Source organism: Macaca thibetana, chromosome 3 (genome assembly GCF_024542745.1).
Source record: "Macaca thibetana thibetana isolate TM-01 chromosome 3, ASM2454274v1, whole genome shotgun sequence".
Classification (NCBI taxonomy): domain Eukaryota; kingdom Metazoa; phylum Chordata; class Mammalia; order Primates; family Cercopithecidae; genus Macaca; species Macaca thibetana.
In genome coordinates, this window is record NC_065580.1 from 50,995,831 (window position 1) to 51,122,365 (window position 126,535).

The 126,535-nt window shown below is 40.4% G+C and overlaps 1 protein-coding gene across 3 annotated transcripts; it reads left to right on the forward strand.

Annotated features, from left to right (window-relative positions):
• The first annotated feature begins 2,871 nt into the window (after nucleotides 1–2,871).
• LAMB4 (laminin subunit beta 4) lies at nucleotides 2,872–110,684 on the forward strand. Of its 3 annotated transcripts, none has more exons than XM_050785144.1 (34): nucleotides 2,877–3,078; nucleotides 9,809–9,875; nucleotides 16,367–16,524; nucleotides 20,589–20,724; nucleotides 23,580–23,653; nucleotides 24,989–25,177; nucleotides 26,225–26,288; nucleotides 26,764–26,978; nucleotides 28,180–28,300; nucleotides 29,564–29,752; nucleotides 34,203–34,382; nucleotides 37,268–37,377; nucleotides 40,185–40,264; nucleotides 40,804–40,954; nucleotides 52,256–52,441; nucleotides 53,722–53,837; nucleotides 54,988–55,108; nucleotides 62,061–62,238; nucleotides 63,783–63,926; nucleotides 65,328–65,559; nucleotides 65,999–66,156; nucleotides 67,919–68,143; nucleotides 68,911–69,131; nucleotides 73,770–73,866; nucleotides 75,711–76,086; nucleotides 79,494–79,654; nucleotides 82,223–82,428; nucleotides 83,659–83,865; nucleotides 87,874–88,018; nucleotides 94,008–94,215; nucleotides 97,274–97,412; nucleotides 100,642–100,815; nucleotides 102,436–102,589; nucleotides 110,057–110,684. In XM_050785144.1, the coding sequence occupies exons 2-34, from the start codon at nucleotides 9,842–9,844 to the stop codon at nucleotides 110,194–110,196; spliced, it is 5,289 nt and encodes a 1,762-aa protein (XP_050641101.1). In that variant the 5' UTR covers nucleotides 2,877–3,078; nucleotides 9,809–9,841; the 3' UTR covers nucleotides 110,197–110,684. The 3 variants fall into 3 exon arrangements, with proteins under 3 accessions (XP_050641103.1, XP_050641101.1, XP_050641102.1); XM_050785145.1 differs by having other exon boundaries at nucleotides 9,812–9,875; XM_050785146.1 differs by lacking the exon at nucleotides 100,642–100,815 and having other exon boundaries at nucleotides 2,872–3,078; nucleotides 9,812–9,875.
• Nucleotides 110,685–126,535: the final 15,851 nt, after the last annotated feature.

Genomic DNA, 126,535 nt, shown 5'->3' on the forward strand with positions numbered 1-126,535 from the left:
ACTCCAGCCTGGGTGACAGAGCGAGACTCCAACTCAAAAAAAAAAAAAAAAAAAAAAAAAGGAAAAAGAAAAAAAGAAATGACACAGCTTTTACACATGTATCAACAACTGTAAAATGTGGTACATTTTAGCACTTTCCTATAAATGTTGAAATGTATTTTTAGATTCTTATAGGGATTATAAGAATAATCAATGGACCTGAGTCTCCTCTCCTCGTCTCTCCTAAATGCCCTGCGAGCTCCATCCACCTCGGTCTCTGTAATTAGAACACGCCAAGGCAGATTCTGAGGTGGAAGATGCCAGGATAACCTCAGGCCCAGGCCGCTGCAGGCTGGATGGGTCTTCCTGTGAGGGGAAGAACTGGGAGAGTTGGTTTTAAGAGAAGCCAAATGGTAAGTCCATTGGGGTTCTCTCCAGGTGCCAATGAGCCCTTTGTCTGTGGTCACTCTGAGGTAATACAAAGGGGGTTGACATGGGTTCTGTCAGGGAGGGTTTTGCCACTTTCTCGCTGCCTGAGGGCGTTGTAGGCAGCCCAGGCCCTTCTGTCCTTTCAGAGCTTTGGTAGCGTGTGTCAGCTGCCTCAAGCACTGGGATCTTGGCTTCATTCAGGTTCACTGAATCTAATTAAAGGCTGATTAGCTGTTTCAAGGCCTCCTGTGACTGAGTAATCCTCCACGCTTCCTGTCAGGACTTGCAAGCCTCGCTGTGCCCGGTGAAGACTCCTCAGCCCAAATGGAATCCCGACTGTGGGCAAGTCTCTTTAGGAACAGCCTCCTCAGCTCTGCAGTTAGGTGGGCCACCGCGGGGGAAAGACGGGAGGAGGCTCCCCTCACTAAGCAGTTCTGGTTGAGATGAGGCTGCGCAAGGAATTTCCTCCGAGGCTGACTTCTGGGGAAATACCTCCTCCTAAGGAAGAGATGAAAGTCACCTCTCTTACACTTAACTTCAGTTCAACCGAAGGCATTAACATGTATACTTACAACAAATGAATTCTGATAAGTCAATTATACCTAATGGAATCTGTTGGTTTTTAAGGTTCTGTGACTAAAGAAACAGAGCTAAAGAAATAGAGACTAAAGAAAAATTACAGGCATATATAGACTAAAGAAAACCAGAGAATGAGGAGGAGGGATCTGAAAAGATAGTTATTCAAAAATGTGATGCTTTCAGGGATTTTTACTTTCCTTTTCCTTTGAATTTTTATGCTGTCTGATTTTGGGTAAATGAGCATATATTACTTTCCAGGAAAAGCAATAAAGCTATTTTCTTTTTGAAAAAAAGATATCAAGACTTTAAGAAGAGTTATACCAAGAGACTGCTTCTGATTAACTGATAGACTGATCTTTTAGTTGCATGGGAAAATTATTTTTCTTGAAAATATATCCTGCCTGACAGCTTCTAACTCTAAACCTAATCCTAAGACATAAACAGTTAAATCATTCTGAGATGAAAGCAGATATGCCACGACATGGCATCAATTTACAGGCAAACAGCCTACAATAACCTATTCATGATTATTTAAACGGAAATTTTTGGAATTTGAATGATGTAACTTTGATTCTCGTAATAAAACTGGAGACACATATAATGGGAAAACCCCTCAAGATATAATCAAATTACTCAAGAATGCAACAAGCTTTTAACATTTACCTATCTCAAAAGGCAAAATAGACAATAGGAAATTCCAATGTTTGAAATAAGTTTTAAAATTATATAAAATTTCATGCCGAGTTTATGCTTTGCACAATAATTTAAGAGTCTAAAGGGAAAATAGTATTGGTCTAATAAAACAGATCACAAAACCATCAATTGAACAAACTGAAAAGTCTCTTAATTTCACTCACACTCTTTGCTGAAGTATCTACCTAAAAACCAAATACTGCTCTTTGGTCTTCTACCACCTGGTACTTTGTGGAAGCTGTTGACTTATAAAAATAAAACAAGTCAGTTTAGCAAATATTGACTGCAAGTTTCTTCCATACTTCATCCTAAAATGGAAAAGACATGTTCCTGCCATCTTGGAGTTTGCTTTCTAGTACATCAGAAGTGAGCAGATGAACCTGATCTACAGGGAACAAAAAAACAGTGGCATCAACTGAAAATAGAGCAATAAATTAAAACACAAATAACAGGTAAGAACCATTGAAAAATACCACTGAAAAAGCTTAAAGGCCTGTAAGAGTGGTATTTGGTGAATGTTTGTTGAATCTATTTCCTGATTTGTAAATGTTGTGTAAAAATGAGCATCTCATTTTGCCTCAGTTCACAATCATTATTCTTCCGTGAGGGTATTTTCCATGAGCTTCTAGAAATCCTAAATGTTTTTCAAGCAATCAATAAATGTACCCATTGAAACTGCATAGATTTGAAATGGAGATATTAATATACTGACAGGTGAATAAAACGTAAGACTGTTGTAGGTTCATTTCTATCCTACAAACCTTCCTCATAGGAGAATGAAATTTCAAACCACATGGATTCCCAAACCACTCAAACCTGCTGTTCCCACAATGGTTAGTTGTACTTGCCAAATCACAAGGTAAACAGAAATCTACGAGCCATTTAAGATGATCTTGAGCCAGTTAGGACTGGTCAGAGCCTTGAGAACCCAACTGAAACTATTCCACCTGGTGCCCCTGAAAGTAGATTGGGATGGAGTCAGGGGTCTCACATTCCTGAGAAACAAACCCATCTAATTCCGCACATTTTATAGCTGGTAAGTATCAAGCTGTCTGAAAATGACTGCTAAAACATGAACCAGAAAAAAATAATAAAACAGGGAACAAAATGTCTGTGCATTATTCCTGGCTATCAAAATTGTTTTAGAGAAAACAAGAAAAATATTTGCTGTAAAACTAAGCTCTACTTCCCTCTGTGTGTGTGTGTGTTTAAGTGAAAACTTAAGTGACTTCACAAATCACCTTTTTGACAGGTGTTGGAATACCTCTCATCTTTTTTTTCCTACTTTTAGGTGCCTTGGGGAGAATGTTTTCTACATAAACTAGCTCTAACTTTCAGGTGTGTCTTCACATGCCCCGTTTGCTGCCTGCGCCTCTCCACAAAGACTACCAAATCCTGGTAAGTCTTGCCTGCTCTCTCACTAGCAAATTGGCATTTTTATGGATTAAATGAAGGTATTAGAATTTAGGGGGTAAGTGAAATTGGCATAAAGTAAGAAATGGAGCATATTAGCACATAGAATACTATTTTACAGAATGATAATCCAATGACACTTACATAAAGGTTATTGCAACATAAAACAGTATCCAATGGGAAAATTGATGTTAGTGCATTGTGATACGAAGCCAACAACTTGAGCCTTACTGTACCTTGAAGGAAGCTTCAAATGATATAGTGTTGAAATGTACAACTATATTGTTTTCAGTGAATCTTTGTTTTTGTTATGGTTATAAAACTTATGACAACTTATAAAAGTTTTAAATGCATTTTAAAATCCGTATTTTCAAAATATTTTGTTAATGTTCTAGATATGTGTAAATATTGTTTTAAGAAATGTCTGCTATAACTAAAAGAAACAAACTTGGCCGGGCATGGTGGCTCATGCCTGTAATCCCAGCACTCTGGGAGGCCGAGGCAGGCAGATTGAGCTCAGGAGTTCAAGACCAGCCTGAGCAATATGGCGAAACTCCATCTCTACAAAACTTATACAGCCGTAGTGGCACATGCCTGTAATCCCAGCTACTCAGGAGGTTGAGGTGGAAGGACCTCTTAAGCATAAGAGGCTGAAGTTGCAGTGAACCAAGACTGTGCCACTGTATGACAGCCTGAGTGACAGAGCAAGACTGTCTCAAAAAAAAAAAAAAGTAAACTTTATAGTTCTGTATTCTGCATTCCTCACTATGAAATTTAGGCAAAACAGTTGAAATATTTAATGAGTCCTGACATAACATGAAAAAAAGACAAAGGAATGTTAAATATAAGATTTCTGAGAACTGTCATTTTAAATATAGACCATTATTTGTGTGCCAGAAAAAGTCTTAAGGACTAATATAAATGTATTTATAATTATCTTCTCTGTTATAAATTACTGTACAATTTGCAGAAGAAACGCACTGTAGTAGAAACGAGCAGAATGCATGTCTTTCCTGTGGAGAGGTTCTTATCAAATACGATCCACCTGTGGGCCTAGGAGCTGGCCAACTGGGCACCACCTGCCCCTTTTCTCTTTATCGGTCTCATCCAAATTGTTTTGACAAAAAAGAGTCACTCTTTGCAGCCTTTAAGTGAGAGCAGATGAGGCAAATATAAGTGAATGGTCAGTAAATTAAATCAATTAGCAAAGCCAGAAAGTTGTCAGTCTAATATATTTCAGTATTTATTGCAACATTTAATACACTTTAAGACCAGTGTCATCTAGCAGTATTCATTAAACAGTTACCAAAATGCACCCAGTGCCTTTGGAAATACATTTGTACATATCTCATCCAAAGGAGGGATAATGTTTTGTTATTAGTCCCGAGCACTTTTACATGTATTACTAAAACTCACTGATGAATTTAACAAGAAAAAAGTGTCATGTAGCCCCTGAGAGGCTTCACAATGTCAGCTCTGGTAAACCAACCTGAAAAGCAGTACCAATTAAACTTATAGTTCAGAAAATGTGGTAACCCCATTTTCTGAAATTGTGCTATATGTGCAGCTGTGGGTTTTATAATGACTGGATAGGTGATTTCAGATAACAGAACTTCTAGAAGTTGCCAGATTCATTATACTTATCTAGTTGGGAGCTTAGCTCTCCTAAAATGGGAAATAGGAAATGGGGAGGAAGACTAGAGGTGAGCGATTTGGGGAAATAAGGACTGAAATGATAAGGCCCTATAGCTAAAGGCACTGAAGCCACTGAGAAAGTTTCTCAAGCTTAGCACTGTTAGTATTTTAGGATGCTTAATTCTGTGTTGTAGGGCCCAGGACCGTCCCGTGCATTGTAGAATATTTACTTAGCAGCATCCCTGCCTCTACACACTCAATGCCAGTAGCATCTGTCGTGCCAGAACCCTATTGACTTTAGTAGGGATGGCACCATGTTTGAGAGGCCAAAGGGACTTGGAGCCAGTGAACAAGATGTAGGGTTTATTGAAGGGAACTTACATACAGGGCAGACCCATGGCTGTATGTAAGGCTGGACTGGAGAACCGCTCCTGTTTGTAAAAAACATGCAGTTCATACAGCATTTTCACTGAGCACCCTCCCTCTAACAACCTCCACCTGGCAACCTTTGTTTACACCAAAACAAAGGGCCTCGATCCCCTGTATCGCTGGCTGGCCTGTTCCATAGAATGGGCCAGGGGTTCAGATGTTCCTGATAAGGAATGGATCTTCAGGTTGGCTACTCCTGGATTCCTTAGCTTGGAACTCCAAACCCACATTCCTTTTAGACCACAGGTCATTCTCAGGGTCTGCTTAAGTTATTGCTCTCAGGTGTGTCTGCCATACAGCATCTTCCTCTCATTATGACAGCCAAAAATGTCTGCAAACATTGCCGAATGTCCTGTATTCACCCCAGTATGGCAGCCGGCAGTGTCTTACTACTGAGGAGCCGGCAGTCTTTGTAGTGCAAAGACTTGGGAGTTGCTTAGGGCAGTGGTTCTCCAACTTGAGTGTTCATCAGACTCACCTGGAGGGCACATGGCAGCATGCTGAGCCCCATCCCAGAGTCTGTGAATCAGTAGGTCCCTGGCTGGGCCCTGATCATTGGCATTTCCACGTGATGTTGATGCTGCTCATCTGGTAGGGTGACCAACCGTGTAAGTTTGCCTGGGACTGATGGAGATTGCAGAACCTGGGGATTTGCAATGAGAAAATCAGAACAGTCCCGGGCAAACCAGGATGAATTGGTAATCTTATTAAGTCCATGGACTACACTTGGAGAACCACTGTTTTAGGAGATAAGGTCAAATGGGCTTGATGAGGAGAATTTAGATTTGAAGGGTGAGAAAAAGAGGAATTGAAGGTAACCCTCAAGTTTCTAGTCTGAGACCGTTGGTCCATGGTTATGCAGTGGGTCTCCAATTTCGCTGCCTATTGGAATCACCTGGAATCTTTAAAAATCTGATGCTGGGACCTTACCCCCAGATACTGTGGTGTAGTTGGTATGGAATGTGACCCGCAAAGCAGGATTAAAAAAAATAAAAATTAAAAAAAAAACCCTGGTGATTTTAATGTGCAGTAAAGTTTGGAAAGCACTGGGTTATGCCCTTCTCTTAGAAGGGAATCCAGGAGCAGAGCAAGAGTGAGGGGCAAATTAATCAGTTTCAGGTGTTGGCAAGCCATCAGTGGTTCTCAACCATGGCTACATCTCAGAATCCCCTAGGGAGAATTTTATACACATTGACACCTGGATCCCTCCCCAGAGATTCTTACTTAATTAGTCTGAGTTAGGCCTGAGCATTGGTGTCTTAAAATCTTCTCAGGTACATATTATGATATATTATTCAGTCTCAAAAAAAGGAAAGAAATTCTGACACATCCTACAACATGGATGAACCTTTAAGACATTATGCTAAGTGAAATAGGCCAGTCACAGAAAAGACAAATTTAGTACAATTCTACATATATTAGATACTTAAGTAGTCAAATCCATAGAGACAGAAAGTACAATGGTGGCTGCAGGGGTTGGGGGAGACATGAAGACTTCTTGTTTAATGGATACAGAGTTTCAGCTTTGCAAGATGAAAAGTGTTCTGGAGATTGGTTGCATACAATGTAAATGTAATTAACACTACTGAACTGTACAGGTAAAAATGATTAAGATGGTCAATTTTATGTAAGTGTATTTCTACCACAATTAAAAATAAATATTTCAAAAAGGAAGTCATTAAAAATATCTTCTCAAGTGATTCTCAGTTGCATCCAGGGCTGTGGCCTGCTGATCTAATGGAATTATTGGCAAGCTGTGTGATTCTGTCATTTATGTCTTCACATAGCAACTGTGATCATCCTTAACCAATTATCAATAAGGGAATGATATCTCTTCTAGTTCAATTTGGGATCTGCTTCTGACTCCTCCTCCTCTTTTGGGGCAGGTCATTTTTAAACCTGGCTGATGCACATTCGGAAGTCCAGTAGTCTTTGTACCGTGACCTTTATTGTTGCTTGAAGATAATTCCCATATGGACTGAAGAAATTTTCAGCAGTTCATTTTTATCATGGAAATATGGTGAACTGTGATACCAAGGAAGCTTTTTTCCCCAAATGCTCTGCAGAAGTTCCACTTGTTTTTTACTCCTGCACTCAGCATTACAGTTCCACCTCCTTTCTTTCTAAATCTGAGTCCTGGGAATTCTGCACTCTGCCTCACTCCCACCTGTCCAATGTAGGAAGAGATTAGCCCGTGATTAGTAGCTTGAAACAGTCTTTTGCTTTGGACTCTGCCCTGTGAATAGGTTCTCCATTGGAGAGAAGCAGGAATGCCATGATATATCCTACGTAGCACTTTACCCTAGCAACTCAGAGCCTAGATCATTATGAGCCCTGAATCATAGGCTATTCACAGAGATTGTCATCTCACTGACTTCCATTTATTTGGTTATAGAGAATCATGTTTTCAAACTTTGCTAATAGTGCCCATTCTTATTAAATAAATGACCATGATGCCAATCATTTTGCATTTCTGGACAGAATGAAGCACACGGACAGTTCTAAATAAAGGACAGCATCAGGATTAGAGATTTCATTTTTCAAAAGTGTATCTAGGCGGCTGACCAGAAGCCAAACTCCTGACTTGCCTGTGAGAAAAAAGCATTAAGAAAGTACCACCTAGAAAAAGTGCCTGTACAAGTTCAGGTGGCCTATGCAGAATGGACCTTCCTAACAGCTGCAACCTGGATTCTCCTATAGGTCTTCACAAGGTTTTGTGTGAGGCCATTAGCCCAAGACTGCAGACTTTTCTAACAGGTAGAGCTCATTCTGATGGGGCTACTATGGGATGACTGTTTCTCAGTGAGTCACTTTCTGGCATTGGACTTCCAAAGTAAACCCTAGGCTTCATAAAGAGCCTGAATCACAGAATGGAATATTGGCTAATATCAGGCATTGCAAAACACCCTAAAAAGACTTCATAGGGAGGCTGACATTTGGGCTTAGGAGGGTGGCATTCAAGGCAAAGGAAACAGCATGAGAAGAAGGTTCAGAAAACAGAAACCGGAGTGCTAATGCTGGAGCGCAGGGACTGTACACGTGCAGGGACTGGGAATATGGGAGTAGGAGGATGAAGGATTCACCAGGAAAAGCCTTGAAGGTAGAATGTGAAAAAAATAGTCTCACTTGAAAATACATGAAAGAAGTTTTATATCTCCTCCTATTCAAATAAATTATAATGAGGCTTTTTTGCTTTTTAAACTGACAAATATTTAAAAATAATACTCCATGTTGGTAAGGGCTCATGTTAGCAGTTTTCACAGGCTGGTTGTAAGAGTGTAAATTGGGACAAAGTTTCTGCATGGTAGTTTGACAGTGACATCAAAAGCTTTATATACACATATACATGTAGTATGTATATTTGTATATATGCGTGTGTGTGTGTATATATATACAATCTTTGTATATACATGTGGTTATATACATACACACACATATACTCTTTGGCTCATTATTTCTGCTCCATTTACTATATCCTAATGAATAATTAAGGCTATAAACAAAGATTTAGCAGAAATATTTATAATAGGAAAATAGGAAAAACCAAGTACACATCAACCAATAGAGAATTCATTAAATCAATTCTAGTTTCTACATTCAGAGTAATACTATGCAGTAATTAAAAATACTGGTGTCCATCTTACAACATAGTGAGATTCCATCTCTACAAAAAGTAAAAATTAGCTGGGTATGCTGGCACATGCCTATAGTCTCTACTACTGGGGAGGCTGAGGCGGGAGAATCAGCTTGGGTCCAGGAGGCCGAGGCTGCAGTAGGCCACCATTGCATCACTGCACTCCAGCCTGGACAACAGAGTGAGACACTGTCCAAAAAAAAAAATTATAAAGTTTACCTTCTTTTCTCCTGACCCACTGAAGTGCATATATATTCCACTCCGGATCAGAACTCTCTTTAATGGTAACTTGGGGATGGAGGGAGGCCTCTCTCTCAAGGGCCATGGCCAAATCTACAAAGAAGAAAATCATAAGTTTGCTTTATAGGAGACTCCAGGTGATCTTAATCTTGATAAAATATCACTAATTAAAAATGCATTTGTTAATACAGAAAGATGCCTGGAATGTATTGATTGAAATAAGAAAACAGTGTGATATTATTTTTGAAAATTATTTGTGCAAGGAAAAAGTATGGAAGAAAAGGCCCTTGAGAGAGGGGCCTCCCTCCATCCCGTGTCTTGCTCTGTTGCCCACGCTGGAGTGCAGTGGAGCAATCATGGCCCACTGTGGGTGGTATTATAGGGGATATTTTTCTTCATTTTGCCTGTCTGAATATTCTACTTTTTCTATAATGAGTAGTATTAACTGTAATTTTTAGAAGAAAAGGTTTTTAAATAAGAACGGGTAAAAAGTAGGTTAAAATTAAAATATACAAAGGAAATTATATTTGTTTCCTCTTCTTTCCCACAAACAATTGAATTCTGTGATTTTGAAAAATGGCAAAAATTAAGAGCAAACAAATATTTATTAAAATGTTTATGCACTCTTATTTTTTGAGGAACTGGACAGTGTGGATATTTCTTATGTCTAAAGCATAAGAACCATTCAATAATTCTGAGCACTTTTACATAACATGTGATGATGGCAATTATTTCTTCTATCAGTGATTGACTTTAACCTTTTTTTTTTTAACCCAGTAGAATTGAACTTAATCATCTCCTGACAAAAGAATGCAATTTCAACTGACCCTTTTTTTGCACCTTGGTGAGTATTCGTTGTCAAAATCTATTTTCTGCTTGTATTGTCCTAAAATAAAGTGGAAATAGTTTTTAAACATTTCACTTCTTTCTTCTATAGCGCTGTATACTTGTGTAGCTATTCTGTTGTTGTGTAATTGTGTCAAGCAACTGAAAAATTCCACTCCAACATGTTTAGTATCCACATATTGCTATTTCTGTCACTTTTTAATGGAATGTTATCTTCAGATAAGTAAAGTAAAATATTAAAGAACAGAGAATAGTTTCAGAGTCTTAATTTACAAATACAATGCGTCTAATTTTTTTAATAGCTATGCTTTCAGTGTAACACTTGTCCCAGCAATGAGGTCTTGTGAAGAAGTTACAGGCAAAATTCCCTCTTCTAAGTAAGCAGCAGTTCTAAGCTAAAAGGCAAAATTCTCCATGCTCCTGCCATCTTTAATAAGCTGAGAATAATTTGCATTAATCATATAGAAGATGTTTCCAGCAATTACTCTCTTTGATCTGACTTTTCTACATCGAAAACAGGCCTGCCTTTGATTACTGACTACTAACTAACTTGCTTAGAATCTTCACTTCAAAGATTTACGCTGAATTTCTTCATGACAGCAAACCTTCAGAATCTCACCTTTTTTTTTTTCTTTGCAATTTTCCAACCCTGAGGTAATTTTCCAGTTAGATTTGCTGGTAATGGTCCAGATGGTAAGCACTCATTTGTTCTCTGTTGAAAATCCCCTTGGAGAGGTGAGCCACACCCCAGTGGGAACAGAAACATGTCATTCATCTGGAGCCCTCAGTTTATCCTCCACATCCCAGGACTGGGAGGTTTAGATCTGGTCTCATTCAGAAAAATAGTTATTTTAACCTGCACTTGCCTTACATGTTCTCTTTGAAACTAAACCAATATCCAAAATTAGAAGGGACCACTGAGGATCACTCTACCTTCTCCCCATCCTTTATATAGAATACCTTACTCGCATCTTGCAAAAGTTCTAAACCAGTCCACAGTTGCTAAGAGAGCCCTCTTCAATTAGGGGACTCCTCTCTCTGGAGAAGGAATTTTCTAAAGTAAATTAGCTTGGGCAGAAAAGGCCTCACTGCAATCAATCGTACATTTCTAAATGTGAGCTTGCCCTGACCTAAACCAAATCTCTAGAGTTGCCTGTGGTCAAACTCCCAACCAGGTTAGCCTCATATCATCAGCTTGGGAATTTTTCCATTGACAGTTTGAACATAACACTTATATAAATACTGCAGCATATTTAAACACTTAGTTTTGCCTTCTGACTGAGCAATATAAGAAGTAATCATAAAAAGTGCACTGCCCCATAGGTTTTAGGAACTTCACGCAAAGTGCAAACCTTATCTACATGCATTCTTTTTTTTTTTTTTTTTTTTCTTAAGACAGAGTTTCATTCTTGTCGCCCAGGCTGGAGTGCAATGGCACGATCTCAGCTCACTGCAACCTCCACCTCCCAGGTTCAAGCAATTCTCCTGCCTCAGCCTCCCGAGTAGCTGGGATTACAGGTGCCCCCACCATGCCCAGCTAATTTTTTGTATTTTTAGTAGAGACAGGGTTTCACCATGTTGACCAGGCTGGTCTTGAACTCCTGACCTCAGGTGATCCACCCATCTTGACCTCCCAAATTGCTGGGATTACAGGTGTGAGCCACCATGCCCGGCCACATTCTTGGTATTTTTTCTCACCCATTATGATCTGCGTGAGCATATAAACGTGTGTTTACATCCTCTAAAGCTCTGATGTGAACTCTAAAGTGTGAGAAAGCATCTCGTGTATTTGAGAAAATTATGACAACATGCAGAAATACTAGAGAAATTATACAGTAACAGTAATTTCTATAAAACAATTATTTACAGAAAATTTACTGTATATTTTCCTTAAATGACCAGATCTCCTAAATTCATTTTGGAATTTCATAACATTCATAAAATTCATAACATTCTATCTTCAGGTTCTAGCTTCAGGTTGTGTCATTTTTTAGGAATGTGTTGATTGTCAGAAGACATAAACATGTTTATTTTCTGAATTAATTCCGACATGTTGCTAATGTGATTTGGCATTCGGAAACTTCATCCCAGGAAGGATATTGCTCAGTCTATGTTCAGGCATGAAACTTTAACTATTTACATTTCTAGTCACTTTTTGCCAAATATTTTAGACAAGAAGTTCATATTTGTACTTATAATATTATAGGAATAATAGCTCAATTTCCCTAAGTCCTGGAATATATTTTCTGAAAAAAATTTCTGTTGTAAACAAGTTTGGCCAAGTCAGGTTATAAAAACATGTTAAATCTCTAAGGCAACAATTCCAATTTAAAAAAAAATCCAGGATGGAATTTGTCTAAAAGAATAAATCCCTGGAAGGGAAGTCTTCTTTTATTCACATGTAACATCAACGGAAATGTTATACCTGATCTTGTCTTTAAAAATCTTTGGTCTATTGGAGTCCAAACTTCTGAATAGCTATTTATCCTAGATACCAATTCTGGAAAAAAAAAAAAAAACATGAATGTGGGTTGCTGGGTAAATGAAAGTCCACATTAACCATTTATTATACCACAAAACAGCAAGTGTCCGATGGAGCTAGCTTTCTTCACATAGCTGTCTCAGAGAAAGAGAAAGAAATATGCTTTTGCTTTAGAATAACAATCTTTATATTGAGATTGAGAATAGAAAATTTCCTGTTCAAAGTGTCATTTAGTAACTTGTGTGGGTGGAGACACTATAATATTCTTAGCTGTAGAACTTATGATCCCTGTATGTTTTATGCCTAATAATACAAAATGACCAGATTAATAGTTCATGTGAATAATGTGTAAGAGAAATAACATGGTTTTTTCAATAACCATATAGGCTATATTGGAGGTCAAACTGAAGGAAAGAAAGCCATTAAATGTAAAACAAGTTTATGAAAGATGATTATATTTTTTAAATGGAGAAAACTGAGAAGAAACCAAGCTGATTTCACTGTATGGTTATTATTTTTTATTATAGACCCATCCCTGTCACTCCTGTCTACTGAAATAAGGCTTGGCATAAATTTTCATGTCTCAAGGATAAAGTGTATAAGAGCAGCTAGAACATGTCACGTGTATATTTTGAGTCTGGGATTTGCTTGGTTTACCATCCAAAGGCTGATGGATGTTGGGAATTGTTTGTCTCTTTTACTTTTTATTTTGAAATAATTGTAAGATCACACACAGCTTTAAGAAATAACACAGAGGGAGACCATATACCCTTCACACAATTTTTCTCAGTCATGGCATCTTATATAACTATAGCACAATATCACAACCAGGAAATCAACACTGATGTCGTTCACAGGCCTTTCAGATTTCACCAGTTATACATGTACTCATGTGTGCATGTATTTGAGTCTATGCCATTTTATCACCATATAGATGTATGTGCCCATCACCACAGTCAAGATACAGAACAGTTCTACCACCTCAAGGATCCCTAGCACTACCCTTTTATAGCCACATCCACCTCCCTCCCTCCCTGCGTTCCTAACCACTGACAACCACTAATCTGTTCTCTATCTCTATAATTTTGTCGTTTAGTAATGTGATACAAATAGAATTATGCAGTATATAACCTTTTTTCACTCTGCACAGTTCCTTTGAGATCCATCCAAGTTGTTGCTTGTATCAATGGTTCACTACTTTTTTTTGCTAGGTTCCATGGTACAGATGTGCCACATTTGGTTTAACCTTTCACCCAATGAAGGACATTGGGTGTTTTCCAGTTTTTTATTATTACAGATAAAGATGCTGTGGACATTTGCGTAGGGTTTTTGTGTGAACATAAGTTGTAATTTCTCTGGGATAAATACTCAAGAGTTCCCTTGCTGAGTTGCATGATTAGCACCTGCTTAGTTTTGTAAGAAATTACCATACTCTTCCTGGGAGTGCCTATACCATTCTTCATTCCCACCAGCACGTATGCGTGATCTTCACATCCTTTCTAGCATCTGGTGTTATCACTATTTTTATCTTTGCTGTTCTGATCTGTGTGTAGTGATATCTCATTGTGGTTTGATTTGCATTTCCCCAGTGGTTAATGATGTTGAACCTCTTTTCATGTGTTTATTTGCCATCTGTGTATCTTCTTCACTGAAGTATTGTGTTCATGTCGCTTGCCATTTGCTCATTTGATTGGTTTTTTAATGTCAAGTTTTGAAAGTTCTTATTGCAAGCACAAGAGCTTCGTTGGATATGTGGTTTGCAAGTATGTTCTCTTTCTCCATAGTTTACCTTTTCACTTCTTCACAAGGTCTTTCTCAGAGCAAAAGTTTTTAATTTTGACACAGTCCAATTTTCTAAATTCTCCTTTTATGGGTCATGGGTTTTTTTTGGCCATCCTAAAAATCAGTCATCTAGCCCTAAATGCCAGATTTTCTCCTATGTTTTATATGAGTTTCATAGCTCTATAGTTTCACATTTTACACTTAAGTCTATGCTCAATTTTTAATTAATATTATAAGGTGTGAGGTTTTGCTTGCAGTTCATTTTTTCTTTTTCTTTTTTTGGCTGTGGATCCAATTGCTCCAGCACTATTTATTTAAAAGGCTGTTCTTCCTCCATTGAGTTGCATTTGCACCTCAAAAATCAGTGGGACATATTTATGTTGGTCTTTTTCCGGGTTCTCCATTCTGTTCCATTGATCTAGGTGTCTATTCATCTGCCAAAATTGCAGTCTCTTCTTTATTGTAGCTATATAGTAAGCCTTCATATTGGATAGAGCTATTTCTTCACCCTTATTTTCCTTTTTCAAACGTTTTAGCCATTCTAGGTCCTCTGCCCTTCCATCTAGAGGCTATTTTACGGCCACAAAATTATCACTATCATTTTGAATTGCAATAAAGAGAAAACTAGTGCTTAGATTTGGCCTCCAGAATCAAACAGGATTCTAATGCTTTAATTGAATTAACAATAAAATGATATTGTCCTCTTCACATATAGTTTTTAAAGAACAAATAAAACTATTTCTGTAAGTGTCAGAGGCATGTGAACCAGAACAACTCCATCTTGAATAGGAGTTGGGTAAAATGAGGCTGAAACCTACTGGGCTGCATTCCCAGACGGTTAAGGCATTCTAAGTCATAGTATGAGATAGGAGGTCAACACAAGATACAGGTCATAGAGACCTTGCTGGTAAAACAGGTTGCAGTAGAGAACCCGGCCAAAAGCCAAGATGGCCACGACAGTGACCTCTGGTTGTCCTCACTACTACACTCCCATCAGTGCCATGACAGTTTACAAATGCCATGGCAACGTCAGGAAGTTACCATATATGGTCTAAAAGGGGAAGATATGAGTAATCCACCCCTTGTTTAGAATATCATCAAGAAATAACTGTAAAAATGGGCAACCAGCAGCCCTCAGGGCTGCTGTGTCTATGGAGTAGCCATTCTCTCATTCCTTTACTTTCCTAATAAACTTGCTTTCACTTTACTGTATGGACTCACCCTGAATTCTTTCTTGCATGAGGTCCAAGAACCCTCACTTGGGGTCTGGGTCAGGACCTCTTTCCTGTAACATAAGTGGCTACCCACAAAATACAGTAGACGCTCATTGTATATATGTTTAACTTTGTGTGTTAACTTTAGATCTTAACCCCCAGTAAGATTCCACTTTGTTTTATTCAATCTTCCCAACAATTAACAAATCCATTAATAAATTATTGCTTACCAAAGTGTATTAGATAACATGATGGAACAAACCCTGCAGGAAAGAAATAGTTCAGATGACCCTACTTGCCACTCATGCCCGTATAGACGTTTAACAGTTATCTTAACTCGGAATGATTGGAATGCTTGCTCATCTGCACGTAGAGTTTCCTTTGTTTCCTTCTTTATCTAACTTGATAGTTCTCAAACGTTATGTTAGGATTTGTCTACACAAAACCATTTATACTGTACTATATAGGTAACTTATGAAATTTTCCAGAATAATTTGATTATATGGATTTATAACTTAATTCCTGAGATTTAACTTTAAATTCAATCTCTAAGTAAGATATGTGGACCTTCCTACTTCCAAAATGATAGGATTGTTTTGGTGTTGCTTTTGAGATAGGGTCTTGCTCTGTCACTCAGGCTTGATTGTCCATTGTAAATAAGAGAGGGATACAGAATGCAGTACCTTTCAAGTGTATTGTTCTCGGCATCTATTTTTGATGGAGAATCCTGCTGATACAGAGCTCAGTTCAACACATTTTAGAAGTATTTATCTTTAATCCAAATCTGTATTTTGGAATACAGATTTCAAAAGACTCAAAGAGTTATTACACGTCATGCACCCAGCAAGCAAAGTAGGGACCATTTATCATCTATTAATAAACTTAAAAGTCTGTTACATCTTTGACCAATGTTAAATAAATACATAACTCTCCCCCTTAACTAGTCATTTCTGCAGGCCCTGTGCTATCCTTAGACTGCATTCCTTGTAAGGTATTTCTGTTGTGTTCAAGGGTGGCTCAGTTACTCAAAAGCTCAAGATGACTGCAACAGGGGTGCCTGTCATCCCACCACCGGCGATCTCCTGGTGGGCAGGAACACACAGCTTACGGCTTCTTCTACCTGTGGGCTGAGCAGAGCCCAGAAATACTGCATCCTCAGTTACCTGGAGGTGGGTTGTTCATTTGCTGGGACATTATTTAATCAATGATGTAGATTTTTCCAGGTACACCTGGGGCTACTCAGACATTAAAGGAGACAACATTCCTTTCTAAACAATGGAGACACTGGTGCAGTTGTCCCTCGGTATCCACAGGGCATTGGTGCCAGGACCCTTTCCCCCAACACCGAAATCCATGGATGCTCAAGTCCCTGATCTAAAATGGCATAGTATTTACATGTAACCTACGTATATCCTCCCATGTACTTTAAATAATCTCTAGATTATTTGCGATACCTAATATAATGTAAAGTTATGAAAATGATTATTACACTACATGTTAAAATCTATGTTCTTTTTATTGTTATATTGTTATTTATCTTATTTTTATTCATTAGGGACAGGGGTCTCACTCTGTTGCCCAGGCTGGAGTATACCTCAGCCTCTGAAGTAGCTAAAAATACAGGCATGCACCACCACACCTGGCTAATTTTAATTTTGTTTTTTTTAGAGACAGGGTCTCACTATGTTGCCCAGGCTAGTTTTGAACTCCTGGCCTCAAGCAATCTTCCCACCTCAGCCTCCTGAGTTGCTGGGATTACAGGCTAAGCCACTGGGCCTACCCTGTTATTGTTTTATTGTTGATATTTTTTCCCAAATATTTTCAATCCTTGGTTGGTTGAATCCACATATATGGAACCCGCAGATATAGAGAGCCAACGCTCACATAATTCAAAGTCCAGGAAACCTTAACTAATCAAAAATAAAGAAGATCTGCTTAATTTCCATTTCCTGTTACCTTCAGAATGAGACATAAAAGTCTTTTTGGTTAGTCTTTGTAGGGAATTACTATAAAATTTACTGGTCTACTTGGCTACCTTAGCCACTCCCACAGAGCAAACATAATTGACTCATTTAATGAAGTTTGAAGATTCATCAGGGCCTGCTGCCATTATGCTGAACATGAGTCCTCACTGCTCTGCCTTAATTAGAGATGGAGGAGGTGTAGAACTTTGAACTGATTATACACCAACATAATACCACTTGGAAGTTATACTGTCTAAAAATCATAAATTCCCAGTGTGAACATATTTTTATGCCTTTTCCCCTTAAAGACCAACTTTATAAAAGGATCAGTGGCTTTTCAGGTTTCTTTTCCTCTCCATGTACTGGCAACGGAACAAGCATCCAAGGTCATCTGAGTATCATCCCTACCGAAAACCCTGAGGTAATCACGTCCACCCCTTAAATGAGAGGATGTGCAGGAAGGAAGTTGGACATAAGCCTAACGTTAGTGGTCCAGGCTTTTCCATGTATTGTTCATTTAAAGCAACTGTTTAAGTCTCTGGGAAATGCTTTGTATTCAAATTGGTTTCTAGTAAAAGGTGACTATTATAAATAAGTGGAGACAATACTTGGGTGCATATCACTGTTCTAAGTTTGGGAAGTACTTGTGTAAGAAAGCAAATTCTCTGCATGTGCAAGGAAATTACATGGTGGAAGTTCTGCTCAACTCTAGGCCAGGTGACTACTAAGTCCAGATGCTCTGGACAAAGAAGTGGTTCTCAACTCTATTTTTTACATAGGGTCTCACTTTGTTGCCCAGGCTGGCATGCAGTAGCACAATCACAGCTCACTGCAGCCCCAACCTCCCAGGCTCAGGTGATCTTCCCACCTCAGCCTCCCAAGTAAGGGAGGCTACTCCACCTACTGGTGGAGTAGGCAAGCACCACCATGCCCTGTTAATTTTTGGTATTTTTATAGAGACCAGTCCCACTATGTTGCCTAAGATGGTCTCCGACTCTTGGGTTCAAGCGATCCGCCTGCCTCAGCCTCCCAAATGCTGGAATTACAGGCATGAGCCACTGCCACTTTCCAATACGAGCACCACCCATCTTGTTCTCCAACCACTGGCATTTACTTACTGTTGCCTGAGCCAACATGCTCTGATGATAATTAGAAATTGGTGTTCTTATATCACAAAATTATACTACCAAAAATAGAAGTAACTCCAATTGTGGAGGCTTCTTTTGTCTAGAGAATGACAGAAATCTTAGAAAGCTTAGAGCTGGAAAAAACCTTCAAAATATTTCAGGCTGACAAAATGTATTATAGGAGGGGCTATGACCACTAGTCTAGACATACATTCAGCATGGAGGATGATTTTTTCCCATCTGTTGCCTAAGAAAGAGCTACCAAACAAAACATTTTGTTCAGAAGCTTCCAGTCAACATTGACCTATTAAGTTATCCAAGATGGAACTCACATTTAGTGGCTACAACTAAGCATTCTCTTAAGTCAAATTCATCAAAGACTATACTTCTAAAATGTTAACCAAAAAATGGCCCACACACCCTGAAGTTAAATATTTTCTCAAGCAATTTCCATAATATTATTGGAAATTATTTGAAGACCATCACTTTTGATAGAATCACAAAGCTTCTACTGGTCACTGGGATGAGCCTGCCCCTATGCAAAATTTATTTAGATCCATTTTGCCTTAATTTTCAAAGAGCATTTTGGCTTTCTTCAGCAATAAGGTCTATAGTGACAAATGATGCTAAGATACAATGATTATACGAATCTCTTGAAGAGTTGATTTGTTTTGACAGACGGTAACTGAAATAATCATTAAAATCATCCTGCATTTAATAAATTTTACTGAACATCTACTATGTACCACACACTATTCTAGGCAATGGGGATACAGCAGTAAACAAAACCAAGTCCTTGCCTCATTCAGTTTTGATTCTTATTATGGAGACAGACAATAAACCAACAACTGTATAATATAGCCTCAAGTAGTGATAAGGGCTTAGGAAATATATAAAGTAGGATAAAAAATAGAGAGTGGCAGAGGGCCATGGGGGTGAAAAGATGGTGACATTTTAGATAGGGTAGTCCGGGAATGTTTCTTTGAAATGAAGGTATTTAATCAGAAACCTGAAAGAAGGGAAGGAGCAAGAGATAAGACTAGCTGGGAGGAAGAACAGCTTGAACTCTTCTGACTCTAAGTGCTTAAAAAACAGCAAGAAGCACGTGTAGCCAGAGTCAAGGGAGTGAAAAGCCAAGTAGACACAAAGGCAAAGAAGTGGCCCTGGCCAGATCATGTTGGGCCTTGTGAGCCATGGTTAGGACATACAAGTAACGTGCACTGAGTGCCACCAGCTGAGCGCCTATGCTGTTGTAGGCAATTTTCGGCACAGGAGGTTATAATGACCAGCTTCCGCTTCCCAGAAGCTTTGCAAAAGAGCTCCTTCAGAGTTCCTTGAGTATTAGCCAGGAATAACTGCAGGCCACTGACAGTGCTTTGGAAATCCTTATAGAGCCCCTTAGGAGTTTCAAGTACAGCTGCAAGTAGACGCATTAAATTAAGCAAACTCAAAGGCCAGGCTTTGCGTTGTAACCTTCAAAAATCCATCCTAAGCAGGCCGGGGGTGGTGGCTCACACCTGTAATCCCAGCACTTTGGGAGGCCAAGGCAGGCAGATCACTTGAGGCCAAGAGTTCAACACCCAGCCTGAACAACATGGTGAAACCCTGTCTCTAATAAAAATACAAAAAAATAACCGGGTGTGGTGGTGCATGCCTGTAATCCTAGCTCCTCGAGACACTGAGGCACAAGAATCTCTTGAACCCAGGAGATGACAACACTGCACTCCAGTCTTAGTGACTCTGTCTCAAAAACAAAAACAAAAACAAAAAAAATCCTAAGCAAAACTAGTTCCAATTCACTAAGACCTTCTAAGAGGTCTATTTCTAATTTTTTATTTCTTAATATTAGTTGTGGCAGTTTAAAATAACTTCCAGGTCCTCTGCCTCTTATATGACAGAAAATGAGTTTTGCATAAATTTACATTTTTATTCCAAATGTATCAATTTCTAAAATTTTAATTCATAGTTTATTGTTGTACTTTGGCACCTATTGATAGGAATTTTGATGTCTTGTTATTTCCTCTGCTTTATATTTTTAGCCAGTTTGGAAGACAAATATAGTAAGTACAGCTTGCCTTTAATTTAGAAGAACAATAAGTAATTCCAACTCTTATTTTTAATTTTAATGACGGTGTTTTCCAGGGGGAACAAAAATGCTTCATCTGTGACTCTAGATTTCCATATGATCCATACACCCAACCCAATAGCCACACCATTGAGAATGTCATTGTAAGTTTTGAACCAGACAGAGAAAAGAAATGGTGGCAGTCTGAAAATGGTATGATTTAAGTTTTTTTCCAGTTGTTTATTTATTCGATATTTTAATATGACATCCTCTTCCTTGTATGGTTTTAATAATGTCACAGCAAAGTATTATATTGGAATGGAACAGTATCCTCCAAGAATATAGAGACCCATACAAGAACACAATTTATTTTCATTTTAACAAGAATACTTTCCTTTACAGGAATATCAAAGTATATTTTAAGCACATAACTCAGAATGTTTCACTCTTTCCATGTGGAAGAAAATATCTCTGCATCCTTCTGTTCTTTGTAAAAAAATAATACGAAGAAGAAAGTTTATGAAGTGTTGGTAAATTAAACCTAATACAAAACACACTGATGTAAACCGAGTGAATAATGCCAGGGGAAGTCTGAGAGTTAGCGCCAAGTGCTTTTTCCTTCAACACACGAAGGGAAAGAGAAAAAGAACATTTTGCTTCTTACTGTAAGCCAAAGTAAAATATCTGAATTGAAAGGATAGCTGGCTACGGACTGAAGTTCTTTCCTTCCTGGCTGTATGCCTTTCTCTCTTTGTGAACAATTGTGATATTGAGCCTACATTGGCACTGACCATCTGGGTTCCTAGATGCTCACTATAAATGTGGACCTGATCAGGGATCCTCATGTCCCACCCCAGCCATGGGCCTCATGTGCCCAAATGTACATCCATCCAGGCCTGCCTTTCCTGATGCAGGCTTGCCTACTTTTGATGACCCCTCTTTAACACTAGCCTGGAACTCTTCAGTTTTCCTTAACCCGCACAAAACGATTTCATTCACTACATTGATATGTGTTGCCCTTTGGACTATAATTCCTCTATTCTCTACAAAAAGACGGAGTCTCGCTCTGTGGCCCAGGCTGGAGTGCATGGCGCGATCTCGGCTCACTGCAAGCTCCGCCTCCCGGGTTCACGCCATTCTCCTGCCTCAGCCTCCCGAGTAGCTGGGACTACAGGCCACAACCGCGCCCGGCTAATTTTTTGTATTTTTAGTAGAGACGGGGTTTCACCGTGGTCTCGATCTCCTGACCTTGTGATCCGCCCGCCTCGGCCTCCCAAAGTGCTGGGATTACAGGCGTGAGCCACCGCGCCCGGCCCTGAATGTATTTCCTTTAGGAGATTTTAGACCATTAGAAGTGAGTGTGGGAATAATAATAATATATAAGATAGTTTAGGGCAAGCATAATATGAGGCTGTTTTATTTATGTCATCCACTTGACCAATGATTGACTGGTGTCTACTAAATGCCATTTCATTTTGGATCCTAGTTATTGATCTCCAGCTGGACTCTCCTTAATGAATGTGAGGTGTTTTTTTCCACAGCCACCTGTCCTCCTGATGAATGGTGCCATTTTTGCTTAATGGCTGTTTTGACCCCCACATCTAACACTTGTTCCACATCTCCTCACAAAGGGAATGTCATTCTGTCCAAGCCAATGACATAGAGCAAGGATTCTCAACCAAGCACCTTAGAGAGAAGGACAGATCTCCTTTCTAGAAAGGGTTAGGACTCTTGACACTCAGCCTGCAATGTGGCTGCCCACTTAGCAGAAAACACGTCCCTAAGCTTTTCACCCTAAAACTCTAGGCTGAACCCCGATTCACTGTAGTCCAGCCACTGTCGTCTGGAGCCATACTGTCCAGTGTGAGCACTTGAAACATGTCTAATCCAAACTGAGATGGGCTGGAAGTGTAAAAACATCCCAGATTTCTAAGACATAGTTTGGGAGAAAATGTATAATAAAGAATCACTGATTTTCTGGCAGGATGCGGTGGCTCATACCTGTAATCCGAACACTTTAGGAGGCCAAGATAGGCAGATCACTTGAGCTCAGGAGTTTGAGACCAGCCTGGCCAACATGGCAAAACCCTGTCTCTACTAAAAATATGAAAATTAGCCAGGCATGGTGGAGCAAGGCTGTAGTCCCAGCTACTCGGGAGGCTGAGGCAGTAGAATCCCTTGACCCGGGAGGCAGAGGTTGCAGTAAGCCAAGATCCTGCCACTGCACTCCAGCCTGGGGGACAGAGCGAGACTCTGTCTTTAAAAAATCACTAATTTTTAAAATATTGATTATATGTCAAAGTAACTTTTAAATATGTTGGTTTAAGTATATTATTACAAACAAATTTATCTGTTTCTTTTTACTTTTTTTAATGTGGCTATTAGAAAATTTAAAATTACATACATGACTCATATTATATTTCTGTTGGACAGTGCTGCTCTAGACAGATCTGGGCTGCTTTTGTGTCCAGGTTAGGACTGATACCCCACATCTGTGCTAGAGATGGATCATAACTAGCTCGGTGTAAAACCCTGACCAGGGTACCTCTGCCACCACCTCGGCCACAGAAGAGCCCACAGGTCCCCAATCCAAGGGGAATATTCCAAGTTGTGTTATATGCCAGGTGACAATGAAATTCTAGTTCAAATGACTTTTAGCAACTCTTGGAAGAAACGGGTGCATTGGTTTTTACCATCCTCTGGCTAGCTAGCTCATGTTTATGTGTAGTCAAGATTTTAGTACAAGGAAATGAAACCTCTCTTTCTCTCTTTCCACCTAGGGCAAATGTCCTGAAACTCCCTTGGTTATATGTAATGCTGCCACATAGTGGCCATGTGTGTTGCCACTAAAACACAGATGTGGGCACCGTCAGGGTGAAACGTATCCTGCCCTCCACACCTCCTGGGCTTGGAGTGGCATGGGATACCACTCCAACAGACGGGAAAGTGATCATCAGCCTTGTGGCATCAAAGAGATTTTATTACAGATAAGCCACAGTGGGGAATTAACATGATAAACAGGAGTCTCTCAAATTCACTGATATTCTTCTTTCTGGATTCTTCCTTAGGTCTTGATCATGTCAGCATCAGACTGGACTTAGAGGCATTATTTCAGTTCAGCCACCTTATCTTGACCTTTAAGGTACAGACGAATAGGCCTGCTGCCCCTCTTTTATCTATTCCCCAAATGCTCAGTGTTTATCTGGAATTTCACTGCCTTGCTTCCTTGCAGTGAACAAAAACAGAATAAGTTCAGACTTGACCTTTGCCACCTGAGCTTTGACTCTTACATGAAGAAAAACAAACACTTTTAAAAAATCAATGGCCACGACTATATGATTTTTTAAAAAATTAGAAGACACAGAGAAAAGGAAAACTCCCAGTACTGAGGTGATAGGAACCACAAAACCTATAAAGATAATTTTTGGGAGAAAAGGGCAGGAACTGGAACTTATTCAGGTAAATATGGAAAGGTTGTGATCAAGGGGAAGGAAAAAAGAGTCTTTACTAAGGTTAGTCAGATGCCAGAGAAAATCATTGTGCTATAGTGCTTCTTTAATCATTCAGGAAAACTCTAATTTTGATGTCAGACTTTATGCTCATTTTGGTAAGAAAAAATGAATATGAAATTTAAAAAATGAAAAAAAAAACCACCAGTCTTTGTCTCCAAATAACTCCCAATCTAGTCATGGATACAAACATATAAATATAATAGAAAATTATAACGCAAAGTGATAAGTACAGAATTAGCAGTATGATTGATTTAAAATGCTGGGAAATTTAAGGGGCTAAATCTGCTGTGGGGAACCAGGATAAACTTCATGGATAGGTTTGAAGGACGTATAAGAGTTTGCCAGAGGAAAAGCATGCTTGGCAAAGAGAATCACAACAAATTGCTGTAAAGTATTAACTACATTAACTTTTCAATTTATAAGCCATCTTTCTTCATTAATAATTCACAATGCCATAAACATTTTTATAATGCAATTAGATTATGAGGACAAAGTGTGTACTCATAAATACTGAAAAGAGACTGTGGTGTGTGTATTGTGTAGCAGATTTTAAAAGATAGACCCGGCCAGGAACAGTGACTCACACCTGTAATCCCAGCATTTTGGGAGGCTGAGGTGGGCATTTGAGCCCAGGAGTTTGAGAATAGCCTGGGCAACATGGCAAACTCTGACTCTGCAAAAAAATTATCTGGGCATGGTGGCATGCACCTGTAGTCCCAGCTACTCAGGAGACTGAGATGGGGGGATCACCTGGGCCTGGGAATTTGAGGCTACAGTGAGCCGAGATCATGCCACTGCACTCCAGCCTGGGCGACAGAGTGAGATCCTATCTCAAAAACAAAACAAACAACAAAAAGATACACCTAAAGTTTTTAAAAATGGAATTAGAAAATATAAATACTCAATCTGAAGTCGATAATAAAATCTGCCTTTGTGAAATGTGCCAACTTACTCATTTTTCCTAGACTTTTCGGCCTGCTGCAATGTTAGTTGAACGTTCCACAGACTATGGACACACCTGGAAAGTGTTCAAATATTTTGCAAAAGACTGTGCCACTTCCTTTCCTAACATCACATCTGGCCAGGCCCAGGGAGTGGGAGACATTGTTTGTGACTCCAAATACTCGGATATTGAACCCTCAACAGGTGGAGAGGTAGCATTTCCTTCCTTGTATTTATTTTATATAAATTAAACTTTTAAAAAGTGTAATTAAATGAAAAAATTTTGATAGTGTTTACTGCAACATAATTTGGGCTGTTGCTTTTTTAAAAATGAAAGTGTCTAAATTGAAATGAGTCCCAAATAAATACTAAATATGTTTTTAGAAGCAATCCTGCACAAGAGTGCTTAGCTGAAGGTGGGAGTGGGATAAAACTTAAACGGGGCACCATGGCCCCAGGCACCCAGAAGAAGGAACACCCATTTCTAAAGCTTGCGGAGGAGCCATGTAAGCTAGCAGCAGCCTGGCATTAGCTATCTCATCCCCGTGCTCTGTAAACTACCACCCCAGGGGAATCTGCCAGGAACAACCCTCTGAGCAAAGCTGGTGCCTGGCAGAAGGTTGGAGTGAGTGGGATTGAACAGGTACTATTTTATCAGGTACAGCGGAAAGAATTCATGGCAGAAGACAGCTCCAGAATTCCCCACCAAATCCAAATTGATCATGGCTTGCCAAATTGTCCATCACTCCATCCCAATCCAGCATAACTGTTCTCTTTGCCTTTTCTGCCTGTATGAACCACTTGTACATAAAAAGCTAGAAATGATTGATTAATACCTTTCATTTATTTCTGCTCTTGGTATCTCTATTCATATGGTAACCCAAATGATAATCTGTATTCTATGCCAGCTGGGAAGCAATGGCTCAGCCTTCTTGTAAGATCAGGGTCTCTTCCATAAAAGTGCATTTTACAGTCAGGTGTGATGGCTCACATCTGTAATTCCAGCACTTTAGGAGGCTGAGGCAGGAGGATCACTTGAGCCTGGGAGTTCGAGACCAGCCTGGGCAACATAGGGAGAACCCCACCTCTACAAAAAACTTTAAAAATTAGCTGGGCGTGGTGGTACATGCCAGTGGTCTCAGCTACTTGGGAGGCTGAAGTAGTAAGATTGCTTGAGCCTCAGAGGTTTAAAAAAAAGTGTGTTTGACAATTACATTTTCGGGTAATATACTATAAATTTATCTATATTTGTTTTACAGGTTGTTTTAAAAGTTTTGGATCCCAGTTTTGAAATTGAAAACCCTTATATCCCCTACATCCAAGGTATGAATTCCTTTATATTTTTCATATCAGCTTTAAAAAAATTTCAAGTTTGGCATATTCCTTGTAATTGCTTTCTTTTTTTTTTTCTTGAGACGGAGTCTTGCTCTATCATCCAGGCTGGAGTGCAGTGGTGTGATCTCAGCTCTCTGCAACCTCCGCCTCCTGGGTTCAAGCAATTCTTGTGCCTCGGCCTCCCAAGTAGCTGGGATTACAGGCATGTGCCACCCTGCCAGGCTAATGTTTGTATTTTATGTAGAGACGGCGTGTCACCATGTTGCCCAGTCTGGTCTTGAACTCTTGAGCTCAAGGGATCCTCCTGCCTCGACCACCCAAAGTGCTGGGATTACAGGCGCGAGCCACCACACTGGGCCTATAATCGCTTTTCTATAGTATATTAAGGGTATATCAGTCAAGAAGAGTCCCTTGAACTGATGCGCCTCAAATTCACTTTGATTCATTATTTTCCTTTCTTTAGACCTTGTGACATTGACAAACCTGAGGATAAACTTTACCAAGCTCCACACCCTTGGGGATACTTTGCTTGGAAGGAGGCAAAATGATTCCCTTGATAAATACTACTATGCTCTGTACGAGATGGTTGTTCGGGGAAGCTGCTTTTGCAACGGCCATGCTAGCGAATGTCGCCCTATGCAGAAGGTGCGGGGAGATGTTTTCAGCCCTCCTGGAACGGTGAGTTATTAATCCGAAAGAACAGTGGGCTGTCCTACCTGCCTTCCACTGTCCTGGTGCTGAATGTGGATGAGGCGCTCCACATGGAGATCAACAAATCTAAGTGCCAGTTTTATGCTTACGTGGGTGCCATTCAGCCTATCCTAATAGGCCACCTAGGAACCCTCCAGTGCCTCCAGCCACAGGTGCTTGTGGATTCTGCGGCATATGGACATCATTGAACTAGTGAGCAGAATTTATACTTTAGGATTTCAAGATACTTCATCTCGCCCTCTTTTCATTTATTTTGTAGAGCATGGAGATTTGGTGGAGAGGGATTATATTGGGTTGGTGCAAAAATGCTGTTTTTGCCACCACTTTTAATTGCAAAATCTGAAATTACTGTTGCACCAACCTAATAATTTCACATTCATTCTCTTACAAAAATCTATTGAAGGACTTTTGTGTGCAAGACCCTGTAGTCAATGCTAAGGTATTTCAGCAATATCTGATGTTGTAAAATGTTCAATCCAAGTAGCATTCTTACACTGGGAATGGCTGTGTCTTAATACTGCAGATCTCTCTCATCTAGGGGCACTAGCCTTAAAAGATATTGTAGAAGAGTTGTAGTTTTATGCAGAGCCCCATGGAGAGTGTCTTCTAAATAAATGTCAACTGTTTATTAGGCATACTCACACAAGGCTTAATGTTCAGCTAGTGTGCCTTCCCATTCAGCTACACTGTTTCCCATTCACTGGAAACAGAACTTCTCTCTCTGCATGTGGGTCATTTAGAGCATTTTGGGAAAATCCAGGAGAATCACATGGCTTTCTTCAGCTTCGTTCCCTTTTCTAGCTCCCTCTTTTTTCTTATGCTCCTGAACAATCCCATATACCACTCCCCCACGACTCCACACAAACCCCTTAGCCATCCTGTCCCTCACTTTATTGAGGGCTGCAATGTGCTGCCCTGAAACTAGAACTTAGAAAAGCCAAAAAACAGTATTGTATTTTAGAAATTCACTGAACTTTTTAAATTTTTATAAAGTTTAAAGCTAGTTAAGAAAATAATAGAAGATAGTCAAGGTCAGTATTGTAATTAACATACGGGAAACTAAGGATCAGAGAGGTACCAGGACCTGGTATTTCATTTCCCATTTAAAGAACCCCAACGTCCCCAAGGACAAGCCCTCTTTTAATGCTCTATTTATTGCACAATGCAGGTTCACGGTCAGTGTGTCTGTCAGCACAATACAGATGGTCCAAACTGTGAGAGATGCAAGGACTTCTTCCAGGATGCTCCTTGGAAGCCAGCTGCAGACCTCCAGGACAACGCTTGCAGATGTGGGTGAAACTCAGTTCCCTGCATAGACTGAGTGTGCTCTCTCTAAGTTTCCTTATTTTGAGAAACACTTCGTTCATTTCTGTGGGGCTGCAGGCACCAAAGTGGTGAGGCTGTCCTCTCAGCTCCTATAGTGTGATATCCCGATGTTCCCAATTATCTCACATAGAAGAATTGCCAACTTCTCCAATCCTCACACCACAAATTGTTTAATTTTAAAAATGAAACAGTAAGCATGTTGTGTGGCACCCTTCCAATAGAGGTACGGAGCCATATAATGGCAATATCAGCAGGGACAAGGCAACTCCAAGAATTTGGTGAACACTAGATTTAGTTCAGAGATCTGTACTGTCATCCTGAATAGTCATACATTCCATGAGCGTGACCTTAAACCCAGCTGTAGGATAATAGGAGAAATGAGGCCCAGTATTGAGTTTGACAGGCTATTGTATTGTTTTAAATAAAATATTCAGGCTAATAAGATGCTGGTTTTGTTTGGCTAACATGTTTGCTGCCTCTGAATTTTAATGAACTTCCAAACAAATTTGTTATTCAATTTCTTTTCCCAGACTAGGACAAACAATTTGAGGGAATGAAATGTCCCTAGAAGAGCTCTAATAAAAAAGCCTCATCCATGAGAGTCACAGTATACAAGACCCAGGAAAATGCAGCCTGACCTTGGACTGTTTACAGGAAAAGAACCAAAAAGACAAACAGTGTAGACATTACCATGAAGACAAATTCCTCCAAACAGACTGCCTTTCCCTCCAGGCCTCTGGCCCAGCCTCAGATGAGATAAAATTGACCGCAGCCCTTGCAGCTCCCTGCTTATGTGGAGAGGCCGGGCCGATTGAGCTTTGCCATCTTCTCTAGGAATCCCAGAGCATGCAGAACATTTCATGTAAAAATGTCAGTTGCACAAAGCATAAGTCAGTAAAAGCATCCTTTAATGAATACCACAAATATTGTACTCTGTGACTTTAAATCACCGAAATGATTTACTTTTGTTCACTTGATTTTTAAAAACTACATATTTAACGTATCGGGAGCACATTTTATAGAAAGCGTTGGAGCAGAATCAGAGTACTAGAAAGATCCCCTGAGAGCACACATTTTCTCCCTTTGTTTTCTTGGTACATCTATACAAAGAACACAAAGTGGCAGGAGGACGCGGAGGGCCAGCGGGTGCCCTGACCAGTGCGGAGGTGCTGGCTGTGCCACCCGAGGCCTTGGTCCACCTCTCAGTCACTTTCTTCTCCTCTCAGCGTGCAGCTGTAACAGCCACTCCAGCCGCTGTCACTTCGACATGACTATGTACCTGGCAAGCGGTGGCCTCAGCGGGGGCGTGTGTGAAGACTGCCAGCACAACACTGAGGGGCAGCACTGCGACCGCTGCAGGCCCCTCTTCTACAGGGACCCCCTCAAGACCATCTCGGATCCCTACGCGTGCATTCGTGAGTCCCTGGGCCCTGCCTGGATCCTACCTGCTGTCTGAGCCAAGTTCAGTTTGATCTTACTGGGGCTGCCCGCGCCCCCTCTGCTTAACGGCATCTCCGGACTACCCTATTTTGGGGAGTGGAGGATTGCAAAAATACCTCTGCTTTAAGAGCTTGTCCTTCTGCAAACAAGTTGATCCAAATAATCTGTGTCTGTCCTGGCAGTTAGGAAATTATGTAGGATTCCACGAGGAGAGGCAGACACCTTGAGTATCATGGAAGCCTGCTGGGGGAGGAACCAAAGTGGTAAAATTGGCTAAAACATTCGACTGGCTGTAGACACTTCAATTTTGCTGTTAAGATGCATAAGCTAACATGTTACTTAACTTGCGCTTTTTAAAAACCTTTAAAAACTTTTTATCTTGAATCTCAACTTCTTAAATGAAATATTTCAAGCATGTACAAAATAATAGAGAATAATATATTAGACACTTTTATACCCCACCATCAGCTTTCTCTAAAACAGTCTTAGCCTGTCACTCTCGGGACTTTCTTTAATAAAACATGACAGGCACTATATCGATGTCTCAGGTACACAACTGTCCCATTTGTCTACCCTCCTTGCTAGGGGTAAATGCATATATTTTGCATTATCATGATTTTTTTTCACACTTTCACATGTGTTTTTATCTACGAACAATATATGTTGACATGTTTTCAAAGTTTAGATAGATGATGTCATTTTGTATGTGTCTTTCAGCAACTTGGGTATTTCATTCAACATTATATTTTTGAGACTTTTCCATATTAGGTAGCCTTAGTTCTTCCATTTTAATTTCTTATAGAATTTTTTCCTTTAAGTATGACAAAACTTATTTGTTCACTTTTCTTTGGATGCTGCAGTAAACATTCTTGTGTATGTGACCTTGTGCATCTATGCAAACTTTGTCCCTAGGAGACATACCTAGCAGTGGAATTTCTGGGCCATGGAGTATGGACTTCAAATTGATTAAATAACACCACATGGTCCCCTAAGTGAATATGCCATTGGCCACTCACACCATAGTAAATGGGAGTTCCTGGGGCTCTACATCCTTGCCAACACTTGATTTTGTCAAACTTCAATTTTTGCTTTCTTGGTTTTATCACACTTTAATTTTCACTAATCAAATGGTATCTCATCATTGTTTTAATTTGCATTTTCCTGCAGGACTGGGACTAGAGTGAGCCAAGGAAGGCACTTAAGTTCCAAAATGTAAGGAAGAACTCACTATCAGGGTGATGGAAGTGCAGGGCTTACACTTGCTGCTTGCACAAATCTGAGAGTGGGTACCTCCTTAAATGTTGCACCCCAGCCACCTTGCTTGCTCACTCTCGTCCCATCACTGCTACACATTTTTGCCTACAGAAATACTCCAACCTGATTTCAAATACCCAGTGTCAGTAACTGGGTCTGAAATCTTACTCTACTTGCAGACTAACAAGTTGGCCTGTTATTGTTTCATGGATAACAGAAGACACAAAACTCTTGGGCCAAATACAAAAGACTTTGTAACTCATGGCATAACAAGCAACAAGATCATTGTATTGGCCTGAGTTTCCATGTCCCCATGTCCCATGGGAGTGACACAAAGATACCATGTGAATAGTGCACATCTAGTGAGTTTATGATGCAGCTGAAGAACACTGAACTTGGAGGATTCATTGCTTTATAGCAAGTGGAAGCAAGCCTATTTTTTATGCAGGGGAAGATGCCACTCCATCCCTCAAGGTTGCTTGCTGCAAGCACAACTCTAAGAAATGGCTAGATAAAGAGCCAGTGGGGCCTTGCACGGCTGGCACACTTAGCAAGAACGTTCAGGATACCAGCACCCATTGAGGATTGCCTCTCCCAATACTCAGGGATTCCACTTCTTAGGGTATATCCAAATAATGCTAAAGTGAGGGCAGGGAAGCTGCTATAAAATCTAACTTCAACTTTCATATAATAATAATACATAAAATGAAGTCTTATACAGTGTAATTCAGTAGCCATCTGAATACATTCAATGTCCTAGATTTCAAACTTTAAGTGATCACAATATAGAAAATGCATCAATGAAGTATTTTGGCTTGAATTACTCAGTAGGCACCTGACTATATAAAATTTACCTACATGACGTGTTCAAAATTGATATAAAGAACTAGATTATCAGAAAATTTATTTCTTTAGAGCAATTTCCTAAGTATCCTACAGTTTTTACCACAATCTGTAATCATGCACACACATAACTGTTATTGTTTTAAAAGCTATGTATTTATAAAAGAAGATTAAATTGCTCTCTTGGGTAGAATCAGGGAAATACAATTATTGAAACAGGTTATCTAGGAATCTGGAAAGAGATTTGGAAATAATAAACCAAATATTTTGAGTACGTCAATCAAAGTCTTGTTCCTTAAGAACCACTGAGTATTAATTTGATAGTGCTTTGGAAAGAAAACTAGTACTCCTGGTATGAAACTAAGAAGTCATTCTTTGTAAACAAGGAATTTTTCCATAAAAGGTAGATGAGGAGTTTGTAACCAACTACTATCATGAGACACCCCGGTTTCTCCTAGTTTACCTAAACAAATGTTTGTGTGTATATATACAAACGATGTGTATTTGAAGATTGATTAGCATTCTCATATAAATTTTCTCTAAGTTGTCCTCGTTCGAACCTAAATATTTACATAAGCAGATTCCAGGCATAAGAGTTGACTAATTTTAAGTTTTCTATAATTAAGATGCCATTAAGTTTGATACAGAAAAGCAAGATTTGGTAGACTCAACTGCTGATAATAAAAGTTTGCTAGAATTGTGTGACACCAAGACATTTAATTAGACTTCTAAAGGTCATGACATAGGCTGTTTCGAAGAACGTTTACTATCTACCCTCCCACATCTCTTTCCCAAAGGATACTTCTGTGCATAATTAAATTATTCTCTGGAGCTCAATACTGATTCTTTGGAGTATCTCCCAAAGAAATTTTAGCTTTTTCCTTTTGGCCACTTCTAAGATGAATCCAGTTTGTTCCCTTCTTTCTAGAAGCAACTGGCTTTAATTAGAAGAAAATTGTGGTTTTTGCAAACTAAACAGAACTCAATGCTATTTTTTCATAGTAAGTCACCAGTCACAAAACAATAACAAACAACAAATGATTGAAATGTGAAAGATTGCGTCAGAGAGCAAACACGGGTTGCTTCAATAATGTGAAACAACTGGTTTGACTGAATTGTTTCCATTAAACTCACTAACCTAAATGGTAGTCATATAGACATGGTTTTAGACTTGACCTTTTTGTTTTTAGTAATCCAAAGGAAGCATGTATAAATGTGAATGTGACTGTTCCTTAAAATCAGGATATTTGTATTTTTAATTTTTATTGACCTCCTTAAAAGTGGAAGCCCATGGAAACACAGAACCACAAAGGTACAAGAGACCTTGGTGGTCATCTAATGCCCAACAACACATTTGCCATCCGTACCAAAGCCACAAGTGCTGTTTCAACATCTACCTGGACACCTCCGATGATGAGGGGTTCACTGCAGTATTGGACAGCCTTAACTATTAGAGAGTTCTTCCTTAAACTCAACCAAGTGCTACCTTTTGTGACTTCTACTCTCTCCTGGTTCTACCCTCTAGAATTAATTCAAACTGTCAACATTCTTTTTCATATGACACCCCATCCTTGAGTTGTTCAAATGTCTACAGCAACAACAACAGAAAAAAGGTTGCTACCTTTATGGCTCCTTTGCTACAAGTGACTGTTTATCCCATTTTCCAGAATCTCTTCCGTCAAGCTCTTGACCTGTCGGCAGATTTCCCCCAACAAAACCAAGGATATGAATACTTCTCGCTATTCCTTTCCTTTCCTTCTTACAGGTATTTCTTCCAAGGAAAATAAAATAGAATGTCACTTTTCCTTGTGACATATTTTTCTGTGATAGAGGACAGACTTACTTTTTAACCAGGTTTCAGAGATTTTGACCTTATTTTCACCTTTAGAGTCTTTTTTTAAATCTATTTTTAGATGAAATTCATATAACATATTAACCATTTTTAAATGAACAGCAGTTCACCGGCACAATGTTGTGCAGGCATCACATCTACCTAATTCCAAAACGTTCTCATCATCCCCAGAAGAATCAATCTATTCTTAACATAATCTAGTCTTAATTGTCATAACAGCAGTCTTCCTCTGGTCCTCTGACTTTCGAATCATTTAAAAGTCTTTTAAAAATATATGTGTGGATTTATTCAAAGTTTTCCAAGGCTAGAGATCTGGGAGACATTTCTGAATAGCTCTTGCCAAGTGGTCTAATTATTTAAACATTTAATTATTTAAACAAAGCGAGATAGTTATAGCATGAGTAAAATGCTGTGCTTATATTTCAGGCTTCCCACAATTTGCAATTAACTAAAACAATGAATGTCTGTGTCCCCAGCTTGTGAATGTGACCCTGATGGGACCATATCTGGTGGTATTTGTGTGAGCCACTCTGATCCTGCCTTAGGGTCTGTGGCCGGCCAGTGCCTTTGTAAAGAAAACGTGGAAGGAGCCAAATGCGACCAGTGCAAGCCCAACCACTACGGACTGAGCGCCACTGACCCCTTGGGCTGCCAGCGTAAGTCCACGGTGGGCGATGGGGCGAGCATCCATCAACCTCTATGTGGTTGGTTGGTTGGTTGGTTTTTGAGATGGAGTCTTGCTCTGTCGCCCAGGCTGGAGTGCAATGGTAAAATCTTGGCTCACTCCAACCTCCACCTCCCAGGTTCAAGCAATTCTCCTGCCTCAGCCTCCTGAGTAGCTGGGATTACAGGCGTCCACCACCATGCCCAGATAATTTTTGTATTTTTAATAGAGACGGAGTTTCACCATGTTGGCCAGGCTGGTTTCAAACTCCTGACCTCAAGTGATCTGCCCACCTTGGCCCCTATGTGTTTTAAAGCTTGGGGCTGTCTCTGTCTGCCCTAAAAATTGATGATCATGAATACCTAAGAATCCTGCCAACCTCTGGGTTTTAAAAAGTAACATATTGGTTCCCGTAAATTCCAAGCAGTTAGTGGAGAACTTTTTATTTTTTAATTTTTTTTTAGATGGAGTCTTGCTCTGTCTCCTAGGCTGGAGTGTAGTGGAGTGCTTTCAGCTCTGCACTGTACTCCGCCTCCTGGGTTCACGCCATTCTCCTGCCTCAGCCTCCCGAGTAGCTGGAACTACAGGCGCCCACCACCACGCCCAGCTAATTTTTTGTATTTTTAGTAGAGACGGGGTTTCACCGTGTTAGCCAGGATGGCCTCGATCTCCTGACCTTGTGATCCGCCCGCCTCGGCCTCCCAAAGTGCTGGGATTACAGGTGTGAGCCACCGCTCCCGGCGTCTTTTCATTTTTTAAATTATGTTTCCACTTTCTTCTCACACCCCTTCTAATATTGATCCATATGTTCTCTGATAAAGAAAAAAAAAGTAAAGAGCTCAGGGAAGGCGGGGAGTGGAAATAGAAGAAAACCTCAGCAGTTTTCTGAGGCCAAATGAGCCAACCCTCAGCTATAGGATCACAGAAATTTAGAACTGCTCCAGGCCTCTGTAGAGCTACAGATTCATCAGGAACCCTGGGTAAATAATTTCCATTTGGTGACAGCCTCCTGCTCCATATTTTTGCCCATATATGGAACTGTGGATTATTTGCATATTTAGAGAACATTGGGCTGAATCTTTCTGTAATAAAATGCTCTCCGTGGGTTTGATGGCAAAATTAAATGTCATGATAATGAATTATATATCAAACCAATTTCCCATCATACCTTTCAGCATTCCACATGTTTCTCTGACTCTCTGACTAAACTGATGTCCTCCAAGAACAAGTTGAACATTATTTTGGTGTGTGGGGGTGTATAGCAGCTTTAAATTTTTTTTTTTAGTGGGGGGGAGAGACAGAGTCTTGTTTTGTCATTAAGGCTGGCTTACAGAGGTACAATCATAGCTCACTGCAGCCTTAAACTCCTGGGCTCAAGCAACTTTCCCACCTCACCATCCAAGTAGCTAGGAGTATAAGCATGTGCCACCACAGCCATCTAATTTTTTGTTTTTAAGACACGGAGTCTCACTATGTTGCCTAGGCTGGTCTTGAACTGATCCCAAGCAATCTTTCTGCCTCACCTTCCCAAAGTGCTGGGATTCTAGACATAAGCCACTGTGCCCAGCCCATAACAGCTTTATTGAATATAATTTACATACCATACAATTCACCCTGTAAGCAATTCAATAATTTTTAGTATATTGGAAGTTGTGTAATCATCACCACAATCGATTTTATAACATTTTCATCCCCCCACAAAAGAAACCCCTCTTCTGGGTATATACCCAAAATAATTGAAAGCAGAGCTTTGAAGGGATATTTGTACTTCCACATTCATAGCAACACTAACCAAAAGGTGGAAGTAACCCAAGTATCCACTGATGGGTGAGTGGATAAGCAAAATATGGTGTTTACATACAATGGAATATTATTCTTCCTTAAAAAGGAAAAAAATTCTGACACATCCTTCAACATGGATGATCTTTAAGGACATTATGCAAAGTAAAAGAAGGCAGTCACAAAAAGACAAAGACTATATGATTCCACTTATATGCGATACCCAGAGTGGTCAAAATCAGACAGAAAGCAGCATGGTGGTTGCTAGGGCTTAGAGGGGAAAAGGAGTGGGGAGTTATTATATAAAGGGCATAGAGTTTCAGTTTTGCAAGATGAAAAACGTTCTGGAGCTTGTTTATGCAACGATGTTAATGTATTAACACAATTGAACTGCCTGCTTAAAATGGTTAAGATGGTATAGTTAGCAGTGTTTTCAAGTTTTATCCATATTACAGATTACATCTGTCTTTATTTTTTATTGCTAAATAACATACTATTGTACAGAAGTGCCACTTTTATTTATCCATTCATTAGTCAATGGGACATTTGGGTTATTTCCATGAACGTCGGTATTTGCTGCAAGTGTATTCCTTGCTCTGGTAGCATGTCTTCTTAGCCTTTGCAACATATGAAGGGCTCAGAAATGTCTATGGGTAAAGGAGAAGAAGGATGGAGGGCATTAAGAGAAAAACTAACAAAGAGAAGAGAGAGCGGGATTCCAGATGCATCTGCCAGAGAAGGAGCCATCAGTAATAACCATGACTCCCAGAAACTCCTGCCTCTGAGTCACCAGCCTGGTCAGCATCACTCAGGGTTACTGTGCCAGTACTGCAGCATGTACAGCTAACTACACCTACTTGTCTCCTCCTAATTGCCATCCAGTAAAACTACATAAGGCTCTGGAAGTGTCTGACACAGGATTTCCTCTGTGAGATTGTATGCAATACAATAATCACCAGCCAGGCACACAATAAACCTGGCAGGGCAGGCTTCTCTGTGTTCTTGCGGTTATACTTCTTGCTTTGTGTGAGCTATTAAGTACACTCACAAGAGCGGAGGAATTAAGAATGAGAATAACTGTGTATGCTGTGCTTTCAGCCTGCGACTGTAACCCCCTTGGGAGTCTGCCACTCTTGACCTGTGATGTGGATACAGGCCAATGCTTGTGCCTGTCATATGTCACCGGAGCACACTGCGAAGAATGCACTGTATGTATTTGACTATCATTTCCCTTTTATATAATGATGTGGATTTCTATTGCCATTGCCTAGGTGAGACTTGGTTTTGCAAATCTCCTTCCTTTTCCTATTGTGTTTTAGTACTCCAGTGGTATGAGTATTTACACTACAGAAATCAGCAAACACTACCTATCAGCCTCCCCTCACCCCTGCATTGAGCTGCCTGCTAAACATTTACCAGCACACCACTGGACTGGACTAAACCGACCCAGGCACAGATGTTATTAGATTTATCCACTGTTTTCCTGAAAATGCCAAGCAGTAGAATAGAAGAACATTTATCTGCCCATGTTTTGGGCCACCAGAACTTTCTTCTATCCCTTGCACACAATCCCCTTATCATCCCTACCGCGCCCTTCCTAAAAATGTTTTGGATAAGGTCTTATAAAAAAACAAACATAGGTTTAATGTATTTTAGATTCCTGTGGGAAATAAACTCTTGGATTTTTCACAGACTCTACTAAACATACAAGCATGTATCATCTAAAATTAGTAAAATAAAACATATTCACTCCATAAGAAATGCATGATGCAATTGGGGAGTTCAAACCCAACTCTTTTCTTTGTTCTCTGATCTTGGCAGCTCACCATAACATTTTAGAAAGAAAAAAACACAAAAACTTAACCTAATAAAAGAACAGTGACCTCGATGTGTCTGAAGAAATGTAGCTGATGAATAAGAAACATATGCCTATGAGGACATGGTTTTGTGCTCATATTTTAAGTCGTTTTACTGAAAACAGGATGGGGCAGACAGGGTGGGGGAAAGAAGCAAGGAAGGAAATATGAAGAAGGGATTCTAGAAGAGAAGTCAGAAAATCTGAAAATTGTACCTTAAAGAGAAAGGTCAGCCATGCCAATCTCCATGACCATAAGTGTGTGACACAAAAAAAGGAGCACAGTTGGTTATAGCATCATCAAATCCTGAAATTATGTGATCAACCAAATCATGTAATTCCAGACAAAGCTTAGGCTCAGGCTGACTTTTTTTACTGGCTGGTTAACTGCTACATGTGCAGTACAGACTCACTTTTGCTTGCAGGGAAAGCAAGTAAAATAACTGAATAGGGACCCCCATGGGGGAACTGTCCATTGTGGCTGAGCCCGTGTACCCACCAGGTTCTCCATATCCACATTTCTCCAGTGGCACCGTGGATCTGCCCTGAGGTGGCCAGCATGGCAGCAATCCCTGTCCTAGAGGGAGTTTTCACAACCACATCCTGTGGGAAGCAGTTCTTGTCACATCATTTTTTTTTTTTCTTAAACTGAAGTTTTGGTTTGGGGAAAAACATCAAGTTCTTTGTCACATTGTGTCCAAAGACATCAATGTTTAATATCTAAAAGGTATCTTTTTTAGTAAAATCATGCGTAAAATTGTACCAAGATACAAAAAATATGGATGCTTAACAAGACCATATCCAATGAGAATTTCATACCTACTAAAATGTAAGTTTTATCGGAGCATGTTCAATTGAGATTGGTTGGAGAAGACTTTTTTTGAGCATTTTATACTAAATATTATAACACTTAGAAAATAGTTATTTGTATCTAACCAGCTGTTTATTTTGAACAATGGTCAAGATGTTGCAATGATGGAAAAAGTCTGGAACAACAGAGTTGATCTCTCACATGGATTCATGTTATTATGCCAAAACAACTGATTGATAAACAAATGCCTATGCTAAAGTGTGATATTCATGTAATATCTCAAAATTAACTTGAATGATTTCTCTGCCTCCAAACATTTCACTATTGCATGGGTAAAATCCCCAGGGACTGTTGTGGTAAGGAAACCTATAAGTTTTATTAAAAGCAGTTACATAGCCGAGCCTGGTAGCTCAGGCCTGTAATCCCAGCACTTTGGGAGGCTGAGGTGGATGGATCATGAGGTCAGGAGTTCAAGACCAGCCTGGCTAACACAGTGAAACCCCGTCTCTACTAAAAATACAAAAATTAGCTGGACGTGGTGGTGGGCACCTGTAATCCCAGCTACTTGGGAGGCTGAGGCAGGAGAATTGCTTCAACCCGGGAGGCAGAGGTTGGTCAAGAGCGTATCACTGTGCTCCAGTGTGGGCAAAAGAGCAAGACTCCATCTGGGTTGGGGGGACGGGAGATAAAGGCAGTTACACATAGGCTGGTAGAAGAACTTCTATTCCAATAAGACATACATAACCCAGCTTGAGCATAAACTGGTGATGTCAGAGGAATTGTAAGGCTTCCATTGCTTTTCCACTTGACACATTACATGGACAACCTTCCTGTCCCCTTCATTTTTAAAAAATTTTTTTGAGATGGAGTCTCACTCTATCACCCAGGCTGGAGTGCAGTGGCATGATCTCGGCTTACTGCAGCCTCTGCCTCCAAAGTTCAAGCGATTCTCCTTCCTCAGCCTCCCAAGTAGCTGGGACTACAGGCATGAACCACCATACCCATGCAATTTTTGTATTTTTCGTAGAGACGAGGTTTCACTATGGTTGGCCAGGCTGGTCTCAGACTGTTGGCCTCAAGTGATCCACTTGCCTTGGCCTCCCAAAATGCTGGGATTACAGGCATGAGCCACTGTACCCAGCCCTGTCCCCTTACTTCAAATCCTGGAGATGGGAGATGTGTCTGTGGAGATCACTAGCCAAGCACATAGGCCAGGAAGGCTTCTCTGAGATGGTGCAGGCTGTTTGGCTATTTGATGTGTGGCAATTGCATTGTAGTGATTTCAATATTGCACTTCAGAGCAACAGTATCTTCATAGCAGGAATCAGCTGAGCCTGTTTTCTCTGTAGGTTGGATACTGGGGCCTGGGAAATCATCTCCATGGGTGTTCTCCCTGTGACTGTGATATTGGAGGTGCTTATTCTAACGTGTAAGTCAAATGAGTAAGTTTTATAGCAATATTCCTTATTTAAACATAAAAGCACATTTTATTCTGATATGCTCATAGTCATAGGTGAAAAATTTCATTCCATGACAAGCAATGATCTTGAAACATTAACTACAACCCTTTGATTTATTTCACTTCAAATATTTCCAAGGGTGAGGTAAACAATCCTTCTGCTGGGTATCCCACCACAAGCTGGTGGCAAGGGTGCTTGAATACGTGTGACCTGCCTAAAACACCAGCTTTTTCCATCCTGTAAAGAGAGATCCTAATGCCCCCTTTTTGCCAGATTTTAGAGCAGAACTGCGGGAAAAAAGTGGCCGCCTGGGCTCCATGACCCTGGATTCACTATTCAAGACCGGTTATGTTAAACCCATGGCCTTTCTACATCTGCCCACAGGACTATTGATTGACTGACTCTCAGGATTGCTCCAAACTCAGGGAGCATTAACCCAGCACCCATACACCTTCATTTTACACTCACCTACTTTGTATTTTTTCAGGATGAATTGCTTTTTCCTCAGGTGTTCACCCAAGAATGGGCAGTGTGAATGCCGCCCACATGTCACTGGCCGTAGCTGCTCTGAACCAGCCCCTGGCTACTTCTTTGCTCCTTTGAATTTCTATCTCTACGAGGCAGAGGAAGCCATGCCACTCCAAGGACTGGCGCCTTTGGTTCGTATTTCATTTACTTTCCCTACAGACTGCGTTTGATGATACATCAGTAAACACACACAGCACATACTTGAGATCATGGTTAAGATACCTAGAGAAGAATGCTTTTGCCCAAAGATGCAGATCAGAGTTTGTTATAACCTGCAAATGCAGATTATATAACTCTTGAGCACAGAGTCTCTGTTTAATTCATCTTTGTCTCCCAGGTCTAGCACAGGGTCTGGCCCATCCATGTGAATGGATCAAATTATGATGAAACAGACTTTACTTTTGCTGTTTCAAGGTATACCCATCAGACAAAATGTGTTTATTGAGTGTCTACTTCTCCATCTCCCCATGATACTATAAACTATAAAAGGGTGAGGTGGATGTGTACAGCATTCATCATTGTTGCACTATAGCACAGTGCCTGACACACTGTAGGAACTTTATAGATATCTGCTAATAAATGAACGACGAAGGTATAGAAGGTTCTCAAGAGTGTGACTCCAGATAGGAATATGACAAAGGAAAGGTAATTCAAGGTGAAACTCTTTAAGGAGAGAAAGCATGTGAAAGTTGATCCCAAAGACAGGATTTGGACAGATAAAGAAAACAAGGGGAATGAATTCTAGGTTCCAGTAACTGAGTCGTTCCTGGAATCTGTTCCTTATCTGTAAGGACAGATGGGGAGGGATGAAAATGCCCCGTAGGAGGCTTGGAATTTGCTCTTTTACTGACTACACTCAAGACTATAGCATGAGATTTTCATTGCCCCTACTTAGATGTAACAACTGCAGTAGGTGGAATCCAAATTCCAAATGAAATAATCCATTGTCTGGGTTCTTCTTCATGGTCTTGAATATTGCATCTTTATGATGTTTGCTGAAAAAAAATTTTTGGAAAGAAGTATTAGTATGTCTGTTTAGGTCATAACTAGGTCTCACTTTTTAGATAAGAAAACAGAATAAACATAATTATCTAAAATAGATGGATGTAGCACCCCCAACACGGCACCTACTGAACAAATGTTTATCCTGTTACCAATTAAGTACACTAATATCAAGTATGCCAATACAGCTCTGAGCCAGGGGTTGTGAGTAAAGCGTCTGAAACAATGCTGATTTCACTTGTGAGGGGGGTTAAATCATGCATGATATGAACCCTTACTACTCCCTCAGTGGCTTAAGGAAAAATATCCAGGACATGGAATACGTTTAAAGGGCAGGTAACATTTTCTTAACACGTTAGAAAGTAATGCCTATGACAAAAGAAAAAGCATTCAAGGTGGGATTGATATTAAGAGTTTAAAGGGCAATAATGTGAATAATTTTCTTTCTCTGCTGAGGGTATGATCTTTAACTGTAGTAGAAAAGATTTAAGTTGGTTACCATTTGATTATTTGCACATTCATTAACAAAATGTTATGGTATGCTTGCTATGCTGTCACTGTTGCTCTATTATTAATATTATTCCATGTATTTAATGTGCTATGCTTTGTGCTTTACATACATTGTCTCATTTAACTCTCCAAACAACCTATTATTCCTAATTCCCAGATGAGGAAAAAACATTAGAGAGGTTAGGTAAGTCACTCAAAGTCATACATCTAGTAGATAGTGGGAGTTGGGAGAGACTGGATTGAAACCCAGGTGCATCTGGTTTAAAAACTCTTATTCTTGACCAGGCACAGTAGCTCACATCTGTAAAGCCAGCACTTTGGGAGGCCAAGGCAGGAGGATCACTTGAGTCCAGGAGTTTAAGACCAGCCTGGACAATATAGTGAAATCCCACCTCTACAAAAACAATGACAAAAAATAGTTGGGTATGGTGGCACATGCCTGTAATCCCAGCTACTTAGGAAGCTGAGGTAGAAGAATAGTTTGGGCCTGGGAGGTTGAGGCTTCAGTGAGCTGTGGTTGCACCACTTCACTCCAGCCTAGGCAACAGAGCAAGAGACCATGTCTCAAAAAAAAAAACCAAACACAACTCTTATTCTTAACCCGTTTTTTATTGTACAATGTGCACACAAAGCTGAGCTCCAGGCTAAGGACAGATAAGGATTAGTTAGGGTCACTGGCTCCAGGAGTTTTTACTATAGCTAACACATTTACATAGATAGCTTAGGATGGGCCAGTGACAAATGATAAGGAGAATCAGTAAGTGTATTAGGATTTCTGAGCCATGAGTGAGCCTTTATGAGAAGACAATCTAGCCAGAGCAAGTTATAAATAACAGTTCAGAGGAGAACCAAGGCAGGTATAGACACAAGTACAGCAGGGAGGGTAAATAGAGAACTATTGTAAAATAAAATTATAGTCTCCTGCTAAGGAGGCTAAACTTTATTTTTTGGGCAATGAGAACTTACTGAAGCCTTCTGTCATGCTGGGCCCCTATTGACCTCAATAGATACTGCACCATGCTCAAAGAGACCGAAGAAGACACCCAGAGCCAGCGAATGAGACATAGAGTTGATTGAGGGAACTTACATACAGGGGTCTATTGGCAGCAGGCTAGACAGGAGCACTGCTATAAAAAAAAGAAAGTGTAGTTTATGTAGCATTTTCACTTAGTACCCTCCCCCCAGCAACCTCTTCCATAAAACCTTCATTTAACCCAAAACCAAGGGCCTCAAACCTCTGTATGGCCTGTATTCCACAGGATGGGCCAGAGGTTCAGATGTTCCTCAGAGATAAGGAATGAATCTCCAGGTTGGCGACTCCCAGATTCCTTAGCTGGGAACTCTAAACTCACATTCCTTTTAGACCATAGGGTCATTCTCAGAGTATGCTTAAGTGATTGCTGTCAGATGTGTTCGCCACCTTCTGTGCAAGGGAATGATATGACAGAGGCCGTCCTCAGTATTCTTACAAACTTAATCTAACAGAAGTGAAACCCATTTCTGTACAGACTGCACTAGTCCAGACAGGAACAAATAAGGACCTAAGTTAAGAGGTAACAGAGAGAAGAGAAAGGTTGGAGATGAAACTATGAATGTGAATAAAAGCAAACCCAACTGCATCTTATGAAGAATTGTTTCAACATTCTAATTGGAGAATTAAGAAGAATTACAATTAACTTTCTCTATGGTTCATTGGTGGAATAATCTGAACCTCTTGGTCCATGGTATAATTAATACTTCTGATGGGTACTTAAACTGTCATTTCTTTTTAAGATGTTAGGCCGGGCGTGGTGGCTCATGCCTGTAATCTCAGCACTTTGGGAGGTCAAGGCGAGCAGATTACCTGAGGTCAGGAGTTTGAGACAAGCCTGGCCAACCATGGCAAAACCCTGTCTCTACTAAAATACAAAAATTAGCTGGGCATGGTGTCTCACACCTGTAGTCCCAGCTACTTGGGAGGCTGAGACACAAGTATCACTTGAACCTGGGAGGCAGAGGTTGCAGTGAGCTGAGATCGTGCCATTGCACTCCAGCCTGGGTGACAGAGGGAGACTCTGTCTCAAAGTTGCCCATTTTGGAAAACAGAAAACTGAAAAAAAAAAAAAAAGATTTTAGCAACAGCTTTGCCTGGAATGTGATGTGTATTTCCAGCAACAAGGAAGTGATTTCATAATTGACAAAGAAAAGATAATACTGAAGAGAAATCAGAAGTAAAGCTTCCATGCTGATGAGCAGAGTGAGGTAAACCATTTATGAATGGCCACAGTCACAGGCCGTAAATGAATTATATGGTAATGAATGCACTTACAACTGTGCTTGGTCCATGCATGTACTCAGTTAGTAAAAGCTCTTATTACCCTCATGAATAGAAATGGAGGAAAGGAAAAACCAAGTCTGAAGAAATCAGATCCTCTGGGGAAAAACATCAATAGCTTTATTTCTTTGCAAAACAAATAATTTCTAGAAATCTGGGCTCTGAAGAGTTAGAGAGTTGCACACTGTGAATTCACAATTTCTTGTCATTTTAGTAAGGAGAGGTAAAGTGCTGAGGAGTGGCTCTCCTCTTAGATGGAGAAGGAAGGACACACTGATGGCCCCTGGGTTGGTGCTGTAGCTGTGCCTCAGACTTTGAGGCCGCTGCAGTTGGTCAGTGCTGGCATCAGTGGCAGAGCGATGCCACCTCCTCACGGCCCAGTCTCCCATGGCTACAGAAGCCCCAAAGAGTCCAGAGGACCTTGTAGCCATCCCTTGTTATTCACGAAAGTCAGAGCCACTGTAGGCTTGTTTGTGGGTTGGTTCATTCCTTCATTTATTAGCTGTATTGAGATTTTTACTGAGCCTTCCTGGGTGCATATGCACAAATGGATATATTGGAGAAGCAAATGAAAGCACACGTTGGCTGTCTTGTTCCCAAACCCAGCACCGCTTACACATAAGAGAACTTCTCAAGTGAATAAAATGGCTGAATGAAAGAAAACAGAAATACTTCAACATGGAGCCTGCCTCTATTGTAGTGGGAAGGAGCTGTGGACACAAACGGCCAATGTGTGGTGGGCTGGGCTAAGGGTCATGAAACAGCTGCATGTAACATGATATGGACTTCAGATTACAGAGAAATACCCCAGCTGAGAAGTTCAGAGAGGGCTTCCTGGGCATTGCTCCCCCTACCAGGATCATGTGCGCTAATCATGGGGTCTTTGCTTTCTCCTACTTGTTCCTATTCCTATGCTACAGTCCCACAAGGCCTACTCTGACTTCTAGGCTAGAAGTGGCTCTCCTCGATCTGAAGTCCACCTGAAAAGAGGAGACTGGGGAATGAGTCGCTACTTCCCTCCCCTAATTCCCTCAGTGATCCTCAAATTTTTACTGTGCATGTTACCTAGGGAGTTTATTTAAAATCCAGATTCAGGTCTGACCCTTGAGATACCATATCCGGGAATCTGAGGCTGGCCAAGAAACCTGCGTGTTTGCCACGTGCCCCTAGGTGAGTCTGATATAGGTGGTTCATGACAGCACTTTGAGAAACCCAGCTTTAAGCATGCACAACATACTCCTCTCTTTCTTGAAATGACCACCTCTGTGTTATTGATTGGGAAAACTTCTTCTCATCCCTTAAAACCCAACTCAGATTTCTTTTTCTCTGACATTTCCTACCCTGACATCTGGACATGATTGTCCATCTCTGGGGTTCCATAGAGCTGTAATTTTTCAAACTGCAGGACATGCTAATTAATAAGTAGGCCATGGAATCAGTTTAGTGGGTCAGTTTAGTACAACAGAAGAATACAAAATAGTCATATTTTTATCCATTTTTTTCACTTTTATATAAATGGATATCTGCATGGGTACAGTGTCACTCACTGTCTTAGATTAGGTTCCTGGAAGCAGATGACAACAGGGATTCAGGTGCATGTGTTTTATTAAGGCAACGCATGTCAGGGAAAACCTATAATGGAGTGAGGGAAATAGGCTAGGAAATGAGAAAGGGGAAGGCAGGTATGGGGTCAAGGGTCAAGTTTAGCTTTGGGTCTCATCCCCCAGGGAAGCTCTGAAGTATAAATTACACCACAGAGTTGTCCCCCACTGAGGCACAGGGCTGGCCTGTTGTGTTCCTGCATCAGTCAGTTGTTGGTGCTGGACTGCCGGGGCAGATGTGGGTAACTTTCCAGGTGAGATGACTCTCATCAGCCAAGAGCAAGGCCCAAGAGAAGGGGGCAGTCGGGATCCATAGCAGCAACAGTCTCAGGAGCTGGCAGCTGCATGCACAGACCCAGTAAAGGGGATCTGGCAGCAGAACAACGGCACCTACAACACCTACTCATTGCATGCTCAGACCCACCTGCGGGGCCCAGTGCAAAATAAAAATGCAGAGCTTGTGTTCTAAAATCAGAAGAAAAAAAAGGGTGATTGAAAGTACTAAAATATAAAGCATTATACTTTCTTTCATGATCACTCTCTCAGTTTGTCAGAGCATTTTGTTATTTGCTGTTCAATGTCATTCTATGTAAAGATATATTAAAATTTAAAATTATTAGCATGAATTATACCATTCATCTTTGTAGAGTGCAGTGCCAATTTTAACTGGAAACATAAGTACATTTCAACTCACACATGCAATCACTGAAATTGTAGAATTTGTATTCATATCCACATTGTCAATTTGTAGTCATATATAGATATGTATTTCATTCTTAACAGAACTGTGAGAACTCTGCACAAGACTAAGTTAACTGTTTTCATTTCACTTCCTGCTATGTATTCAACCGACACTCTACCTTCAGCATACTGATGAGTAAGGAAGGACTGAAAGGAAATGAAACTGTAGGTTGTCCTGTCTTTCTTTCCTTCTAGTCATCCTTTTCAGTGGAAGTAGTGGGCTAATGCAGGGAAGTCACATGAATAAGAAAATATATGAGGTCTGGCATGGTGGCTCACACTTGTGATCCCAGCACTTTGGGAGGCTGAGATGGAAGGATTACTTGAGCCCAGGAGTTTGAGACTAGACTGGATTTGAGACCCCATCTCTGCAAAAAAATAAAAAATTAGCTGGGTGTGATGATGTGTGCTAGTGGTCCCAACTATTCAGGAGGCTGAGGTGGGAGGATCACTAGAGCCCAGGAGGTCAAGGCTGCAGAGAGCTGTGATTGTGCTACTGCACACCAGCCTGGGTGACAGAGCGAGACTCTGTCTCTCAAAAAAACAAAAAAAAAAGATATGGGATTCCTTGGTTGTTTATGTTTCTTAGAATGCCTTTCTTTCTGCATTCAAAAGAAGTCTGGTTCTAACAGAAAGCTCGGTTTCTTGGAGCTATCGACACTCCTGCTAACTTGATCACATGAGTAACACACTTACCTTGCACTCACTTTGAGTCTCACTGAACTCCCAGGCACAGTAGGTCCCCCAGAATTCTGTGTTCAATGGCCATGATGTGCACTATCTGCAAATGGGGCAACAAGGAAGCAGACACACATGATGCGCATATCTCTTCTGTTCACGTGCATGCTCCACTGTCCCAAAAGACTTCACTTACAGAACAAGTTCAAAGAAATAAAATTATTAACTCTATCAAGATGGTGACAGCAAAGCATCAAATCAAGCATGGGGGCTTTCTTTGAGGGGTTGGGGGGTGGTCCTAGGTAACCATGAAGCTGGCCCTGCCCATTTGCTTCTTACATTAAGTTCATTGCATGCAGGCACAGCTTCTCCAGGATTCTGATTAGTCATAATTCCTGAGGAAATTTACAAAATGACACTAGTGAGACAAACTACAGCTTCTAGCTGCTGCAGTTGGTCCCAAGGCTATAATTGATACCATCTCCCTCCCTCCTCTCTACACATTCTAGATTCCCCTCATCCTCAACTGGTACTTCTGAGATGACTCACACTCTCATCCCTCATGGGCTGGAGGCCCTGCATTGCATGCCTTATCAGACCACATGTATGGGAGCACCAAAGATGCCCCAGTGGATCACCTCAGTACCATACATATTCCTCATGTCCCAATGATATAGCCACAGCCCTATAGTTATGGTAATTCCTTCTTGTGACTACTGGTCTGCTGGCATGAGGAGCCCAAGAGACCATGTAGCAGCCATAGCTTTAAGATTAGCAGAAGGAACTCTGTCCCCCTCCAGGAATCAAGACCTCTAGACCCACAGAGTGGTAACATTACAGTGACAAGAAGCCCAGATTCCCATGGTTACTGGGAGTGATAGTGGGCATGGCTAATCCTACTTGGTTCTCCCAAGCCCATGTATTCTGCCTATTAGGGACACAGCATCAAATAAATGCCTTGATTTAAGGAGTACATAACATCCCAAAGAGCACTGGCCCATCTCTTTGGGCTTCATTTCCAAGTTTGTGAAGCTAATGCTTCAGCTGCATCTTTAAGGGGCCCCAATGCACTGCCATCTCAGGTCAGCATCTTCCAGGTAGTATGGTTTGTGTAAGGGCAGTGAATCCCAAAATCACATGACCACTGCTGAACTTCTTTTGCTGGCAAGTGGATCTATTGTACAGAGGAGATATTATATTTTCCCATCGTGGTGAATTAGACACTCAGCCCTCAGAAAAGGGTGCTGGCCAAGGCCACAGAACAGCTGGTTCTCACTGTGGGAAGTCATGTGATATCACCTTGGCCCGAGGCACCCACTTCACTAGCCCTCAATGTAGGGTACTAATGTGGTATTTCATAGAATATATTGATGGTCCAGATCCTTTTTGGCTATATTGTGACAGAGAACAAGAGAAGTAAGTAGGCCTGGAGCAAGACTGTGAACATACCCTCTTGCCCTTCCCAAGTATTCTCCTCAGCACTCTCAGACTACAGAAGGAACCCACTTGCCCTTGTTGGAAAATAGAGCACCACCATTCCACCCCACCACATTTGCAGACAATATAGAAACATCAAAGGACTGCAGATGTTCCTTTTTCCTTACAAGTATGGAAGAGAAAACATTTTTGCATATCAATATCTACATAGCATGTTCCAGAGGCTGTATTAATCTGCTCTAGTAAAGACGCTCCATCCAACCCAACAGCTGCAAGTAGGACTATACCTTGATTAAATTTGTGGTAATTCCATCTGCCAGTGATCCATCCAACTACTGCAGAAACAAGACTGGTGCCTTAAATGGGGATATGTTGAGAACCACCACCCATTCATCCTTTAAGTCTTGAGAGTGGCACTCTGAGGATGCCCCTGATTTGCAATAGTGTTTTTATGTACTGTCTTGGTTTGGGGTTGGGGCTCATTTTACGGGATTTTACTTGGTCTTTTCCTACTACAAGAGCTCTTAACCCACAAGTCAAAGAACCAATGCCAACTGCAAAGCAGATTCATTCCATTATATACTCAAGAATTGAAGAAAATTATCAATAGGTGGTTCTGTAAATCCAGTGAAGTCACTATGAAAGGCACCTGGCCCAGCAGTCCATTTATAGGACCCACATACGTCCCTATTCTAACAAGGGGATCATGGTGGCACTTTGGATACCTGGTTATCAGCATAAGCTCAGATCCTGTATCCACTAATACTGAAAGATTATGGGTATACCCCCTTCCCCAATAGACAGTTATCTTTATATAAGTAATTTACCTAGGCTGATAATTCAGCCTCTTCTCTGAAGTTCTGCAACTCTTACAATTAATGTTTGTGAAGAATATTCAACTCTTCTTGCCCTCTAGTTTAAGGAGATGAGAGTCTCTTTAAACATGCCCCAGGGAGGCCCTCTGATTCTCACACTTTGCTTTACATTGGTGATTGATTGTCCTGACCCTGTCATTTTCTCTCATCAAAGACATTCAACAACAGCCACCTATTTCCACAGTTCTTACTGGAACATCAAAGGATGTGGATGCCTCCCATATCTTTCAGTGCCAGAAATACTGCTCAAGTCAGTGCCTCCCCTTCCCTGCCTGTATTCTGTCCCATTTCTCCACAGGTGACAGTTTTAGCAATTGTATCACGACTTCATGCCAGGGATCATCTGTGCATGTCACCCACCATGGTCCTCACTGCCAGCCAAACAGTAAATTATCTACCTCCAGAATTGCATCTTAGGATCTACTTTTAGGTAAACTGTCTGGCATTAATTATGTCAAGTCAGGTGCCCTAGGAGAGCCTAAGATGGGATTCAATTGCATGTGATTTTTCAAGGAAATGTTCTTCAGGAATACTCTTAAGAGAGTGAAGGATAAAAGATAGAGAAAAGGAAAGAGAACGAGACGTGGTCTCAGGTAAAACAAACCTTGAATTGATCCTCAGAGGAGCTCAGGGGCATACACTGCAGGCAAAGTTGTCCTGCCACTTGAGACAACCTGGTCAGCCTTGTCTCAATCAGTCATTGGCTGTGAGCTCCCAGAGGTAGTGTTGGGTGGTTAGGGAGGGAGATATGAAAGAGCAATCCTCCAAAGCAAGGCTCAACTGTGAGCTGTCAGCAGCCACACACACAGCAACTGGGGGATGGGTGCACCAAACAGCTAAAGGAGATTTGGGAGGGGTACCTACAGTGTCTACTGCAATTGCAAGGGTATTTTATTTTATTTTATTTTATTTTATTTTATTTTATTTTATTTTATTTGAGACAGAGTCTCGCCCTGTCACCCAGGCTGGAGTACAGTGGCGTGATCTCGACTCACTGCAACCTCTGCCTTCCAGGTTCAAGTGATTCTCCTGTCTCAGCTTCTGAGTAGCTGAGACTACAAGTACACACCACCACTCCTGGCTAATTTTTGTATTTTTAGTAGAGATGGGATTTCACCAGGTTGGACAGGCTGGTCTCTAACTCCTGACCTCGTGATCCACCCACCTTGGCCTCCCAAAGTGCTGGGATTACAGGCCTGAGCCACTGCACCCAGCCTCACAAGAGTTTTTTTTTTTTTTTTTTTTTTTTTAATGTTTGAAAAACATTGCATATGGATGACTTTACATATACTTCTGTCTATTAAAACCCAATCTGACAGTACAATTTCTCATTTACATTTCTGCCTCAGATGCAAGATTCTAAACTCCTCTGTGGCAGAGGCTCTGTCCTATTTAGTTTGCATTCCTAATTCAGGAGCTGGCACATAATTGTTACTAACCATTTATCAAATGAAGGGCAGTTTGGGGTAGATCACAGAGCAACTAGAACTCCAGGCTAGGTAACTTGGCATTATTCTGTTGGCAGTTAGAAAGAGTTTGAGATGCCTGGTTGGCAGCAGTACATGATATGTATTGAACCAAAGAGAGAGAAGAGAACAGTGCCAAGAGACTATTGCAGCAACACAGGCAAAAGTAACAAGAGGAGGAATTTGAGCGGAGGCTGTGAGTGTGGAGAGGCAGATGCAAAAGTAATTAAAGAGGTATTATCTACAGGGTCCAGATGGCCTCAGGCTGACATCCAGTATAGAGACCATCAGGGATTCTAATTAATCATGTTAGGAGTTTTATACTTACATGCTCCCAAGCAGATAGAAGAGGAGCATTTCTCATTTTGCATGGAAGAAATATCTAGAAAATAAATCCATGTGGGTTTTCTCATTGTCATGCCCAATTAGGCAAAATCCTTAAAGTGGGCATGGGAATAGCCTCCATATTTTGGGCAGAACTCCACAGTCATATCTGAGAAAACCCAAGGTTATCCATGTGGAATTTGCTCAGTTCATTAGCACAAGGGGTACTTAAAGTTGCTTCCCGGGACACTGCTTTCAAATCAATCATTCTATACAGTAACATATGTTCCAAAGCTGCAGTATTAGCACATTATTCTCAGCTGGATTCTGGACTGTATTCTGCTTAGAATAATTCATCTGTGACTCATATGAATCCTATACACACCAGGAAATACAGGGGGTGGTGCAGTGGGGGACTGGTTTTCTTGAACTCTTTCAGGCCTTGATTGTAGGCAAAGCTGTTTACATTCCTCTCCCATTTTAGGGCTCGGAAACTTTTGGCCAGAGTCCTGCTGTTCACATTGTTTTAGGAGAGCCAGTTCCTGGGAACCCTGTTACATGGACTGGACCTGGATTTGCCAGGGTTCTCCCTGGGGCTGGCTTGAGATTTGCTGTCAACAACATTCCCTTTCCTGTGGACTTCACCATTGCCATTCGCTATGAAACCCAGGTATCCTTTAACTCTCCAACTTCGGTGGTGAAAAGCTGACAGAAATACATTCTTGAACTGTTTCCATTTCAGCCTTGCTAGAATAGGTTCATCAGAAAAAGATTTGTAAAAAGCAAACATCTGGGGAGCGTTATAAAGCTGGTTTCTTAAAGATATTGAAGCAGCACAGTGACCCATATGCATGCATGTTGTAGCCCATGGAGAGAAGCTATAGTTGGAGTTATACATTTAAGGTACCAGGTTTAAGGAAGTGGTGACTGTTTGTATGAGAAAAATAGCCAAAATAACACAAATCCTGCCCTCCTGGTACTTTTCTTGTAAAAATTTATTAAACCAGCACATGTACAGAGATTCAGACTCACAGGTGATGCAGCAGAGGCATTTGTTTGCATTTGGATCTTACCCTGCAACAAGAGAAAGACCAAAAGCAAACTGCCCCTCTTGTTTCCCACTACTAGACCCCCTGCTGCCCGCCTTTTAAGAAATATCTAAAACAGAATACAAGCCAAATTAGAAAAATAGTTGATTTACACCAATAGTTCCTAACCTTCCTTTGGATTTGAAACCCACTGAACATCTCCTTTGAAACATGTTTGATATGGCTGGAGGGCGTGTGGTCTTAGAGGCTCCCAAGCCCCACTGGGGACCACATTCTGCAGGCTGTCATGGTGCGCCACATGCCCAGAGCAGCTGATCTGCTTTGAAATGCATGATAGGACATAATTCTGTATTTCTCACTTACAAATGAAAGCCAAGGAAGGTCAATGAACTTCGGCTCAGTGAATATGATAAGAAAGGCTTTAAAAATAAATATAGATTAATATATCTATAGAGAGAACATGACCCTGACACCTTGAAAAAGCTTTTCCAAATTGTAAGACTTCAGAATAGAGCAAATTTGCATATCTCCCCAATATATAGATTCCTTGTAAAAGATTCCAAATTATTATTATTTGTTCTGTGATCCAGAGCCATGATAAACGAGTCAACTCCCTGGGAAACAGGGGTTAGGGATTAGGCTTGTCAGGAGAGCTAAGGTTTTTCCAGGCCCGTGAGCCCATGAGAAACAATGCTTTTTCTGCCTGGATCACAATTCAGACATCAAAGAGTTGGGGCCTGGGAGTGAACCTCTAAGACTCTTTCAATTCCAAAACTGTTTGCCAAGTGGCCTATGGGTTGCAAATTCAAGTTCATGCACTTTCCATTAGCTATATGTATGTGCGTGCAAAACATTTTCCTGCATCCATGCAGTGACGTGCCTTAATGTCATGCCTGTCTAGTCTGCAGCTGACTGGACTGTCCAGATCGTGGTGAACCCCTCTCGAGGGAGTGAGCACTGCGTACCTAAGACTTCACAGTCAAAGCCTCAGTCTTTTGCCTTACCAGCGGCTACCAGGTATGTTTCAGACCTGTCTTCAAACATTGAAAGCTTCTTAGAATTTTGTTGACTTATCAGTAATTTGTGTCTGGGAACTAAGTGGGGAAAGAGGAGGACTGAAGAAAACTGTAACATATATTAAGCACTTACTGTGTGCTACACTATGCTTTACATTTATTATCACTTTTAATCTTTATAACAGCTCAGTACAGCAGGTTTTGTCTTTATCAGATGAAGACGAAATTGAGAAGGAGAATACTTAAATGACTTACTGAAAACTCATCGCTAATGTGTAGCAGAACCAGGATTCTAGCCAGGATATCCTGACTCTAAATCTTGAGTGTTCCTTTTCCAGTCCCCAGGTGGCTTTGAAATATAAGAAAGCAAAATGCAACAAGAATAAGAGTAAAACATTCAGCTTAATTACTCTCAATAGATGAGAATCTTTGAGGTAAAAGCCTAATAATATTGAGGCCACTGATTTTGCCCCAATAGAAACTTGTGGCAAAATAATTCTTTTTTTTTTTTTTTTTTTTTTTTGAGTCAGAGTCTCACCCTGTCACCCAGGCTAGAGTGCAATGGCATAATCTCTGCTCACTGCAACCTCTGCCTGCTGGGTTCAAGTGATTCTCCTGCCTCAGCCTCCTGAGTAACTGGGATTACAGGAGCGTTCCACCATGCCCGGCTAACTTTTTGTATCTTTAGTAGAGACGGAGTTTCACCATGTTGGCCAGGCTGGTCTTGAACTCCTGATCTGGTGATCTGCTCACCTTGGCCTCCCAAAGTGCTGGGATTACAGGCATGAGCTGCAGCGCCCTGCCGCAAAATAATTTTTTTGAGATTTTTTGAGATCCTGTTGATGTTAACATGAGAGATGGGATGAGGACCTCTGTCCCATCCTTTCCCCAGAGTTGTCATAACAACCCATAGCCAATAGTTTCTCAGACTTTGATACTTGGCACAATCGTATGGAAGAGCCACAGAGGATCTGAACGTGACTTTACCGTCCAACCAACCCATCTGTGCTGGTCTAGACCTACACTGGCCTCAGGCCCACAGTGTAGGTCACTGCCCAGCACAAGTGCAATGCTACCAAATACTATGGCCATTTAGCTAATATAATTGTGCTTCTGTGGTCTGAATTTTTGCTTTATCTCTCTTAATACAGAATCATGCTGCTTCCCACACCCATCTGTTTAGAACCAGATATACAATATTCCATAGACGTCTATTTTTCTCAGCCTTTGGAAAGAGAGTCCTATACTCATTCACACATCCTGGTGGACTCCGTAAGTATCACAGAGCTTTGTGGGTGCTTTCTTCACTACTAAGTACCATTATAACTACTTTTAGACTCACTAGTGAAATATTTCTTAAAAAATGTAAATGTATTTGCTCAATTATAAAAGCCAACTAATAGCATTTGCAAATCTTATATAACAATATGTCTCAGTAATGGTTTGGAGTATTTTACATATTCTTTAATCACAGAAACCCTGTGTGGCAGGTACTTTCATAATTTTACAGGTGATAGAACAGAGGCATGGGGTCACAGAGCTAGTGAGTGAGAAGTTTAGAATCAGAGCCACCCTGCCTGCTTCCACATCCCTGCCCTGAGCCACGACAGCACCCTGGTGGTGTAGGAAATGTGTGGAAGAAATCCAACCACATTAATCATTATCATTTTCTAAGTTCCCATTTTATACATCCTACACTTTTGTATCATTGAAATCAGAGTGCTTATACAATGTTGTAGGCCAATTTTTTTCACCTCACACTTCATCATAAGCATTTTCTTATGGTATGTATGCCGTCTTCTTATCTTTAGAAACCATGCATAATATTTCCTGAGTGACTTATTCCAGCGTCTTTCCCCCACAGAGTGGGGCGACTGGCATTCCTTCCAAACTTCTTACTCTGCACAGCCCTTCAGACCCAGGCTTGTCCCTGGGCAAAGTTGGGCATTGAGTAGATTTACTTAAGTTACTTATCTATTTTCCCTATTCCTGGTCATATAAGTTGCTTCTATTTTTTACTACTATGTATATTTGATACATTTGAAATATACTTATATTGATATATATTACTACTATATATATTTGATACATATTTTTTAAAATACTTTAAAATATTTTCCTACTTTACCTAAGGTATTATGGCTCTTGAAATAATTTGTCAAAATATTTTCTGGAACATGTTCCCCAATTAAATTGTTTTTTTCTTTTTTGAGACGGAATCTTCTCTGTCACCCAGGCTGCAGTGCAGTGGCACGATTTTGGCTCACTGCAACCTCTGCCTCCTGAGTGCAAGCAATTCTCCTGCCTCAGCCTCTCGAGTAGCTGGGATTACAGGCACACGCCACCACACCTGGCTAATTTTTGTATTTTTAGTAGAGATGGGGTTTCACAACATTGGTCAGGCTGGTCTCAAACTCCTGACTTCAGATGATCTGCCTGCCTCGGCCTCCCAAAGTGCTGGGATTACAGGCATGAGCCACTGTGCCCAGCCTTCCCAATTAATTTTTAAGATCTTTAGTACTGTATGAAGGTACCAGTTTCATCCCAACTTCAAAAGAATTGTATAGAATTGTGTGGGATTTTTAAAAAGTAATTTCATGGATAAAAATAAAATTTCTTTACTAAAATTGCATTTCTGCATATTTGTGAGAATCTTCTAATACCATGACTTAATTGGCAAACTATACAGCCCAACAAAGTTTTACTGGGCCACAGCCAGTCCCATTTGTTTATATATTATCTATGGCTGCTTTCAAGCTAAAAGGCAGAGTTTAGTAGTTGCACAGAGACTTCACAGCCACATTTCATCTGGCAACCATAATCAAAGGTGTTATAAATCCTGTACCTAGAGAGCTCTGTAAGAGTTCAGGTGAAAGGATCTACCTGGTAGATTCTACCATATTATAGTAGAAATAAAGTAGAAAGTAGAAACAAACTCTTAATTGGGAATTTTAAACTGTCATGATTTCCCTAACTATATAATCCATTTCTCCACTGAGGAGTTTTAAATAGAACCGCACTCATTAACCAACATATGAGTTACAAAGGGAAGAAAATCAAATCTGATAGGTTTAATTTGGGGAGAAAATGCCAAAAATTGGGAACCCCAGCAAATTAAAGAGAAAGGAAGAAATTAATGAAGTCCTAGATCACTAAGGGGTATTACTGTTATTATAATAATCAGGAAACTCAAATTTATAACAGTCGACATACCTTGATTTTTAAATCTATGTCCTAAATATTTCTAAACTTTGTAAATTCCAAAGAGTATCACTTGATGCTGTACTAAAGGTATTCATCCAAATTATCCACTCATTCACTGAGTATATACGGGCCAGAAAATATGCTGGTCCTGGGGTGTAAAATATGGTTCCTTATTAAAAAATAATTCTCAGCCTAATACAGAAGAAATACATGTATATAAAATCATTACAATGATGTTTGATAGATGCAATAAGTAAATAATTTGGAATTAATTTTAAAATATTGCATTTACACGGGGCATGGTGGTTCACACCCATAATCCCAGCACTTTAGGAGACTGAGGCAAGCAGACCACTTGAGGCCAGGTATTCAAGATCGGACTAGGCAACATGGTAAAATCCTGTCTCTATTAAAAATACAAAAATTAGTCAGGTGTGATAGCACATACCTGTGGTCCCAGCTACTCAGGAGGCTGAGACACAAGAATCGCTTGAACCTGGGAGGCAGAGGTTGCGATGAGACAAGATCACGCCACTGCAATCCAGCCTGGGTGACAGAGCAAGACTCTGTCTCAAAAAAATAAATAAAAGAAAATATTGAATTTGATTAGTTTTCAATCGATCATTCTCTTACATATAACTCTGGAAAACCTGAAGCATAAATAAAAGTTAAGAGAATAACCCATAATTGGTAACTGTCAGAAATCTGGGAAAAGGCCCAGACCTGTTTTAGGTCAGATTCCCTAAAGCGGAAGCTGAGACAGGGACTCAGGTTGATGTGATTTACTGAGGGTGTGTTCCTGACAGGAGAGGAGTGAGGAAAATAGGGGAAGACAGGGGAAGAAACCAAGCAAGGATGTGATCTCCACTGAAGTGTGGCCTCAGGCTGATCCCACCTGGAGCTCTGGAGCCTGGATTGCACCACACAGTTGAACCTCCCTGGAGGCAAAGGGGTGCCTTATATATGCCCAGCTACAGGTTCATCACCACCACCATCCGCCCTACTGTGAGTGCATAAACCCCTGGACCAGGTGGCTGAGTGCAGTTTTCTGAAGAAGGGAACAGCTGTGAGGCTTCAGGAGCCAGTGCCACACCCACTACAGGATGAGTACACCAGCCTGCCAAGGCAGACCTAGGCCGGGCACCTACAGTGTGCACTGTGGTCTCTGACCCAAAATGTCCAGGAGGAGAAAGTCCTTGCACATTTCATTGTCACTGACTAACATGATTAATGCCATACAACCAATTTTGTTGCTGAGGGAAGATAAGATACTTGACTGCTTGGGACGCAGCCCTTTCAAAGTTGATTCTTTTCTGTAGCCAGATTAACATTTGCATCTAAGACCAGGGGACATTACCAAGAAGACCAAAGGAAACCTTTGTTTAACCACGGTGCTCCTTCTGCATAAATGCCTTTTGTTTGGCAAGCACTGTGAGATCACTGAAATTTGTTTTCAGTTACCCAGATTACATGGTATGTGCATTTATAAAACTGTGTTTAGAGTAAAAAATATATTAGGCATTCTAGAATATAAAACTGCCATTCTTCTTTTTAAGCCATGGAATGGAATATACTTGGTAAACATAAAGTCCTTAAAAGTTTCTAGTAGAAGAAGTGAATCATGGCATTACAAAATCCTATAGCTGGCCAGGTGCGGTGGCTCATGCCTATAATCCCAGCACTTTGGAAGGCTGAGGTGGGCAGATCACCTGACATAAGGAGTTCGAGACCAGCCTGGCCAACATGGCAAAACCCCGTCTCTACTAAAAATACAAAAATTAGCTGGGCATGATGACATTTGCCTGTAGTCACAGCTACTTGGGGAGGCTGAGGCAGGAGAATCACTTGAACCCGAGGGCAGAGGTTTCAGTGAGCCGAGATCACACCACTGCACTCCGTCTAAAAAAAAAAAAAAAAAAAAAAAATCGTATAGCTGACAGGGACTCTTGTCATCTGGTCCATCTTCTCAGTTCCCAGAATGGCCAACTCTCAATGGCTCAGACGAAGAGCTGTAAATAATCTCTGGTTGGCTTTCTTCTTCATCTCTCCCCACTTGGTTTGTGTTTGGAGAGCACAGAGTCATTTTCATATCAACTTAAGAATACAGTAGTAGATCTGTAAATATTCTTTACTGAATAAATTTTTATGAAGCACCTACTATAAATTAGACACTGTGGTAGGCATAAGTGTAAACAAAACATGCATTATACCTGCCACCCCGGTTCTTATTCACTAAAGGGGAGACGCAGACAACCAGGCAACGAGAGCATGGGGTTAGAGGTCCTGGGAACTGTGACAGGGCAGAGACCCAAAAAGCTCAGTGTGACTCTCGCAGTGGTTCTCAGCCTCATCTGACCCAACCCCATGCCCCCTTTTTTAACTGTTAAAAATATTTTTATTATAAGTATTTTCTAATATTCCTTACCATCCTGAAATGAAATTCAAGGCACTATAGCCTACCTGCACACATGACTTCCAAATAACTTCAATGTAATATGCTAATATTAATACAAAGAAAAACAAAAGGAAAGTAATGGATAAATAAATCATCAGACTTCAATATGTGCATGTACAGGCATGAATACACCAGAATATGCAATGAAGTAGGAAGATGCTCACATAGATAGAATCACTGCAGGGGAGACAGCCATGAAAGCAGGTGTGTTGTAAACATGTTTAAAAAACATAGAGTTAGGCTCTCAATTCAAACTATAAACAGTGTTTTCTCCTTCATGAATATCCAATGGAACTTTCAAAAGCTATAGGGGCCATTTTGTGAGAATGTCCCACGTTTCTGACGGCGACCTGCTAAATGCCTGTAATAAACATCACTCTATTGCTGTGACAACTAAAACCACCTCCACGAATTTCCAAAATGCTCCCTAAAGGGGCAGTACCTCCCATATTCAGGACCATGGGGTTGAGAGGATGAGCAGGAGGAGCATAGCAAAATGAAAAAAAAAAAAAAAAGTTCAGATTTTTATCCTGAGGCAATGGGAAGCCACTGGAAAGTTTTAAGAAGGAGATTATCTGGACAAACAGCGTTTAAAAGGATCACTCTGACTTTAGTGTAGAAAATCGATTGGGTGTGGCAAGAGTGGACACTGGGCCATCTGTTGGGTTGCCACTATAATCATCCAGGTGGCCTGAATTAGGGAAGTGGCAGGGGAACAAAGAGCCATAAATGTACCCTAGAAACATCTAAGAGGAGGAATTGGCCAGGCTTGTGATTTGGTGTGTGGGGGACGTGCGTTAGGCAAGAGTGTTGATAGCAAAGAGGCAGGTGTCAAAGATGACCTCCCTCAGTTTTCTCCACTGAGCACCTTGGCAGATGGTAGCATTGTTTACCAAGAATAAGCACAGAAAGGAAAGTGGGGTTCAGGCATGTTTGTTTTGCAGTGCCTGTGGGGCAACTAATAGGCATTAGATATCAGTGCAGATCTGGAGCCCACGACTGACAGGGGCGCAGGAGATGTAAATTCAGATGCTGGCACCCATTCAGACAGTGTTCCAGTGTGGCCAAGATCACCTAGGAAGTAGGTGTGGAGTTAGGAGGGGGCTGATGAGAGAACCCTGAGGAACTCTAACATTTAGGGATGGGGTAGGGGAGAAGTATTGCATTGGTTTGAAGGGTGAATGGGAGATGAGGCAGGGGTGATGGCAAGGAAATGATTGTTTAAGAAATTTGGCTATTAAGAAGTCAAAGGGCAGAGACAGGGCAGTGGCAAGAGGAATATGTGCGATTGAGGAGGTGATTTTATAGATGAGAGAGACTTGAGCACATTTAAATGTGAGTTGAGAGGAAGAGAGCAAAGAAAGCAAGCATAATTTGCAGAAGAGTTTTGTGAGGTTAGAGGATTTACCAATGGGATACCTCTTCCACTCCAATACCTCTTCCTTCTTGAGCACTAAATGTCCTGGATGGGTGGTAAGACTTGAGAACCTGGAATTTGGGAGGCAGGTAGTAGGCACCTCCAGGCCTTTTGCTAGGGTCTGTTTCCTCTGTGTAGTAAGGAGGTAACAGCATATGCTCAGAGTGCCACAGAAAGAAGAGACACTTGTAAATACAGTTGACTTTTGAAAAACTCGGGGGTTAGGGGCGTCAACCCCCCATGCAGTCAGAAACCTACATATGATTTTATACTCCCCAAAAACTTAAATACTAATCGCCCACTGTTGACTGAAAGCCTTACCAATAACATACAGCCAATTAATATATATTTTGTATATGTAGTATATACTGTATCCTACAATAAAGTAAGCTAGAAAAAAGAATGCGTTATTAAGAAAATCACAAGGAAGAGAAAATGTTTATATTCATTAAGTGGAAGTGGATCATCACAAAGGTTTGCATCCTCTTCATCTGCATGCTGAGTAGGCTGAGGAGGAGGAGGAAGAGGAGGGCTTGGCGTTGCTGTCTTGGAGTAGTACAGGCGGAAGAAAATCCACATAGAAGGGACCTGTACAGTTCAAACCTGTGTTGTCGAAGGGTCAGCTCTGGTCATCTAGGGTTGTGATGCCACTAGCTGGGTGTGTCAAAGGACAATGAGGGAAAGACTGAAGAGGGTTGAAGTAAAGGGCTATGGAAACTGGTTTCAGGATGGATAAAGCAAAAAGAAGACTAGAGGAGATGTATCTGTGCACAGGTTTAGTCTCCAGACTTTGCCTGCTGAATTAAAACCCACTTTCACGGCTGCTTTTAACACCAATTGTTCAAAATGACCAACTTGATGTTATTACTCTTTCAAATCTAGGCAAACATATTAGCAAGTAAAAAATATGACAGTAAAAAGATAAAGGCTTATTTTTTTTTCTGTGCCACAAGTCCAGAAATATAAATATTTAAATATTTCTTCCATAAATTGAAAATCTTAAAAGTCTTCAGTCCTAACCAGCTTAAAGGATTGAGTTGAGTCTTCTTTCAACCATTATTTTCATAGATCTAATTTTTTATATATATAAGTAGAATCTTACACAGCAGATAGTTTGAATGTTAAGTCTTTTCGCATTCTTTCAAAAGCTTGGCCTTATTCCCCAAATCAATTCATTGGAGAATTTCTGCAGCAAGCAGGACTTAGATGAGTATCAACTTCACAACTGTGTTGAAATTGCCTCAGCAATGGGACCTCAAGTGCTCCCGGGTGCCTGTGAAAGGCTGATCATCAGCATGTCCGCCAAGCTGCATGATGGGGCTGTGGGTATGTATCTGTTTAATGAACTCTACTGAAGCATTGACATCCATACAAATGCTTTTTAGAGCAAATCAGTTTATGTTAGCATCCACTCCAAACAACAACCAAAATATGCATCACTCAGTAATTAGATACACAGAGCGGTCTGCTGATGTGTTGGAATCATAATGCACAGTACAGTGAGTGTGTAAAAGAGAAACTTTGCAGCAGCATTTGTAGGCTAGATGGCTAGAACAATGGTCCTAAAATATTCATTTGGAATTCTAGTGCTGGAAGGAACTCCAGACATCTTCTTTCATCCCAAAATATTCATTTAATAAATGAGCATATTGGAGCCCAAAATCTGTATGTAACTTACCCATTTTATTTAGCTATGGAAGGATTTTTCTCCCTCAGCACTACTGAAATTTTGAGCTGGATAATTCTTTGCTGCAGGGGCCTGCCCTATGCACTATCAGGTGTTTAGCAGCAGCCCTGCAGATCTTATACCAGTACCGCCCTCCCCTAGTTGTGACATCCAAAAATGTCTCCAAACTTTGTCAAATGTCACCTGAGGGACAAAATCATCCTTCAGTTGAGAAGCGTGGCTATAGAGTGACAGCTACAATGAGAGTCGAGGCTTCCTGAATGTCAGGCAAATGCTTTTTCCCTTAGGACAGAGCTATGAGTTCAGGGTACCCACCATCTCATGAACTATATGGAATAGGGGGAAATAAAAAACTAGTAAGGGGGGCCAGTCATGGTGGCTCACACCTGTAATTCCAGCACTTTGGGAGGCTGAGGCAGGCAGATTGTTTGAGGTCAGGAGTTCAAGACCAGCCTGGCCAAAATGGTGACAGACCATCTCTACTAAAAATACAAAAATTAGCCAGGTGTGATGGTGCGTGCCTGTAATCATAGCTACTCGGGGGGCTGAGGCATGAAAATCACTTGAACTGGGGAGGTAGAGGTTGCAGTGAGCCAAGGTCGCACTACTGCACTCCAGCCTGGGCCATAGAACGAGACTCAGTCTCAAAAAAACAAAAAACAAACAAACAAAAAACTAGTAAGGGGCAGACACCTGTAGCCCTAGCTACTTGGGAGGCTGAGGCAGGAGGATTGCTTAAGCCCTGGAATTCAAGGCTGCAGTGAGCTAAGATCACACCACTCCAGTAACAGAGTGAGACCTTGTCTCTAAAAAATAAATAAAATAGTAGGTAAAATTCAGCACCAATGTAGAACATCAGGAATTGAAGTATTAAGAATGCCAATAGTATTAATTACATTAGAATAATTATTTAAAACCAATTTTAAGTCTGTTAACTTGTTAAGTAATGTTTATTGAGCACCCTATGTACCAGCACTGTTCTAAGTACTTCATAGACCTTATTTCCTTTTATCCATACAACAGTCCCACAAGGCAGATCCTATATTATCCCTGTTTAACAGATGAGGGAGTTGAGTGTTAAAGAGGTCTTAAATGAGGGAGAGGTAAACTATAGCTACTAACAAGGTGAGGTGCTTCTCTGCCTTTTCATTCGTTTCTACCTCCCTTCCTTTGTTCCTTGCAGCCTGCAAGTGTCACCCCCAGGGCTCAGTCGGATCCAGCTGTAGTCGACTTGGAGGCCAGTGCCAGTGTAAATCTCTTGTGGTCGGGCGCTGCTGTGATAGGTGCTCACCTGGAAGCTATGGTTTGGGGCATCATGGCTGTCACCGTACGTAGCAAAACATACCAGGGGAAACACTTGCTCACAGTCTTGACATTTTGACAGCAGGCAAAGTCATGGGGGGAGTTTTTAAGGGGAGGAGATTGGAAACTTGACTACATTATTCAGACTATCTATGTAGATAAAATATACTGAACATTTTTTTGCTACACTTCATTCATCCATTCATCAATGGGCCCTGACTGTAGGCAGAGCTGCATTAGGAACTGAGAGTAATGAACAAAGCATAGTCCATGCCTCTGGAAGTTTGCAGTCTGTATCAAATGGATGGTTAAGGTAAAATGTGGAGCACCATGAAGGGAGCTGGCAAAGCCAGCTTGAGGATCTAGCTCACGAGCCCAGTGGCTGGAAAGGCTAAAACAATGATAAGATTGGGGAGTCAAGAAAGGGACAATGCTGCCACCACAGACAAGACTTCTCCCAACAAGGGTGTCACCCTTTCTGATGCGAGGTTTGCAAACAGCCTTGTAACTCAGTTCATAAGTCACTCACTGATAAGGGTTTAGATGGGGCTTCATCCACAGGTGATAATCCAGCTCTCATGGTATATAGTTCTCTCTTCACAGTGAAAATCATTAGTGAAAATACTGTTCCCTCAGATTCCTACCTTAGGAACCATGAAAACCTACAGATAGGTTAATTTCCTTTCCAAGTAGGGAAACATATCTTTTCTGTCGTAATTCAGAGAGATGGTTCCCCTTCCTGGGCATTGCTTGGGCATGGCCGCCCACCCAGCCCATCACTGGACCCATCATTGCTTTCTTTTCTTTTAAAAAAAAGTTACAAAATGCCTGAGATACACAAAGGGATCTAGACAAAGGAACAAACATTTCTTCCATGTGCCACCATATCAAATAAACTGGCATCACATTGTGGCACAGGGAAGATTGGCTCAAGGGATTCAACAATTTATCAGAAAAGGATTGGGCCTCTCCCATCTTGTCTAGGAAAAAGAAAACTCTGACCATGTTAAGATGGGTTCTTACATGGTTTATAATCTAGAGGTTATATTAATACTATACCATTATTATAGTATAGTAGTTATATATACTATATTAATACTATAATATTAATACTAGAGGTTTTATTAATATACCTAAGATATATGGAAGTTTAAGTCATTAAAAACATGTTACTTGTTTGGTTTCTCTGTATAAACAACAAATGTTCATAAGACCCAATTGTTCGCAACATACTGTTTATCCAGTGACTCAGTGAGTTGTTATTTAACGTTTACCTGGAACTCATTATAAGCTCTGTCCTAAGCACCTTACAGGCTTACTTGGTTCACCGAGCTTGGGACAGGAAACGTGACACCAGAACTGTAACTCTTTCACCACCACACACCACTCATCCCTGCCCCAGCATACTTCTCTTTGCTTTATCCAGCATGTCACTGCCATCCTCAAGGATCAAAGGACACTGTGTGTGACCTAGTAACAGGACAGTGCCCCTGCCATGGAGAGGTGTCTGGCCGCCGCTGTGATCGCTGCCTGGCAGGCTACTTTGGATTTCCCAGCTGCCGGTCTTGCCCTTGTAATGGGTTTGCTGAACTTTGTGATCCTGAGACGGGGTCATGCTTCAATTGTGGAGGCTTTACAACTGGCAGAAACTGTGAAAGGTATGGAATTCATATGCACTTTAATTTTCAGGTTTTTGATACTTTGTTCCAATCTCCTAATGGAGGTCCATTGAGTAGAGACTCAACAATATTTAAGTGTGGGAGGGAGGACTGTTAAAGGTGGGGGAGATCATTGTTTTCTCACCCTTCAAAATCATCTTACGAGCCAGAAAATGTTGGATTAAATCAATAACACACATTTGCCTGGCATGTTACTTTCTATGTTCCTCAAATGTAAATCGAGTGCTATTACACAGAGTTTAATTGACCATACCTTGAGACTTTTGATTTAAAACCAAAAGTTGTTTTGCAGAGCAAATGAACGTCTTCTAAAATATTCAGTTTTCAGAGTTGCACTGTTTTAAAGTATAGCAAATTCTCATTGGCTAACGTGATCTTTTCCTGGGAACATTTTGGTGAAAGGAAATTGTCTTGACAGGTGTATTGATGGTTACTATGGAAATCCTTCTTCAGGACAGCCCTGTCGTCCTTGCCTGTGTCCGGATGATCCCTCAAGCAATCAGTATTTTGCCCATTCCTGTTATCAGAATCTGTGGAGCTCAGATGTAATCTGCAATTGTCTTCAAGGTTATACGGGTATGTGGTATAGTGCTTGATGCAATTTTTTCTCTTTATCCCACACTATAATCTGTAAAATGATCATATATTCATGACTTATCTATCTTGGACAGATGTGTGGTGCAGAAATGGTAAGAAGACACAATGTGATAAATTGCTGCTTTATTGAACAAAGAATTTGAATGATTCAACAAATCAGTGACAATTAAAACTCATTGGCCACTGAGCTATAATTGTTTGCAAATAATGTTCTAGAAAATTAATTGACCAAATGAGACCAAATCAATTAATTTATTTAAAATAAAATTATCACATGTTAAGTAAGATATAAATGTGATAAAGTAGCATATATACTATATATAACAAGCAACTAAAAAATAAATGGAATTAGTCAAATGCTTCTTTGCATAATGTCAAATATTCAATTTGATATTTCATAGACATTACGAATTTTTTCAGATATCGTGAAACAATATTTGGGCGTTCTACAGACATCACATAAGTCTTAATTCAAAACATGTGTCTCTTGCACAATTAAAAATGTTAAAGACTTTAAGAGAGCTAGGCACAGTGGCTCACACCTGTAATCCCAGTACTTTGGAAGGCTGGGAAGTGGGTGAGGGAGGATTACTTGAGGCCAGGAATTCAAGACCAGCCTGGGCCACAAAGCAAGACCCTGTCTCCACAAAGAAATTTTAAAAATTAGCTAGACATGATGGATTGCATCTGTAGTCCTAGATACTCGGGAGACTGAAGCAAGAGGATCGCTTGAGCCCAGGAGTTCATGGTTACAGTGAGCTCTGATTATGCCACTACACTCCAGCCTGGGGCCTGTGCAACAGAGCAAGACCCTCTCTCTAAATTGAAAAAATAAAAAGGTATTTAAACACGAGTGTGAATGTTTACTACAAACAAGAAGATAACTTATGAAGTCTATTTGATTTAATGATATGTAGAACATATGGCAATATTAATGATAATTACTATCATGATAATAAATTACATGCCTGATTTTCCCCTCATTTGTTACATCTAAGGTCAACAGTTAATTCTCACCTCTTCCCTTGCAGCCTCTTTTCCATGCACAGTTTGGTGTGTTTGGTCAGTTTTTAAGAACTGAGACCACGTTTGGGCTAAATGAACATTTCCAAGTGGGATGAACCAAAACGTGGAGAGTGGAGCCACAGTTTGGGCACCTAAAAAGCTGCAGTCATCTCAAGGTTGCAAGGGTAAAGAGTGTTGGAGAGAAAAGTGGTTCCTCCAGACTGCTTAATAGAAACACCCTCAAGGGCTCATATGTCATGAAAACTGGTCTTGCTCATCTTCACTTCTAGAAGTGACGGCTATTGCTGTTTGGGACTTTCCCTTCAGGCCTGCTTTATTTTCACCTTAGTTCACCTCTAGGATCACCTGAGAGTGGGTTGCCCCAGGAGAACAGGGGCTGAGATTAGTCTTGGGTCCTGGGGCATGCTAGTGTGATGCTGATTATATAAGGATCTAGATATCCTGAGCCCACAGCTCCATGGTATTTGAAGAAAGCCTGGAATCCATTCTCCACCAAACACTTTTGAGTGCCAAATAATTATTTTGTTCTCTAAATGAATAATAATGAAAATGAAGGTTTTGTTTCACTTAGAACACTTTTCCTTATTCACCCCGAATGTGGGATTTCTCATTATTTCTTGAGGAGCCCAATAATTTTCTATTTAGGACATCGATCTCCTCCTCGCTCCCAACACTGACACCTCACCCCATTCCTTTTCCTCCCCCTGTCTTTCAGGTACTCAGTGTGGAGAATGCTCTACTGGTTTCTATGGAAATCCAAGAATTTCAGGAGCACCTTGCCAACCATGTCCCTGCAACAACAACATAGATGTAACCGATCCAGAGTCCTGCAGCCGGGTAACAGGGGAGTGCCTTCAATGTTTGCACAACACTCAGGGTGCAAACTGCCAGCTCTGCAAACCAGGTCACTATGGATCAGCCCTCAATCAGACCTGCAGAAGTAAGTCTGCAAAACTCCCGGGGCGAAATGTATCAGCTGAGTGACAGCTTGTAAGTGTGTTGTCAACTCTCCCATGCTCATTTCAGTTAAGCCAGTCCCAGCAGGCAAAAGCAGCACCCACCAGGTGACAGGGCTGTTGTACTGAACTCATCAACAGAAATTAGTGCAATGCAATCACTGGTATTCTCAGATGCAGCCACAATGTTCTCACTGGTATTACTAGTTTGCCTTTTGTGTCTGTTGCCTGAAATACCTGTCCTCGTGGATTCAAAGCGTTGTTTCTCAGAGTTTAGTCCGCAGTTGACCAGTGCCAGAGCAGTGGGGAGGTGAGGTGTATTAACATGCAAATTCCTAGGCTGTACTTCAGACCCACTGAGTCAGAATCTCTGGGAGTGAAGCCCAGGAATCTGCATTGTAACAAACTCATCAAGTGACTGTAATGTATAAGTGAACCATTGTTTTCAAGTCATTTAAATAAATGGGACTTTGGTGAGTGACATGAGGGAAAAATAAGATTTTTAGGCATCCTAACTGTGAGCTCTTGGCACAAGTTCCACCACATGAACTTGCCATTTGGGGAGATCGGAAACCATTAAATGGGTTCAACCTGCTTAGATTCTTCGGTAAATTCTTTACTATTATAAGGTGTTTGTTCTTTGAGCCCCTTGGAGAAATGGTACATCCAGGTCTAAAATGCTCTTTGTATGGTTTGCTAAATGCCAAATTTATCATTGAATTTACCTCTGATGATGGTTTTATCATCCTAGGATGCTCCTGCCATGCTTCTGGCATGAGTCCCGTGGAGTGTCCCCCTGGTGGGGGAGCTTGCATCTGTGACCCTGTCACTGGTGCATGCCCTTGTCTGCCGAATGTCACAGGCCTGGCCTGTGATCGTTGTGCTGATGGATACTGGAATCTGGTCCCTGGCAGAGGATGTCAGTCATGTGACTGTGACCCTAGGACCTCTCAAAGTAGCCACTGTGACCAGGCAAGATACTTTAAAACTTACTAGTGCACTCAGAGTAAGGACTGATAGTGAGACATGGTTTCTAAATGTGTAAAGAAAGTTTCTTTTATGTACTGTTGTTAATTAGTGCATTTAAACAGGATTGGCCTTACAGGGGATGGAGTCAGCCTCTATCAAGGAATGAAAACCAAAAAAAGAGAATGAGCATCTCAGTTCAGCTTCGCCTACTTCAGTTTTCTCTCTGTGACTGAGGAAGTCAGAATTCATACACAATGGAACACAGACATCAACCTCACCTTTCACTATTTCATACGTGTAATCATAGGGAAGATCTAAGAAATAATCAGAAGAGATTATTAATCAGAACGAAAATAAACAGATACCTTCAAAACCCACAAGTCCATTTAAAAAACTGAGCTGTTGTTTCCTATTGCTCACCAATGGCTTTACATATGGGTAAAATAAGAAGTCTTCTTGACTTCTAGACTGGCATCATGTAGGCATGTGTACCAGGAGCAAATCTTCAATGTTTCATATACAACTAATACTACATAGATAGATGCATGTGTGATTTTTCAGTCAATAAACCAGTGAGCACAGAATTTTTAATAAGGATAACATTACTTGTGGGAAAAAAACTATTTGTTAATATCATGCCTAGTTTTTTTGGCAGTTGTTTTGGTTTTTGTCTTTTGGCTTAATCTATTCTTTGAAATAATTTTCACATTAATAGAGTTTGGGGGGAAAAGGGTAAAAACAATGACAAGAAATGTTAGAAAAAGCCAAATTCACAATATAGGGATCAGGATTTAATTGGAATGAAAATGCAAATTTAAGTAACTGGAGTCTTTTCAATTAGTAAGCATGGCTCACCTCCTATTTCAGCTGCACTATTTAACCTATTATTCAAAGGTCAAATCTTTTGAAGGTAGTTCTTATATGTAGAACGTGTTTTTCCTTCTTTTCTTTTCCTTTCTTTCCAATCCTCATCCACCAACCCACATAAACACCATACTTTTTTTTTTTTTTTTTTTTTTTTTTTTTTTGAGACAAGAGTCTTGCTCTGTCACCCAGGCCTGAGTGCAGTGGCATGATCTTGGCTCACTGCAACCTCCGCCTCCTGGGTTCAAGCAATTCTCCTGCCTCAGCCTCCTGAGTAGCTGGGATTACAGGCCCCCGCCACCATGCCCTGCTAATTTTTGTATTCTTAGTAGAGACAGGGTTTCATCATGTTGGCCAGGCTGGTCTCAAACTCCTGATCTCAAGTGATCCGCCCACCTCGGCCTCCCAGAGTGTTGGGATTACAGGCACGAGCCACGACGCCCAGCCCCCACAACATACCTTTTTAAAAATAAGCTTTTTGTTTCAGAATACATTTGTGAAGTTGTAAAGATAGAACAGAGAAAATAAACACCATACCCAGTTTCTTCTATTATTAACACCTTATATTAATTTAATAACATTTGTCACTATTAATGAATCAATATTGATACATTATTGCTAACAAATTTAGTCAGATTTCCTTAATTTTTAGCTAATGTCCTTTTCCTGTTCCAGGAGTCCATTCAGAACACATTATATTTAGTCATCTTATTTCCTTAGGCTCCTGTTGGCTGTGATAGTTTCTCAGGCCTTCCTTATTTTGTAGAATGTCGCTCAATTCAAATTTATCTGGTATTCTTCTCATGATTAGACTGGGTTTATAGGTTCTGAAAACACCAGAGAGGTCAAGTGCCACTCTCATCACATCCTATTAAGGGTACATATTATTAACATGACTTATCACTGTTAATGTGAATTTTGGTCACCTGATTGAAGCAGTGTTTGTCAGGTTGTTATATCATCAAGTTACTCTTTTTCCTCCTTTTTCTACTGTGCTCCATGGAAGGAAGTCACTATGTACAACCTACTTAAGGAGTAGGGGGCTATGCTCTTCCTCCTCAAAGACAGAGTATCTCCACGAATCATTGGAATTCTTCTGCACTGGAGATTTGTCTGTTGTCTTACGTTTATTCATTCGTTCGACCGTTTATTTATATCAGCATGGACTCATGGATATTTACACTTTTGGGGATAGTCCAACACTACTTTATTTTGTGGTTCAAATTGTTCCAGCTTTGGTCACTGGAAGATCTCTCAGTGGCTCCTGTGTCCATTTGACATAGGCCAATACTGTAGAGTTTTAAAAAGCATTTCTTACTTTCTGGCACTGCAAAATGTTCCAGGCTCATCTTATGTATTCTCTGCCCCAGTCCTAGAATCAGCTATTTATCTAAGGAACACTGATTCCTTTACTAGAGAGTAGTGTTAGAAACCAAGATCTGGACACTGGACGGCCATGCCTGTTTTATAAGCTCCCCTCCGTTCCCCATGCCTGCAGCCACTAACCATAGAATAAAGTGGTAGATCTCCACGTGACCACCTGGCTTCCCAATTCTTGAGGGACTCCTAGTACTCAAGACAACGCTATATGGCAAGTTTCTTAGACCTTTTGGGAAGCATATTTGTAGCAGCATTCAATAAAGACCACAGTTCCAAGGTAGCCTATGAAGCTGAAAGATAGATGGTTTTGGTTTAACCAGGAAGCCCCTCATGACAAGGGTCCTTTGGGTTATTTGGTGCATAGGAGATCCCTTGGGGGAACACTGGTCTCTGCAATCAAGAAACATGTTCACTGGAGTGCAGAGAAGACATGTGGACATTTAGATTCCCAGCTGTTTAAACAACTACTGATAGATGTCTCTATGTTAGCCAAGAGGTGGCTCCTGGTACATTCCCACAGAGAGATCCAAATGTGCCATCCATTATTTTCATCAACACTTTAGATGGAGTTGGAGAAACATGCTTCTCAAATTTGCAGATATTACAAAGCCGTAAGCTAATATGATAAAGACAGAACAAGATATCCCAGTAGGCTGTCATGCAGGCTGGAAACAAGGAGATGAAATGTTAACAGGGTAAAAGTAAAGTTTTGCAACTGGGTTTTTTAAATCCCTTGCATAAATACAGGGTGGGAGTAAGAACTTGGCACCAGCTCTTGTGAGAAAAATCTGAGGATTTTCATTGCGTGCAGGCTTCCAGTGAGCAAGCAGAGTGGTAGGGTTGCCAAAGAAGCGACGCCTGGACAGGCTGGAGTAGGGGGGTGCTGTGCCCAGGTTGAGGACAGTTACCGTCCCATTATCTGCTCTCCTGGCCCGATGGTGCCAGGAGCATTGTTGTCATTTCTGAGCACCATATTTTAAACATTATATTGACAGACTAGTATGTGCCCAAAGGGAGACAACCAAGATAATGGACAGAACTATGCTATTCTGTGACAAAGGCTAGAGAGACTTAGGGGTGATCGACCTGAAGAAAAGAAGCCAAGGTAGGTTGGAATGGCCATCTCTAGTTGAGAGAAGGGCTGTAAGGGGGAAGAGGCAATTGCAAACTGTTTTGTGCAATTTTGTAAGGACACAGAACAATGGGAACAAGTTAAAAGGAGGCAGATTCTACTTTGGTATAAGAAAGCACTGCCCAATAATCAGGGGCAATCAGCAGTACAACAGGCCTCAGGGCAACAAGCACCACATAACTCCTTACATTTGAGCAGAAGCTGGCAGGAACTCCAAAGATATTGAAACTTGGCAGATTCAGGCCAGGCATGGTGGCCCACACCTGTAATCCCAATTTTGGGAGGCTGAGGCAGGGGCATCACTTGAGGTCAGGAGTTTGAGACCAGCCTGGCCAACATGGTGAAACCTTGTCTGTACTAAAAATACAAAAGATTGCTGGGCATGGTGGTGCATGCCTGTGGTCCCAGCTACTCGGGAGGTTGAGGTGGAAGTAATTGCTTGAACCTGGGAGGCAGAGGTTGCAATGAGCTGAGATCGTGCCACTGCCTTCCAGCCTGGGGAACAGAGTGAGATTCAGTCTCAAAAAAAAAAAAAAGAAAAAGAAACGTGGCAGATTCAGTTACTCTATGAATCCAGCCACTTATTCACGGGAAACTTACGGAGTTGTTGTTTAAGCAGCTAATTTAGGCCTACGACAATAGTGATTTGCTTTTGTATTTTCTCCTGTTAATTTTCCAACCTCCTCAGTTTTCAGAAAAGCTGGTCTAGAGTTCAGCTGGGAGGGTAAAGAAAAGTTCAGCCCTCTCTGAAAAACACAGTTAAGTAACTCTCATTAAATCATTAAGCATGAAGTGCAAAAAAAAAGATGTTTTCTTGAGCAAAACGCTAATCCAGTTGGTAAAAACTACATCATACATTCCATAATGAAAACATTACTTGACACATTAACTGATGAATGGTAGACCAGGTCTTTGGCCTCACTCACTTACGGAGGAACTCCCATAACAGTTGAGGAAAAGAATCTGGCCCATTTCTCATTATGTGTTTTGTGTTCATTTATATCTGTGTATGTTTCCCAGTTTGGGCCACCTGTCCCTGAACATCTGGACGCAGGCGATATATTCAGGAGCTTTAGGCCAAAGCACATTAACTCCTGATCCTTGGTATTGTCGGGGGTGGCTGCTGGCCATGGGAATCATCCTTCCCCCGCCTTTGCACAGCTGTATGTTCTAAATCACCAGAGGGGAAAATGTTTCCTGTTAAAATGCATTATTTTTTTAGACCATAAAGCTTGTCAATTCCTCACCCATGACTGTTCTCACAGCTTACAGGCCAGTGTCCATGTAAATTAGGCTACGGCGGGAAACGTTGCAGTGAGTGCCAGGAAAATTATTATGGTGATCCACCTGGGAGATGCATTCGTAAGTACTGGGAATTCTAAAAACTCATTTATGCAGTCAGCCTGGCCCTACCATGGACATGCTATGAATCAACTGAATTAAAAATTTTTTTTTTGGTTGCTTTTAATAAGGTGGACTTAGAAAATTCACAAAGTTTAATTCTACATTTTGAAAATAATCTTCCTGTAGCCCTGCAAAAAGATTATTTTCCTCCTATGTTAAAAATTTAGCCTATATTAAAATTCGTAGCCTGTCTTAAAATTCCTCAAACTCATTACAAATGGAACAGTCAGCTTCCAAAAGAAGAAAATCCAAAGAAATGTCAGGTATCATGGGCTTATCACCCTGGTCAGTGATACATAGCCACACATGGCAACTCTTTCCTCCTCTCCATTCCTTTATAAATGTGCCCTTGTGGCTAAAAAACATTGCTCATTCCCTTGCCCCATTCAAATGCACAGTCTGAATGATTTTCTCTGGGCCCCGCTTATTCAGTTCTAAGTGGAATTGCTGGGTTAAAACCCAGGGTGAAACTTTGGCTCTTGGAAAATCTATCTTAAAGCCTCTTTCCCTGTGTCCCTCTACTGTTTTGATAATCTTATTTCATAAAAATGCTTTCATCTTTTATAGAGAAGCAGTAGAGGAAACTGCAAATAATCAAGTCAGGCCACAAACCCCACTAAAGCTCCTGGGGAAGAGTGGCTAACAAGGGGGAATGGCCTCCGGGTGATGAAGTGGCATGACACCGTCCCCTAAGTGGTACCTGCTAAGCCTCTGCACCAAGGCCAATGTGCTGGACAGATGTTATCTAGCTGAAGAGCCTAGTGTGTTAACTAGTTTTTATTTGTAATTGGCATCATTTTTACTCAAACTAACGAATGCTTTTTTTTTTTTTTTTTTTTTTTTTTTGAGACAGGGTCTCACTCTGTTGCCTGTGCTGGAGTGTAGTGGCATGATCACAGCTCACTGCAGCTTTAACCTCCCTGGGCTCAAGTGATCCTCCCACCTCAGCCTCCAGAGTAGCTGGGAATACATGTGTATGCCACCACACCTGTCTAATTTTTGTATTTTTTGTAGAGATAGGGTTTCACCATGTTGCTCATGCTGGTCTGGAACTCCTGGGCTCAAAAATCCACCCACCTTAGCCTCCCAAAGTGCTGGGATTATAGGTATGACCCACCACACCCAGCCTCAAATGCATTTTTAAATTACTTATTCCTTGCAGTTAGTCCAACAACATAAGCTAGTGATTCCCTAATCTTTTGGAGATTGCAGTAAGATCAGTAGATCTCCCTATCCTCTATCTTCAGGCTTGGTCAGAAACCTACTCAAATAAAGTACTGTGTGGAATCAGTTTTTTTTTTTAATTAAGACGAAATGAATTTAATTTCCTCTCCTTTTTGGCAAATGAAATTGTTTTCCTTATGTAATGGAAGACAGCATGGTCAGCACACCCAAGCTGGGCTTTACTCAGAAGAAGTGTGACCATGGGACTTCTTAGAGAGTCTCGATACACCACCCTCCGAGGCTGTAGCAGCAGAGTTACTACCATGTGTCCATCATTAAATCACACTTCTTACTCAAATAGATGAGGATCCCACTTGTAGACGCTTGCACTCACAAAATAAAAACATCTGATATTTACCAAATTGAAATAGTAAACTGATTTGTTAGTGGAATATAGAGAGCCATGCTGTCTTATAATGGCTATTGCACAGATCTCTGAAATTATATTGGCTTTAAATATTCATCTTAGAAGTGTGAGTTGGGAAGATTCTCAGGAGAGAAGAAAAGACCTGATTCTTGAGCTAGTCATCAACAAAAGACCCAGTGACATTCTCTGCTCCTTCTCTTTTCCTTTTTAGCATGTGATTGCAACAGGGCGGGTACCCAGAAGCCCATCTGTGATCCAGACACAGGCATGTGCCGCTGCCGGGAGGGTGTCAGCGGCCAGAGATGTGATCGCTGTGCCCGGGGTCACAGCCAGGAATTCCCTACTTGTCTTCAATGTCACTTGTGCTTTGATCAATGGGATCACACCATTTCTTCCCTCTCCAAAGCGGTGCAAGGGTTAATGAGACTGGCTGCTAACATGGAAGATAAAAGAGAGACCCTGCCTGTCTGTAAGGCAGACTTCAAAGGCCTCAGAGAGAACATGTCTGAAATAGAAAGGATTTTGAAACATCCTGTTTTCCCATCTGGGAAATTCTTAAAAGTCAAGGATTATCATGACTCTGTTAGGTAAGATTTATGCTCAAGTAACAGACAGCCAAACTCCTGATTTGCCTTAACTCCCGCCAAGCTTTAACATCCTCAACCTTCAATTTAGAAATGTACCTATGTTGACTTTAGGGGACTGATAGTTGTTCAGTTAATAACCAGGCTGGGCCGGGCCCCGTAGCTCATGCTTGTAATCCCACCACTTTGGGAGGCTGAGGCGGGTGGATCACTTGAGGTCAGGAGTTCTAGACCAGCTTGGCCAACATGAAGAAACCCCCTTTCTACTAAAAATACAAATATTAGCCAGGCGGGTGGCAGGCACCTGTAATCCCAGCTACTCAGGAGGCTGAGGCAGGAGAATCGCTTGAACCCTGGAGGCGAAGGTTGCAGTGACCCAAGATTGCACCATTGCACTCCAGTCTGGGCAACAAGAGTGAAACTCTGTCTCAAAAACAAAAACAAAAACAAACAAACAAAACAGCTGGTAATCATGTTTGTCTACTTTTTTCTCACCTAGTTAGGATTATATCTGATTTTTACAGATGCCGTTGATTGCAACAAAAAGACAGTCATTAATGGGGAAGCCCAAACTCAGTAAAGCTGAAAGATATAAAATTGCAAGTATGGTAGTTATGGTGGTTTCAAAAACAACATATATTTGTTTCAATGATACACCTAGTGAAAATTTACCAAATCTTCCCAAGCTCTTCAGGTGTTTAGATGCCTATACACTAATATGAAGTCTTATACCAAGTATTTTCATTTTTCGAAAAGGCAAGCTTATTTTTATTACATATTACTGAATCTTTTTAAAAAATTTAACCATTTGTTGAGATTATGTTGATAGTTTTGGGCCATGGCTCAGCAAACTACAGCCCACAGGTGGAATCTTACACAGCCTTTGTTTATGTAAATAAAGTTTCCTTGGAGCACAGCCACACCCATTTATTTACCCCTCCTCTGTGACTGTACTGTCCAGAATGGCAGAGTTGAGTAGTTATGACAGAGATGCTATGCTTCCTAAGGCAAAGTTTGCCAACCTGTTATGGGCAAAACCAGGATGAATTGGGTATAGTTTCTACCCCCATAGAAGCACATAGTCTGCTAAGAAACCCCAAAAATGTGCCTATCTAGCAAAATATCCTTCCTCACCAAGAAAAGTTCCTGGATTAAGGAATAGTTGAAGCTGCAGAGGCTTATGTCATATATAACACAAGTGTAAATATAAGGTCACTTATTACCTATAGGGAAATATCCCAGAAATATATGATAATTGCTTAAAAGGTACACAAGGAAGAAGGTATTACTAGGTAGTTCAGGGAAAGGGTCACCACATCATAAATGCAACGACAGGGCCCAGGGAGGCCACATGGCCAGGGTCAAGCTGGCAGGTGACAACAGGCACATCTATACCTCTCTAAAGACTTCTGGGCTGGGCACAGTGGGTCTCGCCTGTAATCCCAGCACTTTGGGAGGCTGCGGCAGTAGGATCTTGAGGCCAGGAGTTCAAGACCAGCCTGGGCTACATAGCAAAAGGATCATGTGAGCCCAGGAGTTCAAGGCTGCAGTGAACTATGATTGTGCCACTGCACTCCAGTCTGGGTGACAGAATGACACCCTGTCTCTAAAAACAAAGAAGGAATAAAACTTCTTCTGCATTGCAGGATCTGGACCCCTATGTTAACAGATCTCCTCAATTTTCTAGAGATGTCAGATATCCCTATTTTTACTGAACTATCCCCACTTCAAAATGTATACAGCTAATCCAATAGCACTTGTAAGAAGCCCTACTGTATAGCCCAAAGAAAACTTGTCTGAGAATGAGCTTTGGCCCATGGACCACTGGCATGTGGTTAGACACCATTAGGAAAATGTCAGACAAAGTAGCACAAAGAAAGCAGAATGAGCCAATCCACCGTGGACATTCTGGACAGACTGCAAGAGCCACAGGCAGAGCCAGAGAGAAAGAGTGAGAAAGAGGAATGCCCAACCCAGGTCTGGAGTGAGGAGAAAGCAGGGGCTGCTGAGCTTCTTCAACCAGCAGCCCAGAGGCCTGTTCCCTTCTAGCCCACCTGCCAAACTCCTGCTTCGCTTTCACAGCCACACAAACATCACCTCCTCCCTGAAGTCTTTCCTGACTTCCTCACAGAGAGGCCTGTGTTTCCTTCTCCATCTTCTCACCTCTTTGTGCTCCTTTGCCATTTCCTTGCTGGGGGGCACCCTGGACAGGGCCTGCCCTATCATGTGCTTGTCTTCTCCAGACCTGGTGTAGTTCTATTAAAAAAAAAAATGTTGCTGGATAAACTACAAGTGGAAGGGGAACAAGAGGACAAAGAACCCCGGGTGTCATGAGCATAAATTCAGAAGTCAAACCTCCTGGTTTAAATCCACTTACTAGATGTGTGGCTTTGGGCAAGCTACTAAACTCCTCCAAGCTTCAATTTCTTCATCAAAAAAGGGAGAGAAAGTCTGGATTTCATAGGATTCTTGTGAGAATTACTCAAGATCCATCACTTAGCATAGTGTCCAGCATAGGTAAGTGCTTAAGGAGTCCCAATTAGAGTAATTGTCATTATTTTTGTTGTTATTATTGTTAGCCTGAAGAATTGCAGTTGTGACAATTGGAGCTTGAAGGAAGAGTCTATAGATTAGAGGGGAGAGTTACAGCAGAAAACGGAAGGAAGCATTGCAGTTGTGCCAAGATAAATTAGTCCCATACTTTCATTTTATAACTTCCCCCAACTGTACACTTCAAGATTTGTGCACAGTTTCTCCATCATGAGGAATGTGTTCATTATCCCCTCGAAGCAACTGTAGGTGCTAAACCCAGCAAATTGAAGCAGGACAAAGGTGTACCCCATCAAAGAAGAAGGTGATGGGAAAAAAACCCAGGGGAACACTCACCAGCAAGAAAACCTCCCTGTCACTAATGGAAAGTAAGAGTTGAGACCCTGAACAGAAGTTGCACTAAAAACAACCTTGCTGAATGCAGATTGATTCTAAATGAAGAGCTGATTTTACCCCAGGCTAAGTAAATGGTTCTGTTTTATCATATGTTGAAAGCCAGATGTAGACCAGCTCCCTTAGATTGATTTAATTGAAGCATGTCTGAACGCATGTTTTCAAACCCAAAACGAAGGAAGACAGAGCATAAACAGTCAAAATGGAATGATTTGAGAGCCTTTATTCTACTATTGCTTGTATGCTGTCCATATTTTAAATGAATGTTGCGATAGTCCAGGAAGGCGAATTAAGATGAAAGAGATGAGACATAAACACGATTATAAACCTTCAAATGAAAAACTTGAGTAGAAGGAATCCCTTCTAATCAAGAATACCTAACAGTAAGGGCAATTTTGGTGGCATTTTTTCACCAATATATCAAATGTAATACAAGCTTAACTATTTACCCTCATTTTCTCTGATAGAAAACAAATCATGCAGCTAAATGAACAATTGAAAGCAGTGTATGAATTTCAAGATCTGAAACATACAATAGAAAGAGCAAAGAATGAAGCAGACCTCTTACTTGAAGATCTTCAGAAAGAAATTGATTTGCAATTCAGTGTCCTTAATGCAAGCATCGTGGGTAAGGGAAAAATGCATTTTTGACTGTGTCTACACAATGTTTGATGAAATCCATAGTGCATTCCATTAGTGAGTCATCCTGTGCTTACCACCACAGTACCTGAGCACTTCAGAACATGCAAACACAACCATTAAAGGTATTATTTGTTCATGGATATTTCAACTTTTTAAACATCACAGAGCCTGGATAGCATTCACTCAAAAATAACAAGTAAACAATGTCTGATATTAAACAAATGCTAACACCCAAAGTAATCTAGTGCCAAACCCATGTAAGGGGTCTTGAGTAATCAACAACTTAGAAAATCTAATATGGCCATAAACAAATGAGAGAGACATGTTTATATGCCTTTCTTGGTATAGACCACTCCATTTTCAGTAACCATAAATGCAAAGGAATATGAGGCAAAACAAAACAAAACAAAACAAAATCCATAACATTTCTCATAGAGCTTTGTAAGGGTGGGAGTCATGCAACATAGTACAAGCCCTTAACTCATATTGCATAGTTCTTAAAACTGAATGTGAGCTATACCTAAGCCAAGATAATCTGCAGGAGAAATGGAACTCTAAAGCAAAACTTTGATTAGCTCATCTCCTATTCAAGATGATACCCCTGTTATATTTGGAAATGGACAACCTGTTACTACTGAGAGAAGCATCCCTGAGTTTATTCACACCTAAGACATCCAACTGAGAGGCAAATATACATGAATCCATGTCAGGAAAAAACTTTGACTGCTTTCATTATCCTATGTATATACTCCTGTGTTTTATCTGATTTTGACCTAGAAGAGAAAAAAAATAGAAGGCAGTTAGGAACACCTAATTTCCCTAAAGGAATGCCTAAATTTAGTGAAATAAATTCTAGCAAAGATGTATTGATGCTGTTTAATAAATGCCATGTAATGAGTAAGGAATCTATTCTGATTCCTAATCTAGAAGACAGTTCCCACTAAAAGAACTCAAAATCCATCAGTGGTCACCTGACACCAGGTAAAATAAAGTGAAACTGCCCCCATGCTAATCCTCTCAAACTTGCAGTCCAACAGCAGTTACTGGGCTTTTTTCCAATGCCTGACATTGCGCAGTAGAAACAGGCAGATCATTACAGCAAGTCCCTACCTTTGAGTTATTTCTATCTAATGGGGGCAGGGGACAAGAATATAAGCCACCCCAAACAGCATTAAGACTGTTAGACCATCTTAAAGCTGCTTCAAAAACAGAGTAGCAAAAACGAAATTCTTCCTGGGTTCATTAGTAAAGCCTTCAGGGAATAGTTGGCAATTGAATTATCTCCACAGGTAGGAGAAAATCTTCCATAAAAATGAAAGAATAAACGAATTCTGAGTAATAGGAACTTTTTTTTCATGATAAGTGAAAAACATGGTATATTAAGAGTATGGTCTTATAAGAACCAGAAAAGTTTGAAAGATAAGGTATGGTTGTCTCCTGCCTAGATTATGGTTCTACAGGGAGTAAAGATCAGATCAGGATCGTGGGCCTCTGGTTCCTAAAATATGGAGTTATAGTTTAAACCCCTAATATACTATAATTTACAATAAAATATATCATACACACCTTATTACTTTCACAAATTTGTGTTAATAATGCAAACATAGGAAATGTAGAGAAGTGCTTAAGAACACAGGCTCTAAAGTCAAACACCCTGGATTGACATCCTGGTTTCATCTCTTACTATCAATGAGAACTTAGGCAAATAACTTTCCTCAATAGAGCCTCAGTTTCCTTATTTGTAAAATGAAGATGATCATACTAATGTGCATTTCACACTGTGTTGTGAAGATTGAAGAAGAAAATTGATGGGAAGTATAGTACAGGCACCTACAAAGCACCCAGCTAACTGTTGTTAGCTATTGTTATCAGCCTCAACATCAGGGTTCAGGAAACCGCAGCATCAGGGCGAATCCTGCCCACAGCCTGTCTTTGTAAATACTACTTCAGTAGAACACAACCTCACCTGTTTATTTACATATTGCCTGTAGCTGCTTTCACTCTACAATGGCAGAGGTGAGTAGTTGGAACAGAAATGCTTTGGCCAGCAAAGCCTAAAACATTAATTATTTGGCCTTTGGAGAAAAAGTTTGTCAACTCCTGCTCTATAGGGTTAAGTAAATTTAGTTGGTTTATTATATTTGAGTGTATATAGGTATTCATAGTTAAGACCTTATATTTGTGGAAATATTTACAGAATATATTCATATTATCTCAATTCTCACAAATTATTATCACCAATTTACAGAGGAAGAAACGAAATATAAGAGATGAACTGATTTGCTCAAGGGTATGCCCAGGCAGTAAAGGGTGAAGGCAGGACTCACACCACATCTGTGGACTTAAATCTCAATGCCATGTATCTATTCTATCCATATCTATTATACTATAGCTAATCCTTCCCCCATCAAATGCAAATTCAAGGAAGATGCTGAAATTTTATAGTGATAGTTGAGACCAAGACAGTAGCCAAATTATAGAATGATTATCTTAATAACTGATATGTAATTTCATTTGTTTTCACAAAACTTACCTTCAATTTGCATTGACATAGACTCCTCAGAAAACATCAAGAAATATTATCACATATCATCATCTGCTGAAAAGAAAATTAATGAAACTAGTTCTACCATTAATACCTCTGCAAATACCAGGAATGACTTTCTTACCATCTTAAATACATTAACCTCCAAAGGAAACTTGTCATTGGAAAAATTAAAGCAGATTAAGATACCAGATATCCAAATATTGAATGAAAAGGTAAATATTCATGATGGTAAGGTCAAAGCATTTGTGGTTTTTACTTGACATACGAACCTCTTCAATGATATTTCCCTAGCTTACATTCTAAATTTCTTTTCATTATATATTATAAATATATAATTATATGTATGTATATAAAATATATATTTTATTATATACTGTAAAAAGCCTTATTTTTATTTAACTCAAGAATTGATCAAAGAGTAAAGATTATGGCTTGATTTGATTATTTGATATTATTTACTATTTCTAAAACAGTACAGGCTATGAACATTTGCTCCTCTTGCTTCATTATAAGAAAAAGGCTAATTCTCTCAAAAGAATAAAAAGTGCAGGCTGGGCATGGTGGCTCATGCCTGTAATCCCAGCACTTTGGGAGGCCGAGGCAGGCAGATTACTTAAGGCCAGGAGTTCGAGACCAGCCTGGCCAACATGGTGAAACCCCCTCTCTACAAAAAACACAAAAATTAGCCGGGGGTAGTGGTGTGCACCTGTAATCTCAGCTGCTCAGGAGGTTGAGGCAGGAGAATCGCTTGAACCTGGCAGGTGGAGGTTGCAGTGAGCGGAGATAGTGCCTTTGTACTCCAGCCTGGGTGAGAGAGCAAGACTCTGTCTCAACAAATAGATAAATATTTTTTAAAAAGTGAAACTCACGTGTAATTCCTAAAAGTTTGACTATTTTCTCAGAAAACTATAAATATAAAGGATGACAGACTGACACAATACTGATAAGTAATTTAGATGTTTAGTTACCTAGGAAATGTTTAATGTTTAATGGGTTACCCCCATGTACCAAGGATGAACAACTATTGAAGAAATATATGAATAAAGCAATGCCTTCACTCAATGAGCCTAGATGGCATTACAGCTCTGACGGCCAGGCATGGTGGCTCATGCCTGTATTCTCAGCACTCTGGGAAACCGAGGTGGGCAGATCATCTGAGGTCAGGAGTTTGAGACCAGCCTGACCAAACTGGTGAAACCCCGTCTCTAATAAAAATACAAAAAATTAGCCAGGCGTGGTAGTGGGCACCTGTAATCCCAGCTACTTGGGAGGCTGAGGCAGGAGAATCTCTTGAACCCAGGAGATGAACGTTGCAGTGAGCCAAGGTCACACTATTGCACTCCAGTCTAGGCAACAAGAGCGAAACTCCGTCTCAAAACAAACAAAGAAAAAAAAGCTCTGACGACAAGTTGCTATTTAATGTAAATCATTTCTCTTGCAAGGTGTGTGGAGATCCAGGAAATGTGCCATGTGTTGTGCCCTTGCCCTGTGGTGGTGCTGTCTGCATGGGCCAGGAAGGGCACAGGAAGTGTGGGGGTGCCGGCTGTCATGGCTCCCTGACCCTCTCAACGAATGCCCTCCAAAAAGCCCAGGAAGCAAAATCTGTTATTCGTAATTTAGACAAACAGGTTCGTGGGTTGAAGAATCAGGTAAATACCTTCTCTCGCTTTATTTGTAAAGTTATAGCAATAAAGAAGCAGACTGCTTGAAATTTATAAAACTGCCATATAACTTCCAAGTGAGAAGATAGATTCTAGATAGTTGGTGTTCTTTTGCCTGGAAATATGGGATAAAATTGTAGATGATGTGAATGTAGATTTAGAAATAGAGATGAATATTGATATTTTCCGATTATATATATGTATACAGTTGACCCTTGAGCAACATGGGGATTAGGGACACCAGGCTTCCACTCCACAACTGAAAATTTATGTATAACTTTTGACTACCCCAAAATTTAACTGCTAATAGCCCACTGTTGACTGGAAACCTTACCCATAACTTAAATAGTCAATAATATATATTTATGTATGTATTATATACCATATTGTAACCATAAAGTAAGCTAGAGAAAAGAGAATATTATCAGAAAAATCATAAGGAAGAGAAAATATACTTACTATTCATTGAGAGGAAATAGATCATCATTAAGGTCTTCATCATCATCTTCACATTGAGTAGGCTGAGGAGGAGGAAGAAGAGGGGTTTGTCTTGCTGTCTCAGAGATGGTTTGAGGTAGAGGAGGTGGAAGGGGAGGCAGAAGAGGTAGGCACACTCAATGTAAGTTTTATTGAAAATAATTTGTACATAAGTGGGGGTGTGCAGTTCCAACCTGTGTCATTCGAAGGTCAAGTATGTATGTATGTGTGTGTAAAGAGAGAGAAAGAATTCAAGGTACATTATCATAGGTCATAGACTGGTGTGGACATGTTTGTTTACAGCAAAAACTACATAGAAATGTCAGGACTCCAAGCCTTAAAAATTTGAAAACAGGCCAGGAGTATAGGTCACGCCTATAATCCTAGCACTTTGGGAGGCCAAGGCAGGAGGATTCCTTGAGCCCAGGGGTTCAAGACCTGCCTGGGAAACATAGGGAGACCCCATCTCTATTTTATAAAATAATAATAATTATAATTATAATAATAAAAGAAGTATTTAAAGAATTAAATTTTTAAAAGGGTTGAAAACTATAGATCTCTCAAAGAATAATTTTTCGTAAATTCATAAATATATAAGGGTATATATGAAATCCTACTAAATATACACATTGTAATGTTAGAATTTAATGTTAGAAAATAGCTTAATAGGAATTAAACTGTGCCTTGAACTCATTCCCCTGTTGATAGACTGAGAAAGTTGTTTTAACATTTAAGTACCTTATAATTAAATCTACAATAATTTGAAATGATTTCATTTACTTTTCTGGTCATATTTATAAATGAGCATCATTTTTAATTACCTAGTTTTCTTTAAACTTTTTTGTGAGAATGCATTTTATTCTCTGGTTTGAAAACAAGGTAGTGGTGTCCTCCCCAATCTGTTTCTTTTCTGACAATATGCAAAGAGCCTCTGACAAAGAAGAAAAAGCTTTTAAAGAGCTGAAATTTTTACCACTATATGTTAAATATTGTATCAGTAAGCATTCTTGTTTGCAAGCAAAAAAAAGCCCATTCCTGGCCAGGCGCAGTGGCTCACGCCTGTAATCCCAGCACTTTGGGAGGCTGACGCAGGTGGATCACCTGAGGTCAGGAGTTCGAGACCATCCTGGTCAACATGGTGAAACCCTATCTCTACAAAAAATACAAAAAAAAAGAAAAAAGAAAAAAAATTAGCCAGGTGTGGTAGTGCATGCCTGTAATCCCAGCTACTCGTGAGGCTGAGGCAGGAGAATTACTGGGACCTGGGAGGCAGAGGTTACAGTGAGCCGAGATCACGCCATTGCACTCCAGCCTGCGCCGACAACAGTAAGACCCTGTCTAAAACAAAAACAAAAACAAAAAAAAAAGCCGACTCCTGAACAAAAAGGAAACATATGTAAGGACATCTGGGTCTCAAAATCGAGTAAAGGATAGAGGTCCAAGCTTGGGAATGGGGTGAGAACCACAGCCAAGATATATACACACACACACACACACACACACACACACACACACACACACACCTATATCCTTGAGCAAGCATCTGATTAGCCAATCTAGAACATATCCCTACATAAATATTGAAACTTTACTTACATAGTCACAATTCTGTATTGCCACATCATTTTCTATTCACACGTGGTTCTTCATTGCTTTAACAAATATCCACCTACTATGTGCCAGGCATCCACCTACAAGTTGAGAATACAGCAGCAAACATAGCAATGTAAATCCTGGTCTTATGTCCCAGTGCTTAAAACCCTCCTTAATTGTTTAATGTAATTTTAAACTATTATATTGCTAATTCTCAAAAAAATAGAAATCTCACCCTCATTTAAAGGAGTCTTGATTGCCACTTGATCATATCATTAAGTCAATAATATGTTAAGCTATCAGTGTTAAAAAATTATCCTTGAAATCCATATTAGCAGAATCTAGTTTAATCAGCACATAAATGGAGAACTGGAAAGCGATGAGAGGGGATGTCATGTTGATAAAATTGTGTGCTATTTTCCTCTTGATTAGAAGGAGGGAGTGCCAGAAGAGATTGTGAGAGAATTCTCAGGAGTCAGTTGTGACAGAAGATGGATTGCAGAGGGATGTTTTAAGAGTGAAGTAATTTCATGATCTCTTTCTTTCTGAATATGGTATCAACTAATCTACGCCGAGATTTCCTCTGTATCACTTGGTGCTTTGCTAGTGCCTAGGGTATTTTATTTCTGGAATTCTCATTTTACTGCAATCCATTCTTACTGCTATCCATTTTAAAGCTAAGAAAGTTCTAGAGAATTAAGTATCAACTCTGAAAAAAAAGATACACATTTTTAATCATGTAAATACTTTTTTGTTTTATCATTTGCCAATGACTATAATTTAAATCTTTTTCTTAAAAATCTGTTTGGCTCAAATTAAGCAGGCTCCTTTTGTGGGGAAATAAAGGGAATATTTTTCTTTTCTTTTCTTTTCTTTTCTTTTCTGAGACAAGAATCTCACTCTGTCTGGCCCAGGCTGGAGTGCAGTGGCACGATCTCGGCTCACTGCAACCTCTGCCTCCTGGATTCAAGCGATTCTCCTGCCTCAGCCTCCCCAGTAGCTGGGATTACAGGCATGCGCCACCATGCCTGGCTAATTTTGGTAATTTTAGTAGAGATGGGGTTTCACCATGTTGGCCAGGCTGGCCTCGAACTCCTAACCTCAAGTGATCTGTCTGCCTTGGCCTCCCAAAGTGCTGGGGATTACAGGCGTGAGCCACTGTGCCCAGTGGATTTTTTTTTTCATAATTATGTTTGATCCTAATTAGCCCTACTTCTGTCACAATTAATTTATTCAATAAAGCTCAGCTTATTGGCAATATTGTCCTGTTGCTTCTGGGTTTTTTGTCTCTCTCTAATTTGTTGGAATCCCTAGAAAAAGTCCATGACCTTTCTCAGATCACACAGTTGAGAATTTGCACTTCTAGTTTGCTAGCCTATTATTCCTATCATTCCTCTACCAAGAGTACAAAGTGTCTGGAATTTATCTTTGTAGCCCACTCTCAGTTCAAGCTCATTTATTAAGAGGAGGAATGCTTTTTTGTTAGTTTTCAAAGAAAGTACATTACTTGAATTTGAGGAATGTTTAGAAGAGTAACATTTTAACTTACATAAAAGAAAATGCTCTCAACCTATTAAACATGATGACCACTGCAGGTAAGTAGTCCTATGTAATTTCTGTGAAAGTTGGTATTAAAGAATGCTAAAGCCCCATTAAAACAAAATTTGTGTTTTAGACTTATATTAGAAAAATTCATTAGCACTAGGTCAATAATGTTCTAAAAGATAAATGAATGATATTAAGAAAACATAATAATGAGAAGAGATAATAATCACCTTGTAAAAGATTCCTTGCAAATGCATCTATGGTTTATCTAGACTTTTATTTAGTTTTTAGTGACAGTTTTATTTGGTCCAGCTAAATAATTAAACATCAAAGAACATGCCTTTGTTGAGTATTTTCTTCACTGTGTTTTTCTCATTCCAGATCAAAAATATAAGTAAACTGGCAGAAGTCTCCAAAAACAATGCCTTACAGCTAAGGGAAAAACTGGGAAATACAAGAAACCAAAGTGACTCTGAAGAAGAAAAACTCAATCTTTTCATCAAAAAAGTGAAAAACTTTTTGTTAGGTAATTTAAAAAAATATATTAGGACTAGTTTTTGTTTTTTTCCCTTTTTTAATATATAGTCAAACATCATAGCCAGTTCCTAATTACATTAATTGGAAATGACAAGCCTAAATCGGAAAAATGATATACGCTTTGGTTTTTAATTCCTTAATGAGAATAATCTCAAAATACCAACTCTGTGCCAAAACATTACAGCTTTCTGTAAAAGATAAATGTGGTAACAAATGGTAGAATTTAGTTCAAATTCCAAACACATGAACTTTGTGTTTAAAGTTATTTTATGTTTTTTTTTAAAGGAAAGTTCAACATGACAATTCTATCAGATTCCCTAACATCAGGACTCGGTAATTTTCTTTGCTGACAGAAATGATATGAGATCAAGATATGCTGAATTTTAATTAGATATCAAATATCATAGTGAGTTGGCATCTAAAAATTTGATTATTAGCTATTATTGACTATTTTCCAAGTCTTCTTTTGTTGGTTCTCTGTGGCTGACCAAAAGTAGCTGATTTATTGTACATTATGCCTTACTTTGGGAGAGGCTCATTTTAAACTCCAGAGAATTAGTAAAGATTAAAAAATCAAGTACTGAAGCTGGAAATTGACCTGAAACCTTACTCTCTCTCTCTACACACACACATACACACACACACACACACACACACAGATATATATGATTAATCTGAAGAGGCTTTATTTTCCATAACCATTTTCCAAATTCAATAATTTAACATTTTATACATGAATTGGCAATTGCAGCATCCATTAAAATCTCTTTAATCACTTCATTATTCTACTTAATAGGTGTGAGAGACCCCTATGGCCAAGATTTTTTGTTTTTTGATTTTTCCTATATCAATATTTCTAGAAATTGTATTGGCAGTTTCTAGCTGTTATTTTCAAGATAAAAATTAGGCGGAAATTACCTTTGACAAAAATAGTAAAAACAAATGGGGTAGAATCCGTCTACTGGACATTTTTTTTATTCAAAAGCAAACTTTCAATGATTTAGCTGGATGAATCAGTATTGACTGGACTCAGGTCTAGGATTAGGCTGGACTGAAAAGGCACCAAAACAAACATCAAAATCAAAGTCGCTAAACTAATCGCATGAACTGGTGGAACAGGGTCTACATGACCTCCTTTCTACCTAGTTTGCTGGGTCATAGAGCCTGTCCTCTTATTACTCTTCATTGCTACTGAATACATTTCTAATAAATATTTTACTTTAATTAACTTGAGGAATTGAAAGAAATCTATGTCCAGATTATTAAAACTAAAGGCATAAAGAACTATTATTACAACTAGGCATAGAGAAAAATCTTTTTTCATACAAGAAACTTCTTACTGCTCAGTGTCCCTAGAGCTGGTGACCAGGAAGCTTTCATGCCTTGCAGTGCCCTCTACCCACCTCTTGCTTCTCTTCTTTGCCTGGCTATAAAGCCCCAATAAAATTATCATTACATTGCATGATTACCATACTATTCAGCTCTTCTTTGACCACCTCAATATTTTTCTTGAAATCTGAATGCCTTATTAACAAAGGGATGTATCACTTCTCCTGAAAGTTCTATATATAAAAATTTGAATCTATAATCTCATAATAAATACGAATAACTATTTGATAAATGAATAAGTGATTGAAGTAAATTCACTTTTCATTCGAACTTTTTTTTTTAACCTTTAAGTTCAGGGGTATATATGCAGGTTTGTAAACTCAAGTCACAAGGGTTTGTTGTACAGATTATTTCATCATCCAGGTATTAAGCTTAGTACTTATTAGTTATTTCTCCAGATCCTCTCCTTCCTCTCCACCTTCTAAAAGGTCCCAGTGTATGTTGTTCCCCTCTATGTGTCCACGTGTTCTCATCATTTAGCTCCCATTTATAAGTGAGAACATGTGGTATTTGGTTTTCTGCTCCTGTGTTAGTTTGCTAAGGATAATGGCCTCCAGCTCTATCCATGTTCTGACAAAGTACACGATCTCATTCTTTTTTACGTCTGCATAGTATCCACGGTGTATATGTACCATATTTTCTTTATCCAGTCTATCATTAATGGGCATATAGATTGATTCCATGTCTTTGCTCCTGTGAATAATGCTGCAATGAACATGCATGTGAGTGTGTCTTTATGATAGAATGATGTCTAATCCTTTGGGTATATACCCGGTAATGAGATTCCTTGGTCGGCTTGTAATTCTTTTTTTAGGTCTTTGAGGAATCGCCACACTGTTTTCCGCAATGATTGAACTAATTTACACCCCCACCAACAGTGTATAAGTGTTTCTTTCTCTCTACAATCTCATCAGCATCTGTTATTTTTTGACTTTTTAATAATCACCATTCAGACTGGTGTGAGGTGGTACCTCATTGTGGTTTTGATTTGCGTTTCTCTAATGATCAGTGATGTTGAGCTTTTTTTAATATACTTGTTGGCCCCATGCATGTCTTCTTTTGAAAAGTATCTGTTTATGTCCTTTGCCCACTTTTTAAGGGGGTTGTTTTTTTCTTGTTGATTTAAGTTCCTTATAGATGCTGTATATTAGACCTTTTTCAGATGCATAGTTCGCAAAAATTTTCACCCATTCTGTAGGTTGTGTTTACTCTGTTGACAGTTTCTTTTGCTGTGCAGAAGCTCTTTAATTAGATTCCATTTCTCAGGTTTTGCTTTTGTTGTAGTCGCTTTTGGCGTCTTTATCATGAAATCTTTGCCCATGCCTGTGTCCTGAATAATATTGTCTAGGTTGCCTTCCAAGGTTTTTTATAGTTTTGGGTTTTACCTTTAAGTCTTTAATCCATCTTGAGTTAATTTTCATATAAGATGTAAGGAGGAGGTCCAGTTTCAGTGTTCTGCATATGGCTAGCCAGTTATCCCACACCATTTATTGAAGAGGGAGTCTTTTTCCCATTTCTTGGTTTTGTTGACTTTGTCAAAGATCAGATAGTTCTAAGTGTGTGGTCTTATTTCCGGACTCTCTTTTCAGTTCCATTGGTCTATATGTCTGTTTTCTTGTACCAGCACCATGCTGTTTTGGTTACTGTAGCCCTGTATTATAACTTGAAGTCAGATAGCATGATGCCTCTAGCTATGTTCATTTTGCTTAGGATTGCCTTGGCTAGTCAGGCTCTTTTTTTGTTCCATATGAACTTTAAAATATATTTTCTAGTTCTGTGAAGAATGTCATTGGTAGTTTGATAAGAATAACCTTGAATCTGCACATTGTTTGGGCAGTATAGCCATTTTAATGATGTTGATTCTTCCCACCTATGAGCATGGAATCTTTTTCCATTTGTTTGAGTCACCTGTGGATTCTCTGAGCAGTGTTTTGTAGTTCTCCCTGTAGAGATCTTTCACCTCCCTGGTTAGCTGTATTCTTAGGTATTTTACTCTTTTTGTGGCAGCTGTGAATGAGATTGCCTTCCTGGTTTGGCTCTTGGCTTGACTGTTGTTGATGTATCAGAATGCTAGTGATTTTTCTGCATTGATTTTGTATCCTGAGACCTCACTGAAGTTATCAGCTTAAGGAGCTTTTGGGCCAAGGCTACAGGGTTTTCTAGATATGAGATCATGCTATCTGCAAACAGGGATAGTTTGACTTCCTCTCTTCCTATTTGGGTATGCTTTATTCGTTCTTTTGCCTGATTGCTCTGGCCAGGACTTCCAACACTATGTTGAACAGGAGTGGTGAGAGAGGGCATCCTTGTCTTGTGCTGGTTTTCAGGGAGAATGCTTCAGCTTTTGCCCATGCAGTATGATGTACTAGAACTTTTTAAATTAAAAAGCTGCTGTTTCTGGCTGGGCATGGTGCCTCACACCTGTAATCCCAGCACTTTGGGAGGCCAAGGCAGGTAGATCACCTAAGGTCAGGAGTTTGAGACCAGCTTGGCCAACATGGCAAAATGCTGTCTCTACTAAAAATATAAAAATCAGCTGGATGTGGTGGTGCATGCCTGTGATCCCAGCTACTCGGGAGGCTGAGACTGGAGAATCGCTTGAACCCGGAAGGCGGAGGTTGCATTGAGCCGAGATCATGCCACTGCACTCTAGCCTGGGCGATACAGCAAGATACCATCTCAAAAAAAGAAAAAAAAGAAAAAGAAAAAGTATGTTTCTTTAAAGAGCCAACTCCCTGATTTTATTTAAAATGTCATTTTACTTTACTCACAAAAAAATTCTTGTCACATTGCTTCAAAAATATTACAGAAAGTAAAATATTTCATTTACGTTAAGAAAAATAGCTAAAGCAAAATGACTACAAGCAGAATATATACTCATGTCATGTCACTCAAATGCTGAAAATCATTTTTGGCTCCCACTATTCTCTGAATAAAGTCTAAGTTCCTCAGCCTCTGACACAGGGACTTGTGCCATCTGCTCCCAGCCCTTCTAAGCACACTACTCTCCTGCCAAGAGTGATCCATGCACTGTTTCTTGTACCACCATGAGCTTTAGCTCCTGTAATTCTCTCAGTTTAGAATATCTCTTACCCCTCCCCACATCCCACAGTCTCCACAAGTTTAACCTGCTGTCCTCCCAGGCGCAGTTTCAATGCACCTGAAGTCCTTCCTGGATTATTTTCCCCTTCCTCTGAACCCCATAGCGTTTTGCCTTATATTGATCACTTCTGTTCCTATGTGATCAATATTTGTATATAATGACTTATAGGCCCTCACCTGACGGCAAGCCCCCTGAGGATTAGATCCACGTCTAGTTCATCTCTAGCTTCCCTATAGGAATTGTAGATGTTCAGTAAGTAGCTGGAGAGTGACAAATGGCTTTGCTGTAACACAGGGGTATCCAATCTTTTGGCTTCCCTGGGCCACCCTAGAAGAGGAAGAATTGTCTTGAGCCACACATAAAATACACCAACACTAACAATGGCTGATGAGCTAAAAATAAAAATAAAATCACACACACAAAAATCTCATAATGTTTTAAGAAAGTTTACGAATTTGTGTTGGGCCAAATTCAAAACTGTCCTGGGCCACATGTGGGCCCCAGGCTGTGGGTCAAACAAGCTTGCTCTAACAGTTCATCTTCCACTTTAGTTCTCAATAGGGGCCAAATTTACTTTTCTGGAAAGTAGAGCATGGATGTATTTGAAAGTTTCTTTGGTGGGGCACAGTGGCTCACACCTATAATCCCAGCACTTTGGAAGGCCAAGGCGAGCAGATCATGAGGTCAGGAGATCAAGACCATCCTGGCCAACTAAATAGTTTAGTCCAACTATTTTGTACTAAAAATACAAAAAAATTAGCTGGGCATGGTTGTGCGTACCTATAATCCCAGCTACTCAGGGGGCTAAGGCAGGAGAATCACTTGAACCAGAGGTTGCAGTGAGCCAAGATTGCGCCACCACTGCACTCCAGCCTGGCAATAGAGTGAGATTCTGTCTCAAAAAAGAAGAAAAAAAATGTTTATTTATAACATGCTATTAACATGTTCCTTTACTCTGTATTGTCTCACTCCAATCCCAGAATAGGCCTTTGAGTCTAGTATCAGGTACAATTACCCAATTACATAGATGACCAAAAATCGTGAGCCTTTTTAATGTCATGGAGGACCAGAATCCAGTTTTGTTGATTTCAAACGCAGTGCTTCTCCAATGTCTCATTCACTGTGCTTGAATTTTCGTGACAGGTATCTAAACATGTTAATTGCTTTTGAGTATGTACTTATAATAAATCATTCTCAGGGCATTTTGTAGAATACACACAATGTTCCAAATCTGTAGTATTTTGTTTTTCCAGCAAGCACTTGTTCAGCAAGTATTCAGCACTCAGCCAGCAGTGTTTCTTCCAGAGACAAGGGACAGCTGAGGATGAAGAAGAATCTATGGGACACCTACAATCTAATCCCTGTATTCTAGGAACACATAATCAAATCCTAGTGCAGTTGGCTGAGACATCATTGTGGTTATACTTTTAAGATACAGTATTTGTTAAGGAGACATGATTACCTAAAACCCTCCTTCTTATTTAAGAGGAAAACGTGCCTCCAGAAGACATCGAGAAGGTTGCAAATGGTGTACTTGACATTCACCTACCAATTCCATCCCAAAATCTAATGGATGAAGTTAACAAAATACAGAAACTTATGCAACTCTGTGAGGATTACAGGTCAGATGAAAACAGGCTAAGTGAAGAAGAAGATGGAGCCCAAAAGCTTCTGGTGAAGGCTAAAGCAGCTGAGTAAGTACTGTATTAATATTCTTATCTTGCTCTAACAGACCATCTGCTGAAAGGACATCTGGAAAATATTCGCTTAGGGAGCTATAGCAGTCAAATGAAATTACCTTCTGAGAGTTCAGTGTCCAAGTTGAGGGCTGAGCTCTCTTTGGAGATACCCCAGGAAGCTGGGTGACTGGGCGGCAGGGTTCAGGGATGCTTTCTTCCTATTTTCTTAGACTCAAAATGCCTTTCCAGTGGCCTGATACCTTTTTATACCAATAAATGTTAAATACTCATTATATGCCAATATTTTAACAGGTGGTTGGAATATTGGTATAGTTTTTCCCTTATTTATATTTGGTATTTTCTACTAAGCAGTACTTTGAAATCAAAATCTTTTTAAAAAGTCTGATAGTTCACTCCCTCAGTACATTCTCAGTAAAAAGATATTAAGTTGTTGCAAAAGTAATTGCAGGTTTTGCCATTGAAAGTAATGGCCAAAACCGCAATTACTTTTGCACCAACCCAATGTAATGATGGGGAACAGAAGAAATGGACACTAGAGTTCCAGGAATACTGCAAGATGAAAATGATATCTATGCTAGACGGAATTAACTAACTCTTGCCCTTTGTCCTATTGACTTAGCCAACCAAAAAAAAAAAAAAAAGTCATGTTGATGTTTTTATGAGCATGGGGTGCTGTGGGTCAGGGTTACAGGATCAATTAGGTGGTGGCCATCTCAGCACCCCCCATCACTGAGATCTGACCCATTGTCACTGTCTCATCATCCACATGTACAAACGAAGTGCACCAGATTCATCCAAAAGTCCAACTCCTTCCAGGTTTAATATTTAAAACCAGGAAGATTAACTGCATAGCAATTACTTAAGGATTAAGTAGACCGGGCACGGTGGCTCACGCCTATAATCCCAGCACTTTGGGAGGCCAAGGCGGGCTGATCACTTGAGATCGGGAGTTCAAGACCAGCCTGACCAACATGGAGAAACCCTGTCTCTACTAAAAATACAAAATTAGCTGAGCATGGTGGCGCATGCCTGTAATCTTAACTACTTGGGAGGCTGAGGAGGAGAATCGCTTGAACTGGGGAGGCGGAGGTTGCAGTGAGCGGAGATGGCGCCATTGCACTCCAGCCTGGGCAACAAGAGCAAAACTCTGTCTCAAAAAAAAAAAAAAAAAAAATCAAGTAGTCACACAGCAATTAAAAGTGATACTGATGGGTTGGGTGAAGTGGCTCAGGACTGTAATCCCAGCACTTTGGGAGGCCGAGGCAGGTGGATCACTTGAGGCTAGGAGTTAGAGATGAGCCTGGCCAACATGGCGAAACCCTGTCTCTACTAAAAATACAAAAATTAGTCAGTATGGTGGCATGAGCCTGTAATCCCAGCTACTCGGAAGGCTGAGGCAGAGAATTGCTTGGACTTGAACCTGGGAGGCAGAGGCTGCAGTAAGCTGAGATCGCACCATTGCACTCTAGCCTGGGTGACAAGAATGAGACGCCATCTCAAAAAATAAAAAAAGGTGAGAAAAGATGTTTAATAACAGGTAGAGATTCTTATAGTTCAATGGTAGTGCTTTGTAAAAAGCAGATAACATCCAAACTGAACAGGAAGTTGAAAAAAAAATCAGGTAACAATTTATACATGAAAGAGGATCTGAATTATGAAAATAAAAAATTTTGCTACAATATCCTAACATTTTAAAAGACGGCAAGATTACTGGCTTTTTTCCCCTTCTTACATTTTGTTTTTCTTTTTTGGGTATTTTCTAAATTTGCTATAATAAGCAGTACACTGAAAATCTTTTTCTTTTTTTTTTTTTTTTCCTTTTGAGACAGGGTCTCAATCTGTCATCCAGGCTTTAGTTCTGTGGCACGATCTCAGCTCACTGCAACCTCCACCTCCCGAATTCAAGTGATTCTTATGCCTCAGCATCCTGAGTAGCTGGGATTATAGGCATGCACCACCACACCCAACTAATTTTTTGTATTTTTAGTAGAGATGGGGTTTCACTATATTGTCCAGGCTAGTCTCAAAGTCCTGGCTTCAAGCAATGTACCTGCCTCAGCCTCCCAAGGTGCTGAGATTACAGGCATGAGCCACCATGCCTGGCCTGCAGTAGTTAAAAATCTAAAGGAAAAAAAGAATATAATAAAAAGATAATGGTGGCAGGGAATAGAAAAAATGGACACCGGTACCCTAGGAATATTACAAAAATGAAATGCTGGTGACAGTGAGATGATGAGGAGGGAAGGCTCCTGAAGTTTAGAAAGGGAAACAGATTACCACTGGGAGGAAAGGATGAGCTGGGTGATAAAGGGAATATTTTGCAATTTAGCTAACTCTACTGTGGGCACACACATTTCTAATGATGCTTCTGCAAAGGTCTATCTGTTATTTCACTCCCTCAGTACATTCTTCTCAAGGTGGTTTTGAGCCCACAGATCTAAGTATTTGGTGACTGTTGACTTGAGGTGAGTTCCTTTCTGCAGAAAGACTATATCACTTGAAATGCTTGTGATTTTAACCTCTGACTGGGCTTCTTAGTGGCTGGAATGTCAGTGAAGCTTAGCTAACTCTGAATAAACAAGCCTGAAAATGCAGGGCCTGTAGTCCTCTCTTTGCTCTCTGTGGGGCCTCTTGACCCTCCCAACCCCCACTCCAATAGAGATTGAGAAAGTGTAGCTCACATTTAAGACATCAGGGAAACTAGAATTCACAGGATAGTTTTTATGTGCAAAGATTGATAGTTACATCACCCCAAATCTCTCTGCTTATGACAAATCAAAAGAAACAAGACCTGTATCCTTAATTTCCGTATTTAACAAAATCTGTGTCTACTGGGTATGAATATATACGTGTGTGGGGTTTTCTTTTGTTGGCATTTAAATATACCTATTTCTCAAAACGAAGACTTCAGCACTTTCTCTTGTTTAAGAGTAATTTAAATTTGCTTAATAATTCAGTAAAGTATTTGGTTGAGTCAAATGAACTCTCTCAAGGTGAAATAAGTGAATAATTATGTGTTTATCTAATCTGATGTGTTAATATCTTACCTTAGGAAAGCAGCAAATGTTCTATTAAATCTTGACAAAACATTGAACCAGTTGCAACAAGCTCAAATCACTCATGGACGGGCAAACTCTACCATTACACAGCTGACTGCCAATATAACAAAAATAAAAAAGAATGTGCTGCAGGTATTTGTCCTCTTTGAAACTAACCTGAAATAGGTTTTGAGGGTAGAAACATCACAGTACTTTTTACGTATGCCAATGCTATGCTTGCTTTACGAGTCTGATGGGATTATTATGAGGATAAAATAAGATTTGGGTAGTATTATGCATGTATTTAATGTTCTACAGAGCACTTCTCAGCATCGTCGTATTAATTGTGACCAATTCTGGGGTTATACCAAGGCAGGTACTAACACCAGCTTGGAAATGAGGAAACTAAGACTCGGGAAGGTTAGGTGATTGCCTAAGGTCACACAGCTAATTAGTGGTAGATATGAGGTCAGAGCATCTCCCTTCTGACACCAGGCAAGGGAACAGACTTTTTAAAAGCTCACAAACCAAAGAAATGAGAGTTCACTGTTGTAAGGTTCTTGTAAGTAAACGTGCATGAAATCTCATCAGAGTATCCTAAAACTAAAAAAAAATCTCATCCAAAAGAAATGCTCCATTTGGCCAGGCATGGTTTCTCACACCTGTAATCCCAGCACTTTGGTAGGCTGAGGCGAGTGTATCACTTGAGGTCAGGAGTTCAAGACCAGCCGGGCCAACATGGTAAAACCCCATCTCTACGAAACATACAAAACTTAGCCAGGCATGGTGGCGGGCACCTATAATCCCCGCTACTTGGAAGGCTGAGGCAGGAGAATCGCTCTTCCCGGGGGCGGAGGTTGCGGTGAGCCGAGATTGCGCCACTGCACTCCAGTCTGGGCAACAGAGTGAGACTCTGTCTCAACAACAACAACAACAACAACAACAACAACAACAACGAAAAGCAGAAAGCAACAGAACAGGAAGTAATACACCAGGAAATAAAGGGATTGGATAGGAAGAGGTTGCATATATAGGGTAGCAAAAAGGAAGGCCCCAGGATTTCCCCTTCTAGGCATATACTTAGAACAAGGGATAGCAAAACATGACCACAGGCTGTATTGTCTATGGCTCCTTTTGCACTGCAATGACAGAGAGTTAAATATTTGGGATAGAGACTTTATAGGCCACAAAGTATAAAGTATTTACTAGCTGGCCCTTTACAGAAAAAGTTTGCAGGCTGCTGCTCTAGGCAAACCACCACATATGCCCAAAGGTACAGGAAGGGACTTTCATTTCTAAAAATATGGTGAGCCAATATCCTAAGGAACCCTGGTAGTTGAAAAAACACATGAAAATATTAGATTGGCTATTTAGATTTTTTAACGCATAGCTGAATTAGTAAGAAACTTTTGATAGTCTCAGAGGCCAAAAATGACAGGAGAGCATGAATTCAGAGGTAATCAAGCTCTAACTTGACAGCAGGCAGCAGGCATCTGCCAATCCCTGGAGCATTAAAGCTTTGGGTTTTAATGGTCCCCATGTATGTAAGGCAGAAAGCGAAGGCCGCACAGGAGGCAACAAGATTCTTGCATAGAACTGGGACCCCAAATGGCAAAATCCTTAGTGAAATGTTAAAATCTCTCTGTCTCTCTCTGTCTCTCTTTCTCTCTCTCTCTCTCTCTCTCACACACACACACACACGCACACACAGACACACACACACAGCCAGAGCCAGTAGAAAAACTTGCCCCTGGGTTGGGGAGTAACATCTCCACTAAGATTTGCTAACCACAATTTGTGGCTCCCATACAATTTGGAGGCTAGAATTTACACTACCTGGGTGGCCCTCAAAACCCTAGTATCATTTGAAGTAGCCCTGGGTTGGTAGTACTCCCAGATGCCTGATAGAGGCAAACAAAAATCCCCTCCAAAGGAATGACCTTAAAACCTAGCCATCAAGAATTTCCCCCAAACATGTAAATACAAATTGCCTCTTTAGATTTTTTTTTTTTTTTTTTTTTTTTTGAGATGGAGTCTCACTCTGTCGCCTCAGCTGGAGTGCAGTGACGCAATCTTGGTTCACTGCAACCTCCGCCTCCTGGGTTCAAGCAAGTTTCCTGCCTCAGCCCCCTGAATAGCTGGGATTACAGGCACGTATTACCACGCCCAGCTAATTTTTATAATTTTAGAAAAGACGAGGTTTCACCATGTTGGCCAGGCTGGTCTCGAACTCCTGACCTCAAGTGGTCCACCTGCCTCGGCCTCCCAAAGTGCTGGGAATACAGGCATGAGCCACTGTGCCCAGGCACAAATTACCTTTAAACAAGAGTCATCAGAAATAATGAACAACAAAATCAGGACACAAGAGACAGAGGATATTATCATTATTGGATACAGAATACAAAATAAGAATGTTTACTATGTTTAAGAAAATCTAAGAAAATATGAAAGTATGACCAACAAACGAGACAAGCGCTAACAACCAGCTATATTTGAAAAATATTTAAATAGGATTTGATATGATCAATATAGACATTGAAATAAGAAACAGGCATAAAGTATTATTACTGTTTGTAAGGGGAAAAAATTAGAAGCCACTTGCACCAGCTAGAGAATAGAAAATACATTGTTATATGTTCAAACAATGGAATGCCTTAAACTGGTAAAAATGAATGAACTAGAGCTATGTAGATTAGCTTAAATGACCTACATAAGCATAATTTTCATAACTTTTCATTTTAGAAAATCAACTTGCAGAAATATCCAATACATTTGTATAAGATGAAAAAATTTAAATACTATATATTGTTAGGAATACTGCATAGATTGTAGAAAAAAACCTACAGAGATACATGGAATGACAAAAATTAGATTCAAGACAGTGGTTGTCTTTGAGGGGAGAGAGAAGATATAATGAGGAGTGGTATGCTGAGGGCCTTAGTGCATTGTTAGTGTTCTATTCTTAAACTGGCTGGTGGGTACATGGGTATTTGTTATATTTTTTATTTTTTATTTGTTGTTGTTGTTGTTGTTGTTGTTGAAACAAGGTATCTCTTTGTCACCCAGGCTGGAGTGCAGTGGCACAATCATAGCTCACTGCACCCTCAACCTCCTGGGCTCAAGCAATCCTCCTACCTCAGCCTCCTGAGTACTGGGACTACAGGCACACACCCCACACCAGGCTAACGTTGTATTTCTCAGACCCTTTTGAATGTCTGAAATATTTTATTATAACATTTTAAATACATGCAACAGAAAAAGTGAAGGCACTATTTTCTTTTCCTTTACACCCAGCATATTTTTCAAGGGGTTAATATATCATTTATCTTCTTGTTTGTTTCATAAAGAGATTGTCCCTTTCTGGTCTTTAAATCAACAACAGGCTGAAAATCAAACCAGGGAAATGAAGAATGAGCTGGAGTCAGCAAAGCAGCGATCAGGGCTGGAGGATGGACTTGCCCTGCTGCAGACCAAGTTGCAAAGGCATGAAGACCACGCTGTCAATGTGAAAGTTCAGGCTGAATCTGCCCAACACCAGGCTGGGAGTCTTGAGAAGGTCAATAGTTCTACCACTGCCACCAAGAGCAGAAAAACAGAGCTTCTTTGAAAGATAGTCCTTTAACCCCAGATTTTTGTGCCATTTCTCAGCGTTTCCTTTGTGCTGGTCCATGACTCAATGGTATATCTTCGAGGGGATCCTGATACACAAAGGATCTTCTGTCTGTAGATGGCAGAAGTCCCTGGCCAAATCGTGTTGGAGTGTTCCCCGCCACCCCCCATCTCTCTATCCTATTACTCTTAGTGGTGTCCTGGTCAAACAGTCCATAAATCAAATTTGCCCTGAACTTCCAAACTTTCACAATTTATGTGGTTTGTCTGAATTGCATGTATTTGCCCTCTATTCTCATTCAGTCACACAACATATAAAGAAAACAATAAATGAAAGTCACCTGCCAAAGAAAATACATCAATTTACAAAAATCAGAATGAGTTAATTAAACGGTTGTGGAAAGTAGACCATTAATTTAGGTTGCTGAAAGAACCTATCAGCTCATTTTCCTCGCAAGAAATCTTTGGTTGGTTGCATTAATATAGTTGCCTAAACAAAAGAAAAATGTTAGTGTTTTTACAATTGGTCTATTCTCCTACTTTTAATTCCTAACATGCTGGGTAAATTTTCCACTGAGAGGAATTGAGAACATTTTCTGTGGAACAGAGATTGAGAAAAGTTCTTTTTTTTTTTTTTTTTTTTTTTTGAGACAGAGTCTCGCTCTGTCACCAGACTGGAATGCAGTGGCTCAATCTCAGCTCACTGCAACCTCTGACTCCCCGGTTCAAGCGATTCTCCTGCCTTAGCCTCCTGAGTAACTGGGATTACAGCCACACACCACCACGCCCAGCTAATTTTTGCATTTTTAGTAGAGATGGGGTTTCACCATGTTAGCCAGGATGGTCTTGATCTCCTGACCTCGTGATCCGCCTGCCTCAGCCTCCTAAAGTGCTGGGATTACAGGCATGAGCAATCACACCCAGCCAAGAAAGGTACTTTCTACTCACCCTGTTCTCACTTCCATATTTCATTTCTGGCTCTGGCCTTTATTCATCTACTTAAGCTTCTATGTTGTCAACACACAAGCTAACCCAAAGATTTCCACTCTATTCAAGGGAGGTCTCCATACTACACTTCTACTTCCCCACCTGCCTCCCTTCCTACCTCATTTCTCTCTCACCTTTTTGCCAACCAAATAACATATCCTTGCTGTTTCTAAATCTTCATCACTCACTCTGTCCTTCATTTTGCATGTACAACTGATTGACTGAACTGAACCAGAGATTTGTCAAGGATGGGATTGGGTCATTTCTGTCTTCCACATCCTACCTTAACATAGTGCAGAACAACCAGTTGGTGCCTCAGAAATACTTGCCTTAACACGCAATAACAATTGCTATTTTGAACAAAGAAGTTTTATTTTTAATAGAAGATGAGATTTTTTTCAACCTGAAAAAACAAACATGCAAATAAAACTCTGCTGGAAATATCAGAGTGACTCAAGCGTATTGACTGGATTAAGGTTTCCTCTGTATTCCTTCTATGAATGGTATTAGGAGAATCATCATGCATATAGGTACCTGCTTTATACATGTTTTCTCATGATGTGTGTGTTGCTTGTTACAGGAATTTGTTGAGCTGAAAAAACAATATGCTATGCTCCAGCATAAGACAAGCACTACAGGACTAACAAAGGAAACATTAGGAAAAGTTAAACAGCTAAAAGATGCTGCAGAAAAATTGGCTGGAGATACAGAGGACAAGATAAGAAGAATAACAGGTATCTATTCTTTTATCCGTCCTGCCAATTTGATAATAACATCCTGGTACTCTACCTTACTAGTAGAATTTATACCAATGTCAGCTTACAGTTTTATCACATGAGTCCACTGAGGAGAAAGAAGTCGAAATTGGTCTTGTGTTTTGGGGACTGTGAAGTTAACAAGCCTCTTGCATGGATTTGCCTAGAAAGGTTAATGAGCATCTGCCTTGCATTAGTCAAAACAAACTGAGATTTCCTTGAAATGCCCTTTGTTGGCTGGGCACAGTGGCTCACACCTGTAATCCCAGCACTTTGGGACCCCAAGGCAGGTGGATCACCTGAGGTCAGGAGTTTGATATCACCCTGGCCAACATGGTGAAACACCGTTTCTACTAAAAATACAAAAATTAGCTGGGCATGGTGGTGGGCGCCTGTAGTCTCAGCTACTCAGGAGGCTGAGGCAGAAGAATTGCTTGAACCTGGGAGGCGGAGGTTGTGGTGAGCCAAGATGACGCCACTGCACTCCAGCCTGGGCAACAGAGTAAGACTCCATCTCAAAAAAAAAAAAAAAAAAAAGCTTTTTTTTCCCTAACTTTGTTCTCAACTCAACTAGGGGTAAGATGTCTGAAGACATTTTTGCTTGTCACCCTAGAAGGAACTACTAGCATGTAGTGGGTAGAGGGCAGGGATGTTGCTAAACATCCCACAATGCACAAGACAACTGCCTAAACAAACAGTTATCTTGCCCAGAATGTCAATAGTGCTGAGATTGAGAAACCCTGTTCTAACCTATGTTGTTTATTTTTCCTGTCATGAAAGTAACTCTCGAAAAGAGTCAATATAATCTAGGGCACTAGGTCAGATAGCATATATCTTTGGATAGCAACCCAGAAAGAATCATATTCTGGACAAGGATTTTGATCTAAATGGACATTCTGATGCACACAAAGTGTTGTAAACATAGAATACAGGCTGGGTGCAGTGGCTCACACCTGTAATCCCAACACTTTGCGAGGCTGAGGCAGATGGACTGCTTGAGCCCAGGAATTTGAGACCAGCCTGGCCAATATGGCAAAACTCTATCTTTGCTAAAAATTAAAAAAATTACCCAGGCATGGTGGCATATGCCTGTAATCCCAGCTACTTAGGAGGCTGAGACAGGAGAATCACTTGAACCCGGGAGGCGGAGGTTGCAGTGAGCTGAGATCATGCCACTGCACTCCAGCCTGTGCAACAGAGAGAGACTCTGTCTCAAAACAAAATAAAATAAGAAACATAGAATACATACAATCAGAAAGCTAATCAGAATCTTTTTTTACACAATTGATATTTATGATTTTTTGGGGCAATCATCATGTCCTTGATCTCTAACCATCAAGAAATATCAGATGATGATTGTATAGTTACAATATACCCCTGGTTGTATTTATTATCTTCCAAAACTTTAAAACTAGGAGTATAAGTAACTCTCAAAATACTAAAGTAACCAAAACTCCTCACTTATAAATGCCTCTTTTTTTTATTATCAAATGAGTCTTTGGTCTTACAACCACTTATATCATCACTATGACATGAAAAAACTGAAAATGGAACATTAGTATGGGCCAAAGTCAGGAAAAATACATACCAAACTGCTAACATTAGTTATCTCTAGGGAGGCAGTGGGAGTGAAGAAGAAACCACTGCTTCTTGCACTTATATAATTGTTTTTAAAGCAGCAGGCTTGTGGGTAATTTTTTTCATTTTTAAGTATTTTCGTTAAAATTTTGTTTTAACTACAAAACACTAAGAAAGATTTAGAAAAACAGATTTTTTTAACCTTGCATTCCATAGACAATACTATGAAAGTCAGTTATTTTAATCCTAGAACTTGGTCCTTACTATAGGAGCAAAAACATGGGGAGAATATTTCTGTCCTGTTTTTATGTCATATACAAATTGTTTCCACTGATCCCCATTGACCACAGCTTTTATAGTTCTTGAAATTAGATTGGAACTATAAAAGCTACAGAGTTGCTTTTACAGAAGTTGAAGCTACAGAGCTTCTCAGAGAGGTCTAAAATAAGGCATTCTACTGCCTTTTCTCTTTTCCTTTTGAGGCTGTTTTCAGAACTCAGCAAGATAGAAAAATGAGACATTGATTTGGCTGTCTTCCCCATGCTGCCACTTGAGAAGGGGCTGAACCACAAGGCTATGCCTGTTCCCCTCTGTTAGGAAGAGGAGCCTCTGGATCCCAGAATGGAGTCCTTGGCACCAACAATGTTGAGAGAGTGGAGAATGGATTCCAGTCTTCAGCCAGGGTCCTTCCACAGAACTTGGTGTCAGTCTGGGTCCCAGCAAGAAACAGAATGCATACTTGGGCATAATTTTGGATAAAGTATTTAGAAGTGGAGTTGTCTCAGTCATTCATTCACTGCATAATAAATTACCCCAAAATGTAATGGCTTAAAATAACCACCATTTCTTTTTTTTCTTTTATACTTTATGTTCTAGGGTACATGTGTACAATGTGCAGGTTTGTTAAGTATGTATACATGTGCCATGTTGGTGTGCTGCACCCATTAACTCATCATTTACATTAGGTATATCTCCTAATGCTATCCCTCCCCCCTCCCCCCACCCCACAACAGGCCCCAGTGTGTGATGTTCCCCTTCCTGTGTCCAAGTGTTCTCATTGTTCAATTCCCACCTATGAGTGACAACATGCAGTGTTTGGTTTTCTGTTCTTGTGATAGTTTGCTCAGAATGATGGTTTCCAGCTGCATCCATGTCCCTACAAAAGACATGAACTCATCCCTTTTTATGGCTGCATAGTATTCCATGGTGTATATGTGCCACATTTTCTTCATCCAGTGTGTCATTGATGGACATTTGAGTTGGTTCCAAGTTTTTGCTATTGTGAATAGTGCCACAATAAACATAGATGTGCATGTGTCTTTATAGCAGCATGATTTATAATCCTTTGGGTATATATCCAGTAACGGGATGGCTGGGTCATATGGTATTTCTAGTTCTAGATCCTTGAGGAATCGCCACACTGTCTTCCACAATGGTTGAACTAGTTTACAGTCCCACCAACAGTGTAAAAATGTTCCTATTTCTCCACATCCTCTCCAGCACCTGTTGGTTCCTGACTTTTTAATGATTGCCATTCTAACTGGTGTGAGATGGTATCTCATTGTGGTTTTGATTTGCATTTCTCTGATGGCCAGTGATGATGAGCATTTTTTCATGTGTCTGTTGGCTGCATAAATGTCTTCTTTTGAGAAGTGTCTGTTCATGTCCTTTGCCGACTTTTTGATGGGGTTGTTTGTTTTTTTCTTGTAAATTTGTTTGAGTTCTTTGTAGATTCTGGATATTAGCCGTTTGTCAGATGAGTAGATTGCAAAAATTTTCTCCCATTCTGTAGGTTGCCTGTTCACTCTGATGGTAGTTTCTTTTGCTGTGCAGAAGCTCTTTAGTTTAATTAGATTCCATTTGTCAATTTTGGCTTTTGTTGCCATTGCTTTTGATGTTTTAGACATGAAGTCCTTGCCCATGCCTATGTCCTGCATGGTATTGCCTAGGTTTTCTTCTAGGGTTTTTATGGATTTAGGTCTAACATTTAAGTCTCTAATCCATCTTGAATTAATTTTTGTATAAGGCATAAGGAAAGGATCCAGTTTCAGCTTTCTACTTATGGCTAGCCAATTTTCCCAGCACCATTTATTAAATAGGGAATCCTTTCCCCATTTCTTGTTTTTGTCAGGTTTGTCAAAGATCAGATGCTTGTAGATGTATGGTATTTCTGAGGGCTCTGTTCTGTTCCATTGGTCTAGATCTCTGTTTTGGTACCAGTACCATGATGTTTTGGTTACTGTAGCCTTGTAGTATAGTTTGAAGTCAGGCAGCATGATGCCTCCAGCTTTGTTCTTTTGGCTTAGGATTGTCTTGGCAATGCGGGCTCTTTTTTGATTCCATATGAACTTTAAAGTAGTTTTTTCCAATTCTGTGAAGAAAGTCATTGGTAGCTTGATGGGGATGGCATTGTATCTATAAATTACCTTGGGCAGTATGGCCATTTTCACGATACTGATTCTTCCTATCCATGAGCATGGAATGTTCTTCCATTTGTTTGTGTCCTCTTTTATTTCATTGAGCAGTGGTTTGTAATTCTCCTTGAAGAGATCCTTCACATCCCTTGTAAGTTGGATTCCTAGGTATTTTATTCTCTTTGAAGCAATTGTGAATGGGAGTTCACTCATGATTTGGTTCTCTGTTTGTCTGTTATTGGTGTATAAGAATGCTTGTGATTTTTGCACATTGATTTTGTATACTGAGACTTTGCTGAAGTTGCTTATCAGCTTAAGGAGATTTTGGGCTAGGACAATGGGGTTTTCTAAATATACAATCATGTCATCTGCAAACAGGGACAATCTGACTTCCTCTTTTCCTAATTGAATACCCTTTATTTCTTTCTCTTGCCTGATTGCCCTGGCCAGAACTTCCAACACTATGTTGAATAGGAGTGGTGAGAGAGGGCATCCCTGTCTTGTGCCAGTTTTCAAAGGGAATGCTTCCAGTTTTTGCCCATTCAGTATGATATTGACTGTGGATTTGTCATAAAGAGCTCATACTATTTTGAGATACATACCATCAATACCAAATTTATGGAGAGTTTTTAGCATGAAGGGCTGTTGAATTTTGTCAAAGGCTTTTTCTGCATCTATTGAGATAATCATGTGGTTTTTGTCTTTGGTTCTGTTTATACACTGGATTACGTTTATTGATTTAAGTATGTTGAACCAGCCTTGCATCCTAAGGATGAAGCCCACCTGATGATGGTGGATAAGCTTTTCAATGTGCTAGTGGATTCGGTTTGCCAGTATTTTACTGAGGATTTTTGCATCCATGTTCATCAGAGATATTGGTCTAAAATTTTCTTTTTTTGTTGTGTCTCTGACAGGCTTTTGTATCAGGATGATGATGGCCTCATAAAATGAGTTAGGGAGGATTCCCTCTTTTTCTATTGATTGGAATAGTTTCAGAAGGAATGGTACCAGCTCCTCCTTGTACCTCTGGTAGAATTCGGCTGTGAATCCGTCTGGTGCTGGACTTTTTTTGGAATAACCACCATTTCTTACTTTTCCGTGGGTTGCCTGGATGATTCTTTGGCAGGTCTCACCTGGGTTTCTCAAGCAACTGCATTTGGCTGATGGCCTGTTAAGGGCTGGGTGTGGCTGAGATGCTGGCACTCTCTATACGTGGTCTGTTATCCCAGGCTGCTTTACAGCATGATTGTTTCAGGGCACCATAACTTGCTATTGGTCAAAACAATTTACAAAGCCAGCCCAGATTCGGGGGTGTGGGAGTAGGAACAGGGTAAGCAGATTCTACTTCTTGATGGGAAGAACTACAAAGAATGCACAAGAATGAAGGGAACCCACTGAGGCTGTGGAGGTACTTGGTGACTAGCAGCAGTGAGAAGGCATTAACCTGTTTATACCTGAAGGGGCCAGGGAAACAGGAACATTGCCAGAGCCCTGTGAACACCAGAGTGTTAGGAAAGAGGCCACCCTACAGGAGCCTGAGGGATGGAAGAACTGCCCACACCTCTGTGCTAAACTGGGATGGAGACTGCTCACCCTCCCATCCACTGACCATTTGTCGGCACTGTCCATTGGCCATGTGTGAATGAAAGCCAGAGGTCAAAAGAGCCAAGTGCTGTCATCCAGGAAGGGTAACTTTCCAGAACACAGATGAGGATGATGAATGGGTCTGGTGTAACCAGCTCAATGATATTAACTTTCCTGGTACAAACAGAGGCCTTTACTTTTCCTTTAGTTCAAATATGGTTTCAATGTCGAATCCCCTTTTCAATCCCAAATGACCTATATTTGAAAGTTTCGGCCAGGTGCGGTGGCTCATGCCTGTAATCCCAGCACTTTGGGAGGCCGAGGTGAGTGGATCACCTGAGGTCGGGAGTTCAAGACCAGCCTGACCAACATGGAGAAACCCCATCTCTACTAAAAGTACAAATTTAGCCAGGTGTGGTCGCATATGCCTGTAATCCCAACTACTCAGGAGGCTGAGGCAGGAGAATCACTTGAACCCGGGAGGCGGAGGTTGCTGTGAGCTGAGATCATGCCATTGCACTCCAGCCTGGGCAACAGGAGCAAAACTCTCTCAAAAAAAGAAAGAAAGAGAGAGAGAGAGAGAAAGGAAGGGAAAGGAAGGGAAAGGAAGGAAGGAAGGAAGGAAGAAGGAAGGGAGGGAGGGAGGGAGGGAGGGAGGAAGGAAGGAAGGAAGGAAGGAAGGAAGGAAGGAAGGAAGGAAGGAAGGAAGGAAGGAAGGAAGGAATCTAGTGACAGAACACTCACCACCTTCCACAGCAGCTCTTTTGTCTTTGAGCAGCCATCGTAGAGAGTTTTTTATATTTAGACAAAATCTTCCTTCACAGAGCTTTACCTGCTAGTTTCCATTTTATTTCCTCAGGATGACAGAGAACACATTTACTCTGCTTTCCTAGGTTGGTCCTTCAGATATTTGAAAACAGCCATGACACATGCCCTGAATCTGCCTTCCTCATATGAAACATCACCAGTTAATTCAATGTTTGTTTACAGGACAGTTTCAAGTATCTTCAGCAATCTGATTCTTTTTTCTAAACACATGTTAGTTTGACAATTACTCCAGACCAACTTGGTATTCATGTGTGATCTGACCAAGTGAAGTGAGACATTTACCTTCCCTCTTCTAGAATTTTTGCAAAAACTCTAATGTCAGAGTTTCTTTGCAAAATGGTGCCTCACATTATTAACTGTAGCTCTCTGTGCATCTTGTATCCACTACTATGGGCTCCTTGTTAAGGTTTACTAGAATTTCCAGATATTTGTTGAATGAAGAATATATAAATGAATGTATAGATGGATGGATGGATGGACAGATGGATGGATGGATGGATCAATGGATTGATGGATGGGTCAATGGACGTGTCGATGGATCAATGGATTGATGGATGGATAGGCGTGAAGCCAACAAAGGCATCACTTAGCTGTTACTGTTCAGAGACTTCAGTATCAGCAGAGAAGAAGAATGAACACATGAAAGTCAGTCTTTTTTTCTGAAAGACTGGAAAACACTAAAGAACATGTTTTAAAATGAAGCTAAAATAATAAGAACAAACCTTTGGAAATATAGCACTTCAGCAAGTCCCATCAAGGATGTTATCTGTCTTTTCATTTCTAATGAATTCTAACCAACTACAGCCTCACATTGATAAATGCCTTTAGATATAAAAGTTTTAGACAAAAATGTCAGTTTGCTCTAATTTATATGAAAACCTTGAGAAGCCTGATGAAAATAGATGTTTTATCCATTGACTCAAAACAGAAAACTAAATATATCTTTGAGAGGCGCGCAAATCCCTGTGTTTGGTATAATGTGGATATCCAGGAGGAATCTATCAAATGGAAATGTATCATTTCTTTCGTTTTCTACTTTCAGATTTAGAAAGGAAAATCCAAGATTTGAATCTAAGTAGACAAGCAAAAGCTGATCAACTGAGAATATTGGAAGATCAAGTTGTTGCCATTAAAAATGAAATCGTTGAACAAGAAAAAAAATATGCTACGTGCTATAGCTAGGCAGAGTTAAAGTGCAAAAGCTTGTGCCTTTGTTTCTGGTTTCTGATGTACAAGCCCATGGGGCTCTGTTGAACCTGTGAAATACTGAGAATGTCTTCTACCTTCCTTCCCCACAGCCTGTCCTTATTACACACCTGCTCAGTGTGGTTGGAGGTTGAAATGCCACCCGGAAAATGCCACTTCATAATTGAAAGGGGAAAGTAATGAGATTGTCTCTGGTTTCAGAAACCTTTCCTCTTGCCTTCCTTTCTCTTTCCTAACTTAAAAATAACAGGTTCCATATAACAAGTAGAAATTTAAGTAAGTACTCTACTTACTAATAATCATTTCAGTCAAATAAACCTAAACATTAAATAAATATCTCCAATACTAGGATGGAATACATATGGATGTCATGTACTAGATTGTCCTATATTTTATGTTTATTTGGATTTACTTTTATTTGCAAAACTATTCTTTTGTGAATAAACTGCATAGAATTCAAAATGTAACTTGCTTTTATACCTACTTTCCTACACACTCATTCTCAACCAGGGGATTCTATTTTCCCCAAATGGCACTGGAACAATATTCAAAAAGATAAATATTGAACTACTTCTCCTCATTTATCAGTGGATATTTTTTCTGTAAAATGTGTTGCTTATTTTTAAAAGACTAGCAATCATGTTCTTATTGTTTAGTATAAAAATCATATTGTCTCATTTCAAAATGAGTCTGATTTCACGCTAACTTTTTTTGCATGTGTGATTTATAATAGAACAAATTGCTTCTGTTTGTGAAAGCTATCCTTCAGAAAGATTATTTTAAGGGAGTTTGGTTTCACATTTTTGAATAAGAAATAATAAACATCAACACTGACATATGAAAAAGGAAGATCTGCTGGAGCATTTCCATTAAGGACTGACTCATAAAAAATGGATTTAAAGCCAGGCGTGGTGGCTCATGCCTATAATCTCAGCACTTTGGGATACGGAGGAAGGCAGGTCATCTGAGGTCAGGAGTTCAAGACCAGCCTGGCCAATGTGGCGAAACCTTGTCTCTACTAAAAATACAAAAATTAGCTGGGCATGGTGGTGCACACCTGTAATCCCAGCTACTCGGAGGCTGAGGCAGGAAAATAGCTTAAATCCAGGAGGAAGAGGTCGCAGTGAGCCGAGATCAGGCCACTGCACTCCAGCCTGGGTGGCAGAGCAAGATTCTGTCTCAAAAAAAAAAAGGATATAAAAATTCAACAAAAGCGCTTTAGAATTATACATTAATTTGAAAAATCTTAAAATGTAGGCTGTTAAAAAAAGTTGCAGAATCTATTTCCCTAGAGATCCTGAAGAATTGAAAGAAACTTTTCTACAGGAAGGACCACCCTAGAAAGCTCTCTTGAAGTATATAATTACAATGGTTCACATATCCAGCACTGAGACTTTTTCAAACCTCCACCAATTAATGGTGCATAAAATAACCCAGAGTCTAAAAATGCAGCTGTCACCAAGTCTACATTCTTTCCTCCACAGCTGAGGGTGGAACACACCCCAGCTTTCCCATCAGGATACTGACTTTCAACTTATTACAAATAATAGACAATTTTACAAGCATGGTTTCTTTGTTTGCAATAGCAACTTTCAATTGTTCTTCCTTTTCAGTGATCAGAGACTATACAAGTAACAGGCCAGGGGGTGTGGGAATGGTTAAAGAGAGAATGGTTTCTATCTGCTGACTGGGAGAACTAGCTATTGAGTTCTAAAGAAGCAGAAAAATCCCCAGCTGTTAGAAAAGCACACTTATCTGGGGAATCAAGTGAAAAGGCAAGACAAACTCATCACCTAAGGAGGTACTTGGGCATTGCAGTTTGATGATGGTAGGAAGTATGTGATATACCCTGAAAAGATTGCAGACTGCAATTGTATATGGTTGTGCTTTTTTCTTTCTTTCTTTCTTTCTTTTTTTTTTTTTTCCGAGACATAGTCTTGCTCTGTCACCCCTGCTGGAGTGCAATTGTACCGTCTCAGCTCACTGCAACCTCTACCTCCCAGGTTCAAGTGATTCTCCTACCTCAGACTCCCAAGTAGGTGGGACTACAGGTGCGTGCCACCACACCTGGCTAATTTTTGTATTTTTTTTAGTAGAGACAGTGTTTCACTATGTTGGCCAGGCTGCTCTTGAACTCCTGACCTAGTGATCCACCCACTTCGGCTTCCTGAAATGCTGGGATTACAGGCATGAGCCACTGCGCCCGGCCTATGGTTGTGCTTTCTAGATGTTAGTGTTTAAAATAATAAGCTTTGGCCAGGCGCAGTGGCTTATGCCTGTAAGCCCAGCACTTTGGGATGCCAAGGCGGGCAGATCACCTGAGGTCAGGAGTTCGAGACCAGCCTGGCCAACATGGTGAAACCCTGTCTCTGATAAAAATACAAAAATTAGCCAGGCACAGAGGGGGGTGCCTATAATCCTAGCTACTTGGGAGGCTGAGGCATGAGAATCACTTGATCCTGGGAGGCAGAGTCCTTGCAGAGAGCCGAGACTGTGCCACTGCACTCCAGCCTGGGCAACAGAGTGAGACTCCGTATATTTAAAATAAATAATAAATATATATATAATAAAATAATAAGCTTTAGTTATCTAAAAAAATCTATATATGTGAAAAATCTCATTCCTCAGTAACGCCAGATAAATCATTCTAACTTCTATTACTTGCTGTATCAGTTGTTCAAAATGTGATCAATGCTAGATTCAGTGAAACAGTATCTCTTTACATTGTAAAGTATTAACAGTTTGACAGTGTGTATCATAATCTATTATAAAACTCAGTAATTCCACTGTGGAAACTGTATGTTAAGAAAATAATCTTAGGCCGGGCGCGGTGGCTCAAGCCTGTAATCCCAGCACTTTGGGAGGCCGAGGCGGGCGGATCACAAGGTCAGGAGATCGAGACCACGGTGAAACCCCGTCTCTACTAAAAATACAAAAAATTAGCCGGGCGCGGTGGCGGGCGCCTGTAGTCCTAGCTACTCAGGAGGCTGAGGCAGGAGAATGGCGTGAACCCAGGAGGCGGAGCTTGCAGTGAGCCGAGATCGCGCCACTGCACTCCAGCCTGGGCAACAGCGTGAGACTCCGTCTCAAAAAAAAAAAAAAAAAAAAAAAAAAAAAAAAGAAAATAATCTTATGATGGAGGGAAAAGCTTTGTGCCTAAATCATTGAAGCACACCTTATATTAAAAATGGAAAGAAGCTAAGTAACTAACAATAAACCAGTTAAACATTAGGATTTTACCAGTCTGAGTTCTTGGATGCAATCACTGAAAACCAGCAGTAGCTTAAGCAGGAAAGGAATTTATTCAAAAGATATCTGACAGCATACAAAAAGAAATGGCTGGAGAAAATGTAACTAAGGACAATTATGCATCTGGCAATATTCCCAAGACCACACCTCAGTACACTCAGGTCAATGCTGGCCTCCCTGGGCACTCGCCACCATCCCAGTGACTTGCAACTGTCTCTGCATCTTGTGTCACTATCTCACTACTCAGCATTCCTGGGAGAAGTAATCCAGTTGGCCGGGCCTCCTCATGTGCCCTGGGTACCATATTGACTAAGTAGAGAGAATATCTATTCCCTTTGACTTTGGTAGTAGAAGGGGAGTTTTTCCTCCATCTGTCTTTGGAATCCTCCAAGATAGGAAGGATTTTGATGCCAGCTATCAAAAAAATTACAAATTTCTATTAAACGTAATCAATATGTATAAAGTCCATCCCTTTGACTTCCAAATATCATAATACATTCTTCATCCCATTTCCCCCCCCCCGCTTTTTTTTTTTTTTTTTTTGGTGACGGAATTTCACTCTTGTTGCCCAGGCTGGAGTACAATGGTGCGATCTCAGCTCACCACAACCTCCACCTCTGGGTTCAAGCAATTCTCCTGCCTCAGCCTCCCAAGTAGCTGGGATTACAGGAATGCATCACCACACCTGGCTAATTTTGTGTTTTTAGTAGAGACAGGGCTTCTCCATGTTGGTCAGGCTGGTCTTGAACTCCCGAACTCAGGCGATCCGCCCGCCTCGGTCTCCCAAAGTGCTGGGATTACAGGTGTGAGCCACCGCACCCGTCCCTCATTTTCCCTTCTAAAGTAAAAATAAATGCTTCCACCAAACAAAATGTAGCGCTCAGCCAAATGAAAGCACACCCACATTGTCTTCAAGGGAAACCAACCCACAGTCTCATCACTCACCAAGCTCATCCAGCTCTGAAACCTTGGCTGCCAGCTGAGGTCCACTTCTTCTGCACTTCAGCTAACAATTCTATCTGGAAATACTGCAACTTATAATCAAAATTGTACAGTTAACCACCAACAAATACCAAATATAGACTACTGAGGGAGGAAAGGGAGACAAAAAGGAAATTAAATATATTTGATAATTAAAAATATAAATACACACAAAACGTAGCATATTCAGAAACACAGATTGAGGACGTAGACTTTGTCTTTGTAATCACTCAGGAGGCTTTTGCTGGGATTTACGACCTGCTATCTCTACTGCTCCTTCCATGGTCCCTCTGGTCCCAGTCACATCCCTCCTTTGCCACTGCAAACCAGCAGCTCCATTTATCTTTGTCAGGATCAATTACATCAGCCAAAATTATACAACTTCCTTTTTTGCTTGTTTATCCTTTAGTGAAGAGCTTGAAATAGCTGGGTATTGGTACATATTCTAATTCAGTGGAACAACCATTATATCATCGAGTAAAAACACACTTCCTTAGAGACCAGGACCCAAAGTCACATGTACAAAAAGGAACGTTTTGCTTGTAAGTCATTTGGATATAATTGTGTTCAGTGTCATGTATTCCCACTCTTGGTTTCAGATCCATGTATTCTGCCTATAAGAGGTTCCATCGGCTTTCATTGTAGAAGGCACAGCTCTGCCTCCCATCTAAGAGGATTTAATGTGAGTAGCCAAAATAAATAAATAAAAAGAATTAAAGGAAGTAAACAACCTATATGTAGTCAATTGATAATATGATTAGAAGATGAATCTTAATACCGCATATGAAATATTTATATGCAACAACATGCATACTTTTTCTTTTTTCTTTCTTTCTTTTTTTTTTTTTTTTTTTTTTTTGAGATGGAGTCTCACTCTGTGGCCCAGGCCAGAATGCAGTAGTGCGATCTCGGCTCACTGCAACCTTCACCTCCCGGGTTCAAACGATTCTCCTGCCTCAGCCTCCTGAGTAGCTGGGATTACAGGCATGCACCACTACGCCTGGCTAATTTTGTATTTTTAGTAGAGACAGGGTTTCACCATGTTGGCCAGGCTGTTTTTGAACTCCTGACCTTGTGATCTGCCCACCTCAGCCTCCCAAAGTGCTGGGATTACAGCACTAATCTAATCATTTTCTTAATTCAAGTCGACTGAAAATGACATCTCCCTAACACTAGGAAATCCGATAAGGTGTGTGAGGGACCAGCGTGGAGGAGTCAGGATGGAATCTGCGCATCTCAGAGTAGGGGATGAGTGAGGGGAGGAGTCAGAGAGCCCACGTTTGAACCCCATAGGGCAGGTAGAAGTATTTGGAACCCAGCTAACCACATCAGAAAATCAATATGAAGATCAGAAAGCAAGTCGCCATGAGGTAGCTGGTGTGCCCATTAAAGGAGACTATCCTGTCTCTTCTTCCAGATTAGAAACCAGTCCCAGATGAAGGACAGCTCAGAACCAACAGGTGAAAACAATTAGGCAGAAGCACTAACATGACACAATGAAGGAAAGGAAAGCTGAAAGCAGACCTTGGCAACAATGCGTGAGACTCATGAGGCTCAGGCTGGAAATTGCTGTCTGACATCCATTCTACCCCTTCTTCCTTTTGGTAATAGGACTTCTCCACGTTTTAACCAGGCATACAGCTGCCTAGCAAGAGAGACTGTATTTCAATCTCCCTTGCAGTTTGATGTGACCATGTGACTAAATTCTGGCCAATAAGAGATGAGTGTCAATGTTGTGTGCAATTTCCAGGGCACAACCCTAAAAGGAAGTTGTTTGTCCTTTGTGGGAGAGGCAGAATTATGACCCCCAAAAGACGTCCATGTCCTAATATCCAGAACCTGTGAATATATTACATTACATGGCAAAGGGAAAGTTGACAGAATGAAGGTCTTCATCAACTGGCTTTGAGATGGGGAGAAGTTGCTGAGTTTTCCAGGTGGGCGCAGTGTAATCACAAGGGTTCTCTCAAGTGGAAGAGAAGGCAGGAGAGAGCCAGAGAGACAGCTGCACGGGAGGACTGGCCTGACATTGCTGCCTTTGAACATGGAGGAAGGGGCTGAGAGCTGAGGAAGGTAAGTTGTCCCTAAAGCTGGAAAAAGCAAGGAAAGAGATGCTTCCTTAGAATCCCCTGGAAGGAATACAACTATGCCAACACCTTGATTGTAGCCCTGAATTGGGCTTTTAACCTACAGAACTATGAGATAAATTTATGTCATTTAAAGCCACTAAGTTTGTGAATATTTCTTACTGCAACAAGAGGACACAAAAACACCCTCCGCCCCCACCCCACTCCTGCCCCTTCAATTGGGTGGGACTATGGTAAGCCGGCTATCCCCATGCACATGAAGATAATACTATGAAACAAGGTGGAAGAAACTTAGGTCCCTGGTTGACTGTACCAGTAAGGGTCCTACCAGGAAACGGGACACACCTGGGGCAGTTCAATAAGGGGGCTATTTACAAAGACATGGGTAGGGTGGATGAAAGCCATAAAAGATAGTACAGCATCCCAGAGCCAGCACCAGGCAGGGGACATCCCCCCCCCTTGGTTTGAGGGGTAAAGTGAGAGGGTGACCACTGAATATTGAAGACAGACTGTGTAGGAGGGCCTCTTGTTTGTTTGTTTTTGTTTTTGTTTTTGAGACAGAGTCTCGCTCTGTCACCCAGGCTGGAGTGCAGTGGCGCGATGTCAGCTCACTGCAACCTCTGCCTCCTAGGTTCAAGAGATTCTCCTGCCTCAGCCTCCTATGTCACTGGGACTACAGGCACGTGCCCCCACACCCAGCTAATTTTTCGTATTTTTAGTAGAGACAGGGTTTCACCGTGTTAGCCAGGATGGTCTTGATCTCCCGGCCTTGTGATCCACCCACCTCGGCCTCCCAAAGTGCTGGGATTACAGGCGTGAGCCACCGCGCCCGGCCAGGAGGGCCTCTTAACAGGAGCTGTGATTTTTGGACAAGGGATGCAACCAGCCATGACAACCCTGCAGAGGACATTGGGTCATGGACGCCCTGATGTCACTGTCCTCCCTGTCCAGTCTTTTACTGGTGGCTCCCATTGACTAAACCAAGGGCCTGGGGTGATGTTCCCATGTAGATCAGCCTCCACAGGCACAGAGAAGGGGGCAAATAGATGTGGAGAGGTGCAATGCCCTTGTGGATTAAAACTGTCTGTGTCTGACTCCTTTGGACTAACAACCAGCTTAAACTTGCACACAAAGAAAAGCCTGCCTTTCCTTAGGTGCCTATGACTTTGGCCTCTGTTACAGTAGCTGAACCAGCATCCTCATTAGTCTCTTTGCAGTACCCCAACTCCTCGCCAAACTGCTAAAATTGTCCTTTATGCCCTGCTGCTTGGGGACAGTGGATCAAGGATAAGGTGATAAACACGAAGAGCATGGTTTGTCCCCTGCATGACCTCAGGCCATTCACAGCCTGCCTGAATTTCATGTCCTCATTTCTTTTAGCTGTAAAATGCTAATAAATATACCTGGTCTCCCTCCTAGGGCTACAGAGCTAATTGGAGTGAAAGAGCTTTGAGAAGAGTGAGATATTACAGGAATCCTTTAAGATATCACTATTATTACACTGTGTAAGTTACACTTGCATTCTCCTTCTGAACTATCACTCCTGTGGTCCTGCCTAATTTAAAATTGTCCTCTCTCTCCCAAACCTAACCTTTTCCTATAGCCCTAGGGCTCCTTTTCTAGCCTCATTCAAAGCCCTTTCTCTGAAGTTCTAGTATTGTCACTTAGCTGATAAGCCTTTTCTAACCAGATAGCAAGTTTTATGAGGACTCACAGCATGCATTTGCACACATTTAAGTCTTTTAGAGAACATAGCACAGTGTGGAGCACTCTAAATAAATACTTATTCCCTTTACATATTAGTTCCATAAATTGACTCCAAATTGGCACAAGTCAGGCAGTCCTTAGGCCATCACTGGATTAAAATGTTTTCAACTGTAATATGAAACTAGTTTGCCATATGGCTCAGCCCCTCTGAAAATGCAATTGAGAACAATTTAAATCTTTTCCTCACTATTTAGAGAGAAAATGTCACATGGGAATGGAATAATGCATAAGACAAAAATCCTTTCCCATCTTTCCCACACTCAATACCTAACACACCCTACAGCAGCGATTACAAATCCTTTCGTCCCTCTTGAAACTCTTCCCCCTACAAACCTCCCCCAAACCAAGCTCACACAGATCTTCATTCTTGGAGTCTCATCCCTTTCCTCTCAAAGCTAGTCTCTTCTGTTTGCACTTGGTGGCTTGCTTTTCCCTACCATATATGTTTGAGTTTAAAAAGACTTGCGGCCGGGCGCGGTGGCTCAAGCCTGTAATCCCAGCACTTTGGGAGGCCGAGACGGGCGGATCACGAGGTCAGGAGATCGAGACCATCCTGGCTAACACGGTGAAACCCCGTCTCTACTAAAAAATACAAAAAACTAGCCGGGCGAGGTGGCGGGCGCCTGTAGTCCCAGCTACTCGGGAGGCTGAGGCAGGAGAATGGCGTAGACCCGGGAGGCGGAGCTTGCAGTGAGCTGAGATCCGGCCACTGCACTCCAGCCTGGGCAACAGAGCGAGACTCCGTCTCCAAAAAAAAAAAAAAAAGACTTGCTATTTTCCAAGTCACTTGGGCATAAATTAGGGTGAGTCGCTCCCAGATAAAGGTCAGGGCCTCAGACAGATAACAGCTACATTTCCCTGGCAGAGCTCACTGAGCCAAAGAGAAAGAGATCCTTTCCTTTCCATTTAGTTAGACTTTGTCCAGAAAAATCCATTGCATTAAGTAGCTAAGCAAAAAAAGTGAAGAACACATATTTCTACATAAATATAAAGGTTTATATTTATACTTATATTATTTAATGCAAAATGTATACAAATGCACATGTAGGTAGGTCTCTCAACAGTCCTTTGCCATTAAACAAATTACAGTTTCACACTGTGTGAATACACACCCCACACATACATACCTACCCCTTTTTCTCCCTTGCCCTTCCCCTGAAACAAGCTTGAATAGAATACTTGTTTTTTTGTTTGTTTGTTTGTTTGTTTGTTTGTTTCAGGCCAGGCATGGTGGCTTATGCCTGCAATCCCAGCACTTTGGGAGGCCAAGGCAAGCAGATTACCTGAGGTCAGGAGTTCAAGACCAGCCTGGCCAGCATGGCAAAACACCGTCTCTACTAAAAATACAAAAATTAACCAGGCATGGTGGTGCGCGCCTGTAATCCCAGCTACTCAGGAGGCTGAGGCACAAGAATCACTTGAACCTGGCAGGTGGAGGTTGCAGTGAGCTGAGATCGTGCCACTGCACTCCAGTCTGGGTGACAGAATGAGACTCCGTCTCAAAAAAAGGGGGGGCGGGGCTGGGCACAGTGGCTCAAGCCTATAATCCCAGCACTTTGGGAGGCCAAGACAGGCAGATCATCTGAGGTCAGGAGTTTAAGACCATCCTGGCCAATGTGGTGAAACCCCATCTCTACTAAAAATACAAAAATTAGCTAGGTATGGTGGCACATACCTGTAATCCCAGCTACTCAGGAGACTGAGGCAGGAGAATCACTTGAACAGAGGTTGCAGCGAGCTGAGATCGTGTCACCACACTCCAGCCTGGGCAACAAGAGCAAAACTCCATCTAAAAAAAAGAAGAAGAAGGAAAAAAACGAATACTTTTTTTTCATTTGCTTTATGCTTCTAACCAACATTCTTTCCAAACCCTGATTCTGATGCATTAAAGCAATGAAGAATTTTAGAGCTTTGGTGACCACAGGTCTCTTAGGCTTTTTTCATTATAAGCTTTAAGGCTTCTAGCAGCAGAGCTATCTTCCTACAATTTACCAGAAGACAGTCCCCTGTTTTGTTCTTTCACCTTTACTGCCCTCCACCCTCTGTTTCTTCTCTCCCCTTGAAAGAGAGCAAGAAAAAAGCAATTTCTTTTTTCTTCTTGCAACATGAAACAACCTAAGTAGGATTTCTCTTAACACCTGCTCATCCATCAGCACCTAGTTTTTCTCTTCTGAAGAACTTGATCCTACCTATAATATTTATCTTTACTCATTACATGTTAAAAGTGGCCACTCTAGGAGGCTTCCCTCTCCCTAACAACCTGCCTCTGATTCAGCCTGCCAGCTGAACAAGCTTTCAGTGACACAAAGCAAGCTTGCCACAACATGTATTACACATATTTAATCAGAATGTAGAGTTTTTGAACAGAGATACAGTGTTTTCTTCATATTCATAAACTCTGTGACTAACAGTTAAGTGTCTAAGATTCACAGCAGTATCTGACATATTCCACACACAACCACAGTTCACTTTGATGGCAAACACCAAGACTAGGAGGCAGGAGGTTGGCTGCACTTTATCTTACATTCACTAGGTGGCAACAGATTAAGAGTGCTGTATTTCAAAGCTCTCTCCAGTCATCCCAACATGGCACCAAGAACTAAAATCTAATCTTTAGTACTGTTATTTCCTTACAGTGAAGACTTTCAAATATTTAGTCTATAAAACATTCACAGTGAAAAAAACTTTAAAATCTACCAGCTGAAGATATTACCTCTGATGAGGAAAGATACAAAATGACTGTCAGAAAACTATTAATACAGCTGGGTTAATTTTTAGAGACACTAGATGCAGGTATCAGCTCTCACATACGATTTTCTCACTGATGTTGCCTCTCATTCAGGAAAGAGGTTTAAGAAATTCCAAAATAGGTGGGGCTCAGTGGTTCATGCCTGTGATCCTAGCACTTTGGGAGGCTGCGGCAGGCGGATCACTTGAGGCCAGGAGTTTGAAACCAACCTGGCCAATATGGTAAAACCCCATCTCTACTAAAAATACAAAAATTAGCCAGGTGTGATGGCACACACCTGGAATCCCAGCTACTTGGGAGACTGAGGGACAAGAATCATTTGAACCTGGGAGATGGAGGTTGCAGGAAGCTGAGATCACGGTGCTGTACTCCAGCCTGGGCAAGAGAGTGAGACTCCATCTCAAAAAAAAAAAAAAAAAAAAATCCAAAATGCAAGAGATTTGAAAAATTCCCTAGTCATACTCCCTCATTTTCTGAAGAATACTAAGGCTAACTTAGCCAGGGCCACTCAGTTAGTTGGAAGAAGTGGCAAGGCAGGTGTGATGGGAAATGTGCCCTGCGACTACACTCATTTTGTTGCACCCTCTTCCAAGACAACTTGCTGTTTTAACTGATCTGAGGCTCTATTAAATAGACCACCAAATAGTGAATCATTTTCTTATAATGAGTAACTGATTTCTTTACATAAATGACCTAAGCTATAAGTCAAATATTTGAGATACGTGAAACATTTCACAGGAAGTAATCCTGCTTTAAAGAAAACAAAGGACAAAGCGAACCAAATAGAAATACTTTATCTTTGAAATGTTATTGAACAAAAATGTATAATTTGGGGGGACTAGCATGTCTTTTGAGATTAGTCAACTAAGCAAACATATAGTTGTAGCTATTAAACACATTCAATAGGATTGTTTTAAGAGTCTTAAGTAAAAACAAAAGAGTCTACAAAACTTCCCATGCCAGTTTTAAAAATAGGACTACATATAGAAATAACAAAGTAGGCTAAATTTTAGGTGTTAAGCTTAATGTTGCCAAATGTATTTATTCAAAACAATTTATTTGATTATATAGGAAAACAAAAAATAACCAATTAGAATAACTACTTGGTTGGAAACACTAGTTTTCTATGATATACAACTAATTTCTAGGACTTTGTCATAACGCAATTGGAAATCCAGATTACTACCTCTGTTAAAGTCAGTATACAATTTAAGGCAAAATTTTCTCTTGAATCTTAGTTGATTGAGCCAATTAAAGGTATCACTTCACTGCAAACTTTCTAGAAAGGATTAGAAATGAAAGTTAAATAAAGCCTGAAAATTTAACAACCAAACCACTGTTTGAGAATTCCTAAGATTCATACCATGGGAAGAAGCTCAAAGCTTGGGAAAGCTGTATAAACATTCCATATCTAAAGATAAACACTGGGATCTTTATGACACTCAGGTTTAGCTTTGTGTTAGACATACTGCATTGTGACTCATCTAGGGAAGGCAAAATATAAATGGGAAAGATTAAGTATTCAGGATTAAGAGAACAATTACTTTTACTTGGAAGCAAGAAATCTAACATTTTTTTTTTTAAAGATCAATGTAAAGAAGCCAACCTTTAGATATGACTGATAGGATGTCTTAAATGAGAATTTTTCCTTAAATCTCAGTTCTAGGCCGGGCAGTGGCTCACGTCTATAATCCTGACACTTTGGGAGGCCAAGACTAGCAGATTGCTTGAGGTCAGGAGTTCGAGACCAGCCTGGCCAACATGGGGAAACCCTGTCTCTACAAAAATACAAAAATTAGCCAGGTGTGGTGGCTCACACCAGTGGTCCCACCTACTCTGGAGGCTGAGGCAAGAGGATCAGTTCAGCGTGGGAGGCAAAGGTTGTAGTGAGGTGAGATCACACCACTGCACTCCAGCCTCAGAGACAGAACAAGACCCTGTCTTAAAAAATAAAAAAACCCAGTTCTAGTCTTCAGTCCTTCAGACTGCCATCATACGTTCTATACAGAAATCATACATTCTATACAGCAAATAAATAGAAATGTCTATACTAAATTTTCTCCTTAAACTCAATTTTCTTTTAACCCACTTTGGGGAGATGAATAATATATAGACAATTTGAAAGATTTAAACATTTGCTAAACATTTCTCTGTAAGGAGGAAAAAAAACAACTTTCTCAACTCTTAACACAGCTAAACATATTTTGATTGGAACATATGAGCAAAGGAAGTGGCTAACAAAAATTAATCATGGCTACTGTAACATTGCATCCAAACCCAAACAGACCATAACACTTCCTACTCAACTCAAACAAACTCTAGTTTCTAGAAAGTACCTGCATATTTTACAGAATATCAGCAAGCTTGATTTATTTTTCCCAGTTTTAGCTGGCCAGAAGACACAGACTCTTCTCTTGGGGATGTGGACATCGCCCAATATAAAAGATCACTACTGAAAATACACCCACAGGAAACTATCTTAAATTTTTTTTTTTTTTTTACACAGAGCTTGGTTGCCTATAATTTTGGAATATTTTATTAGAGCAGGGATTATACATGTTAATTATAGAGAAAAATCATAAAAGAAGAAATAGCTATCATTTAATATTTTGAGCTATATAAATAATTTCTGGGTGGCCTTTTCTAATTCCTCAAAAATTATATATACATGATGTACATACTTTTTTGTCATTGGAACCTACTCCCCCTACAGCTCCCTGCCTACGACCACACACGCCCTTTTATATCCTAGAAATAGGTACCTTTTCTATCCTAGAAATAGGTACCAAATAGGTAACTGTTTGGCACTCTGTTGCATAGGTCCAGCATAGTTATTTTATCTATTCTCCTATTGATGGTCATTTGGATTATTTCCACTTTTTCTGCTGGAAACAATATTGTAAACATCTTTCTGGCATAATTTGGCAAGTTTTCCCAACCAAAATCAAAGTTATGTCTGTTTTAAATGTTAGTACGTATTTCAGGCTGCCCTCCAGAATGGGACAATTTTGCCTTCCCAATTATAATTTATGCTAGTGTCTTCATGAGCTTCATTACAGATGAGGTGACTAAGACTCGCAGACTTTGACTTACCATTATATGATTGCCACCTTGCGCCTCTAAAACCATCGTAGGGATGACGCTTTCCACAGTACAGTAGAGAGCAGTCACTGAACCCATTTATAAGGAATTAATACTTTATGTATTAATACTTCATGCATCTAAATCATAGCAAACTGCTCACTTTTCTGTATTTCCCACCAAATTAAGTGAAACATGTGATATGCTCTTTAAAGTACTCATGCGTATTGGCTGTGGCTCACTATGACTAGAGAATTATCTGTGAGTGATTTCTCCCCAGAAAGCACAAGAGGCATAGTCCCAGGCATTTATTCCGTCATTCCTAAATGTGCCTGACAAATATCTGAGCACCTGCCAGGTGTTAGCTCTGTGTTTAGTGCTAAGAAAACTAAAATGCCGTCAAGGCACTTGCAATTTGGCACATAAGAAAATTATATTCATACACTAACCACTTACTTGATGAATAATCTTCACACACCTACAATGTGCTCTAGGATGTGCTAGTGCTGGGGACACAGCAATGAGTGCGAGGTGGGGTGCCTGGCCTCATGGCACATCTGTTCTAGAATAATCTAGAAAGATCCTCTCCAATAAGCATGTGTCCAAATATTGTGCCTGGGCAGTGAGGCTGAAAGGGCTCCACATGTGAAGTGCCATCAGAGCTGGGCTGTGAACATCCATAAACACCGGCTTGGCAGAGAAGGAGAAAGCATTCCAGATAGAAGGAGCTGTAGGAGCCAAAAAATTGGATTCAGTTTTTGCAAATGGTGAGTATATTTAGAGTGGGAGGGGAGGCTGATAAACTGAGAATGTGGAGACAAAAGAGAGATTATATAAGGGCCAGATTGCTGACTAAGAGCCTATATGCTGACTAAAGGCATGTGAACTTTGTACTTGTTTCACAGATAAGGAAGCTGAAGCACACAGATGTGATGTAACTCACTATGATCCCAATTTAAGAGCTTGCCTTGTCGTTCAGTAAATTCATTAGTGACTGAATAAACAGTGAGTTTTAATTCTATAGATTTACATTTGTATTTCAAAGAAACAACCCAGACTTAATCAACATTTATAGTCTACTTTCTTCAAGGTATAACAAACATTTATACTTCAAAACAGATCTTTGTTAGAATTTTTGTTTGTGTTTAATTATTACCAAGTATAGACAAATACATTTTCCTCGTTTAAAAAAATACAGATAAGGCAAGAGTACCCTTTAACCCCCATCCCAAATACAGTCCATGTATCCCATAAAGTACCCCCGTTATCATTTGCTATGCCTCCTTCTAGAACTTTAGTCATATGTGGTTTTGTGTTTATATTTTGTTTATAGAAATAGAAAATTAGAAATTATTATAATTTGCTAGTCTCCTTCTAGAACTTTATTCATGTGTTTGTATAAGTATGTGTTTATATTTTGTTTATAGAAAATTAGAAATTATGTTATCATTTGCTATGCCTCCTTCTAGAACTTTATTCATTTGTGTTTTAGAAATATGTGTTTATATTTGCCTGGGCGCGGTGGCTCACGCCGGTAGTCCCAGCACTTTGGGAGGCCGAGGCAGGCGGATCACTACATCAGGAGATCAAGACCATCCTAGCTAACACGGTGAAACCCTGTGTCTACTAAAAATACAAAAAATTAGCTGGGTGTGTTGGCCGGCGCCTGTAGTCTCAGCTACTCGGGAGGCTGAGGCAGGAGAATGGTGTGAACCTGGGAGGTGGAGCTTGCAGTGAGTCGAGATCGCGCCACTGCACTCCAGCCCAGGCAACAGAGTGAGACGCTGTCTCAAAAAAAAAAAAGAAAAGAAAAAGAAAAAGAAATATGTGTTTATATTTTGTTTATGGAAATAGAAAATTAGAAATTATGTTAACATTTGCTATGCTTCCTTCTAGAACTTTATTCATATGTGTTTATATAAATGTGTTTATATTTTGTTTATAGAAATAGAAAATTAGAAATTATTTGCTATGCCTCCTAGAACTTATTCATATGTGTTTATATAAATATATGTTTATATGTTTATAGAAATAGAAAATTAGAAATTATGTTTTTTAACCCTTATTTTACCAATAGCATATACATTGCTATTGGTAAATTATATTCATACACTAATCATTGTGTATGATTAGTATATGATTAGTGTGCAGCAGTGCTTGGCCCATAATAGGTCTCAGAATTGCTTGCTAAAGAATGAGAGTGGGCCGAGTGCGATGGCTCACGCCTGTAATCCAAGCACTTTGGGAGGCTGAGGCGGGCGGATCACCTGAGGTCAGGAGTTCAAGACTAGCCTGGCCAACATGGTGAAACCCCGTCTCTACTAAAAATACAAAAATTAGCCAGGCGTGGTGGCGGATACCTGTAATCCCAGCTATTTGGAAGGCTGAGACAGAAGAATCG

Excerpts from the sequence above, each read along its gene's own strand:
- LAMB4 (XM_050785144.1), top strand. The coding sequence starts at position 9,842 with ATGCAATTTCAACTGACCCTTTTTTTGCACCTTG. Across the intron at positions 25,178-26,224 it reads AACCCTCAACAGGTGGAGAG|GTTGTTTTAAAAGTTTTGGA; the intron begins GTAGCATTTCCT and ends TTTGTTTTACAG. Across the intron at positions 53,838-54,987 it reads GCCTTACCAGCGGCTACCAG|AATCATGCTGCTTCCCACAC; the intron begins GTATGTTTCAGA and ends CTCTTAATACAG.